Here is a 144,179-nt window from a genome sequence, read left to right as displayed (position 1 = left end):
CAGCCCCATTCAACTGAATTGGGCTGAGTGCAATACCAAGGACAGCTGCTATATTTCATACATACTTTTCCAGCTCACCTGTCCGGTCTTAAATACTCCTGACTTCTGATGCCTTGGGTGAGTCCCAGGTACGGCAGTGCAAAAAATGAAGAAATGGCTTCAGAATAGAATAAATGTCCTCTAAAACTTCTCCTTTATTGTAATATATATAACAGCAGACACATCCACATCGTATACAGTGATCGTTAACGCGTTTCAGACATTACGTCCTTAATCGTAACAAAGTATCACGATGGAGAGCTAAATTTAAATGTGCACTAATCCTTCCTCTCAAAAACCGAAGGGAGGGAAAAACTACTCTATTGGTCACTCCATCATGATATCACCTATTACCTATACACACATCATCAAATTGCAGGTGCCTTTCACACTGAGCTCAGGTTTTTCCACCAGATTAACCCTTGCCTACCATTAGATCCCTGAGACAACGGCTGTCTCCACATACGGGCTTCAATACTCTGGCTAAAATAAACCGCACAGTGTGAACAGCAACATGCCTTATAAAACATATAGTAACTAACCTTTCAATGGCCTAAATTCTACACCATAAAAACCTACACAGAGATCCATATAACCAGCTTGGGAACACATTTTCTTACATTTGTTACAAATTATTGATATATATATACATAAGCTCTTTTTTCAAGTTCAAACCCACAGGAACTCTGGTATTGAGCCTGAATATCCAAAATGCCTCACGAAGGAGGAGTTTTTTGCGGTGGTCACCACCCCGCAATGGTGCAAAGACCTTTTCCACCGCAAAGGCACAAAAACCCTTTGTCCTGCGGGCGTGAACTTGTATAAAATGTCTGGCTACATTGGAGATGTTTATAGCAGTGGGATTTGTAATGTAATTAAGGTGTTCCAATATTCTATTTTTAAATTTACGTATGGTACTTCCAACATACATGAGGTCACATTCTGTACAACGGATGACATACACCACACCGGTAGTATTACAGTTTATATAACTTTTAATCGAAAAAATAAAAGAATAATCAAAATTCTCAAAAGTTTGTGTTGGAATAACATAATTAAATGTTTTACATGGGCTACCACCACATTTGGTGAAACCCCTGTAACTCAACCAGTTGTTTTTCTTGTTGATGTTCTTTTTAGATGAGAATAATGAGGGCGACAGGGAGTTGGACAGAGTTGGAGCTCTCCTTGACACTATGTGACATCCAGATTTTAATGCATCATATATCTCATCGTCATATAGAATTGGCAAACAGCTATTCACTATATTCCGTATTCTGCCAAATTGTTTGCTGAATGTTAAAGTCAAGGTAGGGATAGAGTCCCGCTCCCCGCCGCCCTGACCATTCCCACCAGTCACCCGATTTTTGTCGTATTTTGATCGATCCTTGCAACCAAAATGCATATGAAATCTAGTTTTCTGCAATGCTATATTTTTGCCTCTATGGAGGATCCAATCTGGATAAATTCTATTTTTTAACCTCTTATCAATCAGACAACATTCTTCTTTAAAAGAAGAAGTGGAGCTGCAGTTTCTCAGGGCCCGGATATATTCACCCACAGGGATCGCCTTAATGACATGTAATGGATGATGACTCCTTGCATTAAGTATGGAGTTACCGGCTAATTACTTTCTGTAAGTCCGTGTGTGCACTATCTCACCTGGATAACCAGAGAGTGTTAAATCCAAAAAAGTAATACTTGTATTCTCCACAGTACACGTGAAGCGTAAATTATATCCATTATCATTTAGATAGCCCTGGAGGTCCGGCACGGCAGACACATCGCCCGCCCATATAAAGAGCAGGTCATCGATGTATCTGCCGTACCAGACCAATCCAGAGCCAAATGGATTATTAGGATTGTAAATATATTTTTCCTCCCAATACGCCATGGATAAATTTGCCAATGAGGGCGAGAATTTCGCCCAGATTGACACTCCACGTGTCTGGAGATAATACACCCCATCGAACATAAAATAATTGTGCACCAACAAAAATTCTGTAATCTCACATACATAATCAATGAAGTTATCATTGTATCCTGTATACCGTATTTTTCGCCCCAGAAGACGCACTTTTTCCCCCCCCAAAATGGGGGGGAAATGCCCCTGCATCTTAAGGGGCGAATGCTGACAGTTTAACATCGCTGGATGCGATGTACGAGCGAGCGGGGGCCGGGGGAGGGACTGGGAGGAGGAGCTGGGGGCCGGAATAGCGGCGGGGCGGTGCAGTCAGTGTACTATAGCCCCGCCGCTCCGGTATAGTAATATTAAATGTCTTAATCAATTAAAATGTATTACATATGCCCCCTCACTCCTAAATTCCTAATAGTACCTTACATCCTATTCCTAATAGGTTCTGTACAATGCCGGCAGCCGGCAGGCAGGCCGGGTGGGCGGCAGCGTAACTCCCTGATGTCTACTTTATGAATGAAGCAGGCGGCGCAGGCAAGTGACGTCAGTGAGTGACGCGCCGGCCGCCCGGCCTGCCTGCATTGTACTGAACCTATTAGGAATAGGATGTAAGGTACTATTAGGAATTTAGGAGTGAGGGGGCATATGTAATAAATTTTAATTGAATAAGACATCTTATATTTGTATACTGGGGGGGGCAGGGGCGGCGGTGGGGGGGGCTGATCCGTGGATGGCACAGTTAAGGGGTGGGGGGTCTGTGGATGGCACTGTTATGGGCTGGGGGGGTCTGTGGATGGCACATATATAACAGTGCCAGCCACAGATCCCCCCTGTAACAGTGCCATCCACAGATCCCCCCTGTAACAGTGCTATCCACAGATCTCCCCTGTAAGTGCCATCCACAGATCCCCCCTGTAACAGTGCCATCCACAGATCCCCCCTGTAACAATGCCAGCCACAGATCCCCCCTTGTAACAGTGTCCGTCATCCACAGATCCCCCCCTGTAACAGTGTCCGTCATCCACAGATCCCCCTGTAACAGTGTCCGTCATCCACAGATCCCCCCTGTAACAGTGTCCGTCATCCACAGATCCCCCCCATAACAGTGTCCGTCATCCACAGATCCCCCCCATAACAGTGTCCGTCATCCACAGATCCCCCCCATAACAGTGTCCGTCATCCACAGATCCCCCCATAACAGTGTCCGTCATCCACAGATCCCCCCATAACAGTGTCCTTCACAGATCCCCAGTAATAGTGCCATCCACAGACCACTATTAGTTCCAAACCCACCAAAAGCACACCTTTTGGTTAAAAATATTTTTTTTCTTATTTTCCTCCCCAAAAACCTAGGTGCGTCTTATGGGCCGGTGCGTCTTATAGGGCGAAAAATACGGTACTTATGGAGATGAAATTCCATGGCCAGTAATGCGACTCTGTGGGGAATAGATGGATACAGTGCCACTACATCTGCTGTGCCCCCTTTGAATTCTGTCTGCCATTTTAGATTATACATGGCTCTTAGGACATCTGCTGTATCCCTTAGGAACCCTGGTACATGCCTGACCATTGGCTGTAAGATGTTATCAAGCCAATTGCCCAGGCGTTCTGTCAGGGACCCCATTCCTGATACTATTGGCCGCAAGGGGGGAGGGTGGATAGACTTATGGACCTTGGGCAGAGCATGCATTATTGGTGTCACTGGTGCATCTGGTGTATCTAAATTCGGCGTCCTCAAAGACACCCATATCACGACCCCTATGAATTAATGTCAGATATTTACTATTAAACTCCATTAAAGGGTCCTTTACTAGTTTTCTGTACGTGGATGTATCAGATAGCATATCCAACATTTGTTTGTTATACATGTCCCTGGATGTGTCTGCTGTTATATATATTACAATAAAGGAGAAGTTTTAGAGGACATTTATTCTATTCTGAAGCCATTTCATAATTTTTTGCACAGCCGCTATACAATGTGAGGCGCTGTGCTTGGTAAGCTGCAATAAGGCGGCGGTGCTCACTGGAGAGCCGCTGCTTCTCAAAACAGCTGATCAGCGAGGGTCTTATCCAGAGGATAGGTCATCAGTAAAAAAAAAATCTTGAAAACCTTTTTAAGACTGTAAAGATAACGGTATCTACATCCCATTACTATTTTTGGGAAAGGTGGAAAAAATAAGCGTAACATTTCCCCCCCCCCCTCGACATTTTAATATATCATTCATCACTACCATATTTCACATATCCCCATATCACTAAACCTATCCTGTTTTGTTGTAGTTCTGGCCTCGTACGGGGATTATCCCTGTCATGTCATGTCCCGTTCGCAATTGTAGCCATTCGTAAAAATATTAGGTATTCCCTGTCACTTGGCCTGGGTACGGAAAGTACCCGAATGTGATATTTATTATGGTGTGGCCTAGATTTATGCACACCAAAAATGGCACCTTGTCATCAGTGAGGTGACCAGTTATACATATGAGTTCCACAATTACTCTATATATTCCACTTTGTGCACTGTTGCTTCCCCCTCCCCCGCCCCCACCTTGCCAGTCCCACCGTTTTTCGGCACCACCCTCCAACATGCTGATGCCAATGCTATTTATTTATTTTTCATAAGGCGCTCTACCCCACAGTGGGTTGAGATTCAACTTCATTTTATTTAATATATCTTGTAACACTTTAACCCCATTAGCTCTGTCCTTGATGTATAGGGTTAATATAGCTGATGATAAGTATAGGGTTAATATAGCTGATGAAACCATTTCAATATGTGGCCAATGCGCTCCATATGCCAGTCATCCTATCTGGTTTTTACCTGTAAGCGTTGTTTCCGACATGCGTTCCACGTTGACACGCATGCCTGACGCTGGCCAGGTAGCTTCCGGGGGGCTGGGCTTCACATACCGGATATCCGCCCGGCAGCAGCCTATTATGATTCACTCTGGTGTGCGTTCCACTGTGGAACGCACACATCACGGCGGCCTAGCATGACTCACTCTGGCGTGCGTTCCACTGTGGAACGCACACATCACGGCGGCCTAGCATGACTCACTCTGGCGTGCGTTCCACTGTGGAACGCACACATCACGGCGGCGTAGCATGACTCACTCTGGCGTGCGTTCCACTGTGGAACGCACGCATCACGGCGGTCATGCAGTAGCGGCTCCTGACTGAGTCCTTTCACCTGGGGCTTGCTACTGCCCCCTTCTATATGGTGGCGGGCTTGGCATATATAAAAGGGCGGGGGCTCCCATTATCATGGCTCCAGACCCTCTTCTCATTTGGATATCGGCACCATGTGAGTACTCACTCTATTGTTCGTCTTATGACAACCTGTTTACAGGCTCATCATTTCAGCCTCACTATATACATTTTTAGGTACTTTACGGCCGGTGGCTCTGTATCTTAGGAGCTTCACCATTTGATAACATCTTCACACCGGGATTGAATATCAGGTATTGCGATCTATCTCTACTCTTATTCCTTGGATTTGAGGGGTGTACAGTATTGTGATTATTTTGTTTTTTTTAGTTACACCTATTATGGGTATTACCTTTGACGCCCTTTACTGCGTATTTTCACAATTCATCAGTTTGTGACACTGGCGCCCTCTGATACTTCAGGTACTCATTGAATTACTTATTCGAGTGCCACATATGCAGTGACAAGGATGTTTTTTCTATCTGTTTATATTCTTATCCATGTGTTTTTCCTGTAGAGATTTGAATTTTGCACGAGTTCATCCTACCTCACTTTCCAGTGACCGTATGTACCTTGCCGTTCGGCTTTGATTTATCGATTTATTTATTTACTTATATCAGTCTTGGGTCTGGTGTTTTCTACGTAATTTTCAAAACGCATATATAAATTACACATTATAATTGGACAGGGCCTGTGTTATCTACTTTGGGCTCCTTTACCTACCTCGTATTACCCCCTGATGATCCCACTTTGTGGGTGAAACGCGTCGGGTTGGATTTGTATCTTTTTGTGTATCATCAAACCATCATATTAGTGTTTCTTTGTGCGTATGTTTGTCTGCGTATTTTAACCACTAGGTGTACCCTGTACCTCCTGGCAAATTGTCACGAGGGCTTGATACAGTGGACACCTCTTTTTTCTTTACTTTTTCTATACATTTTTTGTGCTAGTCATCCATGGAGGGGCCACTTGGACATCATTATCTCCTCACTTGTCACCTTATCAGGGTTAGACAGGAGCTTTAGGTTAGGCACGGGGACAGGGAGTCCCCACCATCAGGAGACGTCCCTGGGCTGAGGACCAGAGCAGGGTAGTAGTGGTAGGGATATCTTCCCCATCACTTACCCGGTATGTTCTATTAGCCTGTGGTCCACTCGACTGACTATACAGAGGTTTATATTTGTATTTTTTCTCATTAAACCTAGTCATCTATTACTTTGTAGGGTATAACTGCTGGACTTGTTGCTTCTCTTAATACTACCCTTATTTTCTATAAAGTGATATCATTCCTGCTGGACTTTGTTAATAATTTATGTTCTCCTTTTGGTATCGCTAGTTTCTTGTCGAGAACCATTTTTACGGACGATCTGGTTAACGAAGCGAGGGACATCTTCTCTGATAGGGACGTCCCTGCGCTGGGCCAGTCAGCTTCAAGCAAACAGGTATTCAATGATCTATATAATTGTTACAAAGAAAATATCAAGTCTTGGTGGGAGATTAAATCTCTCGAAAGTTATCTTGGGCATAAAATCGTCCCACGGGGTCTCCGTATTCGTATACGACCCGCCGAGAGAATCTCCTCACCAGACTTCCTGGTTAAGTGGGAGAACACCCTGACTCAGAATTCCTTGGCTCTCATGACATTACTATTGGAGGAAGAGACCCAACTATTTGAGAGTTCCTCCAAGAAATTAAAGGAACAGATCGATATTGCCCTTAAACTTAAGGAAGATCCTGAATTTGCAAGAAGGGAGGCGTCCTTACAATCTGCTGTAGACAGATTCCAGGGGCTCACAAAAGAACGTAAACACAAACAATTTGTGAGAGATCTTGGTGACTTTAGGGATAATCGGGCATACATAGCCGTACAGAGTCAGGTCTCGGGATCCGAACTATCTTCTTCGGAGGTCGACACCTCCGACACTGACTCTTACTCTAAACCACAATACGTATCATCTAACCGTGGTCGCCCTAATCATAGACGCCAGGGCGGTCGGGGATGGTCAAGACAGGGCGGTTACCGGGGCAGGGGAAGAGGCCCTCGGGGATCTGGGTATTACCACCCCCCCCCCCCCCCCCCCCCCGGCTATCTGCCCCCCCCATCCTCCGGTCTCCTCTCAAATGCCGTATCACAACAGCCATCTGTTCCCACTACCTCTGCCTCTTCCTCCTCCTCTTTTTTAGACAAAGGTGGGATCCCTTACCAGCTTCGGGATCGCAATCGTTAGGACAGGGGCTAGTTGACGACCTCCAAATCATCAACTTCTCAGCCCGGATCCTTCGTCCGGAGGAGGTGGGGGTCCTTAGACGGGGACTATCATTTGTACCCACCACAGACTTCAATCTTTTTTCGTGGACTAAGGACCTCCACCTCTTCTGTAGAAGGCTTAAATGGCACAAGTTCTTTAAGAACTCCAACAGTGATACTTGCCATAGATTAGGGCTTGAGGAGACTGATTATAGTGATCTCCAGAACCTCATTGATCTCAGCAATGAACAGATTAGAACCCCTGGTACGGGTCCATTCACTACATTACGGCCCAGAAGCACTAGAATGCCTCCTCCTTCGAGTTCTGAGCATATCGATATTTTTCTTCAGCTGGTCACACGGGACCTTGATCAGTTGGAACATGTGAGACCCAGGTCTTTTAACCTCTCTGTCCTAGAGATGCAGGCACTTAGGACACTCGAGAAGGATGATACCATTGTCATTAAGCCATCCGACAAGGGCGGCAATCTGGTCGTTCTTGACTGCAAAATGTATAAAAACATGTGTCTGGACCTCTTGAAGGACAGAGGGTGTTATGAGATTTTATCCACTAACCCAACTCAGGTATACCTGGGGGAACTAAAGAACATCCTGAGCAAGGGTGTATTGAACAAGGTCATTAGTGCAGTTGAGTATGATTTTCTACTGCCGGCGAAACCATTGATAGCCACATTTTATGGCCTTCCGAAAGTTCATAAGGGAACATCTCCCCTTAAAGGTCGCCCGATAGTCTCAGGTGTCAACTGCCTAACCCAGAATTGTGGCATCTACCTGGATCGGATTCTGGGGGAGTTCGTCGTGTCCCTCCCTGCTTACACGAGGGACACGATGGACTTCCTCAATAAAATAAACACCTTGAATCTTGATCCAGACTGCTTACTAGGCAGCATTGATGTTGAGGCGCTGTATAGTTCTATACCACACGATCAGGGTCTCAAGGCTGTTGACCATTATCTCAGAACCAGGGGTATTCATTGCTTCCCGCACAACACTTTCATCTTGGAGCTATTGAGGTTCACCCTTAAACATAATTTTTTTCTTTTTGATGCACGGTTCTACCACCAGCTCAGGGGGACGGCAATGGGTAGCCCTTGTGCCCCATCCTATGCCAATCTCTTCCTGGGCTGGTGGGAGGACACTCACGTGTTTCCGGACCACGTCGTCTGGTGGGCGGATAACATCCAATTTTGGACCCGATATATAGACGACGTGTTCGTTGTCTGGAAGGGTGACCCTCATAGCTTCAAACGGTTTGTTTCTGATCTCAATCAGAACCATGTGGGCCTCTCATTCACCCATGAGATGGATCCCGAGTCCATTGCCTTCCTTGATGTGAAAGTGACCAAGGTAGGGGACTCCTTGTCTACCAATATTTATCGGAAGAGCACTGCCACAAACTCCCTCCTTCATTGGAGCAGTTACCACCCTGTCCCTCTAAAACGGGGCATACCCAGAGGACAATACCTCAGGGTTAAGAGGAACTGCTCCAATAATACATCTTTTTTCAATGAGGCTGGTAGTCTGCAGCAGAGACTCCTAGCAAGGGGGTACCCCAAAAGAGTACTTCAGGAGGCATTTCAATGTGCGGTAACCAAACCTCGAACCGAACTCTTGGTTCCAAGATGTAGAACCACTGATGGTCCCCAACCAGCACGTATCATTGCAAATTATGACACTGCTAATCGTGCAATCAGGGAAGTCCTTAGTAAGTATTGGCCCATACTACATATGGACTCTGACCTATCGGACATTGTGAGCAAATATCCCTCGGTCTCCTATAGACGAGGCAGGAGCCTTAAGGATCGCCTCGTCCGCAGCCACTTTTCACCACCCACAAAAGGTGGCTGCTGGCTTGACCAAAAACCCATTGGAGTCTTTAAATGCGGGAGATGCAAGGCCTGTCAATACATCTCGACTGCTAAGACAATCAATTGCTCAGTCACAGGTCATTCCTATCAGGTTCGCGTTTTTATTAACTGCGTGTCTAAGGGCTTGGTGTATCTCTGCCAGTGCCCGTGTCCAATGGACTATGTGGGTAAAACCATACGTGAGTTCAGGAGACGAATCCTCGAACACATCAACGATATAATTAAGAAGGAACCAACACCCGTGGCCATCCACGTTAACGATTGTCATGGGGGCGATCCTTCGGTTCTCCGCTTCACCGTCCTTGAATTAGTGTCCCCCTCTCCATGAGGAGGAGACCTGGATAGGCGTATTTTACAGAAGGAGAGCGAATGGATACATAGGTTCCGCTCACAATCTCCACGGGGTCTCAACGAGCGTCTTACATTTTCATGCTTTCTATGAATCCCCCCCCCCCCCCTCTCGACATTTTAATATATCATTCATCACTACCATATTTCACATATCCCCATATCACTAAACCTATCCTGTTTTGTTGTAGTTCTGGCCTCGTACGGGGATTATCCCTGTCATGTCATGTCCCGTTCGCAATTGTAGCCATTCGTAAAAATATTAGGTATTCCCTGTCACTTGGCCTGGGTACGGAAAGTACCCGAATGTGATATTTATTATGGTGTGGCCTAGATTTATGCACACCAAAAATGGCACCTTGTCATCAGTGAGGTGACTAGTTATACATATGAGTTCCACAATTACTCTATATATTCCACTTTGTGCACTGTTGCTTCCCCCTCCCCCGCCCCCACCTTGCCAGTCCCACCGTTTTTCGGCACCACCCTCCAACATGCTGATGCCAATGCTATTTATTTATTTATTTTTCATAAGGCGCTCTACCCCACAGTGGGTTGGGATTCAACTTCATTTTATTTAATATATCTTGTAACACTTTAACCCCATTAGCTCTGTCCTTGATGTATAGGGTTAATATAGCTGATGATAAGTATAGGGTTAATATAGCTGATGAAACCATTTCAATATGTGGCCAATGCGCTCCATATGCCAGTCATCCTGTCTGGTTTTTACCTGGAAGCGTTGTTTCCGACATGCGTTCCACGTTGACACGCATGCCTGGCGCTGGCCAGGTAGCTTCCGGGGGGCTGGGCTTCACATACCAGATATCCGCCCGGCAGCAGCCTATTATGATTCACTCTGGTGTGCGTTCCACTGTGGAACGCACACATCACGGCGGCCTAGCATGACTCACTCTGGCGTGCGTTCCACTGTGGAACGCACACATCACGGCGGCCTAGCATGACTCACTCTGGCGTGCGTTCCACTGTGGAACGCACGCATCACGGCGGTCATGCAGTAGCGGCTCCTGACTGTGTCCTTTCACCTGGGGCTTGCTACTGCCCCCTTCTATATGGTGGCGGGCTTGGCATATATAAAAGGGCTGGGGCTCCCATTATCATGGCTCCAGACCCTCTTCTCATTTGGATATCGGCACCATGTGAGTACTCACTCTATTGTTCGTCTTATGACAACCTGTTTACAGTCTCATCATTTCAGCCTCACTATATACATTTTTAGGTACTTTACGGCCGGTGGCTCTGTATCTTAGGAGCTTCACCATTTGATAACATCTTCACACCGGTATTGAATATCAGGTATTGCGATCTATCTCTACTCTTATTCCTTGGATTTGAGGGGTGTACAGTATTGTGATTATTTTGTTTTTTTTAGTTACACCTATTATGGGTATTACCTTTGACGCCCTTTACTGCGTATTTTCACAATTCATCAGTTTGTGACACTGGCGCCCTCTGATACTTCAGGTACTCATTGAATTACTTATTCGAGTGCCACATATGCATTGACAAGGATGTTTTTTCTATCTGTTTTTTCTATCTGTTTATATTCTTATCCATGTGTTTTTCCTGTAGAGATTTGAATTTTGCACGAGTTCATCCTCCTCACTTTCCAGGCTTCGATTTATCGATTTATTTATTTACTTATATCAGTCTTGGGTCTGGTGTTTTCTACGTAATTTTCAAAACGCATATATAAATTACACATTATTATTGGACAGGGCCTGTGTTATCTACTTTGGGCTCCTTTACCTACCTCGTATTACCCCCTGATGATCCCACTTTGTGGGTGAAACGCGTCGGGGTTGGATTTGTATCTTTTTGTGTATCATCAAACCATCATATTAGTGTTTCTTTGTGCGTATGTTTGTCTGCGTATTTTAACCACTAGGTGTACCCTGTACCTCCTGGCAAATTGTCACGAGGGCTTGATACAGTGGACACCTCTTTTTTCTTTACTTTTTCTATACATTTTTTGTGCTAGTCATCCGTGGAGGGGCCACTTGGACATCATTATCTCCTCACCTGTCACCTTATCAGGGTTAGACAGGAGCTTTAGGTTAGGCACGGGGACAGGGAGTCCCCACCATCAGGAGACGTCCCTGGGCTGAGGACCAGAGCAGGGTAGTAGTGGTAGGGATATCTTCCCCATCACTTACCCGGTATGTTCTATTAGGCTGTGGTCCACTCGACTGACTATACAGAGGTTTATATTTGTATTTTTTCTCATTAAACCTAGTCATCTATTATTTTGTAGGGTATAACTGCTGGACTTGTTGCTTCTCTTAATACTACCCTTATTTTCTATAAAGTGATATCATTCCTGCTGGACTTTGTTAACATCTATACTACCTCAAACAATAACTGTAAAGTACAACAAACACAGTGCTAACATATTGCTAACCAATAAGCAAATAATAGTGCCATACAGAACCCACACAATATAATAATGTCAAAATTATACTAGAGCCAGCACCTTGAATTAAATTTAAGATGATATGTGGTGGAAGTTAGCTGCAGAACCGTCGATGAAGACTCTAAATGGTGGAGACCCAGAGCACTTGCCCCTATTGACCATTCTATGGTCCGACCTGATGAGACAACCAAAACCTATATAAACTCAGTGTAGGAAAAGGTAAAATGGGATGTGAATGGCAGTCCTAACTTTCATGGTTTTAAAATTATTAATATTGATCACTATACAAATATAAAATCAATGTCCATTTTGCAATTTATCAACAGATAATTTATTTGTATTGGTCTATGATAATTACATTGTAATTACAGCATCAGTTTCCCAACTCCGAAAACGGTATTATTAACATTAATACACAGTGGAATCAGGATCTGAGCTTATTATGTTATACAGCACGTAACAAGGCAGTGTAGTCCTTGGAGATCTGAGGTCTCTCCTGCTTTCATGTGATTAAAAATGAGCTCCCCACAGAGAGGTGTTAATCACCAGAGATATTATTTGGGATTTATCATTAAATGTGACTAATTAGATGCTGTGTATCTAATTATAGTGAGAAGAAATCATTTCAAAAATGAGATTGCAAATAATTGCTCAAGGGTATACAGCAATTACAGATAGTTACCCTGTTCTAATATACTGTAGATCAAGTTTTCCAAATCATTGTGATTACAAATGTGAATTTAAAGGGGTTGTCTCATATATCCATTACAAAGGTGATATGCAACACAGTTCCGTCCACCTCCAGGACAGGAAACAGCAGACCGCTCCGGCGCTTGCTGTTTCAGTAGCTCCCATTGTGGTACATAAGAGCTATAAGAAACAGCATAGCACAGCAGGGTCAAATGTTTCTGAGATAGGGAACAAGCATAGCATTATGCACCACAATGAAAGCTACTGAAACAGTAAGTGTCGGAGTGCTCTGCTATTTCCCGGCTGGGAAGTGGTCGGGACTGTGTCTCATCTCGCATTAGTAACGGCGAGATGAGACAATTCCCTTTACAAACTGTATTCCACATCTGGAGTTGCAGCTAAATTGGCCCAAATTATTACTTATTTCATTTCAGATATTGCTTATTCTAAATAGCAATCATTAAAATATTTGTTTCAGAATGCATCAAATCACAAGTTAAAGCAGCAGGCAAAGTTTAGTAATTATGTTTGTTTTACAGAGATATACAAGTTCAGGATACCGGTGCTAGACAACCTCAAATATAACTCTTATAAATCAGGTTGGGAGTGAGATCTGTTGGTAAAACAAGTCCTGGCTCATATGTGTGGCTGCGATACTGCCCGAGATATACCAGAGGGAAGTAGCCACCACCTCAGCCAGCAAGCCTGGAGGAGGAGAGGAGAGGTTGGGCAGTGGGGAATGTGTTGACAGGCTGCAGGAAGAGGAGGAGAGGTATAGATCTTCCTGTCCCTGTGTAACTGTACAGTCGTGGCCAAAAGTTTTGAGAATGACACAAATATTAGTTTTCACAAAGGTTGCTGCTAAACTGCTTTTAGATCTTTGTTTCAGTTGTTTCTGTGATGTAGTGAAATATAATTACACGCACTTCATACGTTTCAAAGGCTTTTATCGACAATTACATGACATTTATGCAAAGAGTCAGTATTTGCAGTGTTGGCCCTTATTTTTCAGGACCTCTGCAATTCGACTGGGCATGCTCTCAATCAACTTCTGGGCCAATTCCTGACTGATAGCAACCCATTCTTTCATAATCACTTCTTGGAGTTTGTCAGAATTAGTGGGTTTTTGTTTGTCCACCTGCCTCTTGAGGATTGACCACAAGTTCTCAATGGGATTAAGATCTGGGGAGTTTCCAGGCCATGGACCCAAAATGTCAACGTTTTGGTCCCCGAGCCACTTAGTTATCACTTTTGCCTTATGGCACGGTGCTCCATCGTGCTGGAAAATGCATTGTTCTTCACCAAACTGTTTTTGGAGTGTTGGAAGAAGTTGCTGTTGGAGGGTGTTTTGGTGCCATTCTTTATTCATGGCTGTGTTTTTGGGCAAAATTGTGAGTGAGCCCACTCCCTTGGATGAGAAGCAACCCCACACATGAATAGTCTCAGGATGCTTTACTGTTGGCATGACACAGGACTGATGGTAGCGCTCACCTTTTCTTCTCCGGACAAGCCTTTTTCCAGATGCCCCAAACAATCGGAAAGAGGCTTCATCGGAGAATATGACTTTGCCCCAGTCCTCAGCAGTCCATTCACCATACTTTCTGCAGAAGATCAATCTGTCCCTGATGTTTTTTTTGGAGAGAAGTGGCTTCTTTGCTGCCCTTCTTGACACCAGGCCATCTTCCAAAAGTCTTCTCCTCACTGTGCGTGCAGATGCGCTCACACCTGCCTGCTGCCATTCCTGAGCAAGCTCTGCACTGGTGGCACTCCGATCCCACAGCTGAATCCTCTTTAGGAGACGATCCTGGAGCTTGCTGGACTTTTTTGGACGCCCTGATGCCTTCTTAACTAGAATTGAACCTCTTTCTTTGAAGTTCTTGATGATCCTATAAATTGTTGATTGAGGTGCAATCTTAGTCGCCACAATATCCTTGCCTGTGTACCCATTTTTATGCAACGCAATGATGGCTGCACGCTTTTCTTTGCAGGTCACCATGGTTAACAATGGAAGAACAATGATTTCAAGCATCACCCTCCTTTTAACATGTCAAGTCTGCCATTTTAACCCAATCAGCCTGACATAATGATCTCCAGCCTTGTGCTCGTCAACATTCTCACCTGAGTTAACAAGACGATTACTGAAATGATCTCAGCAGGTCCTTTAATGACAGCAATGAAATGCAGTGGAAAGGTTTTTTTTGTGATTAAGTTAATTTTCATGGCAAAGAAGGACTATGCAATTCATCTGATCACTCTTCATAACATTCTGGAGTATATGCAAATTGCTATTATAAAAACTTAAGCAGTAACTTTTCCAATTTCCAATATTTTTGTCATTCTCAAAACTTTTGGCCACGACTGTACATGATCCCAGGGGAAGGGTAAGGCTAGGTTCACATTGACATTTTTGAAAATAATGGATTTGAAATTTATGTCAAATGACAGAAATGAATGCCACCTGATGGACCCTACTGACTATAATGGAATCTGGCATCCAGTAGAAAACTCATGGGGTAATTTATCAAACTGGTGTAAGGCTTAGTTTCATTTTTGACAGCTCCTTTGGAAAATGAAAGGAGGAATCTGATTGGTTGGTATGGGCAATTACGCCAGATTTATTTTACAACAGTTTGATAAATGACCCATATGTGTCCCGCAAAAAATAAAGCCTTCATACAGCTTCATCAACAGAAATAAAAAAAATAAAAAAAAAATGTAATATTTCCATTTATTGTATTTCTAGGGTGGGCCCCCAGAATCGATTCCACTGGTGGGCCCTAGGCACCCCAGTCCGATACTGGATAGGAGGGAGGGGGAGTGGGAGCACCCTGCTTTTGTTGGGGATGGGAGGATGTCCATGGCAGAGAATGTGGAGTAGGCAGATACAAAACATTGACCCAGTAAGCCATGAAATGAACAACAGCTACCCAGGAGTCTACGATGGCATGCAACTTGCCACACAGAATTGCAACCCACATTCTTCGACACATGAGTGTAGAAGACAGTGGCTTTTTAGGACAAATAATGGTGGCTAGGTATGTTACAGCGAGGGTGAGCACAAGCCATCAGCTCCCTAACGGCAGCAGAATCCACTAAGTGGAATCGTAGCGACTTCACCGCCAGCAACTTTGCCACACGGGAGTTAAAGGGAACCTGTCACTATATAGATGCAAAATAATCTGCAGGTATCGAGTTACAGAGTGGGAAGAGCTGAGCAGATTGATATATAGTTTTGTGGGAAAAGATTCAGAAAAACGTTTCATTCATTTAAATTCCTGCTCATTCTAGGTTTTGAAGTCATGGAGGTGGTCCTATTAGTGATTGACAGCTATCTCTGTATACAAGGTCATAGAGGGAAGGCTGTCACTCACTGATAGGACATCCTCCTTGAATTCAAAGCCCAGAATAAGCAGGAATATAAACAAATGAAATCTTTTGCCACAAATTGATTGATATATATACACTCACCTAAAGAATTATTAGGAACACCTGTTCTGTTTCTCATTAATGCAATTATCTAGTCAACCAATCACATGGCAGTTGCTTCAATGCATTTAGGGGTGTGGTCCTGGTGAAGACAATCTCCTGAACTCCAAACTGAATGTCAGAATGGGAAAGAAAGGGGATTTAAGCAATTTTGAGCGTGGCATGGTTGTTGGTGCCAGACGGGCCGGTCTGAGTATTTCACAATCTGCTCAGTTACTGGGCTTTTCACGCACAACCATTTCTAGGGTTTACAAAGAATGGTGTGAAAAGGGAAAAACATCCAGTATGCGGCAGTCCTGTGGGCGAAAATGCCTTGTGGATGCTAGAGGTCAGAGGAGAATGGGCCGACTGATTCAAGCTGATAGAAGAGCAACGTTGACTGAAATAACCACTCGTTACAACCGAGGTATGCAGCAAAGCATTGTGAAGCCACAACACGCACAACCTTGAGGCGGATGGGCTACAACAGCAGAAGACCCCACCGGGTACCACTCATCCCCACTACACATAGGAAAAAGAGGCTACAATTTGCACGAGCTTACCAAAATTGGACTGTTGAAGACTGGAAAAATGTTCCCTGGTCTGATGAGTCTCGATTTCTGTTGAGACATTCAAATGGTAGAGTCCGAATTTGGCGTAAACAGAATGAGAACATGTATCCATCCTCTGATGGCTACTTCCAGCAGGATAATGCACCATGTATACATATACATATATCTCAATATCAATCTGCTCAGCTCCTCCTGTTCTATAAAATGCTGCCTGCAGCTCTGACACCTTGTTCAACGTGACAGCTTGTGCACTAGGGGATTACTGGGCATGTAGAGTTGTTTCCTGGCCTCACTTTCCATTATCAATGACTGACAACGAGCAGAGAAGAAGGAGTAGTCTGAGTGGGGGAAGCAGTAAATGATGATGACAAGGACTGTACTGCATCTGGATGTGACCAGGCTGCAGCAAATGAGGCAGGGAGAAGGAGGACACTCTCATTGAGCTAGCTGGTGGCTAATTTCCCACAGTAACTGGTGATGCCGCTTCATGTGCTGCAATAGAGCCGTGGTGTCTACGTTTGTGTTTGAACGCCCATGCCTTATTCTAATCCTGAACACAGCAAAAATTTTGTCTTCCAGCACTGTGGAGAAAAACTGCCGGCTGGGAGATACTTGACTTACCATATTAGAAGCAGGTCTGGTCCTAGCAGTTTTTTTGGGAGATTCTGGCCATATATTGTCTCTGATGTTAACTCCTCCTCAGCAGCCCAATTGGGCTCCAAGGTCCTGTCCAACACAAATGTCATAGTTATACTCAACCTCCACTTTTATCAGTCTATGATATGTTATTGTGGGCCACTTGGTCCCCTCCCGATTCTTTACTCTGTATTTGCCCCTAGTGCTACTGTTACTACCACTGCTCCTACCACCACCACCATGGTTACAGGTGCCACTGCTACCACCACCACCACCACCACCACAGCCAACACAGCTATGTTTGGAGTCCCTGGCCTATGCTTGTCCCTCCTCCTAATGGCAGTGAGAATGCTGTTCTCACAAATGTCAACAGGGAGATTATCTTGAGTGTCTCCCATAGCACATGGGGTTTTATTGCCACTTCTTAGGAAAAAGAAGGCACCCCACTATGAGGAAGCAGTGAAGACCGAGGATGCAAATGAAAGGATTCTCTGGGGTTGCAATGAGGAGGAGCAAGAGAATGCTTTGGCTCCAAGGCACGGTGTTAGACTCAGAGGTGAAGTGAGGAACTGCACTCTGTTCAAGTAGTATCATCGGTGCCGATCAAGGGCTTATTAGGCCGTATCCAAGTGATAAAATATTGAGGCACTCAGTCTGAAAGTTTTGCAATTCAAATGTAATTTTTTATTTTTCATTTTTCTGCATCATCCATTTGCCCGTGGTATATTAAGGAATGACAGACTATTTCTGACCAGACGTTTCGGTCACGGTGGACCTTCATCAGGGGTCATGTTATCTGGAACAGTATTAAATACATATTTAAAGTGGGTTTTTTATAGATGGCAGAACATGAAGTCACATAAATACTAATATAACATAACAAGACAATAAATAATTTACAAGCAAAATTTGATAAAGTTATAGCAGCAAAGTGGATAGGCATCCAGTGGTTGGTAGAGACATATACGTATAAGTATAAATTCATGGAAAAATTCATATATTCATAGTAGTCGAATGTAGTTTTGTCAAACATGATTATTTGGGTATAAACCAGAAGAATTACTATGGAGGGCAAATGATGAAAAAAGGGAAGAACATGATTCTATGGGAATTTGCGGTTTTTGGAAGGCAGATTTTGCTGGACTGTTTTATTTACACCATGTCCCATTTGAAGCCCCCCTGATGCACCCCTAGAGTAGAAACTCCATAAAAGTGACCCCATCTAAGAAACTACACCCCTCAAGGTATTCAAAACAGATTTTACAAACGTCGTTAACCCTTTAGGTGTTCCACAAGAGTTATTGGCAAATGGAAATGAAATTTTAGAATTTAAATTTTTTAGCAAATTTTCCATTTTAATAAATTTTTCCCAGTAACAAAGCAAGGGTTAACAGCCAAACAAAACTCAATATTTATGGCCCTGATTCTGTAGTTTACAGAAACACCCCATATGTGGTCGTAAACCTCTGTACGGGCACACGGCAGGGCGCAGAAGGAAAGGAATGCCATACGGTTTTTGGAAGGCAGATTTTGCTGGACTGTTTTTTTTGACACCATGTCCCATTTGAAGCCCCCCTGATGCACCCCTAGAGTAGAAACTCCAAAAAAGTGGTCCATTTAAGAAACTACGGGATAGGGTGGCAGTATTGTTGGTACTAGTTTAGGGTACATATGATTTTTGGTTGCTCTATATTACACTTTTTGTGAGGCAAGATAACAAGAAATAACTGTTTTGGCACCGTTTTTATTTTTTGTTATTTACAACATTCATCTGACAGGTTAGATCATGTGATATTTTTATAGACCAGGTTGTCACAGATGCGGCGATACATAAATAAAAAAAAAGTATACATATTAGGTAAGTTTTACACAATGATTTCATTTTTGAAGCAAAAAAAATCATGTTTTAGGTCCCTTTCACACGAGCGAGTTTTCCGCGCGGGTGCAATGCGTGACGTGAACGCATAGCACCCACACTGTATCCTGACCAATTCATTTCTATGGTGCTTTGTACATGAGCAGTTCTGCGTTGCGTGAAAATCGCAGCATGTTCTATATTCTGCAATTTTCACGCAGCCCTGGCCCCATTGAAGTGAATGGGGCTGCGTGAAAAACGCATTGCATCCGCAAGCAAGTGCAGGTGCGATGCGTTTTTCACTGATGGTTGCTAAGAGTTGTTTGTAAACATTCAGTTTTTTATCACGCGCGTGAAAAACGCATTAAAACGCATTGCACCCGCGCGGAAAAAACTGAACAACTAAACGCAACCACAGACAAAACTGACTGAACTTGCTTGCAAAATAGTGAGAGTTTCACTGAACGCATCCGGCCCCAATCCGCAACGCCAGTGTGAAACCAGCCTTAGTGTTTCCATAGTCTGAGAGCCATAATTTTTTCAGTTTTTGGGCGATTACCTTGGGTAGGGTATGATTTTTGCGGGATGAGATGACGGTTTTATTTTCACTATTTTGGGGTGCGTGTGACTTTTTCAGAGTTTTTATTTTAAATTTTTTACGGTGTTCATCTGAGGGGTTAGGTCATGTGATATTTTTTTAGAGTCGGTCGATACGGACGCGGCGATACCTAATATGTATACTTTTTTTTAATTTATGTAAGTTTTACACAATAATATAATTTTTTAAACAAAAGAAAAAAATCATGTTTTAGTGTCTCCATATTCTGAGAGCCATAGTTTTTTCCAGTTTTTGGGCGATTGTCTCAGGTAGGGGCTCATTTTTTGCGGGATGAGGTGACGGTTAGATTGGTACTATTTTGTTGGACAAACGCCATTTTGATCGTTTGCTGTTGTACTTTTTGTGATGTAAGGTGACAAAAAAATTGTTTATTTAGCACAGTTTTTATTTTTTACGGTGTTCATCTAAGGGGTTAGGTCATGTGATATGTTTATAGAGCCGGTCGATACGGACGCGGCGATACCTAATATATATACTCCCCCCCCCCCTATTTTTTACCAATTTTTTTTAACTTTATTTGGGGAAAATGAAGTTTTTGTTTATTTTTACTTGAAACGAAAAAATTTTTTAGGGGAAAACTTTATTTTTTGTCCCACTTTGGGACTTGAACTGTGGGGGGTATATTCCTTTACAATGCATTCCAATACTTCTGTATTGGAATGCATTGGCTGTATGAGTAATACTGTGTGTATTACTCATACAGCTTCCGGGGCCTGTGAGATCCAGGGGGCTGGTTCTCACAGGCTCTTCACCGGAAGGCAGCGCAATGCTTTCCTTAGACATCGCGCTGCCTTCCATGCCATCGGGTCCCCCCCCCATGGGGACTGCGCTGCCTTCCATGCCATCGGGTCGTCCCCCCATGGGGACCCGATGGCACCGCCCGATCGCCGCCGCAACCGCAGGAAATGCCGCAAACCACAGGTCTGAATTGACGTCATGGGTCCTTAAGGACTCGGGAAACATGCCGTACCGGTACGTCATGCGTCCCTAAGGGGTTAAACCCCTCTACGTTCTTTCTATGGCACAGGAAGCAAACAAACACTGCTATAGAAATTATTATAACTGCAACAACTTAATCCAAACTGGTATCATAATACCCACGCATGTATACACTATGCAGCACAGGAGTTAGCAGTAGCACAGTAATTCTTACAATGCAATATCAGCAGGCACTCAGTGTGAAATCACACAGCATGACAGAACATTGGAACAACCCCTGACCTCAGGCGCCTTTTTCAGGTACCAACAAGGAACTGCAGGACCCCTATCCAATCTTGCTGGACAGCATTATACACTGCCACTTCTCACAGCCTACATTAAGATAAGTCAGTCATCCTGCTTCTCCACCAAAACCAGAGTCCTCCAGAGACACGGATCGGACAAGCCAGTCATTGGGCTCTGGACTTTTAGCTTGGCTCAGGGTCAGACCTTCCTAGATTCAGCTTATTTCAGCCACTCACACTTTCGTGCATTCATACGCCTAGAGACACTTTTGCACATATAGGGGAAATAAGCAAACATTCACCAGAACACGGTACAGGCACCACGTTCACACACCACACTGCAGAACAGCGAGCAGAGCTCAGCAGACAGGCAGTAACACAATGGGTTACTTACCGTGGTCTTCCTGGGTCCTGGTCTCCGTATCGGAGTCTGCAGCTAGGACCGTTGTTGTGGGGCCGAATTCTCCACCAGAAAATGTTGTGGCAGACCAAGGGTCAGTCACATGATGATCGTTGCCACATGTTCAGGTGAATGACTTCGACGGAGGAAAATGACAGAGCTCAGCGCATAGTTCAAAATTCTGCCAGGATCCCAAAAGGGAGTGTCCTAGCTCCTTTATTTATACACAGTTCAAAGGGTGTAACCTCTCAAAGTAAAACATGATTGGTTTACAGATATTTCAATAATGGCTTCTGATTGGTACCGTATTTTTCGCTTTATAATACACACCTGATGATAAGACGCACCTAGGTTTTTGAGGAGGAAAATAAAAAATATATATTTTGAACCAAAAGGTGTGCTTTTGGTAGGTTTTGAACTAATGGTGGTCTGTGGATGCCGCACTGTTATAAGGGATCTTTGGATGACGCACTGTTATGGGGGATCTGTGGATGACGCACTGTTATGGGGCATCTGTGGATGACGCACTGTTATGGGGGATCTGTGGATGACGCACTGTTATGGGGGATCTGTGGATGACGCACTGTTATTAGGGATCTGTGGATGACGCACTGTTATGGGGGATCTGTGGATGACGCACTGTTATGGGGGGATCTGTGGATGACGCACTGTTATGGGGAAATCTGTGGATGACACTGATGGGGGATCTGTGGATGACACTGATGGGGGATCTGTGGATGACACTGATGGGGGATCTGTGGAAGACACTGATGGGGGATCTGTGGATGACACTGATGGGGGATCTGTGGATGACACTGATGGGGGATCTGTGGATGACACTGATGGGGGATCTGTGGAAGACACTGATGGGGGATCTGTGGATGACACTGATGGGGGATCTGTGGAAGACACTGATGGGGGATCTGTGGATGACACTGATGGGGGATCTGTGGATGACACTGATGGGGGATCTGTGGATGACACTGATGGGGGATCTGTGGATGACACTGATGGGGGATCTGTGGATGACACTGATGGGGGATCTGTGGATGACACTGATGGGGGATCTGTGGATGACACTGATGGGGGATCTGTGGATGACACTGATGGGGGATCTGTGGATGACACTTATGTCATCCACAGATCCCCATAAGTGTCATCTACAGATCCCCCATCAGATGCATCAGTGTGGAGGGAGGAGGCGGAGACACTCATGGCGGGGCCCAGTGCAGTGACTCTACTCTAATACACCGGGCCCAGCAACTGTTAAATACATTCAATCCGATCTATATCTAAATGTATACCGCACTGTTTGGTACTTACTGTAGTACCGTAAGTATAGCATTAAGACGGCGCAGACTGGCAGCTCCTTCGGTCATGCGCCACCTGCCCCGCCTGCCGCAGCTCCCTCCTCATGCGCCGCCTGCCTGCTTATCTCACTTTATGAATGAACAGGCAGGCGGCACATGACCGAGGGAGCTGCGGCAGGCGGCGCATGACCGAGGGAGCTGCCGGTTTGCGCCGTCTTAATGCTATACTTATAAGTACCGAACAGTGCGGTATACATTTATAGATCGGATTGAATGTATTTAACAGTTGCGGGGCCCGGTGTATTAGAGTAGAGTCACTGCACCTGCCCCGCCATGAGTGTCTCCACCTCCTCCCTCCACACTGATACTTCGCTGGCCGAACTGTGCAGCATAGCGGCCAGCGAAGTATCCACTTTATAAGACGCACGGCCATTTTCCCCCCACTTTTGGGGGGGGAGGCAAGTGCGTCTTATAAAGCGAAAAATACGGTATATACAGCGTATATAAGAAGTCTACACACCCCTGTTAAAATGTCATGTTTCTGTGCTGTAAAAAAATTAGACAAAGCTAAATCATTTGAGAACTTTTCCAAACTATACAACTCAATTAAAAAAACAAACTGAAATCTTTTAGGTAGAGGGAAGAAAAAATATAAAAATAAAATAATATGGTTGCATAAGTGTTCTATCAGCATCGCACATTTTGACATGGCAAGATTTGCTCACTCTTCTTTGCAAAAACACTCCAAATCTGTCAGATTGGGGGGGAATCTCCTGTGCACAGCCCTCTTCAGATCACCCCACAGATTTTCAATCGGATTCAGGTCTGGGCCATTCCAAAACTTTAATCTTCTTCTGGTGAAGCCATTCCTTTGTTGATTTGAATATATGCTTTGGGTCGTTGTCATGCTGAAAGATGAAGTTCCTCTTCATGTTCAGCTTTCTAGCTGAAGGTTTTGTGCCAATATTGACTGGTATTTGGAACTGTTCATAATTCCCTCTAGCTTAACTAAGGCCCCAGTTCCAGCTGAAGAAAAACAGCCCCAAAGCATGATGCTGCCACCACCATGCTTCACTGTGGGTATGGTGTTTTTTTTGTGATGTGCAGTGTTGTTTTTACGCCAAACATATCTTTTGGAATTATAGCCAAAAAGTTCAACCTTGGTTTCATCAGACCATAACACCTTTTCCCACATGCTTTTGGGAGACTTCAGATGTGTTTTTGCAAAATATAGCCTGACTTGGATGTTTTTCTTCGTAAGAAAAGGCTTTCATCTTGCCACTCTACCTCATAGCCCAGACATACAGTCCTGATCAAAAGTTTAAGACCACTTGAAAAATGGCAAAAAATCATATTTAGCATGGCTGGATCTTAACAAGGTTCCAAGTAGAGCTTCAACATGCAACAAGAAGAAATGGGAGTGAGACAAAACATTTTTTGAGCATTCAAATTTAATGAAAACAACGAATAAACTGAAACAAGTTGTTTTTCAGCTGATCAAAAGTTTAGGACCACATGCCTTTAAAAGGTCAAATCTGTGCAAAGATGTGGACTCATTGTCATTTTCTGTCAGGTAGTCACATGTTGTGATGGCAAAGGCAAAAAAACTCTCCCTTTTTGAACGTGGTCGGGTTGTTGAACTGCATAAGCAGGGTCTCTCACAGCGCGCCATCGCTGCTGAGGTGGGACGCAGTAAGACAGTCATTTGGAATTTCTTAAATTCTTAAATTATCCTGAGGGTTATGGAACAAAAAAGTCAAGTGGAAGACCCCAAAAAATTTCATCAGCACTGAGCCGTAGGATCCAATTGGCTGTCCGTCAAGACACTGGACGATCCTCGACCCAAATTAAGGCCCTTACTGGTGCTGACTGCAGCCCCATAACCATCAGACGGCATCTGAGACTGAAGGGCTTCAAAAACTAAAAACGTCTTCAAAGACCTCGTCTCCTTGAACGCCACAGAACTGCTCTTTTGGACTTTGCAAGAGAGCACCAAACATGGGACATTCAAAAGGTGGAAGAAAGTTTTATTCTCTGATGAGAAAAAATTTAACCTTGATGGTCCTGATGGTTTCCAACGTTACTGGCATGACAAGCAGATCCCACCTGAGATGTTTTCTACGCGCCACAGTGGAGGGGCGCCATAATGGTTTGGGGTACTTTTTCCTTCAGTGGAACAATGGAGCTTCAGGAAGTGCAGGGGCGTCAAACGGCCGCTGGCTATGTCCAGATGTTGCAGAGAGCATTCCTCATGACTGAGGGCCCTCGTCTGTGTGGTAACGACTGGGTTTTTCAACAGGACAACACTACAGTACACAATGCCCGCAGGACAAGGGACTTCTTCCAGGAGAATAACATCACTCTTTTGGCTCATCCTGCATGTTCCCCTGATCTAAATCCAATTGAGAACCTTTGGGGATGGATGGCAAGGGAAGTTTACAAAAATGGACAACAGTTCCAGACAGTAGATGGCCTTCGTGCGGCCGTCTTCACCACTTGGAGAAATGTTTCCACTCACCTCATGGAAACGCTTGCATCAAGCATGCCGAAACTAATTTTGGAAGTGATAAACAATAACGGCGGAGCTACTCATTACTGAGTTCATGTTTGGAAGTTGGATTTAGGTTGAAATGGGATTTCTTCTTGTTGCTTGTTGAAGTTCTACTTGGAACCTAGTTAAGATCCAGCCATGCTAAATATGATTTTTTGCAATTTTTCAAGTGGTCTTAAACTTTTGATCAGGACTGTAGGAAGAATACGGGAGATTGTTGTCATATGTACCACACAGCCAGTACTTGCCAGATATTCCTGCAGCTCCTTTAATGTTGCTGTAGGCCTCTTGGTAGCCTCCCAGACCAGTTTTCTTCTCGTCTTTTCATCAATTTTGGAGGGAAATCCAGTTCTTGGTAATGTCACTGTTGTGCCATATTTTCTCCACTTGATGATGTCTTCACTGTGTTCCATGGTATATCTAATGCCTTGGAAATTCTTTTGTACCCTTCTTCTGACTGATACCTTTTAACAATGAGATCCCTCTGATGCTTTGGAAGCTCTCTGTGGACCATGGCTTTTGCTGTGGGATGCGACTAAGAAAATTTCAGGAAAGACCAACTAGAGCAGCTGAACTTTATTTAGGGTTAATCAGGCGCACTTTAAATGATGGCAGGTGTATGCTGACTCCTATTTAACTCTTAATTCTGAACACAGCTACATCCCCAGTTATAAGAGGGTGTACACACTTATGCAACCACATTATTTCTTTTTTTTTTCTTCCCTCCACCATAAAGATTTCAGTTTGTTTTTAAAGGGACTCTGTCACCACTTTCTAACCCCCCCTTTTAAAAGTATTGTTATCTCCATGGCGCCCCTGTGATTACAAAGGTGTTGTTAGAAGATAAATTTGCCGTCTCCTTTTGATAAAAAGAGCTTTTATCTAACCTGTCAATCTTCTTGATAAGGTGCCCAGGGCGTTTCTGTTGGTCTCAAGCTGCCGCCCGCCGCCGCCGCCGTTGGTGCCCAGCTCCTCCCCTGATGCTTTCAGCGCCGCCTGAATGTAATGAAATACGCCTCCGGCTCTCGCTCAGTGCCCCCTCCTCCTTTTCAAAGATCCCGCGCGTGCGCACAGGCCTGTGCCTGATGCGCCCGTGCGGACATTTACAATCAGCCTCATTGAGCGAAGTGCGCATGCGCGCACTTCGCTCAACCTCCTCATCAGACGAGCACTGCAGCCAGCCACTCAGAGCCTGGCTGGCTGCAGTGCTCGTCTGATGAGGAGGTTGAGCGAAGTGCGCGCATGCAGCTTGAGACCAACAGAAACGCCCCGGGCACCTTATCAAGAAGATTGACAGGTTAGATAAAAGCTCTTTTTATCAAAAGGAGACGGCGAATTTATCTTCTAACAACACCTTTGTAATCACAGGGGCGCCATGGAGATAACAATACTTTTAAAAGGGGGGGTTAGAAAGTGGTGACAGAGTCCCTTTAAATTCAGCGGTACAGTTTATCACATTAAAGGTGGTAAAAGTTCTAAAATGATTTATCTTTGTCTGACATTTTAACAGGGGTGTGTAGTCCATCTATTGATTGGTTAATATTCGGTGGGCTTTTTAATATTTCACTAACAGGTTAATAGCTAAGACTGTTTTTAGCAAGGAATGCATATTTGGTTATTAGCACACACACAAGTTTATCTTATCTTAGCACACAGAGATGCTAACATTGTCTTTCAGCTTAATTCTTGTTTTTCAGCTGTAAGCTGTCGCCATTTTCTATTGCTCACACAGAGAAATGGAAACATAAAGTAATTTATAATATCCACTTTCAGAAAGGCTGGATAATTTCTTTAACAGCAGTAAAATGTCTTTGACCTATGGGTTCAGTAACATGGGTATAAAAATGCAATATTTTCAGGTGAAATATCTTTGAACTACAGTTTGATGTAGTAATGCATTACCTAACATGAAATGTCTGAAGTATACGTTCAATAACACAGGAATAAAAATGGCATTTATTGCTGTAAAATGCTTTTGCCATAACTGAACATTATATTACAGTGATATGAAATGTGATTAATAATATGGGCATATTAATGGCTTTGCTCAGCGTTTCCAGCAGAATGCTATTGGGGTGCTGGCAATAAGTGTATGAACTGTATAAACGTGACCTTCCCCCCCCCCAAGTTGTCTATCGTATACAGAAAAAATGTGCTTCGTTTTCTTCCAGGGGAATTTGTAATGCAGAACTAGCTGCCAGCAACATCTCTAGTAACACACAACTGGGTGACTGGCACCGCCCTGCCTTTTCCTGATCAAATCACCCTAAAATCTACCCAATTATATCTTCCTATTTTTCTTGCTATACTCTGCATATACTCTGCTTGTGTCTGTAATAGCATTTTGTCAGACATTGCCACAAGACACCCTTTCAGGTCATAAGCTGCAGATAGAATGGTCTTAGAATTGTTTAGAATTGATTCACTAATCTCTAGTAGTAATCCTATATGAACTGTCACTTTAGTTCAATATAGTGAGAAATACACAGGTAGAGTAATTCAAAAGCACAATACTATAACTAATATTATAATATATACTACTACTATGTTCACTGAGACAAGTTATTAATATTATGGGAAATATCTTTCAGGCATGCTAACTTCCCAATGTGAAAAAACATTTATTATATTGTGGCCAAATCTGCACTTCTATGGCCAATTTTTACTCCTTTTTCTACCAGCATTTTCTGGACAAATTTCACACTTGTGACAAATGAAACCCAAGCAATAAAATAATTGATTTTAAACCTTAAAAGGGAACAGGTTCTGCATAACTTGTATTTTATACATTTAAAATCTTGCTCATTCTGGGCTTCGAAGTCAAGGAAGCCTTCCTATCAGTGATTGACAGCCTTCTCCCTATGACTGTTTATACATAGATAGCTGCTAATCACTAATAGGACAGCCTCCTTGACGTTAAAGCTCAGAATGAGCAGGATATTATAGGTATAAATTACAAGTTATACAGAATCTGCTCAGCTGATCCTGCTCTATGACATGGTACCTGTAGCTTACATTGCATTTTCATGGTAACAGGTTCACTTTAAAATTATTCTGCAGACACTTGGCACATTGTAAAAATACCATCACTTCACAATAATGTACATCTTTCATTTATAATGTTTGGTAAAACAATGCATAATAGTACTGTCGATAAGGAGTAGACCCTGAACCCAATTTATACATATAAGAGTGCCGTGAACTGACTTCTGTTGGATGCTTACATGCACACATCTTCCCAAAGTCAGTAGAATTGAAGAGATCAAGGGGGTCATTTATGACCATATATACGCCACTCTTGTAGCGCAGATTCTGTCGCATTTCCATGGTGCGGCAGAATCTGTGACTTATTCCCCGCTCATGCCAGGTCTAAAAAAGTGGGCTAGGTCTGGTTTAGGCATAGAAAATGGTCTAAATGTAAGATAGCAAGGAAGCTGTCTTACATTTGGAATAGGCAGTGGATACGCCTGCGCCTCTTCATAACTTCGGCGATCCATCGCCAGCTATAGGGCTTATTAAGATTTGCATTTTAATAATTTAATAAAAGGACCACCCTATGTATTTCCAGAAAGAAGACAACATGAAGAACCTAAAATTCTTACCTAGTAATTTACAGTCAGGACCACCTTCACTGCAACAAACAAGACTCTGCTGGGAAAAAATTTATATTTCAACTTTATGAGTAAAATTGCTATACAAGCTGAGGCTTACACACAAAATACAGTGTAAAGGCATGTTCAAATAATGTTTTTGCTCTACATCGAGCATATATGTTTAAATATGAAAAAATGTATTTAAACATATTCCTCAACAGACCCTAATTGGCCAAATGTAGTCCAAAGGAGTAGGCAGAGACTAGCTGCTATGATTTCTGCCATATACGACACCACAGAGGAGTTCCTGCTCCCTTATCTTTCTGTAGAATCCCCTCAGAAACAACAGAATTAAGTAGGAGAAGTGCAGCTATGAATACAGTACTCAAGTGAAATAGAAAACTTACCAGATCTTTCAGAAGGCTCTCTGTGTGTCATTATTCAACTTTTTCACTCTGCAGCTGCTACCTACAGTCATGGCCAAAAGTTTTGAGACTGACACAAATTTTAGCTTTAACAAAGTTTGCTGCATCAGTGTTTTTATATATTTTTGTCAGATGTTTCTAGGGTATACTTAAGGACAACTATAAGCATTTCATGAGTTCTTTAACTTTTATTGTTGACCCTTCCCTTTCAAGACTTCTGCAATTTCGCCCTGGCATGCTGGATATCAACTTCTGGGCCAAATTCTGATTGATGGCAACCCATTCTTGCATAATCTAATTTATTGCAATTTCTGTGTTTTTTGTTTGTCCACCAGCTTTTTAAGGATTGACCACAGGTTCTCAATGGGATTGAGATCTGGGGAGTTTCCTGGCCATGGATAAAAAATTCCAATGTTTTGTTCACCGAGCCACTTAGTTATCACTTTTGTTTTGTGACGTGGTGCACAATCATGCCGGAAAGAAAACATTGTTTATTACCAAAGTTCTCCTGGATCGTTTGGAGAAGAATCTCTTTGAGGATGTCTTGATACCATTTAGGGCAGCTTTCTTAGGCAAAATGAGTAAGCCCACTCCCTTGGATAAGAAGCCCCACACATTAGTGGTCTCAGGATGCTTTACTGTTGGCATGACACAGGACTCATGGGAGTGCTCACCTTTTCTTCTCCGGACAATCATTTTTCTGGATATCTCAAATAGTCTGAAGGAGGCTTCATCAGAGAAATTTTTTTTACCCAGTCCTTTGCAGTCCAATCCCTGTACTTCCTGCAGAATGTCAGTCATCCTCCAAAAGTCTTTGCCTAACTGTGCATGCAGATGCGCTCACTCCTGTAATTCCTGAACACCCTACACTGGTGGTGATCTGATCCCATAGCTGAGTCCTCTAGGAGACGGTCCTGGTACTTGCTAAACTTTCTTGGGTGCATTTAAAGGGTTTTTGCCATCACAGACAATGGGGGCATATCGCTAGGTCCCTACACGGAGAAAGTAGTGGAGGGCGCACTGCGCATGTGCAGCCGCCCTCAGTTCATTTCTGTGGGGCCTCTGAAAATAGCCGAGCGCTGGCTTGGCTGTTTCCGTTGACCCTATAGAAATGAATGGGAGCAGGGTCCGCGGTGCGCTCCCATTCACTTGTATGGGAACAGCGGGGAGCAGTGCTTGGTGGTGGCTGGACCAAGGGAAACCCGGGGTCCTCCAGCCACAACTCTCCCTCTGTTCTCGATGTAGGTGTGGGTCGCGCTTATGCACGACAGTTCGGCTGGCTTTGCCGAACTGCCGGCTGTCAGTCTAAGCGAAGGGGCAGGGAAGGGGCGTGGTTACCGCTGCCTCCGTGACTTCAAGCATGTGTGGAGAAGCGCGCCGGGCAGGGGATTAAAGAACGTTTTTACAGCTTTTGCTTCATCTGCCTGCAGGAAGAAAATGATTGTTACAAACATGCTGCTGTCTACTCTCAGGTACTGCTACCGGCTTGGGATTTTTTTTGGAGGTGACAGGTTCCCTTTACCTACCTGGCTTCTTAGATTTGTAAATCTTTACATTAAAGTTAATGTCCAGTTGTAAACTAAATCTTATATGTAAGTCAGTACCTATAGGTCATTCTTACTCTACAGTTCTGCCTGCATATTCACAGGCTCAGCACCCGCTCACCAGCAGGTCAGTGCACAGAGAGAAGATTTTCAGTGCAGGGGGGCAGAATGATTATAAGCTACTAACTACTGAACCACCAATAAGGAAAAGCTGAACATCAGGTAGTCAGGTTCCCCACAAATACTGAGGGATATTCTCCTAAGTAAAGGGTAAGACAGAAATTTGTAACAAAGACTTTTATTACGGATAATGAAAAAAGTACATGCTATATTTTTACAGTCTGTTCGCACACCAAAAAAATCATTAACAACAGTATGGATTAAAGAACACTTTTTGGGCAATTAACATTATTAGATTTACTAAAAGCATTAAAACAAACGCTAAAAGTAATGACATAAAATACGAAAATCAACTAAATGCGGAACTTGTCTATTTAAAATCTAAAAAACTTAACAAAAAGTAAAAATGTGCCCTAAAGTAATGCTCCAACTTGGAGAAGCTTTAACCATATATTTGGAGATATATTGCTCCCTTAAAAGGGTTATTCCCATCTGGACATTTATAGCAAATCCACAGGATGTCTACTAAATGTCTAATAGATGCAGGACCCTCCTCTCGGAAACACAACTAAGGCTACTTTCACACTGGCGTTTTAGCTTTCCGTTTGTGATGTCCGTTCAGGGCTCTCACAAGCGGTCCAAAACGGATCAGTTTTGCCCTAATGCATTCTGAATGGAAAAGGATGCGCTCAGAATGCATCAGTTTGCCTCCGATCAGTCACCATTCCGCTCTGGAGGCGGACACCATAACGCTGCCTGCAGCGTTTTGCTGTCCGCCTGACGAAACGGAGCCAAACGGATCAGATTTCTCTGACACAATCTGGCACATCAGAAAATGGATCCGTCCCCCATTGACTTTCAATGGTGTACATGACGGATCCGTCATGGCTATAGAAGACATAATACAACTGGTCCATTCATGACGGCTGCATGCGGTTGTATTATTGTAACGGAAGAGTTTTTGCTGATCCATGACGGATCCGCAAAAAACGCTAGTGTGAAAGTAGCCTAACTTAAGAATGAGGGTCCCCCAATCCCTGTCTCGCAGCTGCTGTGAGTAGAGAGGTAATTCAGACAATACATGGCAAATAAATCTGTGACATAATAATAGGCAATGAAAATCTGCAAGGATCATTACCACTATTTGTGATTGTGACCTAAGGGCTTATTCACATGGCCATATGAAAGCTCTATAAGGAAGCCGTGTAGTTAAATGGTCACTAACCTTTCACACATCTGTGGACAAACCAATAGTACAGGTGAATATAAGAAATGTTGTAATATATTTTACCAGAGGAAAATGGAGCTTTCTCCACTTACCAGCTTCCCCCTTCAAACTAACATTCACTGTCTCAGGAGGGGCTGACCGCTCACTCCTACTCCCCCTCCTTTTAATATAAACTTGTATAGGAAGCATGAACAAAAGAGATAATCGGAAACAGACACTTCTTTGATAGGATATTACACTTTTCGGATTACATGTTTCGTATTTTCAACTGTACTATTGATTTATGCAAAGTTGAGTGAAATTTTAGTGATTAAGAACAGGACCGCATGGCATCCTGAGAATGAAAAGTGTAGTTCGAGATAATTCAAAAGCCTCCAATTGTTGTAAAATAAAAAAAGAAGCTATACTTACCTCTATCTCTGCACTGCCTGTCGGGTCCTCCTGCCACTGCTTGTGTACAGACTGCAGCAGTGATGTGCAGGTTCATGGCACGTGAGGGCTGAAGCGAATCACTGTCCTCCGTAATAAACTGTCTTGTCAGAGAGTTTTAATTATTTTGGACAACCCCTATAAAGGGGTTGCTAGTATACTGATGACCTATCATCAGAATGGGTTATCAATATCAGATCGGCGGTTGCCCGATTCCTGGCACCTCCGCAGATCACATGCGAGTGCTGCTGCCACTTCACTGTTTAACTGCACAACATCTAGATCCTAGCAATCTGGGTAATACATATTACAGAACTAAGGAGAACGCAATCTTCAAATATATGGTTTCAAATTTCTCATTCAAAGTTGGTTTTTTAAAGGGAATGTGTCATCCGAAAAGTGTTTTTAATATTCCATGTTAATATCTATTAAACATAAAATTTAAAACCTGCAGCTTTCATACTAAGCCTAATAATGGGCGACACTTCTTGGTCTGGACAGATCCCTTTACTGCAGTTGGTTATCACTACAGGCAGGATTAGAATGACATAACATCCCTGTATATAGATAAAACAGGAAAAAGAGGTTGTCATCGCTTATATACTCATTGCTTGTAACATCACCTCCTGCACAGGTCACAGAGCATGCCTACAAAACTCTTCTATAGAAATCAATGAGTCAGCTCCGGACCATTGTGTCTATGACCCATGGTGGCTGCTGTAAAGCATATCCCTAAATACTGTAAGGTTTTGTCACTTCAGTAAATAGCATGTATTATGTAGAGAAAGTTAATACAAGGCACTTCCTAATGTATTGGGATTGTCCATATTGCTTTCATTTTTCCATCACATTATACACAGCTCGTATCCAAGGTTATGACCACTCTGCAATCCAGCTGCGGTGGCCGTGCTTAACTTTCTCTACATAATAAATGTCACTTACTACAGTGACACAACCCCTTTAGAAACAGCCCACGCAAGATGGCAGCCTCCATAATCATGTTCAGGAAACAGAATAAAAAATGTGCAATCAGAACATAAAACAAATGAGAAAAAAGGGCATGTGTTACTATCTGGTTTTAATTGGCAGAAAAAAAAAATTGGTGACACATTTCCTTTAAAGGGGGTTTCCACTGTAATCATTTATTGCTTATATACCTGACATGCTATAAAAGTCTTGGTGAGGATCCTACCACTGGAACATTTACTGTCTATTCTCATCCCCAGTGGAGAAGTGGCCACACATAAGATCTTCCATAGAAGACCTCCATTAATAAGAATAGGACCTGTGCATGATACTCATTGAACGATTGCATTGGCAATTGTACCACCCAGCATGGGGTAGAGCCTCTTCATTGTGCAATGTCAGAACAGGTAGGAGATCATAAATGTAGGTATGTTTCTATATATGTTTTAAAGGGCATCTGTCAGCAGATTTGTACCCATGACACTGGCTGACCTGTTACATGTGCGCTTGGCAGCTGAAGGCATCTGTGTTGGTCCCATGTTCATATGTGCCCGCGTTGCTGAGAAAAATGCTTTCATATATGCAAATGAGACTCTAGGAGCAACGGAGACTTATTAAAACATAATTTTTCTCAGCAATGCAGGCACATATAAACATGGATCCAACACAGGTGCCTTCAGCTGCCGAGAGCACATGCAACAGGTCAGTTTTATAGGTACAAATCTGATGACAGATGCCATTTAACGTAGATTGATCACAGATGCATAGTCTCTTCTTCATCAGGTACAAGGATTAGGTATCCTATTCTTGAATGGATGAATGACCCAACAGTAAGATTTTCATGGCATATCTAGTGGAGATACCATACAAATATGTCAAAGGGAAAACCCTTTCCACTAAGAACTTAAAGGTGATGGCTGAATTAGTTAAAAAATTCCCAAGGCAGCAACTATGGTAAAATGAAAGAACATATACTCACCTATCTCATCCCCCGCTGCTCCCAGCGTAACTGCTCTGATCCTCCACATCGCTGTAGCCACGACGATATCTTCTTGGCTGCAGTGATGACATTCACGTATAACTTGGACGCTGCTGCAGCCAATCACTGATCTCAGCAGCTGAGCTGATTGGCTGCAGCAGTCACTTGGAGTATGCAGACACATCATTGCTGCAGCCAAGCAAACAACTCCTTCCGATAAGAGTAGCAGGGGATGAAATATGTATGTATATATTCTTTCTTTATTGTATTGTTGCCTTGGGGATCATTTTTTTTTATTAAGTCAGACAAACCCTTTTAATTAGAAAGCTTTGGTTTTCATGTTGCGAATTCACTACTGCAAACAAGATTTAAAATGATTAGTTAAGTTTAAGTTCTGTTCCTAAGGCTCCTACACAAAAAAAGGGGAACATTTTTTCAGGCACTTGCATAAAATTAAATGTGTAAAGGTGCTCCAGGTTCAAAGCATTGTAAAAGGAAACATAGCTTTCATCACAGTTCAAGAAGACTCCAACTCTTTCCAGTTGTTCCTTAGGATTCAAGAGAGTATCAGGGTTGGTGAAAGCATAGTATCTATCTGTATACATGCCAAGTAGACCAATTGCCCATATTCCTCTACCTGGTTCAATTCTAAACATTCCTTTTCTGCAAACAGACTGTTTAGCTATTCCAGTGGTCCAGTATATGCCTCCTCCCACCTCCACCTCCCAATAATGTTTTCCTAATTTGAATCCGGTGGTTGCCAAAACACATGGTTTTGAGTCGAACCTCTCTGGACATGGGGCCAAATGCAGTGCATCTTCCACATATTTCACACGTTGTCTGTTGCAGGTTACCAGAAGATTTTGGTTGACAGTTTTCAGGTCCAGGGACAATGGAACTAAACGTAAAAGGTTTAAATTGAATAATGTTAGCTGTAATTTTTTTGTGTGTGTGTTAGCTACAACAACATGCAGGTGATGAAGTATCCTTACCATGTAAAGACATAAAAAAGTCCAGTGTTGCTCTTCTTCCAGTGTGTCTGGGTATCCTGTGTTTTGGATGAGGAAGTTCAGGAGAATGTCTAAAAGGAAATAAATAAATGTTACACAATACAAAAATTAGTTTTCAGTGGTTCAAATATCTATAGGAAAAAATAAAAAAAAGACCATATACACAAATTCCTCCAGTGACGCACTTAAACCTGGTAGTCTTTAGGATATGCACCTCAGTGTACAAAAGATGTTTGAAATATTAATATTAAGAATTAAAATAGAAAAGGGCAGGATTGCTAATACAACTTGAAGATGTCTATGACTGCAGATAGACTCTGCTAGCTAATAAAGCTACCGCAGGATTGGCACTAAGACAAACAGTTAGCCTCTCTCTCTGCTGTAAAGTAGGGCTAGGCAATTTTGCCCAAACTAATAATCTCGATCATTTTCAACTTAAATGGTCAATAAATGATCATAAAACTTTGCATAAATCAATAGTCCACACGACCACAATAAACTTTGTAATATGTTTTATTAGTGAGAAATATCTGTTTCACCTGTTTACCCCCTCCCAAAAGAGAATTGCTTTTCACTTTAAAGAAATGCCTTTTTCCTGCCCAAGACAAATTACCTCTGCAGGTAATCACATGTTAATACCAGTCTACGGGGAGGAGGAGGAGTGAGCAGGAGCTGAGGAGACAAGCACAAAGAGAGACTGCACAGCTATACAGGAAGGTTATAGCTCAGCACAAGTTCTTCATTCACAAGCATACAGGTCAGTACATCTCTATAATATCATGCATTATATGGGGCTGCTTCTGAGTGACTGTGAGACAGGAAGGAGGTTCTCCTCTACTTTCTGTGTGTGCAGTGCATGGCACCCACCATAATATATTCATTATACACAGAAGAAAACCACAAAAAAAAAAAAAAGATACAAGTGATATAATGGCCAGAAAAGTGTTATTTCTCATGTACATGCTGTACTATTGATTTATGCAAAGTTTGTCGCTGGCTCAGTAAGGAAGATTCTCTATATTTTTTTCTGGTGATAACCTTTCCATTTTGGCATACATATAACGTATTGATTAACTTTTATTATTTATTTGAAGTGCAGTAATGGAAAAAAATCTATTTCACTATTGTTTTTTTTGCACACTGAATTTATGACATTCGCTGTGCAACATAATAAGTATGTTACTTTTATTGTATGGGTCAGCATAATAATGGCCATACCAAATATGTATAGTTTTTTTTTTTACTACTGTTACACAATTATAACATGTCTTATGCAAAAATAATTGTTTTTTATGTTGAAGCACTCTAATAAGATTTAGCACTTATTCATTTTATCAGCCGACATATGATTTTTTTTTTGCGGGGCAAGATGTAGTTTCATTAGTATTATTTTGGTAACAATGGGACTTAACGATTAACATTTATTTTTTTATGGGAAATAGGAACAATTCCATTATCTTTTGGTTTTTCATCTTTTTATGTAGTTAACAAGGCTTCACAACTCTTAGGCCATCTCTGGATTTCCGTGAGCTAAATCGGATTACTGTCCGTGATCCTTACCCCCTTCCTTTGATTCTTGATTTGTTTAACCAGATTGTTGATGCCAAGGTGTTCTCCAAGTTAGACTTAAGGGGGGCATATAATCTGGTCAGGATCAAGGAAATGGTTGAATGGAAGATACCCCAGAGGGTCACTTTGAGAACCTGCTCATGCCTTTTGGGTTGACCAATGCTCCTGCGGTTTCCAACATTTTGTGAATGACATTTTTCATCATCTGGTGGAGAGGTTTGTTGTCGTGTATTTGGCTGACATACTAATTTATTCTCCAGACGTGGATACTCATCAGGATCACGTTAGACAGGTGTTACAGATCCTAAGAGATAATAAATTGTATGCAAAATGAAAGTGTGTTTTTGCTGTACAGTCGTGGCCAAAAGTTTTGAGAATTACATAAATATTGGAAATTGGAAAAGTTGCTGCTTAAGTTTTTATAATAGCAATTTGCATAGAGTGATCAGATGAATTGCATAGTCCTTCTTTGCCATGAAAATTAACTTAATCACAAAAAAAACTTTCCACTGCATTTCATTGCTGTCATTAAAGGACCTGCTGAGATCATTTCAGTAATCGTCTTGTTAACTCAGGTGAGAATGTTGACGAGCACAAGGCTGGAGATCATTATGTCAGGCTGATTGGGTTAAAATGACAGACATGACATGTTAAAAGGAGGGTGATGCTTGAAATCATTGTTCTTCCATTGTTAACCATGGTGACCTGCAAAGAAACGCGTGCAGCCATCATTGCTTTGCATAAAAATGGCTTCACAGGCAAGGATATTGTGGCTACTAAGATTGCACCTCAATCAACAATTTATAGGATCATCAAGAACTTCAAGGAAAGAGGTTCAATTCTTGTTAAGAAGGCTTCAGGGCGTCCAAGAAAGTCCAGCAAGCGCCAGGATCGTCTCCTAAAGAGGATTCAGCGGCGGGATCGGAGTGCCACCAGTGCAGAGCTTGCTCAGGAATGGCAGCAGACAGGTGTGAGCGCATCTGCACGCACAGTGAGGCAAAGACTTTTGGAAGATGGCCTGGTGTCAAGAAGGCCAGCAAAGAAGCCACTTCTCTCCAAAAAAAACATCAGGGACAGATTGATCTTCTGCAGAAAGTATGGTGAATGGACTGCTGAGGACTGGGGCAAAGTCATATTCTCCGATGAAGCCTCTTTCCGATTGTTTGGGGCATCTGGAAAAAGGTTTGTCCGGAGAAGAAAAGGTGAGCGCTACCATCAGTCCTGTGTCATGCCAACAGTAAAGCATCCTGAGACCATTCATGTGTGGGGTTGCTTCTCATCCAAGGGAGTGGGCTCACTCACAATTTTGCCCAAAAACACAGCCATGAATAAAGAATGGAACCAAAACACCCTCCAACAGCAACTTCTTCCAACAATCCAACAACAGTTTGGTGAACAATGCATTTTCCAGCACGATGGAGCACCGTGCCATAAGGCAAAAGTGATAACTAAGTGGCTCAGGGACCAAAACGTTGACATTTTGGGTCCATGGCCTGGAAACTCCCCAGATCTTAATCCCATTGAGAACTTGTGGTGAATCCTCAAGAGGCGGGTGGACAAACAAAAACCCACTAATTCTGACTAACTCCAAGAAGTGATTATGAAAGAATGGGTTGCTATCAGTCAGGAATTGGCCCAGAAGTTGATTGAGAGCATGCCCAGTCGAATTGCAGAGGTCCTGAAAAAGAAGGGCCAACACTGCAAATACTGACCTTTGCATAAATGTCATGTAATTGTCGATAAAAGCTTTTGAAACGTTTTAAAGTGCGTGTAATTATATTTCACTACATCACAGGAACAACTGAAACAAAGATCTAAAAGCAGTTTAGCAGCAAACTTTGTGAAAACTAATATTTGTGTCATTCTCAAAACTTTTGGCCACGACTGTACATGAGGTGAAATTCTTGGGCTACCTGCTGTCATCTTCAGGTTTTCGAATGGATCCAGAAAAAGTCAGTGCTGTATTGGACTGGGTTCACCAACTATTACCGAAAATATATTCAGATTATTCGACAGTGGTGAAACCCTTAACGGTCATGACTAAGTAAGGGACGGATGTTTCAGTGTGGTCTGATTCGGCGTTGCGAGCTTTTTCTGCGGTTAAGGAGTGCTTTGCTTCTGCCCCTATATTGGTGCAGCCGGATGTATCACAACTTTTCATTGTGGAAGTTGACGCGTCTGAGGTGGGGGTAGGAGCTGTCTTATTGCAGGGCCCGTTACCTGGTAAATGGCGCCCATGTGCATTTTTCTGTAAAAACTCTCTGCCGCAGAGAGAAATTACGATGTGGGTAACAGAGAGTTGCTGGCCATTAAGTTGGCTTTTGAGGAGTGGCGTCATTGGTTGGAAGGGGCGATTCATCCGATCACGGTGTTCACTGATCACAAAAATCTGGCTTACCCTGAGTCAGCTAAACGACTGAACCCGAGGCATGCCAGATGGTCTTTGTTTTTCACCAGATTCAATTTCATTGTCACTTATCGTCCTGGGGTTAAGAACGTCAAGACAGATGCCTTGTCACGTAGTTTTCCTGGAGGTGGCGATTTGAAAAATCCTAGTCTGATAATATCGGAGGGGGTGGTTCTTATGGGACACCCTGGGAGTAGATCCACTGCCAACCTCATCTCTCGTAGATTCTGGTGGCAGGGGTTGCATAACTGTGTTGAGGACTATGTGTCGGCCTGTAGTATCTGTGCACGCGCTAAGGTGACACATACTGGACTTTCTGGATATCTACTTCCGTTGCTCATACCGTCCAGACCATGGACTCACTTGTCTATGGATTTTTACTGATCTGCCTAATTTGTCTGAAAAGACTGTTATTCTGGTGGTAGCTGATCGTTTTAGTAAAATGGTGCACTTTATAGCATTGCCTGGCCAACCTAAAGCTAAAACACTTGCCCAAGTGTTTGTTGACAACATTGTAAAACTTCATGGCATTCCCTCTGACGTGATCTTGGATCGTGGGACTTAGGCCTCTTTCACACGACCGTTGTATGCACCCGTGGCCGTTGTGCCGTTTTTTTTCGCGGACCCCATGACTTTCAATGGGTCCGTGGAAAAAACGGAAAATGCACCGTTTTGCAGCCGCATCCGAGATCCGTGTTTCCTGGCCGTGAAAAAAATATGACCTGTCCTATTTTTTTCACGGCCAACGGTTCACGGACCCATTCAAGTCAATGGGTCCGTGAAAGAACACGGATGCACACAAGATTGGCATCCGTGTCCGTGATCCGTGGCCGTAGGTCACTTTTTATACAGACGGATCCGAAAATCCGTCTGCATAAAAGCTTTTTCATAGCTGAGTTTTCACTTCGTGAAAACTCAGAACCGACAGTATATTCTAACACAGAAGCGTTCCCATGGTGATGGGGACGCTTCTAGTTAGAATACACTACAAACTGTGTACAAGACTGCCCCCTGCTGCCTGGCAGCACCCGATCTCTTACAGGGGGCCGTGATCAGCACAATTAACCCCTTCAGGTGCGGCACCTGAATGGGTTAATTGTACTATCATATGCCCCTGTAAGAGATCAGGGCAGCAGGGGGCAGACCCTCCCCCCCCTCCCCAGTTTGAATATCATTGGTGGCCAGTGCGGCCCCCCCCCCTCCCTCTATTGTAATTATTCGTTGGTGGCACAGTGTGCGCCCCCCCCCCCTCTATTGTAATAATTCGTTGGTGGCACAGTGTGCGCCCCCCATCGGCCCCCCCTCCCTGTATAGCATTAACAACATTGTTGGCCAGTGTGCGGCCTCCCATCTCCCCCCCCCTCCCATCATTGGTGGCAGCGGAGTTCCGATCGGAGTCCCAGTTTAATCGCTGGGGCTCCGATCGGTAACCATGGTTACTTAGCAATAGTACAATAGTAGAAGATTCATACTTACCTGCTGGTGGCTGCTGCGATGTTCGTGTCCGGCCGGGAGCTCCACCTACTGGTAAGTGACAGGGTCTGTGCGGCGCATTGCTAAATGAACTGTCACTTACCAGTAGGAGGAGCTCCCGGTCGGACACGAACATCGCAGCTCCCGGGTAAGTATGAATCTTTTACTATTGTACTATTGCTAGTAACCCGCTGCCACCAATGATCGGGGGGGGGGGGGGACATGGGAGGCCGCACACTGGCCACCAATGTTGTTAATGCTATAGAGGGAGGGGGGGCCGATGGGGGGCGCACACTGTGCCACCAACGATTTATTACAATAGAGGGAGGAAGGGGGGGGGGGGCGCACACTGTGCCACCAACGATTTATTACAATAGAGGGAGGAAGGGGGGGGGCGCACACTGTGCCACCAACGATTTATTACAATAGAGGGAGGAAGGGGGGGGGGGGGGGCGCACACTGTGCCACCAACGATTTATTACAATAGAGGGAGGAAGGGGGGGGGGGCGCACACTGTGCCACCAACGAATTATTACAATAGAGGGAGGAAGGGGGGGGGGGGGGGCCGCACTGGCCACCAATGATATTCAAACTGGGGAGGGGGGGGGTCTGCCCCCTGCTGCCTGGCAGCCCTGATCTCTTACAGGGGGATATGATAGTGCGGCACCTGAGGGGTTAATTGTGCTGATCACGGCCCCCTGTAAGAGATCGGATACTGCTAGGCAGCAGGGGGCAGTCATGTACACAGTTTGTAGTATATTCTAACTAGAAGCGTCCCCATCACCATGGGAACGCCTCTGTGGTAGAATATACTGTCGGAAATGAGGTTTCACGATCTAACTCATATCCGACAGTATATTCTAACATAGAGGCGTTCCCATGGTGATGGGGACGCTTCAAGTTAAAATATACCATCGGATTGGAGAAAACTCCGATCCGATGGTATAAAAGGGACTCCAGACTTTACATTGAAAGTCAATGGGGACGGATCCGTTTGAAATGGCACCATATTGTGTCAACGTCAAACGGATCCGTCCCCATTGACTTGCATTGTAATTCAGGACGGATCCGTTTGGCTCCGCACGGCCAGGCGGACACCAAAACGACTTTCTTTTCATGTCCGAGGATCCTCCAAAAATCAAGGAAGACCCACGGACGAAAAAACGGTCACGAAACACTGAAAAATGGGACCCCGTTTTGCGGACCGTGAAAATATACTGTCGTGTGCAATAAGCCTTAGTCTGTGTCCAGATTCTGGAAGACGTTCTGTACTTGGTTGGGGGTACAACTGTCTTTTTCTTCTGCTTTTCATCCTCAGATGAATGTACAGACGGAGCGCACTGATCAGAGTCTGGAGTTACTTCAGATGTTTTGTCTCTGAGAACCAGGAGGAACGGTCTTCGTTTATGTATTTGGCAGAGTTTGCCATAAACAATCGTAGACAGGAGTTCACTGGTAAGTCGCCATTTTTTGGGGCATATGGGTTTCACCCGCAATTTGGTACATTCTCTGGTTCGGATACTTCCGGTATCCCTAAGGAGGAACGTTTTTCGTCATCATTGTCTTCTATATGGCGGAAAATTCTAAATAACTTGATGAATATGGGCAACAAGTATAAACGTGTGGCTGACAGGAAACGTATGAATGGTCTAGACCTAAGTGTGGGTGATTTTGTGTGGCTGTCCATAAGAAATATTAAGTTGAATGTTCCTTCTTGGAAGTTGGGTCCAAGGTTTATTGGTCCATATAAGATCACTGCCATTAATAATCCTGTAGCTTTTTGTCTTGAACTTCCTCAGGCTCTGAAAATTCATATTGTGTTTCACAAATCTTTGTTGAAGAGATATGTTGAACCTTTGGAGTCGTGCCCCGCTCCTTTCATGGTGGACGGTAGTTTGGAATTCCAGATCGCCAAGATTATTGACTCTCGAGTTCTCTGTAAATCTCTTCAGTATCTTGTTCACTGGAAGGGTTATGGACCAGAGCAGAGGATGTGGGTATCTCACGTGAATGCCAGTTGTTCGGTAAAAAGCTTTTCACAGGTCTCATCCGGATAAGGTTGGTCCTGTAGAAGGGGAGGGGGGGGTGAGTACTGTTACGGACGTTCCCGCGACAGGTGGCAGGAGATCAGTGAGACTGGCAACACGTGGTTTGATCTGACATGTTTTCCGTTTGGATTAAATCATGTCTGTGTTGTTTCTGGTGCTTGCCACACCTTATTTCCCCAGGTGTGGCTATTATGGTCATTTAACCTTCTCTATTTATTGTTGTTTCTCCCACTATGCTATGCGGTTTATAGCTTCTGTTGGAGTTGTGGATAGCTGGTGTGTGGATCTTGGCTGAGTTCCTGCTGCTGCCATAGCCACTTGAAGTGTTTTCTTTCCCCTTTGTATTTTGTTTGGGTTATTTTGTGTGTTACATTTCCCTTTCATTTGTATTAAGGCCTGAGGGAGACTCCTGTTCGTCCTTCGTCGTGCTGCTGTGAAGAAAGAGGTAAGTTTTGTGGGGGAATTGTTTTTTTTTCTTCATCCTCGTCATCTCAAGTGACTTCCTGGGGGTGAGTGGGTGGAGAGGGGTCTGCTCCAGCGCAGTTTGGGTGCCTCTGGGCGCTTTATAATGCTGTACTCGGCTGTGGCTGCTTAGCTCTGCATCCGGCTCCGCCCCCCAGATCTCATTCAACAAAATGTTGAATTGTATCCATATTTTCTGTGCAAGACTGGACAGGATAAAATCCATGAATATGGAATATATTCCTGTTTGTCATGCTTGACCTATTATACAAGACTTCATGGTATTATCCCCGTGGTTACGCTTTAGCAATTGTAAACATATTAACGTCAAAACATACTGTATGCTCATATGACCGTTACTTTTTATTGTTTAGAAAATGTAGATATTAATTCTTTATGATAGTACCACTAGAAGTATTCATTTCTTCCTCTTCAGAATCTGTTCTTGGGAAATCATTTTATAGTGATTTTTCTCATAAATCTGTTGAAATCAAAGCCTCAAAACAAATCAAATCAAATCTCATAGTAAAAGAATAATTCAATCCCTTATCCAAAATACGTAGCTGATTATTACATGCTGGAAGATGAATCACCGTGCCTACTTGTGAATTATAACCTTTCCCTATCACAATCTTGTATAGTAAGCATTACATTACCATTCACATTATTCTCAGTCTCAATTATTTTCTTTTTCTTGTCTATTATCAATGTTTTTTGTCATCTACATATCCTCCTGTCTTGCTTTTCATCCATTGTTGTGCTTTTTTCCTTGCATATTTTTTTAAACAAATGTGGAGGCATAAGTAATTATTCACACCGACAAAATCTGATGACTTCATCATGCCTTCAATAGTATCCTGTATCACTGAAAAGTGACACAATGTTTCAAATGGTTCCCGCTATTTTTGTCATCCCTACTCTTATTTTTATTCTTGTGTTTCTTTAAAGCAAATTGGGAATTATTCACACAGGGCCATTTACATATCTGGATAATAGAATTACATACCAGATGTCCAGCAGGCATGAATAAAAGGAATGATGTAATGTACTTCTATTAATGTATATTTGTACTGCTTATGTTGATTTTATAAAAAAATGTATATAATGTGACTAGATATTGATGTGATGATTCTACTAATACATATCTGTATTGTTTTGGTTTATATTTTATAAAAAAAAATGATATAATGTGATCAGATATGTATATGATGATTCTTTGCAATGAATTGGGCACTATGGGGGGGGGTCATTTACTAAATGATATACCCCAGTTTTCTGGCATATACTGTATTTTTCGCCCTATAAGATGCATCGGCCCATAAGACGCACCTAGGTTTTAGAGGAGAACAATAAGAAAAAAATATTTTCAATTACACCTCAGGTCAGACCAGCAATCAGACCCCCAAAGCTAATCAGGCCTCAGCTTACAGTCCCAATCAGACCCCCAATGTCAATCAGATCTCAGATCAGACCCCCAATGTCAGACCTCAGATCAGACCCCCAATGCCTCAGATCAACCCCCTAACCTTCAGCCATCTATCAGCCCTCATATGTCAGCCAGCAGCCCCCATATATTCAGCCATCAGCCCCATTTATTAGCCCCTATATGTCAGCCATCAGCCCCATATATCAACTCCTATATGTCAGCCAAAAGCCCCCAGTGCAAATAAAATAAAATAAAAACACACTTACCTCTCCTGCTCCTGGACGCTACCGCTCCTCACCATCACGATCCTCTTCATCCCGCTGTCGGATCTGTATCGCGGCGCACAGTGTGAGGTCACAGAGCGCCCTTACGCTGTACGCAGCCCTGCACAGCCGATAGCCGAACCGAGGACCAGGAAGCGGTGAGTACAGAGCCTTCACCGCTTACCGGTCCTCCGGTACTAATGAAGCGCTTCCATAATGGAAGCGCTTCATTAGAACTCGCCCTATAAGACGCAGGGGCATTTTTCCCCTACTTTGGAGTCTTATGGGGCGAAAAATACGGTATCTGTCGCAGATTGCAGCGCAAAGGCTATTTGCGCTGCAAACTGCCATTATTCCCCGCTCATACTAGGTCTAAAAGAGGGGGCGCGGGAAGGGAAGGGGACACCTGTTTTAGGCATAGAAAATGGTCTAAATTTAAGCCAGCAAGTAAGTTGGTTTACATTTAGACTGGCGGTGGATGTGCCGAAAATATGTAGAGGCTAGTGCCGAAAATATGTACGGGGTTATCAGGACTGGCATCTAAAACGCTGGTCTTAATAAATGATCCCCTATATTTGGAAAAGGTTAACTCCTTGCAGTATTGATGATGAACACCTATTGGAGTTTTCGTTTTGCGCTCCCTGCCTTCCCAGAGCCATAACTTATTTTATTTGTCTGTTCACAAAGCCATATGAGGGCTTGTTTTTTGCGGGACAAGTTGTACTTTCCAACGCTACCATTTTATATTAGATATCATGTAGTGGGAAAGAAATTCCCAATGGGTTGAAATTGAAAAAAAAAAAATGCAATTCCACCAGTTTTATGTTGTTTTTTTTAATTTACGACGTTCAATGTGTGATAAAACTGGTCAGTACGAATCCGGCGATACCTTATATGTATAGTTTTTCTTGTGTTTTGATAGTGCTAAAAAAAATCAGTTTCATTTTGTCGCCATATTTTGACCCCTATAACTTTTTTGTAATTAATTTTTTTTTTTTGGGAGGGGCGATCTGAACTTTTCATTGATACCATCCTGGGGTGTTATGACTTTTTGATCACTTTTTATTTAATTTTTTGTAGAAAACGAAGCGACCAAAAATGGCGAAATCGGCCATTTGGACGCTTTTTTCAGTTTTGCTATTTGCCTTATGGGCAATATATTTTTAGATTATGGGTGTTTTCGCACATTGCGACACCAATAAAAGTCGCTAATTTTTGCGCAGTTTTACAGATTGCGCAAAAATTTGCGACTTTTTCACTCCGTTATTTTGACTTGAGCTAATATTAAATCTGGCCCTATATGTACTAAAATGTTGTCAGGCACATAATAATACAATTATGCTTAAAATGCATCCTTTTTTTTTACCCCTTAAGGATTCAGCCTAGTTTGGCACTTAAAGGGAATCTGTCACCAGTTTTATGGTGTCCTAATTAAGGGCAACATAAAAAAAAAAGAAGAGATTTTTGTGAACTCACCTGTAAAATTTCTTTCTTGCTGAGTTCATTGGGGGACACAGGAACGTAGGTATAGCTGCTGCTGCCGCCACTAAGAGGTGACACTAGGCTGAAAAAAAAAGTGTTAGCTCCTCCCCTGCAGGCTATACCCCCTCCAGCCTGCAAGACTTTGTGGCCCAGAACCGCGTCCGCCGATGCCAAGGAATGCACCTGGTAGAATTTGGTAAAAGTGTGTAGGGAGGACCAAGTTGCAGCCTTACACAGTTGCGAAGCAAAAGCGTGGTGGAACAGAGCCCATGAAGCGCCTACCGCCCTGGTGGAATGCGGCGTGATCCGGACGGGTGGTATTCCTAGGAGGTGTATCTCGGAGTACCACGCTCGACGGGGCCAGTCCGGGGCGATGAGAATCGTCTGGATGCCCTCCATCCGTATCCTGCGGAGCACTCGAGGAAGGAGAGGGAGAGGCGGAAACACGTACAAGGGAGAACCCATTCCATGGTGCCACCAGAGCGTCTACTGCGCACGCCTTTCGATCCCTTATGCGAGAGAAGAAGGCGGGTAGCTTGTGGTTGAATCTGAACGCCATCAAGTCCATGTCTGGCCGTCCCCAACGGTGACAGATTTCTGTGAAGACCTCCGGGTGCAGGGACCATTCTCCCGGGTCCACGGTCATCTGACTGAGGAAGTCCGCCGCCCAATTCTCCACCCCTGGGATGTAGAATGCCGACAGGGCTAGTACGTGCTTCTCCGCCCATTGAAGAATCAGCGAGGATTCGGCCATCGCCGCTTGACTGCGGGTTCCCCCTTGATGACTGATGAAGGCCACTGCTGTGGCGTTGTCCGACTGTATCCAGATTGGCTGACCCGTCAGAAGAGGGGATCAATGAAGGTGGGACAGACGAATGGCCCGAAGTTCCAAAATGTTGATTAGCAGTTTGGACTCCGATTGAGACCAAACCCCCTGTACCGTCCGGGGTGGGAAGACTCCTCCCGAGCCCTGAAGACTGGCATCGGTAGTGATGACCGTCCAGAAAATCGGTAGAAAGGATTTCCCCGAATCCAACGTTGGTGTGGAGAGCCACCATCTGAGTGCCGAGCGCACAATCGAAGCGAGGACTATGGGTTTTACCAAGGAGTCCACCGACTTGTCCCAGGATGAGAGGAGTACCCGGGTGTGAAACTGCGTGAACGGCACCGCTTCCATGGTAGCGACCATCATGCACAGAACCTGCATGCACCAGTGAATGGATGGGGAACGGTGCATGAGAAGAAGGCTGACCGCTCGCGAAGGGTCTGACGCTTGTCCCGGGGGAGGCGAACTACAGCCGCGTCCGAGTCGAGAATCATCCCCAAAAATGTGATATATGTGGATGGATGCATGGACAACTTCCGGAGATTCACTAGCCAGCCAAACTGCGCTAGGGTCTCCAGAGTGATGCGGACACTGTCCTTGTTGTGAGCGAAGGACACCGCTTTTACTAAAATGTTGTTCAAGTAGGGGATTAGAGAGATGCCCCTGGAACGAAGGAGGGCCAGAACTGGAGCCAGAACCTTTGTTAACACTCGCGGAGCTGTCGCCAAACCAAAGGGGAGAGCGACGAATTGGTAATGTTGTGAGCCCACTGCAAAACGCAAAAAGCGATGAGGGCAATGGGGACGTGCAAGTATGCGTCATTGATATCTATCGAGGAAAGGAATTCGCCTTGTTCCAGAGAAGCTATTATGGAACGAAGAGACTCCATCCGGAACCGCTGAGTTTGGAGAAACCGATTCAACAGCTTGAGGTCCAGAACCGGACGAACTGACCCCTCCTTTTTGGGAACTACAAACAGATTTGAATAAAAACCTGTGAAGTGTTCCGTGAGGGGAACCGGGGAAATGACCCCCTGAGCCAGGAGAGCCTGGATCGCCTGAAAGAAAGCGGTGGCCCGATCCGCCCTTTTGGGTGGTTGGGATAGGAAAAACCTTTCTGGAGGAGGGGAAGCAAACTCGAGTTTGTAACCTGATGACACGATCTCGAGTGCCCATGCGTATGCGATGTTCCTGAAATAGGAGAAGACGACCCCCCACCCAAGAAGATGGGGGCGCCCCATCATGCAGAGGCCTGTTTGTTGGCTGCGGGGCGGGTAGGCTGAGCCCGTGGTGGCCAAGCTGGTTGCGGCTTAAAGAACGCCTTCTTTCACTGATCCTAAGAGGCGGCTCTGGAAGAGTTCCCTGCCGCCGGGCGCGTACCTTCAAAGCTACGAAAAGACTGAGCCCGGGAATGGGACGACCTAGCGCGAAAAGTGCGCTTATGCTTGCTCTGCGGAAGGTGGGTACTCTTACCACCCGTAGCCTCAGAGATGATCTCATCCAGGCGAGACCCGAATAAACGAGTGCCAGAGAAAGGCAGAGCTGTCAGGGAGCGTTTTGAGGATGAATCCGCTGCCCACACCTTGAGCCATAATTTGCGTCGCAGCGTGACTGCGAGAGCTGAAGAGCGGGCGACAAGTGTGCCCACATCCAATGACGCTTTACAGAGGTACTTCCCTGCCCGGGAGATTTGTGAAGCCAAGGCCTGGAGTTCTGTAAGAGGAACCCCCGCTTCCAAGTCCTGATGGAGGCGTAGAGCCCACTCTGAGACCGCCTTCGCCACCCATGCGGAAGCAAAAATGGGCCTGAGCGCGGAACCTGGACTTAGCCACAGACTCCATGCTGCGATCTACTGGATCCTGAAGCGAGGAGCTGTCCGCCACAGGAATCGCTGTATTCTTGGCCAGACGTGCTACAGGGGGATCCACTTTAGGAGGAATGGACCATTTAGAGACACAGTCTGCTGGAAAAGTGTACAGCAGATCCAGACGCTTTAAAGAACTAAAGCGGCGATCTGGATGGTCCCTAACCTTAGAGATGACGACGGAAAAGTAGTCATGCAGTGGGAATGTCCTGTTGGACTGCCTTTTGGAGCGGAGAAAAGACACGCTTTGGCGGCTGGTAGACTCATCCTGCACTTGGAAGGTGTCCCGTATAGCGGCAATTAGACTTTCTACCATAGCCGCAACCCTGGGAGAGTACTCCGGATCCGTATCAGAATCTGAGTCTCCAATTTCCCCTTCAGACAGCACTACTGCAGGAAGAGATGATGCGTCTGAGCGTGACCCTGGAGGGGGTGGGGAAGCAGATGCGTCCGAGGAGGAGGAATGTCCTGCTCTGCAATGTTTTTGTGAAGATCTGCTCCGCAGTAGCTTGCCTGATGACGGTGCGGCCTGCGTTGTTGTAGACTTATCAACCAAGCGACCTATTAGAGTCAGGGTGGATTGGGATAACTTGGAGAGGTCCTCCACTGCCCGGGATAGTGCACGGGCCCATTCCGGTTCCATATTGGAAGGACGGTCGGATATCTGCATAGGCTGGGAAGGGGGGACCTGTTTGGGCGCAGAGCAAGCGGAACAAACAGAGTCCGGCTAGTCGCGTGGAAATTTAACGCTGCATAAAGTGCAAGCGTAATAGGTAGTGGCCGGAAGTTTGCGGGGGTCGCTGTTGGGCTCAGACATGGTGGCCCCCTAATGCTGGACACAAGCTGTTAAAAGACCAAAAGGACTCCTACCAGCGTGGGAATTCAGGCCACGCCCCCCGCAAAAGACGGGGCGGTGCGAACTACGGTCTGGACCTCCTGACTTAAAGAGCCGCGGCCTATCACGGCGGGAAATGAAGCCACACCCCCCTGCCGGAGACGGGGGCTGAATAACTGCGAGATTAAAAGCAGGAACAGCCAATTGGATCTGCGCTGGTTTATGCGCCGCGGCCGACCGCAAGTATCGCCGGTCGGCCGCGGCAAGGAAGCCTTCCAAAGTCACCAGCTACTGATGTCCGGTGCGGCATCCACCGCACCAGGAAAATAAGAGTGGATGGGAAGGGCGGGGTTGATCTCCGGACGGTCTCTGTGCCCACACCACTGTAAATGCTCCGGTGTAAATGCACCCCCTACAGAGGTGCCGACTTCCCGTTGCAAGAGTTGTAAGGTGTGGGGGGGGGGGGGGGGGTAGTGAGAGGGTTAATACTTACTCCATGTGCATACTCACCTTACCTTCTTCCTCTTGTCTTCACCCTCCGATGGTGGACCAGCAGGGGCACCCCCTCAGCAGCTGGCACATCAGTGGCAAGCGCTGGAATGGTGGAGAGCTACCTGATCTGGGTGACCCTTGGCTGGTGGGAAGCAGGGGAGCGACGCTTCCCTGGTCCTCTTTTCTTCTTGGTGGAGGTCGGACGGTGAGGAAACCTGACACCGGACTCGCTCCCTGGGTAGACGGAGTAGCCATACCGAAAAAAGGAATAAGAGGTCTGTATCCTGCGACACTAAGCTAAAAACTGGGAGGAGCTAACTTTTTTTTTTTTCAGCCTAGTGTCGCCTCCTAGTGGCAGCAGCAGCTATACCCACGGTCCTGTGTCCCCCAATGAACGAGCGAGAAAGTGACAGAACCCCTTAGCAAAATATTGGGTCACTTTCTTTCAAAATCTTGTATTGAACAGCTCCAGTGCATATTAATGAATTTCAAATATTCATGATCTCCTGGCTTTCCCAGCCCACTTGCTATTGATTTGGATGGAAAAACAGTGTCAGAGGCAGAGGTGGTGGGGAGAGCCGTGAGCTCATGAATATGGGGACTCATTGGCATGCGCTGAAGCTGTTAGGATTTAAAAGTGAGGGCAGCAGGAAACTGGTGACAGATTTTCTTTAAAGGGGTTTTCCATTATAACAACTTATTCTCCATCTACAATAACAAAACAAGGTACCTGCCGACAGAAGCTTTCTGTTCCTGAATGTGGCAAAAGAAGAAAAAAAAAAAATATTATTTAAAAGTTCACCTGACAAATGCAGTATTATTTTTTAAATACAACCAGACTCATCCAACATAAGCACATTCTTCTACTGTATTCATTTCCTAACCTCCAAACAAGCAGTGTCATTCATACCTGTTCTCTTTTTGGAGACCTTTTAGACAATATTTGATTCAATAAAAAATTGTATGACTACTTCCTTTATAATATGCTGCAAAAATATGTTTGTGCTCATTAAAAAGGTAACAATAAAAAGGGGGTGATTTGAATTATGTTTTTTTTATTTTATTTTTTTTTTTACACTTACCATAGGGAACTATAACAAGCAATCATTAGATTGCTATTCTCATAGACCCCAATGCACTAGCATTAGAGTCTATGAGAAAATTGCTCATTTCCTATGGAGCCCTATTACAGGCAAGGGCTCCATAGGAAATACTATGCAGCAGGCTCCTATCATTCACAAAGACAGGGGCTGCTGCACACATGCTCCAGCTCCTCCGATCACCGCACGGGGGAGCCGGAGCATCACCGATAGCACACGCTTCCGGTGTTTCACGAGCTCAGATGCCGTGGTCAGGGTTGACCACGGCATCTGAGGGATTAAATGTCCACGACCGGCATTACTGCCGGTTACGGACATTAGCCGCGGGTGTCTGCTATAAGAAACAGCAGGCCACCTGCGGCTATGGCAACCGTCTTTAAAGACCCAGCCAGCGCCTTACTATTATGGCGCTGGTCGGGAAAGGGTTAAAGGAAATGTGTCAATAAAAATTGTATCTGCCAGTTAAAACCAGATAGCAACATATGTCCTCTTTTTCTACTCTGTTTTTATTTTCTGATTATAGTTTTTTTTATTTTTATTCTATTTCCTGAATATGATTATGGGGGCGGCCATCTTACCTGAGCTGTTCTTAAGAAGTGGCGCCAATTAATAGACATAGTGGTCAGTGCAAAAACTGCAAGATTTTTGGTTTTAGTTTACATATAATAAGTGTCTTTTTTTGTTAGAGATGACAAATCAGTGAAACCCACATGGTTACGGTAATAGATGTATTTGCTGTAAGTATATGCAACCCTCTAAAAAAGGGACATCTGCTGCAAGTGGAAAGACTTTCACTATTAAACACTGAATATGCGGTATATCTAATCATTTGCAGTGCATGTTCCTTGCAACATGTTGGGTGCACTACAAATGACATCAAGACGCGTATACGGAAACATTTGTCTGACATCCCTCACTATCGTACCAGTAATGTATCCGCAGCTACCTTACACTTTTCCACAGTTCATAAAGGAGACACTACATTGTTTGTAGCCCAAAGTGTAGAACGGGTCAGTCCCCCCATTAGAGGGGGAGACCAACGTAAAAAAAAAACCACTCAGCCGGGAATCCTTTTGGATTTTCCGGCTGGGTAGTTGCTTTCCAACTGGTTCTTAATAATAAATATGACCCGATTCTGCAATGCAATTAATTCTCATGTTATTCTGGACTTTTAATACCGTATTTTGTATATTTCCAAATGTCTTGGAAAATGTCTTCACATGAGTTGTGATTGCTGGGGGGGTATATAAGGATGTAATATTTACCCCAGCATTATCATGAGTAAGGGTCACAAACGCGTAGACGCTAACGCTGTGTGTCTGTACTGTGTCATTGGATATTCTATCGCTTTAAAGAATAAAGGCTATCACTTTTATATGGAAAGCTGGATGTCTCTCCTTGTTTTGAAATATGAAAAAAAAAAGACATGGAAAATTTTAAATAACATCATCAAAAATTATTAAAAAAATATGTAAACATATTAAAGAAGTGATTTAAACAGCAGTTCATTTTCTGATGACACATTCTCTTTAAAGGTGTTGTTTTTTAAAATTATTCTGTGAGTTGCAATTTGATGATCCCAAATTTCCATACTGTAAATATGTATGTGTACACAAGTATAAATGATCACTACTGTATCTCACCTGACAATTATGGCTGTTTGAAATGAGAAAACTTTTTTCAAGGTCAGTGATGACTTTTTGGAGCGATGACACCTTTTCATTGAGCCTGCTGACACACTCGTTTCTCCTCTGTTTAATTGCTCTCTCAAGGTTTTCTAAACGGTGATTGATGACTGTTTCTTCATCAGCCAGAAGTTGCCGCAAACCTTCAAAGCCTGCAGTCACCATTTGACGTTTTTGTAAAACTTCAGCCTTCAAGAAAGAATAAGGTAAGTACAACTGTTCTTGCAAAAGAATACAAAAACTATATTTTCTACTGTTTCTAGATTATAGACTCTGGTGTCATGCAGTGTATGTAATAGAAAATGCATAGTATCAATAGGAGTTTTAATATGTTTTAATGGTCACTAACTTTTCACACAACTTAAAGGATAACTGTCACATTTAGACCCTAATTTCAATTTTCATATATGTAGTTACTAATAACATGATATTCCAGAATCAGTTACTATTAGACTGACTTACCCCATATTTAATAAGATTCAGCCCTTAGCAACCAGTCTGCATAAAACTGCAATTTCACTATTCAGTAAAGATGGCCGCCACTGCCCTCACCCTGAGGCTAATCCCGCCTGCCCTTACTAGCCAGCAACAATAGCCCCCCAAAAGTGTAACCAGAGCCCTCCCCCTAAAGGGTTAATCTCCTCCAGCACAAAGGGGTCCTCTTACCACATGTTGCTTTCATTTATACACTGAGCAGACGGCAGATCTCCCTTCCCTGTTGTGCGCTGCTTCCACTCTGCATTCTCCAGCTCTGCCGAGTGAGGGAGCGTCTGCCAAGCACAGGGACAGGGAGAAGTGCACACAGCCCAGGCACTGTTATCAGCTGCTGGGGAGGACCTGACTTTAATAATTTACTTACAGTCCCTGGCTGTCAGTAATGTGAACCTGCACGCAGCGTGCTCCGTCCTTCAACAGACAGACGGACCATGCCTAGCAACCCTATTTTGAGCACAGGTAAAAGTAGGCAGTACAGGGAACAAAAATGTGGAATTAAGGGGTAATTGAATACACAGTGAAAAGTTGAAATAGGGCCACCAAGGAGATATTAATCACCACAATCCAATACTCCAAAAAAAATTATATAATAATACGACAGTTATCCTTTAAGTCGACAGCACAGGAGACGATAAGCAATTTTGTAATATATCTGTATATATATATAAAAAAATGCCTCTTTCCTCTCCAGCTCTTTTCCTGCCCTCCCCCACCTCCAAAACAAACTTTTATCAGAATTTTCTACTAATTCTTGTGAAACCAAGAATGGCTGCCTGCTCACTGAAGTGTCAGATTACATCTTTCCATATAAGTCTATGGAGGAGGAGGAAGGAGTGACTAGCAGAGTGAGAAACAAGCAAAAATGCTGAGATAGGGAGGCTGATGCAGCTAATAGTATTTTCGTGGTCATCCTACGGCATCACATTAATGAGGTAAAGAAACATCTGACTCTAAATTATACAGAGGAAGAGATAATTAGCAACAAATTATTTGGTGCACCCTATAAAGCTAATCGAGACAATAAACCACATGTGATTTTTTTCTTGTGGCCTGTTAATAACAGGAGTTCTGGTGGCCATACACAGTGAGTGTATCTGTCACTCAACCTCAGTCTGATATGATATTGGGCTATGGTATTCCACTTATTGTGCAGTAAGGTCCGGCTTGACACCGATTTTAGGAGGCTTCTGTTACTACCATTCAGCTGCCCAATTGAGATTTGCGTACCAGCCAGTGTTTATGGTGAGTCCATACACCATCTTTTTGGTGTCTGTAAAGTTGGGAGCATGTGCGCTACGTATTTGTTACCAGCTAAGTTCCGATTTGTGGCCGTTATCATTTTGGTATCTAAAAGCTGCTGCTGCAGCTGCTCTAGAGCTGTGGATCTCGGCAGCTCCCGGCATCATGTGTTCCTTGGTTTTCATGATACTGTTTGATCACTAACGTTCTGTAATAAACCTCGGAGGCCTTCATATAACAGCTGTAGATAGACTCTATTTACTCATTAGGTGACTTCTGAGGGCAATTGGTCACACTGGATTTTATTTAGGGGTATCAGAGTACAGGGGGCTGAATAAAAATGCACGCCAAACTTTTCAGATTTTTATTTATTACAAATTTTGAAAACTATGTCTCATTTTCTTTTCACTTCACACATACTTGCTACTTTGTGTTGGTCTATCACATACAATCCCCAAAAAATACATTTAAGTTTGTGGTTGTAATGTGAAAAATGTGGAAAAGTTCAAGGAGTATGAATACTTTTTAAGGCACTGTAAAGGTACACTGAATATTTTCCCACAAAAGTATATATAAAGCTGCCCTGCTCTATAACATGCTGCCTTTAGCTCAGACACAATCTTCAACTAAATCTTTCCTAAAAAAATGTTTTTCTTTGCACCGGCATATTCTGACCAACATAACTTTTCTATATTTATGTCTTCAGAGCTGTGTGAGGGCTTTTTTTTTTTATTACTTTTTGACCCCTTTTTATTAAAAATTTTTGGGAAGTAAAGAAAAACAACGAATTGGCCATTTTTAGATATTTTTTTCCATTACGACGTTCACCATACGGGAAAAATACATTTATATTTTAACAGTATGGGCATTTTGGGACGTGGCAGTGCTATTGTATTGTTTTTTTTTTTTATAGTTTTTTTTCTATATGGAGAAAGGGGGGGGGGGTGAATTAAAGCTTTTTTTTTTTTAACTTGTTTAAGTCCCCTTTGGGGACTTTAACATGCAATCATCGGATCACTTGTTTCATAGACTGTAATGAATTACCACTGGAGTTTATGTATGAGAGATTTATTAAATTTCTTGGCAGAGCTCCATAGGAAAATATCTATTGGCAGGCCTCAGAGCGTTCAGAAGGCCTGAGGCAGGCACGGCAACTGAACTGCTTCCCTGACCTTGGCATAGAGGAGCCTTTTAAGCCCTGAGAATGCAGCACTCCCGGGGAAAGACCTCCTAGATGCTGTGTTTGCAATTGACCATGGCATCCTAGGGTTTAAAGGTCTGTGATTGGCACTAATTCCAATCATAGACTGCTGCGTAAAACATCAGGCATCCAGGGCTATGGCGCCCGCTCAGCTTCTGAATGAGCACCACGTTTAAAGACCCATTTTCCACCGGACATGTACGGTGGAGGCTTGGAAGGAGTTACTAAATTTGTGTTATAGTCTCTCAGTTATAGATACTGAGGCTATAAGGCCCCTTTCACACGGGCGAGTATTCCGCGCGGATGCGATGCGTGAGGTGAACGCATTGCACCCGCACTGAATACCGACCCATTCATTTCTATGGGGCTGTTCAGATGAGCGGTGATTTTCACGCATCACTTATGCGTTGCGTGAAAATCGCAGCATGCTCTATATTCTGCGTTTTTCACGCAACGCAGGCCCCATAGAAGTGAATGGGGTTGCGTGAAAATCGCAAGCATCCGCAAGCAAGTGCGGATGCGGTGCGATTTTCACGCACGGTTGCTAGGAGACGATCGGGATGGAGACCCGATCATTATTATTTTCCCTTATAACATGGTTATAAGGGAAAAAAATAGCATTCTGAATACAGAATGCATAGTAAAACAGCTTAAAAAAATAAATAAAATAATTTAACTCACCTTAGTCCACTTGATCGCGTAGCCCGGCATCTGCTTCTGTCTCCTTTGTTGAATAGGACCTGTGGTGAGCATTAAGTACAGTTACAGGACCTTTGATGACGTCACTCTGGTCATCACATGGTACGTCACATGATCTTTTACCATGGTGATGGATCATGTGATGACCGGAGTGACGTCATCAAAGGTCCTGGAATGAATGCTCACCACAGGTCCTGTTCAGCACAGAAGGAGACAGACGAGATGCCGGCAGCGCCAGCAAGTGGATTAAGGTGAGTTAAATTATTTAGAAATTTTTTTTAACCCCTCCAGCGCTATTTTACTTTGCATTCTGTATTCAGAATGCTATTATTTTCCCTTATAACCATGTTATAAGGGAAAATAATACAATCTACAGAACATTGATCCCAAGCCCGAACTTCTGTGAAGAAGTTCGGGTTTGGGTACCAAACATGCGCGATTTTTCTCACGCGCGTGCAAAACGCATTACAATGTTTTGCACTCGCGTGGAAAAATCGCGGGTGTTCCCGCAACGCACCCGCACATTTTCCCGCAACGCCCGTGTGAAAGAGGCCTAAGGCCTCTTTCACACGAGCGTGACGGATTAGGTCCGGATACGTTCAGAGTGCCTTCAGTGAAACTCGCACCATTTTGCAAGTAAGTTCAGTCAGTTTTGTCTGCAATTGCGTTCAGTTTTTTCTGCACGAGTGCAATACGTTGTGATGCGTTTTTCACGTGCGTGATAAAAAACTGAAGGTTTACAAACAACATCTCGTAGCAACCATCAGTGAAAAACGCATCGCACTTGCTTCCGGATGCAATGCGTTTTTTACTGAAGCCCCTTTCACTTCTATGGGGCCAGGCCTGCGTGAAAAAAGCAGAATACAGAACATGCTGCGTTTTTCACGCAACGCAGAACGGATGCGTGAAAAAAAAAAATAATGTATACAGACCCATTGAAATGAATAGGTCAGGATTCAGTGCGGGTGCTATGTGTTCACGTCACGCATTGCACCCGTGCAGAAAACTCGCTCGTGTGAAAGGGGCCTAATTAAACACCATTCTTTTTCAATCACCCCAAAAAAATTATTAATCCAACACCTATTAGGGCCCATTTATTATAGATATATCAAGAAAAACATGCCATGAACAGTATATCCTTTATTCCAGAGACATTAAAAAATACAGCAAAAATTAGAGTTTTAATATACTTTTAATGGCGAGTGCCACATGATTTTCTTGGAATATGGATTTGCAAAGCTGAGATGTAGAGCGCCACCTACTTATTACTCAGAGTGTTTCAGCGTGGATACATAACTGGGATCTTGGTGAAGGAGTGCATGAAGTGACCGCCTTTATCTGGACTTGGCGTCTATTTATTATAGAGACTGTACTGTATTTTACTTTACAGCATTTGCATGTGTGTACCTGAAGTTCTTGAGCTCTTTCTTTTTCTTCAGTTTTAAGTTGCACACTATTGGCAAGCTCCTTTCTTAATGCCTGCAGACGATTTTGAACTTCACCCTGTTTAAAGAAGATTAATAATGCTGACACAGACTCAGCAACATAATAACATTAGTTTCACAACAATTATCATTATTTCATTGCTTAAACAACTGATTTCTATGGCAGGCTCGTCTACGTCAGGGGAACCCCGCCCTTGGAAGAGCATGGTGACACACTTTGTGCATATCCACATGGGATGTAGATTTGCTGCACATATTGTAAAGGATAAAATACACAGTATAAACTGACAGGGTACATTCAAACTCAACACTGCAGGACAATTTCTGACGAAGCTTTTTTTCTGCAGCGTGGGGATGACATTTGGTAAAATCCCCATCCCCCCCCTTAGGGCAGGTTCACATCTGTGCTGAAGGCTCCGTTCAGGGCCTCCATTGCGGAATCTGCCAAAAAGAGCAGACAAAAAAGTCCCGCATGCAGGAGTGTTACTTTCCACTAACATTATGGGCAGTGGGGTCCGTTCAGCTCCGTCATCTGCCAATTACGGCACATCTGTTATTTGTATTGTTCTGCTCCTCTAACTGAGCAGAACAATGGAAATAACTAGTGCTGGTGTGAACATGCCCCTATTCGCCATGTGCGAACACAACCCATTGGAAATATTCACATGCAGTAGATTTGTTTCAGAAATTTCAGCAGCTGAAGATCATTTCTATAATAAGTGGTGTTTGTAGAGCATGGGCATTGGTTTCTGTAAGCCCCATTTGGACATCTGGGAATGTTGTAGATATTTTGCAATAGATTTACTGCATGTGAAACTTTTGAGATCGTAGGGGGTCCTCGCTCACCAAACTCAGCTATTATTATTTTATGCACTTATATAGCGGTATTATATTCCGCAGCGTTTTACAGACATTAGCATCCAACTGTCCCCAATGGGGCTCACAATCTAGGTTCCCTATCAGTATGTCTTTGGGGTGTGGGAGGAAACCGGAGAACCCGGAGGAAACCCACGCAAACACGGGGAGAACATACAAACTCTCTGAGACACATCAGAAAACTGAGCCACAGTCCCTTTATGTAATGCTTATGAAACTTCCTAAATGTAATAAGTAGCTATTCACTGGACTTTACCTTAAATTCCTCAGTTGTTTCTTCTACTGGCATTACTGTATGGCTCCTGTGATAGACGGACTCTCGGCACACTACACAGATTTCCTCAGAGTCATCCTTACAGTAAAGTTTGAGTGGCTCTTGGTGCTTCGGACACTGCTTCTTAGGTCCTTCACTTTCTACAGCTGTAAACATTTGAGCTGAAATTTCCAGCACGTTGCCCACAACACGATTAGGTCTTAGAAACTTCCATTTGGATACCTTCCGACACACAGGGCATAGAAAATTGCTGCGGGTGCCTTTCCATGTTTGGGAGATACATGCTCGGCAAAAGTTGTGACCACACTGTATAGAGACAGGGTCTTTATATTTATCAAGGCAAATGGAACAGGTCAGTTCTTCCTGTAGATCTTTGACATGTTTGGTCCGTGCACTCGCCATGACTGTAGGAAAGAAAGGCACACAGTTATTTCACATCTTCAAAACGTTATATCTGCATACGTTTAAAGGGTACCTCTCATGTCAGAAACTTTGACTGGTGGGGCCCCAAGTCCTGAGACCACCACCAATCACTAAAGCAAGGCAACAATAACGTTATCTTTCCGTTCACAGAGCTGTACAAGGGTTTTTTTGTGGGACAGTTTGTTCTTTTCATTGGTACATTTTGGGACAGTTACAACTTTTTGATCGCTATTTATTCCATTTTTTGAACAAAAAACAGCAATTTAGGAACTGTGGGGGTCATATTATTAAGACCGGCGGTTTAGACGCCGGTCTTAATACCCTTTAGCTTGCGGTGGATACGCTGAACTGTGGATGCGGCCTCTACATAACCTCCGTGTATCCACTGCCTGTCTAAATCTATGCCAGCTACCTTGCTGGCGAAGATTTAGACCATTTTGTACGCCTAAAACGGGTGTAGAAAATGATGAGACAGGCCAGCCGGCCAGACCCTTCCCCGCCCACGCCACTCCCATTAATTTTTTTTTAACACCTGGCGTGAGCGGTGAAAAGTCGCAGATTGCTGCGCAAATAACCTTTGCGCCGCAATCTGCGACAGATATAGGCCAAAAAGTGGTGTAAATAGGTTTCTTTATTTCCACTGTGTGGTTTTAATGCGATAGCTTTTATATAACAAAGCATTTATAATAGTGAAACAAGGGTTAGGCTTCTTTCACACTAGCTTTTTCAATTCCGCTATTGAGACCCGTCATAGGATCTCAATAGCGGAAGAAAACGCTTCTGTTTTGTCCCCATTCATTGTCAATGGGGACAAAACTAAACTGAAAGAAACGGAATGCACCAAAATGCATTCCGTTCCGTTTGGTTGCGTTCCCATCGTGGACATAAAAACGCTGCAAGTAGCGTTTTTCTGTCCGCGATTCTGTGACACAATAGAAAATTAATCCGTCCCCCATTGACCTTCAATGGTGTTAAAGACGGATCCGTCTTGGCTATAGAAGACATAATACAACCGGATCCGTTCATGACGGATGCATGCAGTTGTATTATTGTAATGGAAGCGTTTTTGCAGATCCATGACGGATCCGCAAAAAACGCTAATGTGAAAGTAGCCTCAGGCTACTTTCACACTAGTGTTTTTGCTGGATCCGGCAGGGTTCAGCAAAAACGCTTCCGTTACTGATAATACAACCATCTGTATCCGTTATGAATGGATCTGGTTGTATTATCTTTAACATTGCCAAGACGGATCCGTCATGAACTCCATTGAAAGTCAATGGGGGATGGATCCGTGTTCTATTGTGTCAGAGAAAACGGATCCGTCTCTATTAACTTGCATTGGGAGTCATGACAGATCCGTCTTGCCCCGCATCCCAGGACGGAAAGCAAACCGCAGCATTCCGGTATGAGAAAGGAACGGAATGCATTTTGGAGCATTCCATTCTATTCAGTTACATTTTGTCCCCATTGACCCTATGACGGATCTCAATACCGGAAAATATTAACGCTAGTGTGAAAGTAACCTTATTTTCTGCTTTATGCTATATATTTTTTTTTATTTTCTTAAACTTTTTTTTCTCCTGCTAGGGGACTTAACCTGTTCTGGACACATGACGTACCGGTACGGCATGTTGTCCCTAACCTATGGACACATGACGTACCGGTACGTCATGTGTATTTCCGATCACCGCCGCCCGGCAGGCGGTGATCGGAACAAGGTGCCTGCTCAAATCATTGAGCATGCACCTTGGCTAAATGCGCGGGGGGGGGGGGGGGGGGGATCACGGCCCCCCGTGGCGGTGATCGTCGCAAACCGCAGGTCAATTCAGACCTGCGGTTTGTGGCTTTTACATGCGGCGGGGTTGCGGTCAGCGGTGCCATCGGGTCCCCATGCGGCTGTAGGGAGGACCCAATGGCATGGAAGGCAGCGCGATGCCTTCCTGAGGCATCTGCGCTACCTTCCGGTGACGAGCCTGTGAGATCCAGCCCCCTGGATCTCACAGGCAGGAAGCTGTATGAGTAATACTAGGGGTGCACCGAAATGAAAATTCTGGTCCGAAACCGAAACCGAAAATTCAGGATGCCCTTGACCGAAAACCGAAACCGCCTTTTTGCCCAAATAATGATTGGTGCTGTTATGGAGAGGGGGATCTGTGGGTGGCGCTGTTATGGAGAGAGGGATCTGTGGGTGGCGCTGTTATGGAGAGGGGGATCTGTGGGTGGCGCTGTTATGGAGAGGGGGATCTGTGGGTGGCGCTGTTATGGAGAGGGGGATCTGTGGGTGGCGCTGTTATGGAGAGGGGTATCTGTGGGTGGCGCTGTTATGGAGAGGGGGATCTGTGGGTGGCGCTGTTATGGAGAGGGGGATCTGTGGGTGGCGCTGTTATGGAGAGGGGGATCTGTGGGTGGCGCTGTTATGGAGAGGGGGATCTGTGGGTGGCGCTGTTATGGAGAGGGGGATCTGTGGGTGGCTCTGTTATGGAGAGGGGGATCTGTGGGTGGCTCTGTTATGGAGAGGGGGATCTGTGGGTGGCTCTGTTATGGAGAGGGGGATCTGTGGGTGGCGCTGTTATGGAGGGGGGGGATATGTGCACTGTTATGGGCATAACAGTGCACAGATCCCTTTCCCCATAACAGTGCACAGATCCCTTTCCCCATAACAGTGCACAGATCCCCCCTCCCCATAGCAGTGCACAGATCCCCCCTCCCCATAGCAGTGCACAGATCCCCCCTCCCCATAGCAGTGCCATAGACCGATCCCCCTACCCATAACAGCCCCGGCCCTGCTGCTCACAGCATCACTCACTGCATCTTTATTTTACCTTACAATCGTGACGCTCCAGTAAGAACTCTGCAGGCAGAGCGGAGGGCGGCGTAACGTCACTTACTCACGTGACGCACCTGCTCCGCCCACTTTATGAATGAAGGAGGCGGAGCAGGCGCGTCACGTGAGTAAGTGACGTTACGCCGCCCTCCGCTCTGCCTGCAGAGTTCTTACTGGAGTGTCACGATTGTAAGGTAAAATAAAGATGCAGTAAACCGCCCGCCCGGCGCCCGCCCGCAGATGGTGGGTGACAAATCATACACCCCATATTTTCGGCCGATATTTTCGGCTGCCGGAATTTCGGTGCACCCCTAAGTAATACACACAGTATTACTCATACAGCCAATGCATTCCAATACAGAAGTATTGGAATGCATTGTAAAGGATTAGACCCCCAAAAGTTGAAGTCCCAAAGTGGGAGAAAAAATAAAGTGAAAAAAAAAACTGGAAAAAATAAAGTTTTCCCCCCAAAAAATTTAAAGTTTCATTTTCCCCAAATAAAGTTTAATTTTTTTTTTGTAAAAATAGGGGGGGAAAAAACTATACGTATTAGGTATCGCCGCGTCCGTGTTGACCGGCTCTATAAACATATCACATGACCAAACCCCTCAGATCAACACCGTAAAAAAAAAAACTGTGCTAAATAAACAATTTTTTTTGTCACCTTACATCACAAAAAGTACAACAGCAAGCGATCAAAAAGGCGTTTGCCCACCAAAGTAGTATTAATCTAACCGTCACCTCATCCCGCAAAAAAATTAGCCCCTACCTGAGACAATCGCCTAAAAAATAAAAAATAAATATGGCTCAGAATATGGAGAAACTAAAACATCATTTTTTTTGTTTTAAAAAAGCTGTTATTGTGTAAAACTTACATAAATAAAAAAAAGTATACATATTAGGTATCGCCGCGTCCGTATCGACCGGCTCTATAAAAATATCACATGACCTAACCCCTCAGATGAACACCGTAAAAAAAAATAAAAACTGTGCTAAATAAACCATTTTTTGTCACCTTACATCACAAAAAGTGCAATAGCAAGCGAATAAAAAGTCATATGCACCCCAAAATAGTGCCAATCAAACCGTCATATCATCCCGCAAAAATCATACCCTACCCAAGATAATCGCCCAAAAACTGAAAAAATTATGGCTCTCAGACTATGGAAACACTAAAACATGATTTTTTTTGCTTCAAAAATGAAATCACTGTGTAAAACTTACATAAATAAAAAAAAAGTATACATATTAGGTATAGCAGCGTCCGTAATAACTTTCTCTATAAAAATATCACATGACCTAACCCCTCAGGTGAATACCATAAAAAAAAACATAAAAACAGTGTAAAAAAAGCCATTTTTTGTCACCTTACATCACAAAAAGTATAATAGCAAGCGATCAAAAAGGCGTTTGCCCACCAAAGTAGTATTAATCTAACCGTCACCTCATCCCGCAAAAAAATTAGCCCCTACCTGAGACAATCGCCTAAAAAATAAAAAATAAATATGGCTCAGAATATGAAGACACTTTAAAACATCATTTTTTTTGTTTTAAAAAAGCTGTTATTGTGTAAAACTTACATAAATAAAAAAAAAGTATACATATTAGGTATAGCAGCGTCCATAATAACTTTTTCTATAAAAATATCACATGACCTTACCCCTCAGGTGAATACCATAAAAAAAAACATAAAAACAGTGTAAAAAAAGCCATTTTTTGTCACCTTACATCACAAAAAGTATAATAGCAAGCGATCAAAAAGTCACACGCACCCCAAAATAGTGCCAATCAAACCGTCATCTCATCCCGCAAAAATCATACCCTACCTAAGATACCCTACCCAAAAACTGAAAAAAATTAGGGCTCTCAGACTATGGAAACTAAAACATAATTTTTTTTAGTTTAAAAAAATGAAATCATTGTGTAAAACTTACATAAAAAAAAAAATGTATACATATTAGCTATCGCCGCATCTGTGACAACCTGGTCTATAAAAATACCACATGATCTAACCTGTCAGAGGAATGTTGTAAATAACAAAAAATAAAAACGGTGCCAAAACAGCTATTTCTTATTACCTTGCCTCACAAAAAGTGTAATATAGAGCAACCAAAAATCATATGTACCCTAAAATAGTACCAACAAAACTGCCACCCTATCCCGTAGTTTCTAAAATGGGATTACTTTTTTTAGAGTTTATACTCTAGGGGTGCATCAGGGGGGCTTCAAATGGGATATGGTGTCAAAAAACCAGTCCAGCTAAATCTGCCTTCCAAAAACCATATGGCATTCCTTTCCTTCTGCGCCCTGCCGTGTGCCCGTACAGCGGTTTACGACCACATGTGGGCTGTTTCTGTAGAGCCATAAATATTGAGTTTTGTTTGGCTGTTAACCCTTGCTTTGTAACTGGTAAAAAATTATTAAAATGGAAAATCTGCCAAAAAAGTGAAATTTTGAAATTGTAGCTCTATTTTCCATTAATTCTTGTGGAACACCTAAAGGGTTAACAAAGTTTGTAAAATCAGTTTTTAATACCTTGAGAGGTGTAGTTTCTAGAATGGGGTGGTTTCTATTATGTAAGCCTCACAAAGTGACTTCAGACCTGAACTGGTCCTTGAAAAGTGTTTTTTTGAAAATTTCTGAAAAATGTCAAGATTTGCTTCTAAACTTCTAAGCCTTGTAACGTCCCCCAAAAATAAAATGTCATTCCCAAAATGATCCAAACATGAAGTAGACATATGGGGAATGTAAAGTAATAACTATTTTTGTAGGTATTACTATGTCTTATAGAAGTAGAGAAATTGAAACTTGGAAATTTGCAAATTTTTCAAAATTTTTGCAAAATTTTGTATTTTTTTTATAAATAAAAATGTTTTTTTTTTTACTCCATTTTACCAGTGTCATGAAGTACAATATGTGACGAAGAAACAATCTCAGAATGGCCTGGATAAGTCAAAGCGTTTTAAAGTTATCACCACATAAAGTGACACTAGTTAGATTTGCAAAAAATGGCCTGGTCCTTAAGGTGAAAATGAGCCCGGTCCTTAAGGAGTTAACCATGCAATCTTCTGATCACTCATATAATGCACTGCATTCCTTTTGGACTAAATCTGGATTTACACGCGCCGACTGAGTGACCGATCATTGGGAAGAAATCGTTCTTTCGCAACAGTCAGCTGCTCGTTCAGTTAAAGAGGACCTTTCACTTGTATAAACGATGTTAACTGAGTATGCTGCCATATAGAGCGGCGCCCGGGGATCTCACTGCACTTACTATTATCCCCGGGCGCCGCTCCGTTCTCCCGTTATAGGCTCCGGTACCTTTGCTTCTTAAGTTATAGTAGGTGGGTCTTCCCTTGTCCTGTGGGCGTCTCCTTCTCCTAGGCTGCAGCGCTGGCCAATCGCAGCGCACAGCTCACAGCCTGGGAGAAAAAAACCTCCCAGGCTGTGAGCTGTGCGCTGCGATTGGCCAGCGCTGCAGCCTAGGAGAAGGAGACGCCCACAGGACAAGGGAAGACCCGCCTACTATAACTTAAAAAGCAAAGGTACCGGAGCCTATAACGGGAGAACGGAGCGGCGCCCGGGGATAATAGTAAGTGCAGTGAGATCCCCGGGCGCCGCTCTATATGGCAGCATACTCAGTTAACATCGTTTATACAGGTGAAAGGTCCTCTTTAAGGCTACTTTCCGTCATGGATCTGCAAAAACGGATCCATTACAATAATACAACCGCATGAACGGATCAGTTTGTATTATCTGTAACATAGCCAGACGGATCCATCATGAACTCCATTGAAAGTCAATAGGAGACGTTTTCTATTGTGCCAGATTGTGTCAGAGAAAACGGATCCGTCCCCATTGACTTACATTGTGTGCCAGGACGGATCCGTTTGGCTCAGTTTCATCAAGCAGGCAGCAAAATGCTGGATGTCCGCCACCAGAGTGGAATGGAGACTGATCGGAGGCATACTGATGCATTCTAAGCGGATGCTTTTCCATTCAGAATGCATTAGGGCAAAACTGATCCATTTTGGACCGCTTGTGAGAGCCCATGACGGATCTCACAAATGGAAAGCCAAAATGCGAGTGTGAAAGTAGCCTAAGGAGACTACTGCATTTACATGCAGCAAGCTCCTTTACTGTAGGAGGACGAGGTATTGCTATTGCGTTCCCTCGTTCTCATACAGAATCATGGTTTCTGAGCAGCAGATCGCTGTTTATGGTCCGCAATACGGGCACGGGGCACACATACTCGTCTGCATGAGCCTTTATACTGATTTATAACGCTGTGTCTCCCTGAGAGACCTGGAATCTGTCATATTACACTGACATAATGCTGGCAGTGTAATTCAGTAGATACAGGTCTCTCAGGGTCATACAGCATTATAAATCTGTATAAGGCCTCATGCACATGACCGTTTTGTGCATCCGTGGCCGTTGTGCCGTTTTCCGTTTTTTTTCCGCGGACCCATTGACTTTCAATGGGTCCGTGGAAAAATCGGAAAATGCACCGTTTTGCAGCCGCATCCGTGTCCTATTTTTTTGACGGACAACGGTTCACGGACCCATTCAAGTCAATGGGTCCGTGAAAGAACACGGATGCACATAAGATTGGCATCCGCGTCCGTAGGTTACTTTCATACAGACGGATGCCAAGATCCGTCTGCATAAAAGCTTTTTCAGAGATGAGTTTTCACTTCGTGAAAACTCATATCCGACAGTATATTCTAACACAGAGGCGTTCCCATAGTGATAGGGACGCTTCTAGTTAGAATATACTACGAACTGTGTACATGACTGCCCCCTGCTGCCTGGCAGCACCCAATCTCTTACAGGGGGCTGTGATCCGCACAATTAACCCCTCAGGTGCTGCACCTGAGGGGTTAATTGTGCATATCATAGCCCCCTATAAGAGATCAGGGGCTGCCAGGCAGCAGGGGGCAGACTCCCCTCCCTCCCCAGTTTAAATTTCATTGGTGGCCAGTGTGCGGCCTCCCCTCTCCCCCCCCCGATCATTGGTGGCAGCGGAGAGTTCCGATCGGAGTCCCAGTTTAATCGCTCTGGGGCTCCGATCGGTAACCATGGCAACCAGGACGCTACTGCAGGCCTGGTTGCCATGGTTACTTAGCAATATTACAATATTAGAAGCATCATACCTACCTGCTGCGCTGTCTGTGACCGGCCGGGAGCTCCTCCTACTGGTAAGTGACAGATCATTAAGCAATGCGCCGCACAGACCTGTCACTTACCAGTAGGAGGAGCTCCCGGCCGGTCACAGACAGCGCAGCAGGTAAGTATGATGCTTCTAATATTGTAAGTATGATTAAACTGTGACTCCAATCGGAACTCTCCGCTGCCATCAATGATCGGGGGCGGGGGGGCGGGGGGAGAGAGGGGAGGCCGCACACTGGCCACCAATGATATTACAATAGAGGGAGGGAGGGGGGGCCGCACACTGGCCAGGGGGCTATGATATGCACAATTAACCCCTCAGGTGCAGCACCTGAGGGGTTAATTGTGCGGATCACAGCCCCCTGTAAGAGATCAGGTGCTGCCAGGCAGCAGGGGGCAGTCATGTACGCAGTTCGTAGTATATTCTAACTAGAAGCGTCCCCATCACTATGGGAACGCCTCTGTGTTAGAATATACTGTCGGATATGAGTTCCACGATCTAACTCATATCCGACAGTATATTCTAACATAGAGGCGTTCCCATGGTGATGGAGACGCTTCAAGTTAAAATATACCATCGGATTTGAGAAAACTCTGATCCGATGGTATAATAGGGACTCCTGACTTTACATTGAAAGTCAATGGGGGACGGATCCGTTTGAAATGGCACCATATTGTGTCAATGTCAAACGGATCCGTCCCCATTGACTTGCATTGTAATTCAGGACGGATCCGTTTGGCTCCGCACGGCCAGGCAGACACCAAAACGACATTTTTTTCATGTCCGTGGATCCTCCAAAAATCAAGGAAGACCCACGGACGAAAAAACGGTCACGGATCACGGACCAACGGAACCCCGTTTTGCGGACCGTGAAAAAATATGGTCGTGTGCATAAGGCCTAATGCTGTGGGATGCTGTGAGAGGAGCAGAGTTAAGAATGGGAAATCACACTGCCACACGCTGCGAGTTTCTCTGAACTTACTAATCTGTGTAAGGCCTAAAGCTTGGTTCCCATCTGCATTAGCGGTCTCCATTGCAGTTTCCCTACAAAAGGGAATAATGCAGCATGCTGAGCTATTTTGTCCTGTAAACGTCAGGCTCTCTGACGGAAACCTAAAGCCCCTTTCACATGGGCGCGAATTCCACACGGGTGCAATGCATTGCACCCGCACTGAATCCGGACCCATTCACATCAATGGGGCTGTGTACATGAGCGGTGATTTTCACGCATCACTTGTGCGTTGCGTGAAAATCGCAGCAAGCTCTATATTGTGCTTTTTCAAGCAACGCAGGCCCCATAGAAGTGAATGGGGCTGCGTGAAAATCGCAAGCATCCGCAAGCAAGTGCAGATGCGGTGCGATTTTCACGCATGGTTGCTAGGAGGCGATCGGGATGGGGACCCGGTCATTATTATTTTCCCTTATAAGATGGTTATATGATGGACCATGTGATGGACCATGTGATGAGCGCAGTGACGTCAAAGGTCCTTTAGCCAGGTCCTGAAGAAAGTAGAAAGAAGAGGGGATCCGCTACGCGACCAAGTGGATGGGGTGAGTTAAATTTGTTTATTATTTTTAACCCCTCAATGGACATTTTACTAAGCATTCTGTATTAAGAATGCTATTATTTTCCCTTATAACCATGTTATAAGGGAAAATAATACAATCTACAGAACACCTAAACCAAACTTCTGTGAAGAAATCCGGGTTCGGGTCTGGGTACCAAACATGCCGATTTTTCTCACGCGCGTGCAAAATGCGCGGATGCATTTTTAAAAGACAGTACAAAAGCAATGTTAAAACCCACAATAAGGCTCAATTCACATGATCGTTTAATTTTTCCATTCTTCCGATCTGTCCAAAAAACTGTAAAAATAAGGAAAAAAACTGATCCTGTATTTGAAGCATCTGTTATGTTCCGTTATGCACATGCCATTTCCATCTGAGAAATGTTATTTTATACGGAAGAAAAGGTCCTGCGTGCAGAACTTTATTTTTCTGTTCCTCTGAAAAATTGAAAAATAAAGGTGATGTGAACCCAGCCTAAACCCTCATGCACACGATCGTATGTATTTTGCGATCTGCAAAAAATACAAATGACATCTGTGTGCATTCCGTATTTTGCAGAACGGAACAGCCGGCCCCTAATAGAACAGTCCTATCCTTGTCTGTAATGCGGACAATAATAGGACATGTTCTATTTTTTGTGTGGAATGGACATACGGAAACTGAGTGCACACAGAGTAACTTCTATGTTTTTCAGCGGACCCATTAAAATGAATGGTTCCGCATATGGTCCGCAAAAAAAACCATTCTGGAAATGATACAGAGATAGCTCTGCAGAAGCTGCTGATATATTAATCTCACAAAGCATCGCTTAGCCTGGTTACAATGGTATTCAGTTTGTCAGCTGAACAGAGGACTCGGAATGTAACAACAGTGTTCACTCACAGCAAGCTAAGGCCAAGTTCACACTTCATTGTTCAGTGATTGTGAGCCAAAACCAGGAGCGGGTCAAAAACACAGAACAAGCACAGATCTCACCATTAGGGCTCATGCACACGACCGTGTGCTGGCTGAGCCTGTCCTGCGGTCCGCAATGCACGGGCACTGACCGTCGGGCCGCCGCATGTGGATCGCCGGCCCATTCACTTAAAAAAAGTAGTACTTCCGTGGGCTTCCGATCCGTGCCTCCATTCCGCACCTCAAGTGAATGGGTCCGCATCCGTGATGCGGGGTGCACATGGCCAGTGCCGGTGTATTGTGGACCTGCTGTGTGCATGAGCCCTTATATTTTCTCTCTGTGTAGGCTTCACTTATGGTTTTGGCTCAGAATCACTAATCAAATCCCTTAAGGGTCAAAGTATATTAGAAAATTGTAGAACTTTTCACTTGTGCAATTTTATCTGAATACTTTACAAAAAAAACATTCATTGTTTACAGCTATAGAAAACCTAAAAAAACATTGAACTGTTAGGATAGTTTCACACTAGTGGCGCAGCCTTCCGGCATAGAATGCCAGGAATCAGCTGGACAAAAACAGGGTTCCAGCCGGATCTCATTATAGTTAATGGGGCCGGACCAGCCTGCCGCATCTGTAAATGCTCGTGCCAAACTAGCCTTAGGCTACTTTCACACTAGCGTTCGGGTGTCCGCTCGTGCGCACCGTTTGAAGGGGCTCACGAGCGGCCCCGAACGCATCCGTCTGGCCCCAATGCATTCTCAGTGGAGGCGGATCCACTGAGAATGCATCCGCCTGCCAGCGTTCAGCCTCCGCTCCGCTCAGTGAGCGGACACCTGAACGCTGCTTGCAGCGTTCGGGTGTCCGCCTGGCCGTGCGGAGGCGAGCGGATCCGTCCAGACTTATAATGTAAGTCAATGGGGACAGATCCGCTTGAAGATGACACAATATGGCTCAATCTTCAAGCGGATCCGTTCCCCATTGACTTTCAATGTAAAGTCTGAACGGATCCGCTCAGACAACTTTCACACTTAGAAAATTTTCTAAGTTTTAATGCAGACGCATCCGTTCTGAACGGATGCGAACGTCTGCATTATCGGAGCGGATCCGTCTGATGAAACATCAGACGGATCCGCTCCGAACGCTAGTGTGAAAGTAGCCTTATACGAAATGTTCTATTCTGAGAATTACAATACCATCAGCATCTAGCAATTCATTCACCATATGTTGCATAGAAAGGCAAATCTCATTCATTATTTGGTAACTCGTCCCTTACAAAGGTTAAAAGGAGTCCTGTCTCACTTTCAAGTTATATTCAGACTGAGCAAAACAGGACGTTGGGGCCCACACACAGCAAATGAGGTTCAATGTGGATAAATGTAAAATTATGCATCTTGGTAGTAATAATCTCTGTGCTTCATATGTCCTAGGTGATGTAACACTGGGAGAGTCATTTATAGAGAAGGATTTGGGTGTCCTTGTAGATGGTAGATTAAATAACAGCACACAATGTCAATCAGCTGCTTCTAAGGCCACCAGGATATTGTTATGCATTAAAAGAAGCATGGACTCGCGGGGCAGGGATGTAATATTATCACTTTACAAAGTGTTGGTGCGGCCTCATCTGGAATATACAGTTCAGTTCTGGGCACCAGTCCATAGAAAGGACGCACTGCAGCTGGAAAAAGTACAGAGGAGAGCGACTAAAATGATAAGGGGCATGGAGGGTCTTAGTTACTAAGGGGGGACATGATTAACCTATGCAAATACAGTCAGGTCCATAAATATTGGGACATAGACACAATTCTAACATTTTTGGCTCTATACACCACCAGAATGGATTTGAAATGAAACAAACAAGATGTGCTTTAGGCCTCATGCACACGACCGTTCAGTTTTTTTGTGGTCCGTGTGCCTTCCGCAACTTGTGGAACGGAACAGGCGTCCCATTGTAGAAATGCCTATTCTTGTCCGCAAAACGGACAAGAATAGGACATTTTTTTTTTTTTTTGCGGGGGCACGGAACAGAGCAATGGATGCGGACAGCACACGGAGTGCTGTCCGCATCTTTTGTGGCCCCATTGAAGTGAATGGGTCTGCAACCGAGCCGCAAAAACTGCGGCTCGGATGCGGACCAGACAACAGTTGTGTGCATTAGGCCTTAACTGCAGACCGTCAGCTTTAATATGAGGGTATTTACATCCAAATCAGGTAAACGGTGCAGGAATTACAACAGTTTGCATATGTGCCTCCCACTTGTTAAGGAACCAAAAGTAATGGGACAATTGGCTTCTCAGCTGTTCCATGGCCAGGTGTGTGTTATTCCCTCATTATCCCAATTACAATGAGCAGATAAAAGGTCCAGAGTTCATTTCAAGTGTGCTATTTGCATTTGGAATCTGTTGCTGTCAACTCTCAAGATGAGATCCATAGAGCTGTCACTATCAGTGAAGCAAGCCATCATTAGGCTGAAAAAACAAAACAAACCCATCAGAGAGATAGCAAAAACATTAGGCATGGCCAAAACAACTGTTTGGAACATTCTTAAAAAGAAGGAACGCACCGGTGAGCTCAGCAACACCAAAAGACCCGGAAGACCACGGAAAACAACTGTGGTGGATGACTGAAGTATTCTTTACCTGGTGAAGAAAGCACCCTTCACAACAGTTGGCCAGATCAAGAACACTCTCCAGGTGGTAGGTGTATGTGTGTCAAAGTCAACAATTAAGAGAAGACTTCACCAGAGTGAATACAGAGGGTTCACCACAAGATGTAAACCATTGGTGAGCCTCAAAAACAGGAAGGCCAGATTAGAGTTTGCCAAACGACATCTGAATCCAGAGGGGAAACAAACCAGGCTGGTGTAGTGAGCTGCATTTATATTTATATAAGGAGATATATAACGCGAGTTTGACCGCGACGCGTGGTTGATTAAGTGTGGTTGCGTAAGTGTGTGACTTAAGATTAAGTGACTTTAGATTCAGGGACTTTAGATTCAGGGACTTTAGATTCAGGGACTTCAGTGGGGGACTGCAATTAGCCTGTTTCTTAGTACTACATTATATTGTATTTTCGCATTTGTGGTGTAATCCCCATTTAGTATGTGTTGCACAATTGACAACGCAGTCCAGTGCACATCTTGCATGACGTATGCAGTCCTGGAACAGCCGTTCAAGGGTGTATATCTTTGTTCAAGATGTGAGCAAATTACCCGTTTGGAATCGCTAATCGAGTCTCTAAATGGACAAGTTGCAACACTGAGAGGCATTGACAATTTGCAAAAGAGTTTGCTTCTCACCGAGCAAGCACTCTTTGGGGTAGATGAGGGGGAGGGTGACAGAGAGGAGGCTGAGGAAAGTTTGGCGGATGAGGGGGATGTCAGTCCAGGGACGGCACTGCCACAGCCGGACACTTCCTCTGCCAGTCAGGGGAATGTCAGCTCCGGTAAGCAGGGGACCAGGAGAGCAGGGCAGGCCAGACAGGTGCTGGTAGTGGGAGACTCAATTATTAGGGGAACAGATAGGGAAATCTGTCACAAAGACTGTGATCGCCGAACAGTGTGCTGTCTTCCTGGCGCTAGAGTTCGACACATCGCGGATCGGGTTGACAGATTACTGGGAGGGGCTGGAGAAGATCCAGCGGTCATGGTCCATATCGGAACCAATGACAAAGTTAGGGGTAGGTGGAGAGTCCTTAAAAATGATTTCAGGGATTTAGGTCAAAAGCTTAGGGCAAGGACCTCAAAAGGTAGTATTTTCCGAAATACTACCTGTACCACGGGCCACACAAGAAAGGCAGTGGGAGATTAGGGAAATTAACAAGTGGCGCAAGAACTGGTGTAGGAAGGAGGGGTTTGGGTTCCTGGAGAACTGGGCCGACTTCTCTATCGGCTACAGGCTCTATCGTAGGGACGGGCTACACCTCAATGGGGAAGGGGCAGCTGTGCTGGGGAGAAAGATGGCTAGAAGGTTGGAGGAGTGTTTAAACTAGGGACTGGGGGGGGAGGGAAATTACACTATAGAAGGGGAAGATAGTGCAGATAGAGACCGGGGGCAAGGTAATAAGAATGGGGGAGGAATGGAAGGAGGGACTAGAACAGTTCAGAAGGAAAGGTGCAGGGTAAAAAATATACATAAACCTCTCAAATGTATGTATACTAATGCCAGAAGCCTGACTAATAAAACTGGTGAACTGGAATTAGTGATGTGTGAGGAGGACTATGACATAGTGGGAATAACTGAGACATGGCTGGATGATAGCTATGACTGGGCCAGTTAATGTACAAGGTTACAGTCTGTTTAGAAAGGATCGTCAAAACCGGAGAGGGGGAGGGGTTTGCCTTTATGTAAAGTCCTGTCTAAAGCCCACAGTCCGAGAAGATATAAGTGAGGGACATGAACATGTGGAGTCACTGTGGGTAGAGATACATGGAGCTAAAAACAACAATAAATTACTAATAGGAGTTTACTATAAACCACCTAATATACCAGAGTCCACAGAAAATCTACTACTAAACAAGATAGACGAGGCGGCAAATCATAATGTGGTGCTTATTATGGGGGACTTCAACTACCCAGATATAGACTGGGAAACTGAAACTTGTATATCTCATAAAGGAAACAGGTTCTTGGCAATAACCAAAGACAATTACTTCTCCCAACTGGTTCAGGACCCGACTAGAGGGACAGCCATACTGGACTTAGTATTAACCAATAGGCCTGACAGAACAACAGACGTGCAGGTTGGTGGACACCTGGGAAATAGTGACCATAAAGTAATAACCTTCCAATTATCATTCAAAAGAGAGTTTCTACAGGGAGGAACAAAAATACCAAACTTCAAAAAAGCTAAATTTAGCCAACTAAGAGAGGCCATAGGCCAAACTAACTGGGACAAAGTCCTCAAAAATAAAAATACAGCCACAAAATGGGATATCTTTAAAAGCATCCTAAAATCTCATTGTGAGAGGTACATACCGTATGGGAATAAAAGGTTAAGGAACAAAAAGAAACCAATGTGGATAAACAGAACTGTAAAGAAAGCAATAAATGACTAAAAGAAAGCATATAAAACACTAAAACAGGAGGGTAGCACGGAAGCACTGAAAAACTATAAGGAATAAAATAGAACATGTAAAAAACAAATAAAAGCGGCCAAACTAGAGACCGAGAGATTAATTGCCAAAGAGAGTAAAACTAACCCTAAAATGTTCTTCAATTATATAAATGTTAAAAAGTATAAATCTGAAGGTGTCGGCCCTCTACAGAGTAATGAGGGGGGAGTCGCAGAGAGCGACGAGGAGAAAGCAAAGCTGTTAAATATTTTTTTCTCCAGTGTATTCACTGAGGAAAATAAACTGTCAGATGACATGCTGAATGTTGAAATAAATTCCCCATTAAAAGTGTCCTGTCTGACCCAGGAAGAAGTACATCAGCGACTTAAAATGATTAAAATAGACAAATCGCCAGGACCGGATGGCATACACCCCCTTATCCTAAGGGAATTAAGTAATGTCATAGCCAGACCCTTATTTCTGATATTTGCGGACTCTTTACTGACAGGGAATGTCCCACAGGATTGGCGCATGGCAAATGTGGTGCCAATATTCAAAAAGGGTCCAAAAACAGAGCCTGGAAACTATAGGCCGGTAAGTTTAACATCTGTTGTGGGTAAACTGTTTGAAGGTTTTCTGAGAGATGCTATCTTAGAGCATCTTAACGGAAATAAGCAAATAACGCCATATCAGCATGGCTTCGTGAGGGATCGGTCATGTCAAACTAATTTAAATCAGTTTCTATGAGGAAGTAAGTTCTAGACTTGACAGCGGCGAATCAATGGATGTCGTATATCTGGACTTCTCCAAAGCATTTGACACTGTACCGCATAAAAGGTTAGTATATAAAATGAGAATGCTCGGACTGGGAGAAAACGTCTGTAAGTGGGTAAGTAACTGGCTCAATGATAGAAAACAGAGGGTGGTTATTAACGGTACATACTCAGATTGGGTCACTGTCACTAGTGGAGTACCTCAGGGGTCAGTATTGGACCCTATTCTCTTCAATATATTTATTAATGATCTTGTAGAAGGCTTGCATAGTAAAATATCAATTTTCGCAGATGACACTAAACTGTGTAAAGTAATTTACACTGATGAGGACAGTATACTACTACAGAGGGATCTGGATAGATTGGAGGCTTGGGCAGAGAAGTGGCAGATGAGGTTTAACACTGACAAATGTAAAGTTATGCAATGGGAAGGAAAAATGCAAGTCACCCGTACATACTAAATGGTAAAACACTCGGTAACACTGACATGGAAAAGGATCTAGAAATTTTAATAAACAGCAAACTAAGCTGCAAAAAACAGTGTTAGGCAGCTGCTGCCAAGGCCAATAAGATAATGGGTTGCATCAAAAGGGGCATAGATGCCCGTGATAAGAACATATTCCTACTACTTTACAAATCATTAGTCAGACCACACATGGAGAACTGTGTACAGTTCTGGGCTCCAGTGAACAAGGCAGACATAGCAGAGCTGGAGAGGGTCCAGAGGAGGGCAACTAAAGTAATAACTGGAATGGGGCAACTACAGTACCCTGAAAGATTATCAAAATTAGGGTTATTCACATTAGAAAAAAGACGACTGAGGGGAGATCTAATTACTATGTATAAATATATCAGGGGTCAGTACAGAGATCTATCCCATCATCTATTTATCCCCAGGACTGTGACGAGGGGACATTCTCTGCGTCTGGAGGAAAGAAAGTTTGTACACAAACATAGAAGGGGATTCTTTACGGTAAGAGCAGTGAGACTATGGAACTCTCTGCCTGAGGAGGTGGTGATGGTGAGTACAATAAAGGAATTCAAGAGGGGCCTGGATGTATTTCTGGAGTGCAATAATATTACAGGCTATAGCTACTAGAGAGGGGTCGTTGATCCAGGGAGTTATTCTGATTGCCTGATTGGAGTCGGGAAAGAATTTTTTATTCCCCTAAAGTGAGGAAAATTGGCTTCAACCTCACAGGGTTTTTTTTGCCTTCCTCTGGATCAACTTGCAGGATAACAGGCCGAACTGGATGGACAAATGTCTTGTTTCGGCCTTATGTACTATGTTACTATGTTAAAAAAGCCTTCACAGTTTTGGAACAACATCCTATTGACAGATGAGACCAAGATCAACTTGTACCAGAGTGATGGGAAGAGAAGAGTATGGAGAAGGAAAGGAACTGCTCATGATCCTAAGCATACCACCTCATCAGTGAAGCATGGTGGTGGTAGTGTCATGGCGTGGGCATGTATGGCTGCCAATGGAACTGGTTCTCTTGTATTTATTGATGATGTGACTGCTGACAAAAGCAGCAGGATGAATTCTGAAGTGTTTCGGGGAAATATTATCTGCTCATATTCAGCCAAATGCTTCAGAACTCATTGGACGGCGCTTCACAGAGCAGATGGACAATGACCCAAAGCATACTGCAAAATCAACCAAAGAGTTTTTTAAGGGAAAGAAGTGGAATGTTATGCAATGGCCAAGTCAATCACCTGACCTGAATCCGATTGAGCATGCATTTCACTTGCTGAAGACAAAACTGAAGGGAAAATGCCCCAAGAACAAGCAGGAACTGAAGACAGTTGCAGTAGAGGCCTGGCAGAGCATCACTAGGGATGAAACCCAGCGTCTGGTGATGTCTGGAACGCATAGACTTTAGGCTGTAATTGACTGCAAAGGATTTGCAACCAAGTATTAAAAAGTGAAAGTTTGATTTATGATTATTATTCTGTCCCATTACTTTTGGTCCCTTACCAAGTGGGAGGCACATATGCAAACTGTTGTAATTCCTACACCGTTCACCTGATTTGGATGTAAATACTTTCAAATTAAAGCTGACGGTCTGCAGGTAAAGCACATCTTGTTTGTTTCATTTCAAATCCATTGTGGTGGTGTATAGAGCCAAAAATGTTAGAATTGTGTCCATGTCCCAATATTTGTGGACCTGACTGTATATAAATGGGCCATACCAAAAATACGGTGAAAAACTGTTCCATGTAAAATGCCCTCAAAAGACAAGGGGGCACTGCCTCCGACTGGAGAAGAAAAAGTTCAGTCTCCAGAAGCGTCAAAACTTCTTTACTGTAAGAACTGTGAATCTGTGGAATAGACTTCCTCAGGACGGGGTCACAGCAGGAACAGTGGACAGTTTTAAAAAGGGTTTAGATGAATTCTTAAAAAGTAAATGACATTAATACTTATGAAAATGTGTAGAAATCGGAGTCTCACTTCCTTCTGGGAATCGCGTCCCCACTGATCCCTTGGTTGAACTTGATGCAATTATGTCTTTTTTCAACCGTATTAACTGTGTAACCTGGTCCCCATTCACTTCTACCAGAACACGACTGACAGAGTGCAATGTTGTGCATTTATATGGATGCGGCTGATGTTGGCAAGACCATAGAAACAGTACTATCCACCATGCTGTTTATTCATTATCACGCCCACATTACCATGACGAGACCTTCATGTATTTAATATGGTTTATTTTAAATTTATATATTTTACTACCCGTCCCATAAATTTATATTTTACTACTGCTTCATACATTTATATATTTTACCGTCAACCTAATACATTCTTATTTTTTTAACTGTCCATTCGTCATAGTTATATATATTTTACCCTCTGTCACACATTTTAAATAAATAAATGCAAAAAAAAAAACAAGCTCAGAATATGTGGGGCCACTAAATGATGGTAATGGGGTGTTGGGCACTGGGGATCAAGAGAAGGTTTTTTTAGCTCTGTATATACAAAAGAAGAGGGGGCATCTCATGAGGGTGGAGCCACTGGTGTAAATACCTCAAATAACATACTTAAAGAGGTAAATAAACAATTTTTTGTCACCTTACATCACAAAAAGTCATATGCACCCCAAAATAGTGCCAATCAAACCGTCCTCTCATCCCGCAAAAAATGAGACCCTACCTAAGATAATCGCCTAAAAACTGAAAAAATTAAGATTATGGAAACACTAAAACATGATTTTTTTTGCTCGCAAGATGGAGTGGCTCTACTAATCAGTAGGAAGGAATGGTGCTCAATATGGTGTGTTAACTCCAAAACACCAGGGGGTTGATTTAAAATAGTAATAGAAGATATGGCACTCATGATTTTTTTTGCTTCAAAAATGAAATCACTGTGTAAAACTTACATAAATAAAAAGAAAGTATACATATTAGGTATCGCAGCGTCCGTGACAACCTGGTCTATAAAAATACCACATGATCTAACCTGTCAGACGAATGTAGTAAATAACAAAAAATAAAAACGGTGCCAAAACAGCTATTTCTTGTTACCTTGCCTCACAAAAAGTGTAATATAGAGCAACCAAAAATCATATGTACCCTAAACTAGCACCAACAAAACTGCCACCCTATTCCGTAGTTTCTAAAATGGGGTCATTTTTTGGAGTTTCTACTCTAGGGGTGCATCAGGGGGGCTTCAAATGGGACATGGTGTCAAAAAAAACCAGTCCTGATAAAAACCTGGCTTCCAAAAACCGTATGGCGCACCTTTCCTTCTGCGCCCTGCCGTGTGCCCGTACAGAGGTTTACGCCCACATATGGGGTGTTTCTGTAAACTACAGAATCAGGGCCATAAATAATGAGTTTGGTTTGGCTGTTAACCCTTGCTTTGTAACTGGAAATAAATTATTAAAATGGAAAATCTGGCAAAAATGTGAAATTTTGAAATTGTATCTCTATTTTCCATTAATTATTGTGGAACACCTAAAGGGTTAACAAAGTTTGTAAAATCTGTTTTGAATACCTTGAGAGGTGTAGTTTCTTAGATGGGGTCATTTTTGTGTGGTTTCTATTATGTAAGCCTCGCAAAGTGACTTCAGACCTGAACTGGTCCCTAAAAATTGGGTTTTTGAAAATTTCTGGAAAATTTCAAGATTTGCTTCTAAACTTCTAAGCCTTGTAACATCCCCCAAAAAATAAAATATTCCCAAAATGATCCAAACATGAAGTAGACATATGGGGAATGTAAAGTAATAACTATTTTTGGAGGTATTACTATGTATTATAGAAGTAGAGAAATGTAAACTTGTAAATTTGCAATTTTTTAACATTTATTGGTAAATTTGGTATTGTTTTATAAATAGAAATGAATTTTTTTTACTTCATTTTACCAGTGTCATAAAAAACAATCTCAGAATGGCCTGGATAAGTTAAAGCGTTTTAAAGTTAGGTCAGATTTGCAAAAAATGGCCAGAAGGTGAAATAGGGCTGAGTCCTTAAGGGGTTAGGGTCCATTCACACGTCCGTTGTTCCTTTCCTGATCTGTTCCGTTTTTTGCGGAACAGATCTGGACCCATTCATTTTCAATGGGTCCTGAAAAAAAATCTGACATTGAGCTGTCTGATTTTTTTCAGGACCCATTGAAAATGAATGGGTACAGAACTGGTCCAGATCTGTTCCGCAAAAAAAGGAACAGATCAGCAAAGAAACAACGGACGTGTGAATGGACCCTAAAAGAGGACCTTTCATTGTTTTTTTTTTTTTTTTTTTTAGTTCCATTAAATACTTTTCTTTGCCGGCTGCCCCCGCTGATGCTGCCACCCTGCCTGTTTTTTTTTAAAATATCGCTTGTATGCCCCGCTGTGCCCCCCTACTATTTTCCCGCTCAGTATGTGAATACTGAAATACTGAGCATCGGAACAGGGAGGAGGAGATGCCAGGGTTTCTCAATGGGCATCTCCTTCTCCCTGGCTGTGCCCCGATCCAATCACAGCGGAGATCGTCACAGCCAGGAAGAAGGTGAGCTTTTTTTTCCCTACCTGCCTATATATCTAAGTAGGGTATACATGAATCAGGTGACAGAGCCTCTTTAAATGTGTACTACAGAATGTTCACACCACATACACATAGAGAAACAAAGTCCATCTCTCACAGTTATCTGTAAAGTCACGTGTGACTTTGTTGAATAACTTTGGTAGTTGATATTTATATTACCTTACAATGCGGCCCCCAGTGATGTCTTTCCGTTTTTTTTTTTTCAAAGGACCCCCCCTTTCATCCGCTGTGGTCCCCGATTGTTTTGGCCCCTCATATGCTAATGAGACTTAAATTTGTCCTGGGAGCGGTTATCTTCGCTCTGGCTGCGAGCGCATCCAATAAGAACGCCCCGCTCTTAGCCAGGGAGAAGGAGCTCAAGTTCTCACGAGAATCGCAGCTCCTTCTCCCTGGCTAAGAGCGGGGCGTTCTTATTGGATGCGCTCGCAGCCAGGGAGAAGACAACCGCGCCCAGGACAAATTCAAGTCCCCGCCTAGTTGAACTGAATCGCCTCATTAGCATATGAGGCGCCAAAACAAACGGGGACCACAGCGAATGAAGGGGGGGGACCTTTGAAGAAAAGAAAGCGGAAAGACATCACTGGGGGCCGCGCTGTAAGGTAATATAACTATTTCAATACATGTATCCTGGTGAAAGGTTGTCTTTAAATATCAACTACCAAAGTTATTCAACGAAGTCACACGCGACTCTGCAGATAACTGTGAGAGATGGACTTTGTTTCTCTATGTGTATGTGGTGTGAACATTCTGTAGTACACATTTTTGTCCACAAGATGGCCGCAAACCAGATGTTTGAGCCATGTGTGCATTATTTTGTTTAAGGTAAATAAAGGAAGGGGGAAAATGGGGATTACATTGCAGTGTTCAAATCTACCTATGAAATCCACTCCTATCAGATTAAGGAGCCAATAGTCTCTTCTTAAGGAAACACCCCTTTTGTGATGTCATGTCCGCTATTTCAGTCAATGTAATGTGAATAAAGTGTAGCTCTTCTACCATGGCTCAGGGAAGATGATTTCATGAAACCACCTAGTGTGTCTGGTCTCATTATGAAAGCAGTCTGGCACGTGCATACTTCTTCTAATTAATTTGGCGCCACACAAACAGGATAAGAAGCGCATGAATTGCGCTAACATAACTTACTTCGGCTCATCGGAGCCCATACATTCTAGTACTGTAAGGAGACGAATCTCTCGAAGTTTTGAATGAAGCGACTTCGGATGTAGCATCACTTCGCTAATCACTGTCATCATAGTGAATTCCACGGTAAGTCTTTATGTATACTTCACTGTCTGCCCCATCTATCTGTGTATTTTGACATATCTCTATATTTTAGTGTAGGAAAAAATAAAAAGAATAGGAGCGGCACTGCTGTATATAAGTGTCGGCGGAGTGCCAGCGGCTGTGAAGGCGATCCCCCTTCAAATAGTTAACAGGAAAAATTCCACGGCAGATCCAAGGCGTAAAATAAGATCAACTTTTATTCACCAGACAGCGACGTTTCGATCCTCCTTCTGGGATCTTTCTCAAGCAGTGAGAAAGATCCCAGGAGGAGGATCGAAACGTCGCTGTCTGGTGAATAAAAGTTGATCTATATTTTAGTGTGCATTTCTATATGTTCCAGTCTCTTCACAGACTGACAAGCTCTGCAGTCACATTACATATATGCGCCTATACTCTGGCCTAGCAGCCGGCCACATGCACGCTGTACACTCTGCGGCTATCAGAACATGCACACAGTGATGCAGAGCCATAACCTGCAGACCACAGACGTATACACTGCGCTTCATCCCCCGCAAGTGACGCAGAGAAATATACAGTCACACTGAACGTCCTATACCTCTGCTCTCCGATGTATCTGGCGGCTTTGATGACGTAGGAGTCACGTGCTAAGGTCTCAGTCACGTGACTTACCTTCTATCGTATTCCTTTACAGTAGCACGGTCCTTCTGATCACGTGACACGCGAAGTCACGTGGTACCGGATCCCAAGCTGGCTGTTGTTCGGGGCTTTGCTGCTGCCGCCGCTCTCTGCTGTGGCGTGGGTAATGGGGTGGACGGGGGTTTCTCGGGACGGGTGGTCGTTGGGTTTGCTGCAGAGGACACTGGATTAAGAGCAGTTATCAGTTGATAGTTTGCAGTGACTAGCTGGCGCTGTGTATACCCCAGTACAGTGTGCGGAGACTGGGGAGGTTTATGTCACTGCTGGCCACAGCAACCTGTCTGCTCTCAACAGTGAGACATATCAAACCAGTGGCCCTCCAGCGGTGGAAAACTACAACTCCCAGCATGCCCTGGCAGCTGTAGGCTGTCCGAGCATGATGGGCGTTGTAGTTTAGACAGTTTCCTAATTCTGTCCCTTAGGACGAGCAGTGTTAGAGTCCTCATCGGGACAGAACCAGCGCTAGGCCAGACCTGGCATTGTCTTCTGCCTCTTTTCTATGTAGGACAGTGTCGGGTGTACTTGAATTTGTGTGTGTACAATGCTTGGCTTCTGAAGTGCCATCATTATATGTGTATATATATATATATATATATGTGGTTGCTACAGTGGCGCTCAGTGGATGCTATGAGTATGAGCAGCGGTATCACGGCAGAACCACAAAGATCTGCCGCACAGAGGAGGTAATATGAATAATTATGATACTGCGCTTAGGAATATTATGCTATACAGGTATTGCAGATATATAAAGGCTAGCACACTAAAGTATATCAATATATAGCTACTAAATTGGTTTTAAACAATGTACCTGAATTGAAAACTTCTGTCTGTGTGCTCCTATCGGCGTTCCCGTATTAGATGTAGAAAAAGTTTTCTTCTTTTGCTGTTGTTACTGTGCTTGGTCTTTCTTTATGTTCGGAATCAGGAAAGAATCCAGGTATAGTATGGTTTGGCGTGCTGCCTCGTGCCCCGGCCGGTGGCGCGCTGCTGCCGCAAGTGGAGGTGTGTACAAAGGAGTGGTAAGCGCTGTGGTAAGGTGTGTACAAAGGAAGAACAGCGTCTGTTTGAAACGCGTCGGAGAAAGAGACACTTGGCACCGGTGGTCATTGATGACCGCTGTTAGTGACGTCACTCACAAGCTCCAAGCTAGCGCTTACCACTCCTTTGTACACACCTCCACTTGCGGCAGCAGCGCGCCACCGGCCGGGGCACGAGGCAGCACGCCAAACCATACTATACCTGGATTCTTTCCTGATTCCGAACATAAAGAAAGACCAAGCACAGTAACAACAGCAAAAGAAGAAAACTTTTTCTACATCCAATACGGGAACGCCGATAGGAGCACACAGACAGAAGTTTTCAATTCAGGTACATTGTTTAAAACCAATTTAGTAGCTATATATTGATATACTTTAGTGTGCTAGCCTTTATATATCTGCAATACCTGTATAGCATAATATTCCTAAGCGCAGTATCATAATTATTCATATATATATGTATAAGAAGGACGTATATATATATGTATGTTCCACCATCACTCAAAAACGCAACCATCGATTTCAATGAAACTTGATATCCAAATTCCTTGCTACCTGGAAATAAATTTTGTGGGCATCTCGGCTCTCTAGGACGTACCGTACCGTTCCTGAGATATTCCCCAAAAAATGACCTGCATTATCAAAGCCTGCAAGTCTTTTACTCATATCCCAACTGCCATACACATGGTCACATGTCCCTTATCAGCCAATAGAATTTTGCAGGCCCTTAGTCTCCACATACACACAGTTTTACTCCAGGTTTCCATAACAACCCAGCCATTTTTCTTCACTGCTGTAGGTCAGCTTTAGGCTAGGGCTACACAGCGACAATAAGTCGCACGACACATAGGGCACAACTACACTGCTACATGCATCCATCTTGGATGGATTTTTGGCGACTGTCAATTCACAGTTGTAGCATGTCGCAGTGCGACACCATAGCCTATTATTATAAAAACTGTTGTGCGACATTGGTACAACAAAATGTCGTCATGTAGCCCTAGCCTTAAAGGGGCAGGGCGCTGTGGAGGTCACTGTTAAAGAGGGGTTCACTGTGGATGTTACTGTTAAGGGGCACGCCACTGTGGAGGTCACTGTTAAAGGGGCGGACACTGTGGAGGTCACTGTTAAGGGGGCAGAGGCCACTGCTGTGGAGGTCACGGTTTAGGCAGCAGGATACTGTGAGGTCACTGTTTAGGCAGCAGGACACTGTGAGTTCACCGTTAAGGGGGCGGGCTCCTGAGGAGGTCACTGTCAAGGGAGTGGGGTGCTGTGAAACTCACTGTTAAAGGGGCGGGCTGCTGTGAAGTTCAAAGTTAAGGGGATGGGCTGCTGGGAAGGTCCAATTTTAAGGTGGCCGGGCACTGTGTGGGGGGGTCAAACACACACAAACATTAAATTAAATAGATGAAATATACCCGTGCGAAGCCGGGTCCTTCTGCTAGTAATATATATATGAAATCAAATTTTGTGATGTAATTGAAAACTAATGTTGTCCTTCCATTGGTGTTCACAGAATGAAGCTACAGCGAGTGCAACTGAAGTGCAAGAATCTGCATGAATTTCTTCAAGAACTGAGCCCAGGTGTCCTTGATCGACTGTACAATCATCCCGCTACATGTCTGGCTGTTTTTAGGTGAATTACCAAAGTAAAACGAGGAGCTGTGATTGATTTTCTTACAGTGACTGATCTCTAATGCCATACTTTAGAAAATAGGTAGAGACTCGGATTTAGGGCTTGTGCGCACCGTATGTATTTTTCAGTCCGCAAATTACGGATTCTGTCCCATTTTCTTTGCAGACCTATTGAGTTTAATGGGTCTGTGGTCCACATTTTGAGGCCAGGTATAGAAGATATTCTATCTTCTTGAGTAACGGACATAGGGAAGCGGAAATCACACGGATCATTAAAAGATAGAATATGCCAGCAAAGTGCAGACCACTGACACACACTGAAGTCAATTGGTCTGCAAAAACAAAAGCAAAAGGCACACAGAATGCATCCATATTTTGCGAATCTCGTGTGAATGTCATATGCATGAGGCTTAAAAAAGGAGAGGATTACACACATGCATGACCACCCCTCTATCCTTTCTTAGGCCTCATGCACACGACCGTATGTATTTTGCTGTCCACAAAAAACGGATCCGCAAAAAATACGGATGACATCTGTGTGCATTCTGTATTTTGCTGAAAGGAACAGCTCACCTTTAATAGAACAGTACTATCCTTGTCCGTAATGCGGACAATAATAGGACACGTTATATTTTTTGGCGGAACAGAAACACGCACATACGGAAACGGAATGCACACAGAGTAACTTACGTTTGTTTTTTGCGGACCCATTGAAATGAATGGTTCTGTATACGGTCTGTAAAAAAAACGGAACAGACACAGAAAGAAAATACGTTCCTGTGCATGAGGCCTTACTCTGGATCTGGCCCCAGCCTTGTATGATGGAGCAGGATTCGGAGGACAGCCGTTCTCCAAGTAGGTTGGAGTCCAAGAGAATATCCTTTGTATATGCAATAAAGTAGAAAACCCTTTTAAGTGACACTCAGGAAATGTACAGGGCTGTATTGGTAGATACCCTCAGCTTCTTTTCACACGGTTTAAAGGGCATCTGTCAGCAGATTTGTTCCTATGAAACTGGCTGATCTGTGCTCCCTCTAAACTGCGCGGCCGTGCAGCAATTATTGTGACCCGGCTCACAAGTTTATAATGTCCACTCAACGCGCCTCTCACCCTGCTGGCAAAATGCCCACACTCATGATGACTTACATTACGTTCTCGTTCTGTGTGCGACTCATCAGGATTTGGAGAATTGGCAGAGGGATACCACGGGGAGATCATGGCACCAAGGCTGATGGAGCAGGAGCTGGACAGGTTGGTCATTGGTTCAGTACCAGGCTGGTGGGGTCTCGGCTTACAGGGAACCCTGCCCACAGAGCCTTTAACGTCCTGACGTTGACTAGTGTCAGGACATTCCTGCGCGGCGCTCCAAGCTGGCCACACCTCCTTCCTCATGCCTCACTGCTGCTACTGGAGAGGAGAACATGTGCAGCGCTGCAATAGATGGGAAAAGACGATGGAACGGCATCTTCTTAGACCTAGCCCCCCCCCCCCCCCCCCCAGACCTTTCCAAATTGTTAAAACGGCGTGTGAGATCCCCAAGGGCCAAGCCAAGTAATTGTAAGTATTCATGGGCAGTATTTTTCATGTCAGAGTATGCAGAGACTGTGCCGCACAATATACAGTATACCTCTACACTGTGTAGGGGTCATATTTTCCAGCATGTTGTAACCTCCATACATTTGCTGTACAGTATACATTATAATCCCTGCACCATGTTGTACAATATACATTATAATCCATACACCATGCCGTACAATATACAGTATAGTTCATTCACCATGCCGTACAATATACAGTATAACACCTTAACTGTGGGGTTATGCTATATATTGTATGGTATGGTGTATGGATTATAATGTATATTGTACGACATGGTGTATGGATTATTATGTATACTGTACAGCATGGTGTATGAAATATAATGTATACTGTACAGCATGGTGTATGGATTATAATGTATATTGTACAGCATGGTGCAGGGATTATAATGTATAGTGTACAGCATTGATTATACTGTATATAGTACAGTATGGTGTATGAACTTTACTGTATATTATACAGCATGGTGCAGGGATTATAATGTATAGTGTACAGCATGGTGTATGGATTATACTGTATATAGTACAGTATGGTGTATGAACTTTACTGTATATTATACAGCATGGTGCCGGGATTATACTGTGTTGTACGGGATGGCGCAAGGGTTATACTGTATATTGTACAGCATGGTGTATGGATTATAATGCATATTACACAGCATGGTGCAGGGATTATATTGTATGGGATGGTACAGGGATTATACTGTATATTGTACAGCATGGTGTATGGATTATATTGTACAGCATGGCGCAGGGATTATATTGTACAGCATGGTGCAGGGGTTATACTGTATTCTGTACAGGGGTGCAGGGGTTATACTGTATGCTCTTTAATGTGGCAATTAGGTTTTCATATCGCCCACCTTTGATGGTGCTGTGCCCAGTTCTGAGCAAACCCCGCTCAGCAGCTGCCAACTCTTAGAGGGAACACTGCCTGTTCCATGTGCACCTGGCAGCTGAAGGCATCTGTGTTGGTCCCATGTTCATATGTGCCCGCATTGCTGAGAAACATGATGTTTTAATATATGCAAATGAGCCTCTAGGAGCAACGGGGGCGTTGCCATTACACCTAGAGGCTCTGGACTCTATGCAACTGCTGTGTTCTGGACTGTGATCGACAGGACCAGGTGTAATGATGTTTTCACTGCCTGGTCCTGTTGATCAAAGTGCAGAGGGCGCGGCAGTTGCAGAGAGAGCAGAGCCTCTAGGTGTAACGGCAACGCCCCCGTTGCTCCTAGAGGCTCATTTGCATATATTAAACATCATTGTTTCTCAGCAATGCGGACACATGAACCTAGGACCAACACAGATGCCTTCAGCCGCCAAGCGCACATGTAACAGGTCAGCCAGTGTCATAGGGACAGATCTGCTGACAGATGCCCTTTAAGCACAAGGTTATAACTCTGTAAATGGACATTTCTACAGCAATGAAATCTAAAATGCAAACAACTGCGCCACTAATTTAGTATTTCATATGTTATCTGTTTACAATGTTGGTGAACGATTGTTTTCTTTAGTCCTAATTCTTTGAGTATAACGTTTTCACGGTTTTCCGTTTCTCAGGGAACTCCCAGGCCTTGCCAAGAACTATGTGATGCGCATGCTGTTTCTTGAGCAGCCATTGCCCCAAGCAGCTGTAGCTTTGTGGGTGAAGAAAGAAAGTCATAAGTAAGAAATGTCTACTGATTGACTAACACAAAGGGCTTTTAGTTTGCAGTTTTGGTTTGTTATAGCATGGCAGTTGGCAGTGCATGATTTTTATTGGGTTAATCAGAGGCTAGTTTAGCTACATTGCCAATATTTACCCCCCCCCCCCCCCCAAAAGGGGCATTTGTATAAAGCATGGTAGAACAAAATGGGGTGACCACAAAGTGCATAGAGAGTAATCTTCTAGAAGAAGAAAAGTAATTTTATTAGGAAAAGTCCTACAGTCATATTTCTCCAGTCAACTATTCAAGACTTTAACCCCTTCATGCATTTGGACCTAACTGTACATCCAGATTGCATGTAATTTAAGGCAATTGGACGTACCGTTACTTTCAAACTGCTACCCAGGGCTGTGACACTATAAAGTGTCACAGCCCCGGAGGCTCCACTCTTGCCAAGAACAGAGACAAGGGAGAAGCCGCAAGGAACCAATCAGAGTGGTCCCTTGCCATGAGGGCTCCGATTGGTTAGTCAGTGCAGACTAACCAACCGGAGCGCGGCAGTGGTAAAATGCCGGTTTCAGGCTCTGATCTCCACTCGCAGCCTGAAATCAGGCATGGCCACCTTGTGCCCTTGATGCCATCAGTGCCACCCTGCGCCTCCATTGTGCTCCTCATCACCCCTGCAGCCCTCCATGTGGTCCCCTTGTGCGGCTGTGTTGGTGGCGGCTTAGTAAGGGAGCTGCAGCCATCAGCAGCAAGTGTCAGCTGTAACGGCTAAGATTGGTGCTGGCACCGATCTCGGCCATTTCACCCGTTTCACGCCCGCAGCATCTATAGGGTTATAGAGGGAATTGCTGTTTTTTGTCACCTCACCTCCACAAAAAAAAAAATATTAAAAGGGATCAAAATGTAGCCCAAAATGTTACCAATAGAAACTACAGCCTGTCCCGCAAAAAGTCTTCACACAGCTACATTGGTAATTTTTTTTTATAGATGTTACTATATGGTAAAAATATAATTTAGTTTTCCCCTACGCCCGTGACAGCACCCTTGAGAGACCGCCTCCATCCAGGACAGGAAACGGAAACTTTTGTGGAGAGATCTTGAGGGGCTCTGCTCCTGTAGCACCCAAAAATGGGGTCTGAGTCCTGGCACCCCCGCCAATCAGCTGTTACTGCTCCCGCCATCTCTCACAAGCACAGAGCCATACACAGTACTGCGGCTGTGCTTGGTATTGCAGCACAGCTCCATTAACGTCAATGGGGCTGAGCTGCAACTAAGCCATGTGACCGATGTATGGTGACATCACATAGCCTAGGAAGAGGCCGCTACACTCACCGAGCGCTGGCCTCTTCTAATAGCTGATCGATATTGGTGACCTATCCTGAGGATACCGTTGGTCATCAGTATTTATCACCCACTTTAAGCTTTTGTCTTCAGAACAATGGGCTAATGGTGTGTCCAATACAGTTGTTGTTAAGCTTTTGTCTTTAGAGGATAGATCATCAGTTAAATGAAAGTGCAGAACCCCTTTAATAATCAGAATAATGCATGGCTTGAGATGTGGAGCCTAGGGTTGTTGCGGGTATCGAAATTTCGATACCCAATCGATACTTTTGTCCCGGTATCGATACGATACCGGGATTTCCGTTTTTTCGATACTGGGCTGCGCTTCTGCGCAGTCTAGTATCTCTGAACATGAGCGCGCTGCTATCGGCGCGCTCATGTTCTCTCTCAGCAGCACGGGGAGAAGGAAGCTGTCCTCCCTCCCCCTGTGCTGCTGCCGCTGCCACCAATGAGAAGAGAGGGGCGGAGGAGGGGCGGCAATGAGAAGAGAGGGGCGGAGGAGGGGCGGCAATGAGAAGAGAGGGGGTGGAGGAGGGGCGGCAATGAGAAGAGAGGGGCGGAGGAGGGGCGGGCGCACTGCGCCACCAATGATAGGATTACTATCGGAGCGATGGGAGGAGACATCAGCTTCACTAGTGGGCGTTCCTTTTCCCTGCGCTGCGATTGGACAGCGCTACAGCCAGGGAGAAGGAACGCCCACTAGTGAAGCTGATGTCTCCTCCCATCGCTCCGATAGTAATCAGCAGCATGTGGAGCAGGAGAGGAGACAGTAATGGGGCACTGCGGGCGAACGGAGCGGCGCCCAGGACTAATGGTGAGTGCTGAGACATCGCTGGGCGCCGCTCTGTGTGGCCTAATAGTGAAAGTCTGGACTCATATACAGTAGTCAGTCTTTAACACATACAGGAGGCGGGTGCCGGCAGCAGAATCGCATTGCCGGCACCCTGCCCCTGACAGGGAGCTGCGATCAGCGGCAGTTAACTGCCGCTGATCTGCTAGTACCCGCCTCCTGTATAAAGGGGTAAAATCATTGGTGGTGCAGTGTGCCCCCCCCCTCAATCCCCCCATCCCATTAAAATCATTGGTGGCACAGTGCGCCGGCCCCTCTCAACCCTCCAGTATTAAAATCATTGGTGGCAGTGGCCACAGGGACCTCTCCACTCCCCCTCATTGGTGGTGCAGTGGCAGCTTCTGATCGGAGCCCCAGCTGTGTAAGCCTGGGGCTCCGATCGGTTACCATGGCAGCCAGGAAGCCCTGGTTGCCATGGTAACATCCCTGATGCTGTGTGCACAAAGCACAGAGCAGCAGGGACAGTGTGGAGTCCTATTCACCCTGATAGAGATCTATCAGGGTGAATAGGAAAAGGGATGAAAGATCCCAGGTTCTAGCCCCTAAGGGGGGAAATAGTTATTAAATAAAAAGTGAAAAAAAAAAAAAACACTAAAATATGAAGTATAAATCACCCCCCTTTTCCCAATTTCACATATAAAATATATAAATAAACATATTACATCGCCACGTCAGAAAAGTCCAAACTATTAAAATATAAAAAAAAAATCTAGGTGGTGAATGCCGGAACAGAAAAAATAAAATAAAAACTGCGCGATTCGCCATTTTTAAAAATGAGGAATGCACGTGGCTTTTTTTGTTTATTTTTTTCGCGTGGTATCGAATGGTATCGAGTATCGCAATACTTTTTCATGGTATCGAAACCGAATCAAAAATTTGGTATCGCAACAACTCTAGTGGAGCCTGACCGCAGAGTGAGATGGCTGCATGAGCTGGCAGCTCCACACAGACCTATCAGCAGTATCACAGGGAATCGCCAAACAGCAGGCAGAGATGGATAAATTCCTCCGTAAAGCAGCGGCTCCTAATCCAAAGCGCAACTCCAAGATGGCGCAGCTTCCCACCTCAGATGCAGATGGTGACTCCGACACAGATGCGGACAGTCTGGCTCCACGGGCAAGTGATCAAGAGCCTAGAACTAAAGCTTTTTTAGAGAAAACAATATTACATGCCCTGAACCCGATGTTACAGGAGCTATTGGAGATTAAAAGAGAGATTCACTCCATAGGCCATAAAGTTGACCAAGTAGTTAAGTCTCTGATTCACTTAACTTTTGAGACATGTTGGGGCACATGATAAAAGCTCAGGAAACCCAACTTAACCGAGCTTTTACGCTAATAGAGGACATGGAGAATAGAAGCCGCCGCAAGAACATCCGAATTAAAGGCCTACCAGAAAAATATTCCAACGACATGTTGGAAGCTGTGGCGCGGCAAATATTCACTTCACTCCTGGGACCAGAAAGAGCCGCCAAAATTGTAGTGGAGCGCATACACAGAGCCCTGCGCCCCACACCCAAAGAGGGAGAACAAGCCAGGGATATCATTTGTGGACTTCTTAGCTTTGTGGACACAGCCGCCATATTGCAAGCCAGCAGGTGCAAACCTGCATTACGATAGGAAGATCATATATTCCACCTTTATCAGGATGTCTCACCTACTACACTGGTGAAGAGGCGCATACTTCGTCCCCTTCTCCAGAGGTTGAGAGAGCTACAGATGCCATACACGTGGTTATACCTGTTCGGTCTGGCCATACACAAGGATGGCCGCTGGATTACCATCCACACGCCAGAGGATCTTTCAGCCGCCTGGGGCAGAATAGGGATTCCACCTAGGGGTGGGCGATATGCGATATAAATTTGTGCCACGATATATATTTTGTGCATATCGCCTATATCGCCGGACCGCGATATGACCACGGAGCGGTAGTGAATGATCGCGCTCTCGGCGCGCACCATATTCTCCTGAGCCAGCACAGTGGAGAAGGAGGGAATCCCTCCCTCCCCACTGTGCGCGGCTGCCGCTGGCCACTAATAAGAACAGAGTAGGAGGAGGAGGGGAGGGACTGTGGCCACTGTGTCACCAATGAATGCCTGAATACCAACGTATCGTTCATGTGCCGGCCATATCATAGAAACATAGAATGTGTTGGCAGATAAGAACCATTTGGCCCATCTAGTCTGCCCAATATATCTGAATCCTATGAATAGTCCTTGGCCCTATCTTATATGAAGGATGGTCTTATGTCTATCCCATGCATGCTTAAACTCCTTCACTGTATTTGCACTACCACTTCTGCAGGAAGGCTATTCCATGCATCCACTACTCTCTCAGTAAAGTAATACTTCCTGATATTACTTTTAAACCTTTGCCCCTCTAATTTAAAACTGTGTCCTCTTGTGGTAGTTTTTCTTCTTTTAAATATGCTCTCCTCCTTTACCGAGTTGATTCCCTTTATGTATTTAAAAGTTTCTATCATATCCCCTCTGTCCCTTCTTTCTTCCAAGCTATACATATTAAGGTCCTTTAACCTTTCCTGGTAAGTTTTATCCTGCAATCCATGTACTAGTTTAGTAGCTCTTCTCTGAACTCTCTCTAGAGTATCTATATCCTTCTGGAGATATGGCCTCCAGTACTGCGCACAATACTCCAAGTGAGGTCTCACCAGTGTTCTGTACAGCGGCATAAGCACTTCACTCTTTCTACTGCTTATACCTCTCCCTATACATCCAAGCATTCTGCTGGCATTTCGTGCTGCTCTATTACATTGTCTTCCCACCTTTAAGTCTTCTGAAATAATTACTCCTAAATCCCTTTCCTCAGATACTGAGGTCAGGACTGTGTCAAATATTCTATATTCTGCCCTTGGGTTTTTACGCCCCAGGTGCATTATCTTGCACTTATTCACATTAAATTTCAGTTGCCAGAGTTCTGACCATTCTTCTAGTTTTCCTAAATCCTTTTCCATTTGGCGTTTCCCTCCAGGAACATCAACCCTGTTACATATCTTTGTGTCATCAGCAAAAAGACAAACCTTACCATTGAGGCCTTTTGCAATATCACTTATGAAGATATTAAACAAAATTGGTCCCAGTACAGATCCCTGTGGAACCCCACTGGTAACATGACCTTGTTTTGAATGTTCTCCATTGACTACAACCCTCTGTTGTCTGTCACTCAGCCACTGCCTAATCCACTCAACAATATGGGAGTCCATGCTCAATGACTGCAGTTTATTGATAAGTCTTCTATGTGGGACAGTGTCAAAAGCCTTACTAAAATCTAGATATGCGATGTCTACTGCACCTCCACCGTCTATTATTTTAGTCACCCAGTCAAAAAAATCTATAAGATTTGTTTGACATGATCTCCCTGAAGTAAACCCATGTTGTTTTTCATCTTGCAATCCATGGGATTTTAGATGTTCCACAATCCTATCCTTTAATAGGGTTTCCATTAATTTGCCTACTATTGATGTCAGACTCACTGGTCTATAGTTGCTCGATTCCTCCCTACTACCTTTCTTGTGAATGGGCACGACATTTGCCAATATCCCGGCCCCTATGACTGCATGCTGCGATCCGCCGCAATTAACCCCTCAGTTGAGGGGTTAATCGCGCGGATCACAGCGTCCTGTCAGAGGTCGGGTGCCGAGAATGTTCTTCAGTCTCTGCATTGATATATATTGCTTATAGAACATAACTTTTACTATGCAATTTATAAAATAATACCACCGTAGTGGTTCACCAGTGAATAGTGATAGAACAAACAACAATAATCAAAGATAGACAATGTTCCTGGGAGCTGGTCGTGGATATACCTATAAAGGTAGCCGGGGTCCAGGACAGGGACCATTTACAAATTTGAAACCAACAAGCAGGAAGATGCCCCCACCCATGAATTATGAGTGTGTGGACATCTTTTTGGCTGATGGTGACGAGTGAGCTGGAGAGTTTAGAGGGAATGTCTCCCCGCCACTTCAATCTGTCTCGAAGGGAGATGTCGGCACTTACTGCCCTGGAGAAAGATAAATCCATCATTATTAAATCATCAGATAAGGGTGGTAATGTGGTCATCCTTGACCATGTAGCTTACCAGACTATGTGTCTGGACCTCCTAAAGGACAGGGAGGGGTATAGGGTCCCTTTTTATGAGGATCTTAAGATCATTTTGACTGATGCCCTAACAGACAGATTGATTTCGGCGGCTGAGTACGACTTTCTTCTGCCGGCTCACTCCACCATCGCTACCTTCTATGGATTACCCAAAATCCATAAGGGTGTGACACCCCTTAAGGGACGCCCCATCGTCTCTGGGGTTAACTCCCTAACCCAGAACTGTGGCATCTACGTTGATCGCGTGCTGAGGGAGTTCGTCGTGTCCTTACCCTCCTACACGAGGGACACTATGGACTTCCTCAGCAAGATTGACGCGATCAATGTGGACAAGGACTGCATACTGGCCAGTATAGATGTTGAGTCCTTGTATAGCTCAATCCCACACACCAAAGGGATATCTGCCACAGAGTATTACCTGAGGACGAGGGATATCCACTGCAGAGCACATAACAGCTTTGTTCTCAGACTCCTGGAGTTCTCTCTGACCCACAATTTTTTCCTTTTCAATTCACGGTTCTACCACCAGCTCAGGGGGACGGCAATGGGGAGCCCTTGTGCCCCCACATATGCCAACCTCTTCCTGGGCTGGTGGGAGGACACCTGCGTGTTTCCAGATGCTGTGACCTGGTGGTCTGACAAGATCACCTTCTGGACACGTTATATAGATGACATTTTCGTGATTTGGAAGGGTGGGTCAGAGGAACTCCGGGAGTTTGTGGGGTCCCTTAACTGCAACGACGTTGGATTGCGGTTCACCTTTGAGTTCGACTATCACTCTATTTCTTTCCTCGATGTACGTATAACCAGGGAGGGAGAAAAACTCACTGCCAACATGTTTAGGAAGGACACCGCGACCAACTCGTTGCTGCATTGGGAGAGCCATCACCCGCCACCGCTTAAACGCGGTATACCAAGGGGTCTGTATCTGCGGACCCGCAGAAACTGCTCTGAGGGTGAGGCCTTCCATACTGAGGCTAAGAAGCTGCAAATGAGATTCAGGGAGAGGGGCTATCCTCAAACGGTCCTTGGAGGGGCATTTCAGTACGCCGCAAGCAAGGAACGTGCTGAACTCCTTGTTCCCAAACCAAAGGTACAGAGTGGACAACAACCAATACGCCTGATATCTGTATTTGACTGCGCAAACGTGGAAGTAATGTCGGTCCTGAAAAGGTACTGGCCAATTCTTCACATGGACCCTGACCTGAAGGATGTGCTGACGAAGCAACCGAGTGTCACCTACAGGCGGGGGAGGAGTATAAGAGATCGTCTAGTCCATAGCCATTACACCACACCAATTGGAGTGGGGACTTGGCTGGACCGGAAACCTTGCGGGATGTTTAAATGTGGCTCCTGTAAAGCATGGGCCTTTATTTCCACCGAAAAGTCTATTGTTTGCTCGGTCACTGGTCATGCCTATGTAATCAGGGATTTCTATAACTGTAGGAGCAAGGGTGCGGTATATATATGCCAGTGCCCTTGCCCCATGGATTACATAGGCAAGACCATTCGAGAGGTCAGGCGTCGTATCTGTGAGCATGTGAACGACGTGGTGAAGAAAAAGATCACACCCGTCGCGTCACATGTAATTGATGTTCATGGCGGTGATCCCAGATGTCTGCGATTTTCGGTCCTGGAAACCATCCCATTGTCACCAAGGGGTGGAGACTGGGACCGTAAAATCCTCCAGAAAGAGTGTGTCTGGATCCACCGTTTTAGATCCCAGGCACCACTAGGGATCAATGAGAGACTCACATTTTCTTGCTACCTGTGATCTTTTCGGGGGGTGGGTTTCTATATATATATATATGTACGTCTCTCCTCTCTCTCTGTCTAACAAATTACGCCACGTCGGTAATCGTATTGATGGCCAAGATGAAAGAACTTGGATACATTTTGTATCCGGATTGCACATTAGCCATCTAATGTGCCACAGGTGTCACCTTTATCATAGGGTATACACCATAGTGAAAAGTATGATAGTGAACTATTAGTACCCCTCAAACTCCATTTCTCGTCCCCCACTATTGATATGCCATAACATGCACTATTATGCCAGATGAGGCTGGTCGGATCTATGTATAGTTATGTAGCGTCGCCTTGCCTACCGTGCTGCCTCCTTTGACATTTGAGTTCTATGTATTGCTAAAACGATGCGGCCCATAGACCGGATGTGACGCGACCTTGCGTTTCACAGAACAGGATGTGCGTTCCACCTGGGATAGGTATCACACAGACCGGAAGTGACGCGACTGTGCGTTCCACGCGACCGGATGTTGTCGCAGAGTGCGTTCCACCTGGTCCGGCCGGCTCTTGGTGATGGGAGGTATGCACCTGGCCTTGGGAGGGATGAACTACACATACATGTGGCTCTCAGGCTGGAAGCGAGGCCGGCTGTGGTGCCTCACTGTTTGGCATAAGCTGACTTTGCATGCCAATTAGCGCTAATGCTCTACAGCGGGTAAGTGGATATTTAGGGGAATGAGAAAGAGTGAGTGTGATTGAGAGGAGGAACAGGACGCCACCAGGACGCAGCTTAATATGTAAGTAAGGACCATCTACAGGGAGTTGATACTATCTCAGTATGTAGTGGGTTTCACATTATATATGGTTTTCTGCTCACAGCTTCCTGGGTGAAGTACTGGCCCTTATCTTGTGGGCACTTTAGCCTCCTGACTGCACAGGATATTAAGTAAGTGCCGATTGAGAAGGAGATATAGGGGATATTTATATTATATCCAACATCTGAACTTAGAACATGTTTATCTCTTACAGGTGGGACATATTAAACGGGTCCCTTGGTCCTATGCTTGTCATCATCTGCGTCTCTGGTCCTGTTCCCTCAACTATATTTCAAGTATCTTTGATTTATCATTTGATTGATGGTTGTATCTTTGATCATGTATGCCCCCTGATGAACCTAGTAATAGGGGAAACGCGTAGGGGCTTCTGTGGAACCAACCTGGGAACGCACCGCTCTGATGCCCCTGTGTTTGGTTCCTTTTGTCTAGAGGTGATATCTATCCAATTCACCTATACATTGAACTGGTCTTTATCTATGAACATCCCTGTTAGTATTCATTTACTAGGGACGTATTATTACACCCGTCAGCTTCCTGGGGAGCACATTTTTGTTATTTTTGGAGAGGAGGGTAAACGCAGGGCAGTCAGCCCAGGAACGAGGACAGGGAGTCTCCACCATTAGGGGACGTCCCTGGGCTGAGGTTTTAGCCAGGGAGAACATAGGGAGAGTATAGATTTGCCAACTGCTCCCCTCAGCTGCCTTGTGTTCACTCACCCCTTTATAGGTATATCCACGACCAGCTCCCAGGAACATTGTCTATCTTTGATTATTGTTGTTTGTTCTATCACTATTCACTGGTGAACCACTACGGTGGTATTATTTTATAAATTGCATAGTAAAAGTTATGTTTTAAAGGGATCAATACTGCTGGACATTATATCTTGACTTTATGACCCTTCTTTATTGATTTATATTGATTAAGCTGGACAACTATATTGCTTATAGCATTAGCACAGACCTATGAGAAGAAGGAGCGCCCGGCGGCCACGGCGCACGTGAGTATAATGCTGCTCACTAACATACCATGGCAGCCAGGTCTTTAGTAGCATCCTGGCTGCCATGGTAACCGATCGGAGCCCCAGCATTACACTGCTGGGACTCTGATCGGAACTGCCCACTGCCACCAGTGATGGGGGGGAGGAGGGGGACCCTGTGGCCACTGCCACCAATGAATAATACTGGGGAGGGAGGGGGGGTGGGTTTGAGTTACCAGAGGGGGCTGATAAGAGGGAGAGGCTGGGGGGCGGATCAGGGGCTGGGGGGCACATGAGAGGCTGGGGGGCGGATCAGAGGCTGGGGGGCACATGAGAGGCTGGCTGCCATGGTCAGCTCCCCGCTGTGTGTACTATGCACAGGGCAGCAGGGAGAGTGTAAAGTCCTATTCACCCTAATAGAGCTCTATTAGGGTGAATATGACAAGGGTTCTAGCCCTTAAGGAGGCTAATAAAAAGTTTAAAAAAAATATAAATCTTAAACACCCCCAAATATAGAAAACAATATATAGCGAAAAAATTATATCGCCATATCGCCCACCCCTAATTCCACCCATGAGCATACCATCTTGGATGCCGATTTCAGATGAGGTCACACTGCCGGACCTACACCAATTCCATTGAGGGTCGGTCGGATCTAGTTAAATAACTCTGATTGCATACGGGCCCCGGCGGCACCAGGAATGAACATAATCTCAGGGATAAGGACCAGTGTCATGGCTCAGGACGCTATCCTCCCCCACAATTTCTGCACCCTCCTGGGTGATGTGGTCACACATTATACTAACTGAGATATGCCCTATTGTTATGGCTTATGCACTGGTATATGTGTGTTCCCTTACCCTTACCTGTTTCCTGGCCCTTTTGTTATTGTTTTTGCTTTTTTATGTATACCTGTTTGTTTTTTGCCTTGCCGGTATTTCTCACAGACATAGATGACATTTCCATCTACCATTTTGACAATTGGCAGACTTCATAATTTGCACATATAATGTTAGAGGTTTGAATGCTCCCACGAAACGCAGCCATCTGCTATCCTTGGTAAAAATAGATAAAGTATATGTGTTAATGCTACAAGAGACGAACTTTAAAACGCATCAAATCCCCAAATTACCTACCATATACTTCAAGTCCAGGTTCCATCACACCAATGACACCTCAGCATCCAAGGGGGTATCTATCGCATTTCACAGGGATATTCCTTCTGTGCTCACATCACAATACCAAGACTCGGATGGCAGGGCCCTTTTCTTGAAGGGTAAGATTGGCTCTACTATGTACACGTTCGCTAACCTATATGCCCCAAACACCTGACAGATTCACTGGATTATGGGAAGGCTAGAGATGCTGCAAGCATTTGCAGTAGGTCCCATCATAATTGGAGGAGACCTCAATCTGGCACTAAACCCTAGATTAACATACAGCACAGTCAAAAAATATTCTTAGTCGACTGAACAACCGTCTGCAATTACTGGGTCTCTCGGATGCATGGAGAACGTTGCACCCGACAGATCTAGATTGCACATTGTTCTCCAAAACACATAAAACACATCAGCGAATTGACTTCCTCTTTACACATGATATCACCTTACCGGCCCTAAAGAAAGCCAAAATAGGCCCAACCACTTTCTCGAACCACGAACCTGTATTAATACAACTAACAATCAAAGACTTGCCTAGGAGGGATTGGACCTGGCGTCTTAATGAAGCATTACTAGATGATAAACAAGAAATGGACCTAATGAACCACTATCAGTTCTTTTTTGATACAAACTCAACACCAGCCATGACAGAACCCATAATCTGGAAAACACCTAAAACCTATATGAGAGGGCTATTTATAGCACTTGGCACACGGGTAAAAAAGGAGGCGGGAGAAAATGATAATGACTCTTATCACAGATTAGAGACCTAGAAAAAATGCATAAAAAAACCTCCCACTTCTAATTTACTTGAGGAATTGTCTAAAAATGCGAGAGCAATTAAAACTACTATTAAACACAAAAATGGCTAAAAATTACTTTGTTACCAACAAAAAGTTTATGCTCATGGAGACAAAGGAGGCAAGCTGATGTCGGCTTTAATCAAGAAGTGTAGAGAAAAAACCTTTTATATCCTCAATTACCTCCCAGACAGGGAGCATGGTCACTCGTATTTATGAAATACCAGCAGCATTCAAAGAATATTACTCTTCTCTATATAATTTAGCGAATCAAGATTCCCCTTCAAATCTCTCCAACAAACAAACCAATATATCCGCTTTCTTTGAGGGGCTGGATCTCTCTACAGTCTCAGAAGCAGATAAACAAACACTAACCCAACCGATTCCAGTACAGGAAGTAAAAGACACAATGCTCTCCTTCCCTCTAGGAAAAAGCCCAGGATTAACTCTCAGATACTATAAAAAGTTTCAAGACATTCTCCTACCCCGTCTCACTTTACTATGCAATAACCTACTCACAGGGGGTCACCTCCCACGACCAGCGCTGGAAGCCCATATAACAACTCTACCTAAAGAAGTAAAATATCCTAGCCTATGCTCTAGCTATAGGCCCATCTCACTGTTAAATATTGACATCAAAAACTGGGCCAAACTATTAGCTAGGCGACTGAATGGAATTTTACCCAACATAGTGAAATCTGATCAAATGGGATTTGTAAAGGGAAGAGAGGGTAGGTTTAATGTCATACACCTGTTAAACTCGATATATCTGGCAAGGTCAAAAAAAAGAGACTGGATAGCGGAAGTATTAAGGATACGCGATTTTGAAAAACTGAAATGGACCCTGGCACAAAATCTCTCGAAATACAATGATATTTGGGACGCTTGGAATAATTACCTGACCCTGGAAAAATTTGCATATTTGTATTCAAGTCCGAATATATGAGTCTGTTAAACTGATTACTGATAACAACCCTTTGTTTTAAAACAGCTATTCATATTAATTAGCCAAATGACTGGTACTCATTTTATGTTCTTCCTTGTTTTTGTTGTTTGTTCTGTTTATACTCCCCTTACCCCTCCCCTCTACTATCCTTAGCATATGTCTCTCTTTTTATTTTTATTTCCGATCCCTAATATGTATCTCTGATCGAAATTTTACATCCAACATATCCTGTTTTTAAAAGGTGCTTTACGCTTTGAAGTGACTGAACTTCAAACATGCACTTTATTACTTTGTTGTATAACGAAATTTCTTTGATAACGAAACAAAGAGAGAACACTTAATTGTTATAAAAATTTATAATAGCATTTTGTTTGCTACCAAAAATAAAAAATTTACAGAAAAAAAAAACCAAAAAAAACAAACCTCCTCTTGTGCTTGTAGGCACAGACGCTGAGAAGGCATTCGACAGGGTCGCCTGGGACTTTATGCACTATACACTGCGGCAATTCAATCTTCCACTCCAATACATAGAAGCAATCTTCACATTATGCTCGACACCATCTGCACGAGTTAGAGTCAACGGAACCCTGTCTCAGTCTTTCAACATAACAAATGGCACGAGGCAAGGCTGTCCTCCTTTCCCCCTCCCTATTTATAATGACAATGGAAGCATTACTTCAAAAGCTCAGACAGGATGATGTCATAGAAGGCTTTACCCAGAACTTAGACACACATCTCATATCTGCCTTCGCAGATGATCTATTATTACTGATCTCCAACCCAAACACTGCAATGCCCAGGCTATTGGATCTTTTCCAACAATACGGCAATATATCAAAATTTAAAATAAACTACTCCCAATCGGACCTTCTGAATATCTCTCTCGCCCAATCCCAAGCAACCCTGTTAAGCCAAACTTCCCTGTTTCATTGGGCAGAAAACTCCATAAAATACTTGGGGGTGCAAATTCCAAACAAATTAGAAGACCTGTACTAACTCAACTTTCATCCCCTAACACTTAAGATATCTAGACTACTCAAGGAATACAACTTTCCATACTCTTCTTGGATGGGCTGCAAAAACTTAATTGCAGACATACATCCTTCCCCGAATTCTCTACTATTTACAGATGTTATCCATGTACTTGCCTGAAACCTTTTTCACTACCATGCGGAAGTACCTCTCCTTCTTTTTGTGGAGAGGAAGGAAACAGAGATTATCATACAAGATACTCACCCTTGGGCCTCCCTGATATCAAACAGTATTACATAGCGCTCCACCTGCAAAGAGGACTCGTACTGGCAGCCACCACCCCGACAGATCCATACCACAAATCAGATTTAAGGATGTTGGGCCCTACATACTCAAAAATCCTGTGGTTACCAGACTACAAAGATATCCAGGCCCTCTCCTAATACATTGGTACAAGGCACTGTTATGGTACGGAAATCCCTTCAACATTCCAATACAATCCTAAAGGGCATCTCACCACTTTTACCGGCTCGTCTGATCCCACATGCAGTAAAAAGAGACAAGATAATTATGATCTCATTCTGGTAACAACTAAAAGATATGAGTGTAGCTCCCTGTCTCTCCGCTAACAAAATTCCAGACTTCACTAAACTACAAACATTCATTACACCATCAGAAGTCAATTTCCTGCAATTTGAACACTTCAAAGCCACACTATATCCCATAATCAAGTCAACAGACCATTATCATGGTTTGAACAATTAATCCTTCTCCACGAAAGCAAGAAGCAAAAACTCTCTTCTCTCTACTCACATCTTTCACTCACCGTTCAGCGGACCCTCCTCCTTTTCTGAAGGCTTGGGAAAAAGAATTGGACATAACGCTATCCGAAGAAGATATAAGATTTATACTGCTGCACTCTCATGGCTTCTCAACGTGTTAAAATACAAGAAAATTATTACAAGCTCTTATCCAGATGGTTCGAAACCCCTGACCTGCTATATAAAATGGGATTATCAGTCTCGAATAAATGTTGGAGATGCCAGTCGCAAGTTGGAACCTTGAGCCATATTTGGTGGTTAGCTCCTTCTGGACAGAGATCCAAAAGTATATACGGGCACTTAACCCATCAAACATAACTCTGACAGCAGGATTGGTACTATTGTCTCTACCTTGATAACATCATCGACCTTCCAGAGGCTCTTTGATAACGCACTTATTAGCAGCGGCTAAAAGCTTAATCCCACTGTTATGGCTGCAACCCCAACCACCTTCTGAACAACAATGGTTTCAAAAAACACACCAAATCTGTCGTACGGAGGAGCTGACCAGTTGGCGGACCAATAGACATGATTCTTTCCTAAAAATATGGGACCCCTGGTTGCAATACACCAAAATGGCTAACTGACTCAGTATCTACATTCTATATCATTCTCTACCCAGATGTAATAGCCTATTAGGTTGACAGGTGTACAGTACCTGACTGACATTGGGCATACAGTTATGATGATGGAGACATCTCACGCCACAGATTGCAATAATTTTTAGGAGAGTCGTGCATATAGCAAGGGATATTAATATAATGCCATATAGTTCCACGACCTATCCACAAGAACGGACCCATTTCTTCTCTACATGTAGAAGGAACTCAGAAGAATAGTGAAATAAGGCAACGTTTTTCTACAGTTTTTCTATTGTTTTCTCCTGTTCCTCTTCCACTAATCGCCCAGATCTGCCCAGAACTGTCATATGTAGTATACAGTATTACCATCTCATAGGTTATCTTTGCGGGAACCTGAAACGCTATGCATTGTCATCTTACCATAATGTGCATAAATGGATCTTGAATAAGGCATAAGGAAGACACTGACAAGGCAATGTTGGACAATGTAAATTTTTTTACTTTGTTCTATTTTACCTTTTATCACGAATTCTCACAAATGTCTAATTCCTATTTGATTTACATGTACAACATAATTGTCTATTGTTTTGTTTAAAAACAATAAAAACTGATTTGACAAAAGAATAATGCATGGGCTTTATTTCATTTAATGCCCTAGGGAACATGAGGAGAACACACAGATTCTGTCTGGACTGCGACTGTGGCACACACAGCAACTTCCTGGGGGGCTACAAGGACTCATTCTAAATCCAATTTTCAGAGAAAATCTGAAAATTGCTCTGCTGGGCGGGTAAGGACAATTACCTTTCTTACACTCGTTTTCACATATTCATGAATTTGTGGATGATTGTCAGCTTTCTTCCTAGCGTAAAAGTGGCGACATATTCCCTTTACACAGAAAGTTCATACAACCCGGCATAAATGTTCTAGGACAGGGATGCCTAACCTGCGGCCGTCCAGCTGATTCAAAACTACAACTCCCAGCATGCCCGGACATCCTACAGCAGGGCATGCTGGGAGTTGTAGTTTTACAACAGCTGGAGAGCCGCAGGTTGAGCATCCCTGTTCTAGGAGAAATACCCAAGGTTATTCCTGATATGCATGGAGGCATTTGACACTCACATTGTCAGTCCAGTATTACAAAGCCAACACGGCAATGTTTTTGCTCCATGGTCCATATGGGCATTATATACTTCTTTTACCTTGTTCTGCGGTATAGAGATTGCTGATAAACCTGTACTGTACACTCTGGCGTGTGATATTCTAATTAACAGTATATTGATCCATCTTGGACATTGGGGGCATATCGCTAGGATATGCAACGAATGTCTCATGTCCTTAGAACAGAGCCTGCAAAGTGCAGGAGTGCGCACCGCACGTGTGCCTCTGCCCTCCATACGTTTTTACAGGAGTGCCGAAAATAGACGAGTGGTGCACTTGGCTATTTTTGAAAGTCCCATTGAAATGAATGGAAAACGCATCACGCAAGCGCCGCCACCGCTCCATTCACTTCTATGGGGCTGACGGAAATAGCCAAGCCAGTGCTCAGCTATTTCTCGTGCATGGCATTGGGGGACACAGCACCATGGGTATTCGTCCAACTACCACTAGGAGGCACTAGACACAAAAAGTGTTGGCTCCTCCCAAGTGGGCTATACCCTCTCCACCGGCACGAGGCTATTCAGTTTTAGTCTAGTGTCCGTAGGAGGCAGACCTGTCCTGCTTTTTTTGCAGGTCCTGCTGCTCTTTTATTTTTATTCTTTTTTTTCTCTCTTCTGCAGGTCTCGGTGATCTCCACCGTTATACCTGCTGCAGGCTGGTGCTCCATCGTTTTCCACTTTAGTTGCCCCCCCCCCCCCCTGCGGGCGCGTACTTCGGTACAATCGCCGGTCACCCAGTCCCCACAGACTGCATCTGCAGTGGCTTGCTGGCATTCCCACGGTTCCCGTGTTCAGTCTGCCAAAGGGGTGACCCTGCGGCGCCCGAAGACATCGGATGGTGAGTATATTCCTGTGTCCCTGCCCCAGGGTTAGGTTCCCTCCTGTGGCCAGGGGGGTGGGATCCACCTTAGCCGGGGGTTCTGGGAAGCCTCCATCTTCCTCCAAGACAACCCCTACTTTTTTTTCTTGGTGGAGGGGTTATATTCTTGTTTCCCCTCCTTTTCTCTTCCCCTTTGGTTGTTTTTTCTCTCCTCCTTGGCCACACAGTCTTCTCCCCGGCCTTCTGCCGGGACTAGGCCTCATCTTCCATGGCCCGTTCCCGACTCCCAGGTGCTCAGTTTGCCCTGATCCGCCAGGCGTCGCTTTTCCCCCCCTACCCTCCTCACCTAGTTTTGTGGGTCCGGAGGGCCCTCGGTCGGCCGCGATTCGCCCCGCCCCCCTCGCTCCATTCCCGGCCGCCTCATAAATCGAGGCTCCGGCTTTTGGGCCTGCTAGGCCGCGATCTTCCCGGCCCCTCCTCCTTGCTTCCCGGGCTTTTCTGACCCCGCCCTTGGGAGGGGCTATCTCCTCCACCCTTTCTTGGTCTAACGTGGGTTTTCTGTTGGAGGGGGTGGCTAACCCCCCCCCCCTCAATTGCTTCATTTCTCCTGCAGCCCTCCTGACCACCTCTATAGCTGCTGCAGCACCTCTTTGGAGAACATGGCATCCGGGTCCAGATAAGACGGCCTCTGGCTGCTCTATGAGGGTCTCCTCTCCCAGCCTCTCCTTGGATCGCCACGTGTTTCACGTGCGTCCCCTGTCTACGATGGCTGCCATGCGGTCAGCCTGTCCCTGCTTGTGTGCCGTACCTCTTTCCAGACCCCATCGTGTCCCCTGACCAATCCTTTTGTGTAGGTCCCCCCCTGAATGAGCTCCCTCCCTGTCAAAGCAATGGGAGCCTTGTCCGACCCTCCCAATCCCTGGCGGAGTCGCTGGACCGCTACCTATTCAAATTGCGGCCACCTCTGCCCTCCCAGGGTCCTCCCTGCAGATGGGGCATGCTCAGATACCGGGTCCGGCAAGGGGTAGCTCACAGTACAACCTCGGGTGGTCTCAACAGGGTTCCACCCCTCCTCAGGTCCTCCCCAGGACAGGCCTGAGGCTGGTGACGAATCCTTTCCTGTCACCCCATCCGTTGCCTCTAGGGACACCTCTGCACCAATTCCTTCGGAACAGAGCATCAGGCGGTCTTCCTCCATACAGAAGCCCTCTGGGAGGTCAAGACTAACGTGCACGGAGTCACCTCTCCTACCCAGGGTTGGTATCCCCTCTAGTGGATTTTCGGATGGCGCTCCCCTGACTGCACAGGTAAGGCAGCCGTCCCCGTGTTTAGCATACTGAGTAACCTACGTGGTGTCTCTGGTACGTACGCCTTTTCCTTAACAGGGGGTACCTGCACCACTGCCATAGGCTGTACCTGACAAGCCTTCCTGGTTCCCCTATACCAGGGGCTATGCTCTACACATTTGAGAGTGTTTCCACCGGGTCCCCTTCCTGGTGCTGGTGTTCGCCACTCTATCTCATTACAGGGGGTCCCTGTTCTAGGCAAGCTGTTAGCTCAGGCAAACGCCTCCTGTAGGTTGGTGAGAAAAAGCAATTATAGCTGTCTGTTTCCAGCCGCCTTGCTCCTTTCATAGGTAGAGTACCTACACCTACTCCAGATGCTGAAGCCATTACTCCTGGCTGGCTCTATGGTGTTCCATGCGGCACAATTTTTCCCTTCCGGGCGAGATATACAGGCCGCCTTCAGTTGCCGTAGCAATTGCACCTGTCTGTTCCCAGCCACTTTGCTCCCTTCATAGGTAGAGTACCTACACCATCTCCAGATGTTGTAGCCAATACCCCTGGCGGGCTCTATTGTGTTCCATGTGGCAACATTTCTCCCTACGGGCGAGATATAGAGGCCACTTTTAATTGTCGTAGAATTGCCTCTGTCTGGTTCTAGTGGGCACCAAGCTGCCACCTTGATCCCTTCATAGGTAGAGTACCTGCACCATCTCCGGATGCTGTAGCCGTTACTCCTGCCTGGCTTTATGGCGTACCATGTGGCACTTTCTCTCCCTTACCGGACGAGATATTGAGGCCTCCTCCAATTGCCGTGTCCATTGCACCTAACTCATCATAGTGTGCACCAAACAGCCATCTTACTCCCTTCATAGGTAGAGTTCCTGCACCGTCTCTGATGCTGCAGCCGTTACACCTGTCTGGCTCTATGGTGTACTATGCGGCCTTGTTTCCCTTTTTTTCAGGCGAAATAGAGGGCCTCCTTCAGTTGCCATTGCACCTACCTGATTGTAGTGTGCACCTGTCTTGTTCTTTGTGGTACCGTGTGGCCCTATTTTCCCCTTCCCGGGCGGAATATAGGTACCATTGCTAACGCGGTAGCTGTTGCACCTCTCTGGTTCTAGGGTACATCATGCGGCCACATTGCTCTGATCTTAAATGTAGTACCTCTACCATCTCCAGATGCTGCACCCATTACACCTGTCTGGTCGTATCTCTGCACTACACAGCCGTATTTCTACTTTACAGGTTGAGTACCTGTACCCTCCAAATGCTGTCGCATTCCCAGATGCTTTGACTATGTTTCCACTCTCCTTAGAAGGCAACATGCAGCCACTTTATCTATATTTTAGGCGTGTGTTTGTAGTACCCCAAATTCTGGGCCCTATGGTGCAATCTGTGGCCCATACAGTTTCTGTATTACTGGGTGCTTTCTGCCCCCGGGTTCTAATCTGTGCTGCGGATGTTGGTTCCATCCTTTTGGTTCTTCCATACATCTGCCTCTCCGTTACTGTCGTGCTCAATGGTCTCCTTGTACTTCTCAAGGCACTGTCTACAACAGGCCATCCTGGTTCAGCATGTGCATGGTTACCATATCTGGCAGGGGTGGGCCAGCCCAACCCCCACCTTGTCGGTCTAGTGCTACTTCTGGTAGCTCCAGTATATGGCTGATCTGTTCTGATCCGGCGGGTGGTCCACATACAACCACGCTCCCTACACCATGGCCAGGTGGTTGTTGGCCTTTGTGCTAGGGTTGCTCTTGCCATCTCTATAAGGTACTACGGTATGCTGCGCTCTGCGTTACCCCATGTTATAGAGGAGTACTCACGTTGTTTCTTATTACAGAGCGGCCCATTCCTGGTGGAGTACAGTGATCTCCACTGGATCTTCTACCTTGTTGGGATATGTAGCTTGGTGAGCACCGGCCGCTGCAGCAGTTTTCGGTCATCGCTGGATATCCTCCGCCACACGAAATCCTTCTGGGGTCAACGGCATTTATCGTTGCTGGACGTCCTCCCTGACGGGTCAGGGACAGGACCACTGAGCGCCACACACCTGCTTGGTAGGTGAATTTTCAGCTGATTGCTCTGGCATCGGACAGGGTCCCGTAGTTCCTTCTGGGTCCAGGTGTTCTCGGTATTCCCTTATATTCTCTGCTTAGTTGTACTACATGACAGTGGGGCAGTCCCCTTGGACCTTGCCGTCGTTTGCACCTGTCAGGTACTTTCTCCCCCTGGAAGTTTTCAGTATGCCAGTCGCAGCTGGTTTCTACATTTCTGTGTAGTCTCACCCGACTTTTTCATGGCGACTTCTGCATTCCTTATGTATATGGATGTCTGTCGATTTAGTGGTACATCCCGAGCTGCTGTACTTGCCCTCTCTGGGACAATGTATACAGTTTGCTAGTCACTATTCTTGGACTGCCTAGTTGTCCATGGCCAATGTCCCTTCCCCTATGGTAGTTTCATTTCACCTTTCCTGGATATTCTGGCTTGTGTTGTCTTCTGGTGGTTCAGCTCCTGGTTCCTTGTGAGCCCATATCGGGTACTCCTTTCTGGAGTCCCTGTCCCCGTCCATTTGACCACTAAGGTTCTGCATGACAATCGTTGTTTTTTTTTTGTTTTTTTTTTGGGGGGGGGGGGGGGGGGGCTTCCAATAGCCTTGTGGTCCTCTTGGGATTCGTGTCTCTTTTCCCATCCTCCCACGTCAAGTACCTGGTATTGAGTGGTTTAGTGCTACGGTTTGCAATCCCGCCGTATGCTCTCCTTCGGGAGGGACCTCCTCCTGTTGTAGAACCTTTCCTCCTTAGGCTGTTTGGAGTACTCTCCTTCTACTCCCATGTCTCTCAGTCCAGTGTGTCCCTGCTGAGATTTCCTGGGCTTGTATCTGGTTCCTTTTTTCCCTGATACTTTATATGCCCAGAGTTTCCTCTGGTCTTACGCTTCACAGTGATATCTTGTTTTCAGAGGCTCCAGCCTCGTCTCCTGTTTTTGGGATGCAGGTCTTATCATTCTCTTTTCCTGGCCTTTACCTACAAGGGTTGGTGGTTTCCTCTAGCAGCCTTGGGTTTTCACCTTTCAATAGGGCGCTTAACTTCATCACCTGCCTTGCGGTGAGGGGAGACCTGCTCCCTTCACATGTGAGCCTTGCTATGGCTTCCCTCACTCGTTTGGTTTCCAGTGCTTCCCTGTTTCCTTGCTTTCCTGGCCTGTCAGGGGTTGGCCACAGTTTTTTTTTCGCTCTTTGGGTCTGTGACAATTTAGAGCGTTAGGTAGTTCCAACACGCGGTGCTGTCCTAATTTTTTTCTCCAGCCCTTGGCTGAGCTCGGTGTTCCCCTTTGCCTTCTTCTTACATTTTGGATTTTCTTCCTGGCATTTGTCCTGGGGTGCTGGCAGTCTTCACTGCTTCTTCCTTGTTATGGAACCTCTTGCCCATTTCGTATTTTTTCCTGTTGGGTCACATGGTTATCCTGAACCTGTATGCCCAACCGGTGGCATGGCTGTTCTTTTCCCACCCTCGGGGACTGCTTTGGGACGTCCCATGGTGCGGTGTCCCCCAATGCCATGCACGAGAAAATTGGAATTTTTTTTACTCGCCGTAAAATCCTTTTCTCGTAGTAGAGATTGGGGGACACAGATCCCACCCTATGTTTTTACTTCCGCTTCTCCGGGCTGGTCTCTTGATCTTTCCCGGTACGGGAGTTGTTGGTTCCTTGCTTTTCTTCTCTCTCCTACTGCTTTTGGTACAAACTGAATAGCCTCGTGCCTGTGGAGAGGGTATAGCCCACCTGGGAGGAGCCAACACTTTTTGTTTCTAGTGCCTCCTAGTGGTAGTTGGACGTATACCCATGGTGCTGTGTCCCCCAATGCCTACTACGAGAAAAGGATTTTACAGTAAGTACAAAAAATCAGATTTTTCGTCCGTCCCATAGAAATGAATGGAGGTTGGTCGCCCATGTGCAGTGCGCCTTTCTGCACTTTGCAGGCTCCGTTCTAAGGATAGTTGCTGGGGCCCGCACCTATCAGACATTGGGGCATATCCTAGCGATATGCCCCAATGTCCAAAAATGAGCCAACCCCTTTAATTCCAATATTAGTAAATGTGGTTGCATCACAACAGGATATAAGTCGGGAGCCTCTTCTATAATTCCAACACTTTATTGGCTTATATTATGAAGACATATGGTAATTAGAAATCAGGAAATGAGATGAATCGAGAAAATAACAATGCAGTAACTTTTACCTAATGGGTGTTTGACTATTATTTTCAAGACATTTTTTTTTAATTACTACAATGATACTTATGGGATTAATTGTGCATGTTGGCCTCCAACCAGGGGCTCAATACCCCGGTTCACCCTCGAATATGGCCATATGCTCTTATTATAATGCAGCATCCACAGTGACAATATTGCGGACATATCCTAACCTCTCAATGGTGTCCTTTTGGATATTATAATTCAGCGTGTCAAATCTCACAATAAAATATCTGCAAATTTCTTCACATGTCCCTATTTGGCTCTCTTTAATTAAATGTGGCTTCTGACCACAAATTAAGAGTTGAATATGTCTGACAAAGTCCAAAAGGTTGAAGCCCGTTAATCAAAAATCTCTTCTAGGCTCATGCACACGCAGCAGATTACATGTGGATTTTCAGCAAACCCACAGAGTATCGCTGTAACGGCGAAACCTATGAGTGTTAAAAATATTAACTTCAGTTTTCGCACGTAAATTCACGTGCTGTACGGATTTTGATGTTGAGCTGCATTGCAAAGGGTAAAATCCGATGCAAATCCTTGACCAAATCGGCATGTAACATTCTAATTTTGATGTGGATTTGTCACGGAAACGCACATTGCATGTAGCCTAAGTCCTTTATTTCTTTTTTTTCTAATTAATAATCATTCTTTATGTTCTCTCTTCATAGAGGAAAAGCTTGGGCAGATGATGGCAGTCTTCTCGGTCCTGATAAACATGGAAAGGATGTCCCTTCTCTGGATAAATATGCAGAGAGCAGATGGGAGGTGAAGTGACATGCTAAATAAACTCTGACATCCAACCACTGTACTGTTCATAGTACAAATTCATTTGATTTTCTTTTCTGGAGAATCTCTATACAGATGCATTGATGGTTGGATGTATTAGCAATGACTTGGTTAAGAGAGTTTGTAATGTAAGTTTATCATCAATTGTAAGTTTATCATAATGAATTGGATCCCTACTGTAAATGGCCAGTAGGACACACATTCAGAAGTATGTATGCTACCCGAAACCATATACTAATGATGGTGTAAAAGTTGCACCTTGTGCTTTGTACACTTCTGCTTATCGATAATCGTAATGTTTAACGCTTACATCCTATTATTTGTAGGTTATTTTGCAGTTCATGGTTGGGTCACCTAGTGCTACCGTTAGCCAGGATTTGGCACAGCTCCTCATTCAAGCTGGTCTCATGAAAAGGTAGTCCTGTGTTTTGGCTTTGTCCGTGGCTAACAAGTCTCTTCCTGTGTCTACCACAGCCCTTAGGCAAAGGCCAAAGGTTAACCTGCAGTCTATTGAATTACACTGACCTAAGGCTGTCAGGGTAATTCAGTAGATTCCACATCTTACAGCGACACACAGCCTTATAAATGATTATACCGCTGTGCGATCCTGTCAGTGGAGCAGGGTTCAGAATCCAACTCCCTTCCAGACGCAGTGAGTTTCTTGCACTGAACTCACTGCCCTTACAATGTCATCTTGGGTCCATGGGGCTTGAGGCAGGCGGCATAAAGCTGAACAGGGCTGCTGGGGCCAGGAAGGAGCGCACTTCATTTTTTGTCTGTATTTGTATAACACTGAAAACATGCATGGACTTTTTGAGCAGAAGCTAAAGTCAGCATAAGTCCTTCTTTTATAGTTCCCATTCCCCTTGAATCCACTCCTGCTTTCACACAAAAAAATGCATTAAAAACTGCATGTGTAATTCCAGCCTATAGACACAAGCTGCCCCCCGGAAGCCTTCTTTAGGCCAGACACACGAGCGAGTTCAATGTGTCTGTCAGTGTGAGGTCCCGTTCTGACCTCCGCTCCTTTGACAGGATTGCACAGCATTATACTGATTTATAATGCTGTGTAACCCTGAGAGTCCTGGAATCTATTCCAGGACTCTCAGGGTCGCACAGTATTATAAATCATTATAATGGTGTGTGATCCTGTCAGAGGAGCGGAGGTCAGAACGAGACCTTACACTGACACACGCTGTGAGTTTCTCACATTATACTCGCTCGTGTGTCTGGCCTAACACATCAGGTCCCGTCACAGTAGTAAGTTAATCACCTGGACAAATCCTATCAAATTACTTTGGGTTCATTGAGTACTACGGTATGTAGAAAACACATAAGAAGGAATACACAGTTCCTACTGTAGGTTAGTAAACTTAAAGGGATTCTACACCTTTTTCTTACTGATGACTTATGCTTCGGATAGGACATCAGCATCTGATCGGCGGGGGTCCGACACCAGGGACCCCCACCGATCAGCTGTTTGAGAAGGCAGTGGCGTCCGCAGTATCGGCATGGCTTGTTGCTGCTTCCAGCAGGCCAGTGACTTCACGACTATGTCATGTGGCCTGGGTGGAGCTCAGCCCTAATGAAGTGATCGCCGGGGGTCATCTGTAACAAAAAAGTTATCTGGGTTGCTCCTCGATCCCGTTACGACTAAGGGTCCTGTACCCGAAACGCGTCAACAACTGTTCCGTGTACCTTGTGGTGATGTCTGCTGTAATTTGCATGTTCTAATAAAGAAGAAGTTTTTAAAGAGGATCTCCATTTGAATCCAAGACCTATCCTTTCCAAGTTATTTGCGGCACGTGATCCTAGCCTGGCTTTAGAACCTGCAGCTAATCTATGAGTTTTAATCTCTCGCTATCGCTTTGAGTTCTAAAACCAGGCTAGGAACACATGCCCAATGTACGGCACGTGATCCTGGAAGTGGCCGCCGCATGGGATTGTGGTGCAACCGGGATAAACCCTTTAACAATTGTGACAAATGATACCTTTTTATGTTTTGTGTTATTTCTGCAGCGACGTTGGAGAAGCACCTAGTATTTCTTCCGCCGGATTTCAATTTTTGCTTCTGGACACAGCATCTCAGCTGTGGTATTTTATGCTTCAGTACCTTAAATCAGCAGAGGCAAGTATAGACCTCAGTTTATGTGTTATAGTATTGTGCATTGATTGCATTCATAGTTAAAGGGGTTGCCTGAAATTTTATAACATTTCTAGGAGTTGTGATAAAAAAAAAAAAAAAAAAAAAAAAAAGAATGCTCACCATTAAATCCCTTGCCGCTCCAGCTCCATCATTCTGGTGTCCCCACCAATCCTGCAAAAATGATGTCACGTACATCATTCATTACTCCAGTGCAGTCAGTCACTGGCCTCTGGTCAGTTGATGCACATGTGAGTGTCACGGCTGAGGCCATTTTTTAGCACAGGGGTCACGTGTGTTATATGCGTGATGTCATCATTGCAGAACCACCAGTGCAGCAGAGGTGATTGAAATGATGATTAAACGTTTGTTTTATTTTTTTTTTTTTATAACTTTGCCTGTCCTTAGCCACATTTTTGGAAAATTCGAAACGACCCCTTTAATCAGAGTTGTGTTCATTAATATGTTTATAAGTATGTATAATCTCCATGTTTAGAATTTTTACAGTGAATATACTATAAACACTTCTTGTTTGTGTAGTCCACTTATAAACCCGTAAGGACATTTGTAAATGCTCTGCAGAATTAGCAAGATGGCAAACATTTATATAGCCACACTAAGCTGGCCACTATCGTCAGGATGTGCCGCATGAAGATGCAATCACCCGATGAACAGGCTTGTCCGTTTGGCCCGTTTAAAAATCTTCATGTGCAAAAATTGCTGCTGATTTTACTTGCAGTTGCAGAACAGAGTAGTCGGCAAATGGATGAGTTTTTACATATCTCATCCATGTGCGTTGAAATTCACCTGCAGGGCAGATTTTTTTATCTGAGTACACGCTACCATCAGCAGAGACAGGTAGTTGTAGGGTTGTGGCCGTGCAACAGTTGAGAAGTGTCCATGGTGTGGCAAGAACCGCACAGACCTGCAAACTGAGGCGGTATTCACGCTACTCAATAAAAACGTTTTGCTTTTCATTGGCCATTGTTAATAGCCACACCGTTTTGGGGGTCCTGCACGGCTATTAACAATGCACAGTGAAAAAGCAATCCATGTTTAATGAGTTACAATAAGGAATACTGGCCTAGCTTGCAGGGTCGCTTGGTTCTCTGGGCACTGCGGCTGTACAGCTACACCCCAAGGCTAAATTCACACATGCAAGTTTTCTGTCTGGATGCGTTCCATTCTGAAAATGGTCAGCATCCAGACTTAACCCTGACTCAATTTTATTTCAGTGGGTTTATGTACATGAGCATTGTTTTTTCACTGTTCATCTGTCTATTCAGGAAAAATCGCAGCATGTTCTGTCTTCATCCGTTTTTCATGCAGGACTGGTCCATTTACATCATAGAATGTGTCGGCAGATAAGAACCATTTGGCCCATCTAGTCTGCCCAATATACTGAATACTATGGATAGCCCCTGGCCCTATCTTATATGAAGGATGGCCTTATGCCTATCCCATGCATGCTTAGCTTGCTTGCTTAGCATGCTTAGTTTTTATTCATTCAAGTTTCATCACCAGTGGTACATTCTTAACACTTATTGCAACGTTTCGGGCCCAATTTCGGTGCCCTTCTTCAAGCTGTACATAAGGGAGTCTGAATCCACGGCATGGATGTACAGCTTGAAGAAGGGCACCGAAATTGGGCCCGAAACGTTGCAATAAGTGTTAAGAATGTACCACTGGGGATGAAACGTGAATGAATAAAAACAGAATTTTTGAACATCAACTCTTTGGCGTGCTGTCTCAAAACTAAATAGGAATGACTGACTTATGCAGATTCCTATGGTGGAAGGAATCAATTGAGGATGCGCACTAATAAAAGACATATAGTGGATGAGTGCTGTGGCCGTACTTTGCTAGTAGATGTCGGGTGTTCTTCATACGCGTGAAAAGCGGATGTAAAACGGATGCAATCCTGGCAGTAAAAACTGAAACACTGAACACAAATGCAGAAAAGTTAATTTAACTTACATGCAAAACCATCACTTTTTTACTTTCATGTGAAAGAGGCCTAAGTGTGATGATCTTAATGAAATTGCCGTGTTTGCAGGTCCTAATCTACAAGTTCAGTAGCCTCTATGTGACCTGTTGAGCTGAAAGTACCATTAAAAAAAAAACATACAAAATTGCACCACGGAATTATTACTTCATACCTGCCAATTTCCTATCACTTTTATATTTCTGTGTTTTATACCTACAGTCTCGGGGAATGAATCTGGTGGAAATACTGTCCTTCATGTTCCAGCTAAGCTTTTCTACGCTTGGAAAGGTAAATTGTATTGGAATAAACAGCTCTTGACGTTTTCTCCAAAAGAAAGCTTGTTCCTGAGACATCGCATGCTTTTTGCATTACAGGACTACTCTGTGGAGGGGATGAGTGAATCACTTCTGACTTTTCTACAACACCTACGAGAATTTGGACTGGTATTTCAGAGGAAGGTAAGCAGTTCTGTATCGCTGACATTATATACCTCTGCCATTCTAAAATGAGATACTGACAGCAAATGCCGTAATTGAGTCCTGTAATATTGGCCATAAAAAGTTTAGGGAGTTTTTTTTAAATATATCCTTCCTGCTATCATAGTCCATAACTGGTTACAAACTGAAGAGGCATTTCTCATGTTATTTTCAGAGGAAGTCTCGTCGCTACTATCCGACACGTCTGGCGATAAATCTGGCATCTGGAGTCTCTGGGACTTCTCTTGACAGCCATAAGCAGGGATTTATTCTGGTAGAGACTAACTACAGGGTATATGCATATACAGGTTAGTAACTGTTGAAGCTTAGTATGTTATTGACCCTTTGAAATAGTCATGTCTATATTTTCAAACTTTCCGGGATGACATTTTTCACTTCTATTTGCAGTAACTAATGGATCCTGCAAAAGTGTCAATACAAAATATGATAATATGAGTTTTTGCAGTTTCTGCACATAGAACCAAACTGTGTGTGAAAAAAAAAAATCCCCATATGCACTGAAGATAGGAAAATATTTTAACCACCTCCCGTCCGCACGTTGACTATAAACGTCCGGGAGGTGGTTCTCTATTTCTGAATGGACATTCCAGAACGTCCATTCAGAAACTGCAGCTGCAAGCTGCTGATCGGGTTGCCCGCTGTCAGTGACAGCAGGGCAAACCTTTGAGAAGGCAGGGACAGTGCCCAGGTGTCCCTGCCTTCTAGATCGCTGTATACACAGCTCTCACCGAGCGCTGTGTATGCAGAGAAGGAAGCGCTATGGGCTTCCTGCTCCGGCCCGGCGGTCATGTGACCGCCGGGACCGGAGAGTGCAGGAGCTGTGTGAGGTCTTTCACAGACCTCGATCAGCCCTGCACTGAGGCTGTACAGCACAGTATTGCTGCTGTACAGCCTCTCTGGGGGGGGTGTATTTATCCTGTAACTGGGGCTACTATGTCAGCCCCAGTTACAGGAGAAAACAACAGTGAAAAAATAAATAAAAAAGTGAAGTAAATGTCTCCCAGAGGTCTTGTATGACCTTATGGGGGACGAAGAGTGTAAAATAAAAAATTGTGTTAAAAAAAAATAAAAAATAAAAAGGTTTCACATGTAAAAAAAAAAAAAATCCCCAAGTAAGGAATAATAAAAAAAAAAATGTTAAAAATAGAAAAAAATAAAATAGACATATTTGGTATTGCCGTATCCGTGACGGTCGGCTCTATAAATATATCACATAATCGACCCAGTCCGATAAACACCATTAAAAAATTTAATAAAATAACTGTCAAAAAAAGCAATTTTTGTCACCTTACATCACAAAAAGTGCAACACCAAGTGATCAAAAAGGCGTATGTCCCACAAAATGGTACCAATAAAACAGTCACCTCATCCCGCAAAAAATGAGCAGAAAATCTCTCACCTCATCCCGCAGAAAATCTCTCAAAAAATAAAAAAAAATATAGCTCTCAGAACATGGACACATTAAAACATAATTTTTTTGTTTTAAAAATGCTATTATTGTGTAAAACTTAAATAAATAAGAAAAAGTATACATATTAGGTATCGCCACGTCCGTTATAATCTGCTCTATAAAAATGTCACTTGACCGAACCCCTCAGGTGAACGCTGTAAAAATAAATAAATAAAAACTGTGCTAAAACAACCAATTTTTTGGTCACCTTGCCCCATAAAGTGTTATAATGAATGATCAAAAAAATCATATGTAACCAAAAATAGTACCAATAAAACTGGCACCTTATCCCCTAGTTTCCAAAATGGGGTCACTTCTTGGGCGTTTCTACTGTAAGGGTGCATCAGGGGGGCTTCAAATGGGACATGGCATCTAAAAACCATGTGGAGTTCCTTTTCTTCTGCGCCCTGCCGTGTGCCCATACAGCAGTTTATGACCACATGTAAACCGCAGAATCTGGGTAATAAATATTGAGTTTTGTTTGGCTGTTAACCATCGATGTGTTAAAGAAAAAATTGGATTAAAATGGAAAATCTGCCAAAAAAGTGAAATTTAAAAATTTGATCTCCATTTTCCTTGAATTCTTGTGGAACGCCTAAAGGGTTAACAAAGTTTGTAAAATCGGTTTCAAGTAACTTGAGGGGTGTAGTTTCTACAATGGGGTCATTTATGGGGGTATCCACTATGTAGGCCCCACAAAGTGACTTCAGACCTGAACTGGTCCTTAAAAAGTGGGTTTTGGCAATTTTCTTAAAAATTTTAAGAATTGCTTCTAAACTTCTAAGCCTTCTAACGTCCTAAAAAAATAAAATGACATTTCCAAAATGATGCCAACATAAAGTACACATATGGGGAATGTTAAGTAATAAATATTTTATGAGGTATCACTTTGTTTTAAAAGCAGAGAAATAGAAATTTAGAAAATTGCAAATTTTTCAAATTTTTGGGTAAATTTGGGATTTTTTCATAAATAAAGGTTAAATATACAGTCGTGGCCAAAAGTTTTGAGAATGACACAAATATTAGTTTTCACAAAGTTTGCTGCTAAACTGCTTTTAGATCTTTGTTTCAGTTGTTTCTGTGATGTAGTGAAATATAATTACACACACTTCATACGTTTCAAAGGCTTTTATCGACAATTACATGACATTTATGCAAAGAGTCAGTATTTGCAGTGTTGGCCCTTCTTTTTCAGGACCTTTGCAATTCGACTGGGCATGCTCTCAATCAACTTCTGGGCCAATTCCTGACTGATAGTAACCCAATGTATCATAATCACTTCTTGGAGTTTGTCAGAATTAGTGGGTTTTTGTTTGCCCACCCGCCTCTTGAGGATTGACCACAAGTTCTCAATGGGATTAAGATCTGGGGAGTTTCCAGGCCATGGACCCAAAATGTCAACGTTTTGGTCCCCGAGCCACTTAGTTATCACTTTTGCCTTATGGCACGGTGCTCCATCGTGCTGGAAAATGCATTGTTCTTCACCAAACTGTTGTTGGATTGTTGGAAGAAGTTGCTGTTGGAGGGTGTTTTGGTACCATTCTTTATTCATGGCTGTGTTTTTGGGCAAAATTGTGAGTGAGCCCACTCCCTTGGATGAGAAGCAACCCCACACATGAATGGTCTCAGGATGCTTTACTGTTGGCATGACACAGGACTGATGGTAGCGCTCACCTTTTCTTCTCTGGACAAGCCTTTTTCCAGATGCCCCAAACAATCGGAAAGAGGCTTCATCGGAGAATATGACTTTGCCCCAGTCCTCAGCAGTCCATTCACCAAACTTTCTGCAGAAGATCAATCTGTCCCTGATGTTTTTTTTGGAGAGAAGTGGCTTCTTTGCTGCCCTTCTTGACACCAGGCCATCTTCCAAAAGTCTTCGCCTCACTGTGCGTGCAGATGCGCTCACACCTGCCTTCTGCCATTCCTGAGCAAGCTCTGCACTGGTGGCACTCCGATCCCGCAGCTGAATCCTCTTTAGGAGACGATCCTGGCGCTTGCTGGACTTTCTTGGACGACCTGAAGCCTTCTTAACAAGAATTGTACCTCTTTCCTTGAAGTTCTTGATGATCCTATAAATTGTTGATTGAGGTGCAATCTTAGTAGTCACAATATCCTTGCCTGTGAAGCAATTTTTATGCAACGCAATGATGGCTGCACACGTTTCTTTGCAGGTCACCATGGTTAACAATGGAAGAACAATGATTTCAAGCATCACCCTCCTTTTAACATGTCAAGTCTGCCATTTTAACCCAATCAGCCTGACATAATGATCTCCAGCCTTGTGCTCGTCAACATTCTCACCTGAATTAACAAGACGATTACTGAAATGATCTCAGCAGGTCCTTTAATGACAGCAATGAAATGCAGTGGAAAGTTTTTATTGGGATTAAGTTAATTTTCATGGCAAAGAAGGACTATGCAATTCATCTGATCACTCTTCATAACATTCTGGAGTATATGCAAATTGCTATTATAAAAACTTAAGCAGCAACTTTTCCAATTTTTATGTAATTCTCAAAACTTTTGGCCACGACTGTATTGACTCAAATTTATGACTATCATGAAGTACAATGTGTCACGAGAAAACAATCTCTGAATGACTTGGATAAGTAAAGGCGTTCCAAAGTTATTACCACATAAAGTGAGATATGTCAGATTTGCAAAATTAGCCTTGGTCAGGAAGGGGGCAAATGGCCCAGATGGGAAGTGGTTAAAAAGCACCAAAGTGCACAAATAGTCTGTGTACAGATAGGGTCGGCAAAGACAGATTTCGCTGGATTCAGAAGTATAAAAGTCCAAATAATGCTTTATTTTCCGTCCAACACAAGATAGTGGCATTCAGGTTTAACCCCTTTGTGACCACCAATGCGCCTTTTTACAGCGGTGCAGTCTAAGAGCGGCACGGTTCTTTTGTGCAGCAGAAAGCCAGGGCTTGGCTCTCACATGAGAGCCACACTTCTGCTCTAACAGCCCAGACGAGCAGGAGTGGCGATCTGGGCCGTTTAACCCCTTAAATGTCATAGGCAATAGCGCCTGTGGCATGTATGAGGTTACAAAGGGAGCGGACTCCTTCTGTCTTCCATCACCACCCCGTGAATGAGATCGCTGGGTGCTCATGTCAATACAGCAGGCTGGGGCCTAGTGAAGGGCCAAGGCCTGCCTCCAGGATTCACCTGGTGAATGTCAGTATAGCACATTAAAATACAATGCACTAGGGAAATGGTGCATTATATTTTAGAAGCGATCACAATATCACTTATTATCACCTTGTGGGACTATTAAATAGTTTAAAAAAAAAAAAAAAAGTGGAAAATAAATAAACAAAATTTCAATAAAATAAAAATGCATTTTTCCATAGAAGAAATAGCAAAAATAAAACCTCCACATATTTGGTATCACTGCATCTGTGGTGTCCCGTACTACGCAATTTATCCCATGCGGTGAATGCTGAAAAAAAAGCCAGAATTGCTGCTTTTTGCTTATTCACCACAAGTGAAGCAGAGTAAAAAGCGATTAAAAGTGTTATGTACCCTAAAATGCTACCAATAAAAACTACGAGGCGTCCTGCAAAAATCAAGCCTCACACAGCACCATAGAATGAAAAATGATGGGTCTTGGGATGCAGTGATGCAACCCACTTTGTTTTATTTAAAAAAAACTTTTTTTTTTTTTTTAAAGTAGTAAAATATATATAAAAAAAAAAACACTACATGCGTTTGGTATTGCTGTAAGCGTACTGACCCAGAGAAAAAACTTATCATGTCATTTAAGTCAAAAGATAAACTCTGCAAAATTTGGCTTGTGAATGTGGCTTCCTCAGGGGTAACTGGCCTGTCAAATGTTTAGCATCATATACAGTGTTAATCAATCACTACTAGCACACAATATAACACATGGTAATTATATAAAAAGAGAAAGGTGATGGAAAGTCTTCATCATGCTGTCAAAATCACGAGGAAGGCTACTTTCGGGAAGGAAGCTAAGCTCCCCTAACTAAATGCGTGGGCCAATAAGGCTCGGGGGTTTTCGGATGCAGTGGTCCAGACTATGATTCGTGCCAGGGAGACGTTGTCTTCCAGAATCTCCCACCGGACTTGGAAGTCTGACTTTAGTTGGTGCGAGTGGAGACAGCTGTTTCCCGTTCGTTTTTCTTTGCCACGACTTTTGGCTGTCCTGCAGTTGGTCATGGACTTTGGGCTTGCTCTCGGCTCTCTCAAAGGGCAAGTGTTGGCTCTCTCCATTCTTTTTCAGCAAAATTTAGCTTGGCTTTTGGAGGTTCTGACTTTTCTGCAGGGGGTGGTGCATGCTGCGCCCCCCTTCCGTCCTCCATTGGATTCCTGGGATCTTAATCTAGTGCTCAACGCTCTCCAATCTTCTCCGTTTGAGCCTTCGCAGCAGATGTCGCTGCGCTTCCTGTCTTATAAGGTGGCTTTTTTGGTTGCAATTACTTCTATCCGTAGAGTGTCGGAACGCGCGGCTCTGTCATATCGGTCGCCCTTTCTGATCCTCCGGGATCAAGTGGTCCTTCGCCCTGTGCAGTCCTTCTTGCCCAAGGTGGTGTCGACATTCCATCTAAATGAGGATATTATTCTTCCTTCATTTTGTCCAGACCAGTCTCATCCTCGAGAACAGTCACTCCATACTCTGGATCTGGTGCGTGCAGTGCGTATCTATCTGTCCCAGACCGCATCTTTCAGGTGGACGGATTCCCTGTTCGTGGTTCCAGAGGGGCCGAGACGAGGACTGGCAGCGTCAAAGACTTCTCATTTCCAGATGGATTCGTTTGACTATTGTGGAAGCGTACCGCGTTAAGGACCGGGCACTACCCTTCCTGGTGACTGCTCATTTGGCTCGGGCAGTGGGAGCCTCTTGGGCGATGCATCACGGGGCTTCGGCCCTTCAGGTGTGCAAGGCGGCAACCTGGTCGTCTTTGCATACTTTTTCTAAGTTTTACAGGGTGCACACCTTTGCATCTTCTGACGCTTCTTTGGGGCGTAACGTTTTGCAAACAGCTCTTCTCTGATTGGCAGTGGGGTTGTAGTTAAGCCCACCCCCAGGGACTGCTCTGGAACGTCCTATGGTCAATGCCTGTGTCCCCCAATGAGACTGATGAGAAAACTAGGTTTTGTACTTACTGTAAAATCTATTTCTCTTGCGTTCATTGGGGGACACAGCTCCCACCCGTTTTTTTGTTTATGGGGCTTTTCGGGCCTGTGTTGTTCTGGGTTTGCACATAATGTGATTTTCTTATGTCTGGCTTCTCCTACTGCTTTTGCACTAAACTTATTAGCTTGGTTCCTGCAGGAAGGGATATAGCTAAAGAGGGAGGAGCTTACACTTTGTCAATGCCTGTGTTCCCCAATGAACCGAAGAGAAACAGATTTTACGGAAAGTACAAAAATCTAGTTTTCAAGCAAGAGAGATCAATGTATATGGTGTAAACTGTGTAGAAGCGTAATTTTCCATCAGCACATGTATTATAGACAATATACAGTATTTGAATGTATTGTATGCAGCGTACCATGGGCAAACTGACACAAGTAATATATGCTTGCATTCATTACTTATTCATTTTTCACTGTCTACAGTTTGATTGGTCTATTGATATACTGCATGCTATACATTCATCTATAATATCTATATGATGTGTGCGGATGGATGATTGTGCTTTTATACTGTATATAATTTTTGCACCATATTGATCTATGGTGGGTGTAATACATTCTGTTAGTGTATACTGAATTTGTTATACTTGACTTTTAATAATGTAATATGATTGTATTTCTCATCCGTATCATCGGGGAACACAGGCTTGACCATGGGTATAGCTGTTGCCGCTAGGAGGCGGAGACTAAGCACACAGTGTAAGCCCCTCCCCTTCAGCTATACCCTTCCTACAGGGACTAAGCTAAATCAGTTTTAGCTTAGTTTCTGTAGGAGGCAGACCTCCCTGCGTTGCAGGTCTGCTGTTTTATTTTTTTGGGGGGTTGTTTTTTCTTTTCTTTTTTTGCTGTTTTTTTTTCTTCTTTTCTTTTTTCTAGCGGGTGTTTTAGGCAGTCCTTAAAACTGCCTGCACTCCACCCAGGAGACGGGAGACCAGGCCCCCCGCGCCTTCCCTTTCTCCAGAAGCAAAGGAGGACCAGACGTTCCCTCAAAACCTCTGTATCCCGCCAGCGTTTGGACTACCACAGCCGTCCACCACAAGTCCCCTCTGTTCCGGTGTAGCGTCCCTCCCCAAGGGGCCGCACGCCGAAGGTGGTGATCCGGCTGGAGCCAGGGGGGCAGAAGACGCCGGACAGGTGAGTGTGTTAAAAAAATAAAATAAAGCGGAGGAAGGAATTTGGCCCCTGAGTGCTCCCCCTTTTCCAATACCCTCCCCAAGTTACCTGGTCCCTAAGAGGCTGGGCCCCTCCAGGAGGTCGAGAGATTTCTCTGGTTCGCAGTGGGTCCTTTTCACTTCCAGTTTCTAGCCCTCCTGTTCGGCCTGGCCACAGCTCCCAGGGTCTTTACAAAGATTTTGGCGGCAGTCATGGCCCTGCTCCATGCCAGGGATATTGTGGCGATCCCTTACTTAGACGATATCCCGGTGAAGGGTCCGTGAATCCGGGTGACGGCAAACAGCCTGAGCATAGTTCTGGACACCCTTGAATGCTTCGGATGGATCCTGATCAGGCAGAAGCCTTGTCTTTATCCATCACAGAGGTTGACTTATATCTGGGCATGGTGCTCGACACATTGCAGGCCAAGGTGTTCTTGCCTCCGGAGAAGCTGTCCGCTTTCAGTCTTCAGATTCTTCCCTTGTTGCAGCCAGGTCCTGTTCCCATTCGCCACTGCATGCATGCTCTGGGTCACATGGGCTCTGCCTTCGAAGCAGTTTCCTATGCTCATTTCCATACCAGAGCGCTTCAGAGAGCCATTCTGTCCAGCTGGGACCGTTCCCCAGCCTCCCTGGATCGGCCCATTCAAGGGGTATGGTCATGCGAGGAACGCTCTCTTCCAATCAATGTTCTGGAGTTTGTGGTGATTCGTCTCTCTCTGTGGCGTTGGGCCGACCTTCTCAGGGGTTGTCCGGTTCGGGTTCAGTCCGAGAACTCCACGGCGGTGGCATACATCAATCACCAGGGCGGAGCCCGGCAGTCATGGCAGAGACGGCGATGATTCTCAGCTGGGCGGAGAAACATGGTCCGGCACTGTCGGCAGTTCACATACCCGGCGTCGACAACTGGATCGCCGACTTCCTCGGTCGGAAGAGTCTCGATACCCGCAGGTCTTTTGGGCCATCTGCAAGCTATGGGGGCGACCAGATGTGGATCTCATGGCCTCCTGCTTCAACAACAAGGTAGAAGACTTCGTTGCGCGGTCCAGGGACCCCATGGCCCTGGCGTGCACTGTGTCGGTTTACATTTCCTTACGTGTTCCCGCCTCTCATTTCGTGCCTCCTTTGTTAGATCAGGTCCAAAGGACTGCCGGTCATTCTCGTGGCCCCCAATTGGCCGCGCCGGGTGTGGCACACCTCTCTAGTTGCTCTTCTCGCCGACGAACCCTGGTGTCTTCCTCTTTGGGAGGACCTCCTGTCACAGGGGCCCATCTTCCACCCGAATTTAGGGTCGCTACATTTAACGGCATGGCTGTTGAAGCCGCTGTACCGAAGGCGCGGGGGGTTCTCTGATGCGGTGGTCCAGACCATGATTCATCGTCTTCCCTAATCTACCATCAGACCTGGCAGTCCTATTTTAGTTGGTACGAGCAGCATCAGCTGCCTCCCATTCGGTTTTCTTTGCCACGACTCTTGTCTTTCCTCCAGTCGGGAATGGACTTGGGGCTGGCTCTCAGCAACCTCAAAGGGCAGGTTTCGGCTCTCTCCATTCTGTTTCAGCCGAATTTGGATTCACTTTCGGCGGTTCAGACTTTTCTGCAGGGGGTGGCGCATGCTGCTTCCCCTTTCAGTCATCCGTTGGATCCTTGGGATCTTAATCTGGTGCTCAACGCTCTCCAGTGTTCTACGTTTGAGCCTTTGCAGCAGGTGTCGCTTCGCTTCCTGTCTTACAAGGTGGTGTTTTTGGTGGCAATCACTTCCATCTGTAGGGTGTCGAAACTCGCGGCTCTTTCATGACGGTCGCCTTTCCTGATCCTCCATCAGGATAAAGTGGTCCTTCGCCCTGTTCAGTCCTTCTTGCCGAAGATGGTGTCTGCATTTCTTCTAAATGAGGAGATTCTTCTCCCTTCATTTTGTCCAGACCCGTCATCCTTGGGAGCAGTCGCTTCACACCCTGGATTTGGTACGAGCCGTTCAAGTCGGCATCTTTCTGGGGGATGGATTCCCTGTTCGTGATTCCAGAGGGGCCGAGAGGAGGGCTGGCGGCGTCGAAGTCTTCCATTTCCCTATGGATTCGTTTGGCCATTGTGGAAACGTACCACGTTAAGGACTGGGCCCCATCCTTCCTGGTGACTGCTCATTCGGCTTGGGCATTGGGGGCCTCTTGGGTGGTGCATCATGGGGCTTCGGCCCTTCAGGTATGTAAGGAGGCTACCTGGTTATCTTTGCATACTTTTTCCAAGTTTTACAGAGTGCACACCTTTTGTGTCTTCTGACTCTTCTTTGGGCCATAGAGTTTTGTAGACTGCAGTTCTCTGATTGACGGGAGGGTTGCTTGTCATGCCCACCCTTGAGGGACTGCTCTGTAACGTCCCATGGTCAAGCCTGTGTCCCCAAATGATACGGATGAGAAAACTGGATTTTTGTACTTACCGTAACATCTGTTTCTCTTCCGTTCATTGGGGGACACAGCTCCCACCCATTCTTTTGTTTATGGGCCTTTTCGGGCCTGTGTGGTTCTGGATTTGTAAATAGTGTGGTTTTCTTTGTGTCTTGCTTCTCCTGCTTTTGCACTAACTGATTTAGCTTAGTCCCTGCAGGAGGGGTATAGCTGAAGGGGTGGAGCCTACACTTTGTGTCCGCCTTTTAGGTCAAGCCTGTGTCCCCCAATGAACGGAAGAGAAATAGATTATATGGTAAGTTTTCCTTTTGACTGTGATGTGCATGTCTATATGCGCAGGTGCATCGATTCATTCATCGGCTTATTGGAAGTCTTTGAGCATGCGTTGTTTATCTTCAGCCAACTGCAACTTAGAAATTTCATTGCACATACATTACTCATATGGTATTGGCGCATGCATTCAGACACGTTAGGGACACTTACCTTCCCTCATTAAAGCAACCTTTCTGTGCTAAGAACAGCATAGTGGAGGCTTCCCCTCTCCTTCCCCTTTGCAAGCAATTATTGTGTGTTAAAGAGGGTTCTCCAGCCATTAATATTGATTACCTATTGACCTATTGTCAAGATAGTATCAAACAAAAGTTAAGGAGCAGCACCCACTGACGCCACGGACATCACCGACCACACGGGAATGCACCAGCCAAACCACGACTGCTGTTCTGTGGACTGCTGAGGATCTGCAATCAACAGAAGGTAACGGTAGCATCTCCAGTTCTTTCTTTATTGATCGTACTTAAAAGAATGTGTACACAAAAAGCCAGACAGCAACGTTTCGGCTACATGGTAGCCTTTATCAAGCTAAATAATAAGTGATATTCTCAACTATAATATAGTGAATATAGCCCCTTATAAGGTAAACACATATATTTTAATTACACACAACTGTGATTGATATGTCACTTTATGAGGGTTTACTATGGATTGGTTACTTTTATAACTTGGGGGTTGTGACACCCGATTGATTGGGTCCCCATCACATAGGGAGGGGCTATATTCACTATATTAGAGTTGAGAATATCACTTGTTATTTAGCTTGATAAAGGCTTCCATGTAGCCGAAACGTTGCTGTCTGGCTTTTTGTGTACACATTCTAAGTGCGATCAATAAAGAAATAACTGGAGATGCTGCTGTTACCTTCTGTTGATTGCTATGGTCAAGATAGGTCATCAGTATCTGATCAGTGGGGGTCCGACACACAGCACTCCCGCCAATCAGCTCTTTGTAGAGGAGGTGGCGCTCCAAGCGAGCACCACTTCCTCTTCATTACATTGTACTTCGTCTTGGCCACCACTCCAGTGGAGACAATGCATAGTGTAAAGACCAGGAAGCGGCTCTCGCGTGGATCGCTGCCTCCTAGTCTCGTAGCTGATTGGCGGTGGTTGCGGGTGTCAGACCCCTAACAATCAGATATTGATGCCCTATCTTGACAATAGGTCATCAATATTAACGGTTAGACAACCCCCTTTAAGGGCTCATGCACACGACCGTTGGATGTTTTACAGTCCGCATCTGCAAAACACTGCTGCTGGCCGTGTGCATTCCGCATTTTACGGCCGGCCCCTAATAGAACGGTTCTATCCTTGTCCGTAATGCGGACAATAATAGGACATGTTCTATTAATTTTTTACGGGATAGTCATGCGGACATGCACACACTCATTTCTGTTTTTTTGAGGCCCCATTGATGTGAATGTTTCTGCATACGGGCCACAAAAAATAAAATAAATAAATAATGGACACAGAAAAAAATTATTTTTTATTTTAGTCCTAAGCCTTAGGCTACGTGACCAGCAGCATCTTCTGGTATACTGATGTCATATTTTATTTAAAATTTGCTTTTGTATAGTGGCTTCATTGCAGGTGTACTTTTGATGGCTTAATGTGCATTCAGGTTCAGGGTCTGTTATATGGGAGGACAGGAGGTCTGGGTGTACCCACTTCTACCACTTCTGCACTTTGCGCTTTTTAAAAATGTTTTAACTTTTTCCTGCTTGTTTGATTCAATAAAAAGTGTATATTTCTCGTTTGTATCATTGGGGGACACAGGACCGTGGGTATAGCTGCTTGCTGCCACTAGGAGGCGACACTAGGCTGAAAAGTGATAACTCCTCCCCTGCGGCTATACCCCCTCTAGCCTGGAGAGAGCACATCAGTTTTTAGCTTAGTGTCGTAGGAGGCAGACCTCCCTGCTTAGCAGGGTGGCCTTTTTTGATTTTATTCATTTTGTTATTTTTCACAGATTTCATGGATGGGGCACAGGAACGCTTGCGTTCCTGTCTCCCTGGGAGGCTGGCCGGTGTTGCTTGTTCCACCGCCCTGCCTCCCCCAAGAAGGCAAAGCGGACCAGCGCAGCCTCGCTCCCCTGCTTCCCGCCAGCAAGAGGGCCACTTCCTCTCCAGCCCTTCTCTTCCCGGACCCCTGTCGCCTGGTGCCAGCGGTCGTGGGGTGGCCCTGCTGGTACAAGACTAAGGGTGAAGACCACAGTTGAAGACAGGTGAGTTACTGTACCTCTCTGTCCCCCTCACACCATGACCCTTTCTTAAGGAAGCTGCGAGTCCTCCATCAGTCGCCGCATATCTCCTCACAAATTAGGCAATACGGGATTAGTCCCAAACACGACGGCGGCATTTTAGATCCTTTCTCCCCACCCTCCGATCTAATATCGAGCAGCGGACATTTAGAAACTACCGCTTACTGCGCTCCGTTCCGTGCCCCCCTTTTCTCAGACTGACCGGGCGGGCTCCCCGGTCGGCCAAGCACCGCACCTTTAGTCAGGTATACCTCTTGGGCGCCTGCTAGTACCGTTCTGGGTACCTCCGTTTTCCGGCGGCGGAGCGGAGATTCCAGTCGGCCGGGCGCCACAAATCTAGGCCCCGGCTTCGTTCGGGCCTACCGCATTTCTTCCCGGCCGCGCTGTTTTTCTCCCGGCCCACGGGGTGGGCTTCTGCGGCCAGTGGGCACAGGCAGTCTCATTCATTGCACCGATCCAGGTACCGCTGTGTTCGGTGAGTTCCGGTCGGCCTGCGGCGCCCCGGTCCTTGGACAGTTAACCCTTCCTACCCAGCCACATCTTTGAGGCCGATGACCAGATTACCCTTACCCTGGGTTCCTATCTGCAGGCACAATGTGCCTTAATATTGCAGTATGCAGCCTTTTCTGACCCTTGTCCATTTGAGGTTAGGTCCTCATCCCCCAAAAGAAAAAAGAAAAATTTTTAATAAAATTTTAATAAAAAAGTGCGCCATACAGGTCCCGCCCTCCTCACAGAGCTCTCTATGCCCAGGACCTGTACCCGATCAGTGGAGGATTCCTAACAGTTTCCAATCCGCCCTCCGGGGCCATTTGGTTGATAAGGCTCCAACTGCGTAAATCCAGTGGAGTACATCTGAAGGATTCCCAATCCACCCTACGGGCAGTTTGGTTGATAGTACTCCACCTGCACAAAATCCAGTGGAGTACTTTTGAAGGATTCCCAATCCGCCTTCCGGACCGCTTGGTCGATAATGCTCCACCCGCAAAATTCAGTGGCGTATATCTGGAGGTTTCCCAATCCGCCCTCTGAGGCCGTTTGGTTGATAATGCTCCAACTGCGCAAATCCAGTGGAGTACATCGAAAGGTTTCCCAATCCGCCCTCCGGGCCGTTTGGTTAATAGTGCTCCACCTGCGCAAAGCCAGTGCAGGACAACTGAAATTGGTTTGGTTGATAAATCTCCACCTGCGCAATCCAGTAAGTGGACCTTTAGGAGTTCCATTCCACCCCCGGGGTATATCCGTTTAATAGCTGCTCAGGCGTTCCGCTTCCGGGGTAAGGCATCGCTCGCTGAGCTTTGGCCCACCCGACCAGAGGCATGCGCTTCTCGGGTTCATCTCCGTCATGCAGCAGCTTTCCAGTTGTAGAAGCCAGCGTCTTGGTGTTCCGGGCACACATTCACCAAGTTTTACCGGGTGTCTTCCTACGGGCGGCTGCTGTTCCCGGCAGCAAGGTCTTGCAGGCGGTAGTGGGTTACGCGTCCTCGAGGTCGTTTTTTTCTCTCCATGGGCGTGTGGTTTGTTTCCCTCCCCGTGGACTGCTTTAGGACGTCCCACGGTCCTGTGTCCCCCAATGCGAGAAAACAAGATTTTTGTGAAACTCACCTGTAAAATCTCTTTCTCGCTTAGTTCATTGGGGGACACAGCTCCCAACAAGTAATTGCGGTTTGATGTAAATGCTGGCGGTTGAGGAACCGGTATGGTCCTCAGTTCGGGTTCGATCCGACTGGCATTGGTCAGTTATTGGTTGTTTTCCGTATAGTTTTTTTCCCCTACTCCTATTGCTTGGGCACAAACTGATGTGCTCTCTCCAGGCTAGAGGGGGTATAGCCGCAGGGGAGGAGTTATCACTTTTCAGCCTAGTGTCGCCTCCTAGTGGCAGCAAGCAGCTATACCCACGGTCCTGTGTCCCCCAATGAACTAAGCGAGAAAGAGATTTTACAGGTGAGTTTCACAAAAATCTTGTTTTTCCTATCCCGCTTGCATATGGTGATTTTTCGCACACAGCTTGGTTTTATGTGCAGATAGTGATTATTGGTGTACGGCACCTGTTGCAACATATTGTCCATTAGCGGCGCCATTTCTATTTTTGTGAGATATTGCATTGGTTACAATTGAGCATATTGTCCAATTCTCTACTTATCCTCTCTATGCTCCACTGTTCACTTAACACATTATATATTCTCAGATTCAGAACTGCAGATTGCTCTTATTGCTCTGTTCTCTGAAATGCTGTATCGCTTTCCCAACCTGGTGGTGGCACAAGTGACTAGAGAAAGTGTTCAACAAGCTATTGGAAATGGCATCACTGCTGAGCAGGTAACAGGACCTGAGAGAACGTGAGGTATACTGTATTTTTAGTTGCAAGTGAATAGATTAACTATTTTATCAAATGGAATATGTACTATACTAATTGTATGTTACGAAGTGTCAGCATGTGTCCAGGATCTAGGCTGACTCTTCTGCATCTCCTCTGACCCAGCTCTTCTGTGCTGGGAGGCTAGGTTGCCAATCATTCGGATTGCTGACATTTGTATTTTTAGAGCTCTTACCTTGGCTTGCTTTGGACTCTGTTGTTCTCTTTGCCCTGGTTCTTCTTCTGTTCTGACCTATTGTTGCTGATCTGTATCTGTTACTGTACTATGTCTGCTATAGTCTCGTCACCTTCTGCAATCCGAGACCACTCAGGGTGAATTTTAACTTGGGGATTCACTGCTGGAAAGTCCATCCCTCTTTGCGGGGACATAGGGTGAAGAATCCCTTCAACTCTACATTCCGGTTTAGCCTATGCCAGTTGTATTATGGCTTAGAGAATCCACTGCTGTAACCGTAAAAAGGGTCATGCATACTACCGTATTTTCTGTCTGCATCCAATCCACATTTTTTGCAGATCAGATGCAGACCCATTCATTTCAATGGGGCCACAAAAATGCACACCGCCTGCTGCCCACATCCATATGTCTGTTCTGCACCCCTGCAAAGAAAATAGAACCTGTCCTATTCTTGTCCGTTTTCACATAGATACCTCAACTATAGAAATATCTGAGTAGAATCATTTATTTATATTTCCAAATCCTTAGATAATCCATTTTCTTCGGACCAGATCCCACCCAGTAATGTTGCAGCAGGTAAGATGGTGTTTTTTTTTAGCTGTAAATGTCTGCATGATTTTTAGTTTGCGATCATAAGTTGTCATAGTTAGAGGGGATTTAGCACTGATGGCACAGTTAATATTGTTATCTAAACATAGTAATACAATAATATATACCACCGGCGCTAATTACAATATTGAAGCAGCAGTGTCAAAAACAGCTCCGTAATAGCTGTTATAAACGGGTTATACACATAATTATAAAAGAAGGAGACACCGCGCTAAACCTAAGTCACCTGACCCTTATTAACCTCTGGTTCCGTTCGTGTCAAACCTATCCACCTCAGTTAGCAAATAGCAAGGTTACCTTGATTCTGATGTGTGGAACTAGGGGGCCACCTTCTCGGGCGTTCCAATGTACACGTTCTCTTCTGCGCAGAGGCGAAATAGCAGGTAAAAAGTAGGCTATATGGAGTTCGCCCCGGCCGGTAGCGAAACTCCGTTTGTACTTGTACTGTGAGCGTAAGTACAAACGGAGTTTCGCTACCGGCCGGGGCGAACTCCATATAGCCTACTTTTTACCTGCTATTTCGCCTCTGCGCAAAAGAGAACGTGTACATTGGAACGCCCGAGAAGGTGGCCCCCTAGTTCCACACATCAGAATCAAGGTAACCTTGCTATTTGCTAACTGAGGTGGATAGGTTTGACACGAACGGAACCAGAGGTTAATAAGGGTCAGGTGACTTAGGTTTAGCGCGGTGTCTCCTTCTTTTATAATATTGTTACCTGTATCTTTTGCAGAATCCAGTGCTTCCCCCAACCATCACTGACCAGATTCGTCTTTGGGAACTAGAGAAAGATCGCCTCCGTTTCTCTGAAGGTGAGGATTTTAAAAAAAAATTTTTTAATGTAATACTCATAGTTGCAAATGTTTTTCCATTGCCTTATTAAAGGGGTTGTCCGGGTTAAGAGCTGAACCCGGACATACCATAATTTCACCCAGGCAGCCCCCCTGATTTTAGCATCAGAGAATCTCATGCTCCGATGAGCCGCCTTGACACTGCCGGGCGGCAGTGTGTTCTGTGACGTCACCGGCTCTGATGGACAGGCTTTAGCACTGCCCTAGCCGTTTTACAGGCTAAGGCAGCGCTAAAGTCCGTCCATCAGTGCCGGTGACGTTACCGGGCTTCCTGGCAGCCCCATGGAGAGCCCAGTACGTCACCAGAACTTCGGAAAATGCCTTTACCCTGCGCGATTTAGCGCTGGGCAAAGGAGAGCATCGGAGCATTAACTGCTCCGATGCTCAAGTCAGGGGGGGCTGCCTGGGTGAAAATGGGGATATGTCCGGGTTCAGCTCTGAACCCAGACAACCCCTTTAAATGTCCCCATACACAGTAGACTGTTGAGAGCCAGACCAGTCTACAATATAATTAGAGATGAGCAAATTTCTCAAAATCGATTCGGCTGGTTCGCCGAATTTTCCTAAAAAAATTTGGTTCAATACGAATTTATTTGTGGTGAATCGCGTTAAAAAAAATGGCTATTTCCTGGCTTCAGAGAGCCTTTCTAGTGGTGTAGAACACTGTGCCTTGCAATAACACGCATAGGGAGTCTGCTGTGGTAGTGAAACAATACTGTGAGTCATGTAGATGACAGGCGTTTCTCTTAGAATCACTGCACACTTCACTTATTTGGGCAGTTACGGGGCCATGACTGACCAAATAACTCAAGTGTGAACTCCGCTTTATAGGTCAATGTTAGCGCCAGGTGTAAAGAACATTGCAGAGGCCAAAGATCCTACTATAGCGTGAAAGAGCGCACTCCTTTTACACCAGTTCACTGATTCCACATAGATTTCTACAGAACCTGTTCTATTAAACGTTTATACAAGTAGAGCCCCCCTGACAGAATGGAGAGGGTGTCAGCAGTAAGTTTGTGTTGATGTCACTGATTTATTTTCCCCTTCCTCTTATCCATCAGTACAATAACCCCCAAAAAACTGTTCCTGTCTGTTGAGCATCTGCCTTCACTCGGTCAGCATTTGGTCAGTAATCCCCCAGTATTGCTAATGCCAAAGAAAACAGGAGTGGATCCAAAACAGAGATGACACGTGAATGGAATATTTGCATGTCTTCTGTGTTTTGTACCCACTCCTGCTTTTGGCTACTAAATCATAAGCCAATTCTGATGCAAAATAGGGACCATGTCATGCAGGCCTTACAGCTGTTAAATAGAAAAGATCCGTTGTGCGTCTCATTTTTCCTTCCTTCTGACAGATCAGAAGAAGGGTCAAATAAATGATGATGTCAGCCAGGCCGAAAGGCAAAATAGTGGCCCAGTCATGAAGTGAGGAGGGTGGGAACAGCATGAGAATTCCAGAGAGTGGCCCTATGACATAGTGGTGAGGTGGAAGCAGCATGAGGAGACCACAGAGTGGCCCAATTGCAGAGTCTGGAGGTGGCGGCATCATCAGGAGGAGGCCACAGGGTGGACAATGACAGAATGTGGAGGTGACGGCAGCATCAGGGGGAGGCCACAGGGTGGCACAATGACAGTGTGGAGGTGGCAGCAGCATCAGAAGGCCACAGAGTGGCATAATGACAGTGTGGAGGTGGCAGCAACATCAAGAGGAGGCCACAGGGTGGCACAATGACAGTGTGGAGGTGGCAGCAGCAGCCTCAGGAGACCTGAGTGGTGAGGTGGCAGCAGCATCAAAAGACCACAGAGTGACCCGTTGACAGAGTGGGGGGGAGGTGGGTGGAAATACCAGTACCAGCTGAAGATGGTGGGTAAAAGAAGGAGCACTTGGCATCAGATGTGTGGCATCAGGCGGGTGGCAGCATCAGAATAGTAGCTGAGGCAGGTAGCCAGAAGAAACTGCTCTCTTTTGTCAAAGTGTTGGTGTGGCACCATGGATTATCTAGTCTGATGCATCAGGCTTTGGTGGGTGGAAATCCTGGCTGATCCACGCCTGATTCATCTTGACAAAGGTCAGTCTGATGCCACACTAGTGGCTGGGCAGGACAGCTTTTCCAGGGCAAACTCTGCCAGTTGTGGCCACAAATCCAGTTTGGCTGCCCAGTAGTCCAGCGGATCTTCAATATGGGGTGGCAGGGTGCTGTCCAAGTATGCCACCACCTGCTGGTTCAGGTCCTGCTCCAGGTCTAGCTGCTGCTGGTGAGTAGTTTCTTCACTAGGCGGGTGAAGAAAGCTGCTCATCTGCGACTCTAGACTCAAGTTGCTTCTGATGGAGCTGGAACTGCTCCTACCACCCCCACCCTGCCACAGCAGCCATGGCAGAGGAACGTGAGCGCAGAGGGCCCCCCAGTCAGACCTGCCAGAGGATGGACAATGGCGCAGATAGGCAGCGGCCAACTGACTACATAGGATGTCTCTATAGTAGTTCAGTTTGTCCTCCCTCTCAGCGGGGGGAAAAAAGGCCCCCATTTTGGACCGGTAGTGAGGGTCCAACAAGGTGGAGAGCCAAAAGTTCACTCTGCCGAATGGTGACAATTCGGCTGTCACTACGCAAGCAAGTGAGCATGTATCGGGCTATTTATGCAAGTGACTCAGAGGGACTCCCTGCCTCCATCTCCACTGCATACTGCCACGGTGTGTCTGGGTCCTCTGCCTTGTCTTCCTCATCGCCCTGTAGCTTCTCTGGCTGTTCCTGCTCCTCCTCTTCTGTCACCTGTGTAGAAAAACCACCCATTTCGCTACACATTGCTTGTCATCCAATGTCCTTCTCCTCCTCCAGTTCAGCCCCCACAGGGCTCATATGGCCATGAGATCTAGGTGCCACGTCTCCAGTCCCCTGACCAGCCAGATTTACCAGCATCTGTTCTAGGACATGAAGCAGTGGAATGATGTTCATCCCGTAGTCCTGGCAACTGGCAAATAACGTGGCCTCCTCAAGGGGCCTGAGCAAACGGCAGGTGTTGCGCATGAGCTGCCACTGAAGAGTAGTTCCTCCCCTGTGTGACTCACTTCGCCCAAGCAAACGATGTGCAGAACAGCGTGACACCGCCGTGCCCTGCACATGTGGTATGCTGAAGGGGCACTGTGAATTGTCCCTGCAGTGGAAGCTGAGGACACTGTGGAGGATGAGGAGGCAGAGGCGGACATTATCACAGGACCGAATTGCTGGTGTGGCTGTGCAGGAATCACATCACTCAGTGGGCCGTAACGGACATGTAACTGCTCCCATGCCACTCTCCTCATCACTACTTGCCCGCTTACTGGAGGATGCGGTGGATGTCTCCTCCACATCTTGGCTGGCCAGTAGCTGCTGACTGTCCTCTAGTAGCTCGTCCTTGCTGTATAGTGGAGCTGAGCCCACAGCATATAATACTTCTCTGGCTGAGGGAACAGAAAAGCACAGAGGCAGGTTGAGGACAGGTGAGGGCACAGGGCCTGCTCCCGGGCCATGCCAACTAAGGGTTGTGTCTGACTCTTGGCTGGGTGTCTCTGATGTCACTCGGGCCGAAGTGGATGACCGAGTCAACCATTCAAGAACCGCTGGGTTTCTCTTCAAGACACAACTGCTAGATGACACCGGGAGCTCAGACCTCTCACTGCAACTCCAGCTGCCACGCCCCTTACTCTGCTGCGACCTGTGCCTGCGCCAGAAACATTTAAGCCTCTGCCACTCCCCTGTGCAGGGCCTGGCACTTCTCTGTCTGACATACTGTTAGATCAAATGAATAAATAAAAGAAATTAAAACACCCCAAAAAAGTCTGTAATTTTCTTACTTTACCACACAACGGCTAATAAGTACTTTTTTCCCCACTAATACACACCAAAAAGTGCTTTAGAACATATAACTGGACCGCTGAACGGCAAATAGGCCCTTATTTTTTCCCACTTATACACGTCACAAAAGGCTTTAAAACATATACTGTGCACCACTAAACGGCAAATATATAATTTTTTGCGACTAATACGTGCCAAAAAGGGCTGTAATTTTCTCACTTCACCACACAACGGCAAATACTTTTTTTTGTGCCACTAATACACACCAAAATGGCCTTTAGAACATATAATTGCACCGCTGAATGGCAAATAGGCCTTTACTTTTTTCCACTTATACACTCTACAAAAGGCTTTAAAACATATACTGTAACTGCACCGCTGAACGGCAAATAATATATATTTTTTTCCACTTATACACGCCACAAAAGGCTTTAGAACATATAACTGCACCACTAAACGTCAAATATATATTTTTTGCCACTAATACACTCCAAAAAGGGCTGTAATTTTCTCATTTTACCACACAACGGCAAATACTTTTTTTTCTTGTGCCACTAATACACGCTAAAAAGGGCTTTAGAACATATAACTGCACCCCTGAATGGCAAATATTATATATTTTTTGGCCACTAATACACGCCAAAAAGGGCTGTAATTTTCTCACTTCATCATGCAACGGCTAATAAGCCCTTTTTTCCCAGTAATACAAGCCCAAAAATGCTTTAGAACATATAACTGCACCGCACAAGGGCACATATAACTGCACCGCGCAAGGGCACATAAGACATAGAAGTCTTATGTGCCCTTGTGCGGTGCAGTTATATGTTCTAAAGTATATTTCCTAGTAATGCACCCTGTTAATGGCTGTATCACACAACACTTGCATAACACGAAAGGTTTGCTGGAATTGGAGGTATAATCTATTGCAAACCAGAGAGCAGCAGTATAATATCAATTTGGATCCCCAGTCAGTGCAGCAAGGTGTAATAGAATTGTTCCTATTACCCAGGCTGCAACCTCTCCTACTGAACCCTGTTCTTCTTCAATACTGTGGAATGATTCCTCCCTATCCTTTCCCTGAACTTCTATACAGCAAAATAAAAGTTTTCAAGCCTTTCCTAGCACTGTCCCTAGCGCTTACTGACGTCTCTCCCTGCACGAAGTACACTGGAAAATGGCTAAATCCAAGATGGCGGAGTCTATTTATAGGGCTGTGACATCACAGGGCTGGCTGCTGATTGGCTGCATGCATGTCATTGTGGGTGATCCCTCGTTCCCAGAGTTCCTTGCTCCATGTTCTAACATGTGCAGCTGCTATTTTAGGAAAAAATGCGATTCGTTGTCACGAAGCGTGAGGAAATTCGGATTTGGTGCGAATCAAATTTTTCCTGAAATTCGGATCGAATTCCATTTTGTCAACTTTGATTCGCTCATCTCGAATAGTAACATTATATAGGGAACTCTCAAATATTCTGCCAGAACCTTTATTTTATTTATATTAAAGGGGTTGTCCAATAAAGACAACCCCTGTCCATGTGGCTTTTTAGGCCATATGAACATCGTACAGGGTGTCCTCCACTCAGGACCCACAACTGAGAGCTTCGCTGATCAAGCAACTCTCATTTTGGTGGACTTGTGACATCTTTGTATTGCTGTATGCAATATTCAAGCCATGTAATACTGCATTTGCCTGGCCGGCCACAGCTTTTCCCAGCAGTATCATTTTTGCATTCTAATTAGACAACCCCTTTAAGTAACATTTGTGCTCTTTAGGATCATGGGTTTTTCACCTCCTTTTATTGGAGCCACAAATACATAGAACAATCCGTTATTGGCGCAGTGTGAACAGAGCCCAGTTCTGTTTATTACATTTTTCTTTTGTGTCTTCTAGGTGTACTGTACAATCAGTTCCTCTCACAGGTGGACTTTGAAGTATTGAGAAATTATGCCCGTGATCTCGGAGTACTTGTGTTTGAAAACCCGGCAAGGCGCGTAATGGTGGTTACACCAGCAGGCCATTCAGATGTTAAACGTTTCTGGAAGAGACAAAAGCACAGCTAGTGAGCTACACATTTTATATTTAAAATGAGAGATAGTATCCTCTAACATTTGGACCCATGTTTGCTATTGATATGCTTTTTGTACCACCTTTAGTTACTAGGCACTTGAATACCTAGTGACATTCACAGGACTTGCTGCCTTAAGAGACAAATTTTTACATCTATTTTTTGTCCCTGTTTTGGTATCTTCACTGGGATTTTTGTTCAAGCTCGAGTGATATTATTCGTCTGTCTCCTACTTGGATTCAATAGTGTTATTATCTAGAAAGATTTTACTATTTATTGAATAGAACTATAACAATTACAGTCATAAACATTGCCAACTGGATGGGATCTATGAAGATAACTTCCGTTTTTCCCTGTGATTGCTCACTTCATAAATAAAGCGTTCAGGAGGTGGATTGTGTTTTTTGCTTTTCTATAGAAGATAGTGCTTTTGTGAAACGGAACGTAACTGTTACTGCAAATGCTAAAAGGTTTTTTTCCTTCTCCACGTTATATAGGTTATGAGATCATTTTAGTATCGGTAATATTGCAGGGCTTTTAAAGTCTTGCACATTATAATATCTAGTTAAAAGGATTGGCCACTTTAACTGTTTAGTGACCACCAACTCGCCTTTTTTACGGCAGTCACTAAAGAGCATTTAATACGGCCTGAGAATCGCACACATTATCGCCAACGAGCATTTAAGTAGCACTCGTTAGTGATGATCAGGTGGTGTAAATCTACTGCCGATTACCTGATGAATGAGGGAAACGCTCATTCATTTGGTAATCCGATCATTTGTGCGCAAACAAAATTGATTGTTTACCAGCAGCAGATCATGCCGTGTAAACACGATCTTCTGCCAGCAAACAACGAGTCCTTATAGGGAAGAGCCGTGGCATTAGCAATTGCTCCTACCCATACTCTGGAGAAGATTGCTTTTTTCCCGACAATCTGCTGTAATATCGTCCTGTGTAAACGGACCTTAACCTCCTCTGGACCGCCTAACGCAGGATCGCGTTCTGGAGGCGGCAGCCCTGCGCAGAGTCACGCATATATGCGTCATCTCGCGAGACGCGAGATTTCCTGTGAACGCGCGCACACAGGCGCGTGCGTTCACAGGATCGGAAGGTAAGCGAGTGGATCTCCAGCCTGCCAGCTGCGATCGTTCGCTGGCAGGCTGGAGATGCGATTTTTTTTAACCCCTAACAGGTATATTAGACGCTGTTTTGATAACAGCGTCTGATATACCTGCTACCTGGTCCTCTGGTGGTCCCTTTTGTTTGGATCGACCACCAGAGGACACAGGTAGCTCAGTAAAGTAGCACCAAACACCACTACACTACACTACACCCCCCCCCTGTCACTTATTAACCCCTGATCACCCCATATAGACTCCCTGATCACCCCCCTGTCATTGATCACCCCCCTGTCATTGATCACCCCCTGTAAGGCTCCATTCAGATGTCCGTATGATTTTTACGGATCCACTGATACATGGATCGGATCCGCAAAACGCATACGGACGTCTGAATGGAGCCTTACAGGGGGGTGATCAATGACGGGGGTGATCACCCCATATAGACTCCCTGATCACCCCCCTGTCATTGATCACCCCCTTGTAAGGCTCCATTCAGACGTCCATATGATTTTTACGGATCCACTGATACATGGATCGGATCCGCAAAACACATACGGACATCTGAATGGAGCCTTATAGGGGGGTGATCACCCCATATAGACTCCCTGATCACCCCCCTGTCATTGATCACCCCCCTGTAAGGCTGCATTCAGATGTCTGTATGATTTTTACGGATCCACTGATACATGGATCGGATCCGCAAAACACATACGGACATCTGAATGGAGCCTTATAGGGGGGTGATCAATGACAGGGGGGTGATCACCCCATATAGACTCCCTGATCACCCCCCTGTCATTGATCACCCCCTTGTAAGGCTCCATTCAGACGTCCATATGATTTTTACGGATCCACTGATACATGGATCGGATCCGCAAAACACATACGGACATCTGAATGGAGCCTTATAGGGGGGTGATCACCCCATATAGACTCCCTGATCACCCCCCCTGTAAGGCTGCATTCAGATGTCCGTATGATTTTTACGAATCCACTGATACATGGATCGGATCCGCAAAACACATACGGACATCTGAATGGAGCCTTATAGGGGGGTGATCAATGACAGGGGGGTGATCACCCCATATAGACTCCCTGATCACCCCCCTGTCATTGATCACCCCCCTGTCATTGATCACCCCCCTGTAAGGCTGCATTCAGACGTCCGTATCATTTTTACGGATCCACTGATACATGGATCGGATCCGCAAAACACATACGGACGTCTGAATGGAGCCTTACAGGGGGGTGATCAATGACAGGGGGGTGATCACCCCATATAGACTCCCTGATCACCCCCCTGTCATTGATCACCCCCCTGTAAGGCTCCATTCAGACATTTTTTTTGGCCCAAGTTAGCGGAAATTATTTTTTTTTTCTTACAAAGTCTCATATTCCACTAACTTGTGTCAAAAAATAAAATCTCACATGAACTCTCCATACCCCTCACGGAATCCAAATGCGTAAAAATTTTTAGACATTTATATTCCAGATGACTTCTCACGCTTTAGGGCCCCTAGAATGCCAGGGCAGTATAAATACCCCACATGTGACCCCATTTCGGAAAGAAGACACCCCAAGGTATTCGCTGAGGAGCATATTGAGTCCATGAAAGATGGAAATTTTTGTCCCAAGTTAGCGGAAAGGGAGACTTTGTGAGAAAAAAAAATAAATAAATAAATTTCCGCTAACTTGTGCCAAAAAAAAAAAATTTCTATGAACTCGCCATGCCCCTCATTGAATACTTTGGGGTGTCATCTTTCCAAAATGGGGTCACATGTGGGGTATTTATACTGCCCTGGCTTTTTAGGGGCCCTAAAGCGTGAGAAGAAGTCTGGGATCCAAATGTCTAAAAATGCCCTCATAAAAGGAATGTGGGCCCCTTTGCACACCTAGGCTGCAAAAAAGTGTCACACATCTGGTGTCGCCGTACTCAGGAGAAGTTGGGCAATGTGTTTTGGGGTGTCATTTTACATATACCCATGCTGGGTGAGATAAATATCTCGGTCAAATGCCAACTTTGTATAAAAAATGGGAAAAGTTGTCTTTTGCTGAGATATTTCTCTCACCCAGCATGAGTATATGTAAAAAGACACCCCAAAACACATTGCCCAACTTCTCCTGAATACGGCGATACCACATGTGTGACACTTTTTTGCAGCCTAGGTGGGCAAAGGGGCCCACATTCCAAAAAGCACCTTTCGGATTTCCCAGGTCATTTACCTACTTACCACACATTAGGGCCCCTAGAATGCCAGGGCAGTATAACTACCCCACAAGTGACCCCATTTTCGAAAGAAGACACCCCAAGGTATTCCGTGAGGGGCATGGCGAGTTCCTAGAATTTTTTATTTTTTGTCACAAGTTAGCGGAAAATGATGATTTTTTTTATTTATTCTTTTCCTTACAAAGTCTCATATTCCCCTAACTTGTGACAAAAAATAAAAACTTCCATGAACTCACTATGCCCATCAATAAATACCTTGGGGTGTCTTCTTTCCAAAATGGGGTCACTTTTGGGGTAGTTATACTGCCCTGGCATTTTAGGGGCCGAATGCGTGAGAAGTGCTTTGAAATCAAAATCTGTAAAAAATGGCCGGTGAAATCCGAAAGGTGCTCTTTGGAATGTGGGCCCCTTTGCCCACCTAGACTGCAAAAAAGTGCCACACATCTGGTATCCCCGTACTCAGGAGAAGTTGGGCAATGTGTTTTGGGGTGTCTTTTTACATATACCCATGCTGAGTGAGAGAAATATCTTGGCAAAAGACAACTTTTCCCATTTTTTTATACAAAGTTGGCATTTGACCGAGATATTTATCTCACCCAGCATGGGTATATGTAAAATGACACCCCAA

The 144,179-nt window shown here is 44.6% G+C and overlaps 2 protein-coding genes and 1 long non-coding RNA gene across 5 annotated transcripts; 2 read left to right on the top strand and 1 right to left on the bottom strand.

Annotated features, from left to right (window-relative positions):
* Positions 1-34,341: 34,341 nt before the first annotated feature.
* Positions 34,342-83,476, bottom strand: LOC120996145 (E3 ubiquitin-protein ligase TRIM39-like). Of its 2 annotated transcripts, XM_040425888.1 has the most exons (8): positions 83,431-83,476; positions 59,835-60,256; positions 58,665-58,760; positions 53,582-53,812; positions 51,569-51,591; positions 35,675-35,763; positions 35,046-35,580; positions 34,342-34,993 (listed from the first exon to the last, which is right to left on the bottom strand). In XM_040425888.1, exons 2-7 carry the CDS (start codon positions 60,252-60,254, stop codon positions 35,060-35,062), a joined length of 1,380 nt encoding a protein of 459 aa, XP_040281822.1. In that variant the 5' UTR covers positions 60,255-60,256; positions 83,431-83,476; the 3' UTR covers positions 34,342-34,993; positions 35,046-35,059. The 2 variants fall into 2 exon arrangements, with proteins under 2 accessions (XP_040281822.1, XP_040281821.1); XM_040425887.1 differs by having other exon boundaries at positions 34,342-35,580.
* Positions 83,477-83,538: 62 nt separating this feature from the next.
* GTF2H4 (general transcription factor IIH subunit 4) lies at positions 83,539-140,589 on the top strand. Of its 2 annotated transcripts, none has more exons than XM_040425885.1 (14): positions 83,539-83,630; positions 86,085-86,204; positions 89,365-89,469; positions 105,261-105,392; positions 112,793-112,889; positions 113,237-113,325; positions 114,930-115,038; positions 117,260-117,328; positions 117,415-117,498; positions 117,692-117,824; positions 132,482-132,612; positions 133,374-133,421; positions 134,186-134,264; positions 140,029-140,589. In XM_040425885.1, the coding sequence occupies exons 2-14, from the start codon at positions 86,086-86,088 to the stop codon at positions 140,196-140,198; spliced, it is 1,365 nt and encodes a 454-aa protein (XP_040281819.1). In that variant the 5' UTR covers positions 83,539-83,630; position 86,085; the 3' UTR covers positions 140,199-140,589. The 2 variants fall into 2 exon arrangements, with proteins under 2 accessions (XP_040281819.1, XP_040281820.1); XM_040425886.1 differs by having other exon boundaries at positions 83,562-83,634.
* Positions 109,482-111,056, top strand: LOC120996144. Its single transcript, XR_005777733.1, has 3 exons — positions 109,482-109,494; positions 110,382-110,387; positions 110,904-111,056. It is a non-coding gene; the product is annotated as an uncharacterized LOC120996144 (long non-coding RNA).
* Positions 140,590-144,179: the final 3,590 nt, after the last annotated feature.

Source organism: Bufo bufo, chromosome 3, assembly GCF_905171765.1.
Source record: "Bufo bufo chromosome 3, aBufBuf1.1, whole genome shotgun sequence".
NCBI classification, from domain to species: domain Eukaryota; kingdom Metazoa; phylum Chordata; class Amphibia; order Anura; family Bufonidae; genus Bufo; species Bufo bufo.
The sequence above is the reverse complement of the archived record's forward strand: the minus strand, read 5'-3'. Positions and strand labels throughout refer to the sequence as shown.

Coding starts and splice junctions, on each gene's coding strand:
- LOC120996145 (XM_040425887.1), bottom strand. CDS start 60,254: ATGGCGAGTGCACGGACCAAACATGTCAAAGATCTACAGGAAGAACTG. Junction 58,761..59,834: donor AAACAACTGAGGAATTTAAG/GTAAAGTCCAGT, acceptor TTCTTTAAACAG/GGTGAAGTTCAAAATCGTCT. Junction 51,592..53,581: donor CAAACAGCCATAATTGTCAG/GTGAGATACAGT, acceptor TGCCACATTCAG/GAACAGAAAGCTTCTGTCGG.
- GTF2H4 (XM_040425885.1), top strand. CDS start 86,086: ATGAAGCTACAGCGAGTGCAACTGAAGTGCAAGAATCTGCATGAATTT. Junction 117,329..117,414: donor GCTTTTCTACGCTTGGAAAG/GTAAATTGTATT, acceptor TTTGCATTACAG/GACTACTCTGTGGAGGGGAT. Junction 133,422..134,185: donor ACCCAGTAATGTTGCAGCAG/GTAAGATGGTGT, acceptor TATCTTTTGCAG/AATCCAGTGCTTCCCCCAAC.